Raw genomic sequence first — 134,542 nt, 5'->3', positions numbered from 1 at the left:
TGCTCAGGACGCAGAGGATGTCATTACGCATGCGCGGCCACCGCTAAAGGTAAATAGCGGTGGCCGGGAACCTAGGCAACGAGCAAGATACAAAGAGGGACCGACCGCAACTTCAATCAAGAATAGCAGGAAAACGACATCGCTGGACGACGGACAGGTAATTAGAAAAGTTCTTATTTTTACATGGGGGAGCTTTATAGCTACATTTATCAACTTGGGAATAACCCTTTAACTGAAGGAAATAAATGAAACCCTAATGGGGACACAGCGCACATCATTGCTTCTTTATAACAATGTTCAGCTACCTCCCTCGAACATCTTGGGGATGCTACAGACTCCAATTCACTAGTACCCGGGTCATTAGAAGGATCAATAGACCTCCATACCCCTGCTATGTTTAATGGGGTACTAGCTGGTGATGGTGGAACAGCCCTGCTATGAGCAGCAGCTGTGGGAGCAGAAGCAGAGTTCTGCAGGGATGAAATGAATGTGGACAGCTGCCCCAACAGGAATGTGAGATCCGCCTGTGGTAAACCACACTCACCATTCCTGGCGGGATGCTGCTCCACTGGGTCCTGTAGTCCTAAAGATGCCATAACCGGGGTCCGGAGACCAGCAACAGCTTTAAGCTGGCGATCTCTATGGGCCTGCCGAGGTTGCGCCTGCGTGGATCCTTGTAATCCACTGGAAGCAACAGGAATTAATCCAGGCTGTGACTCCTGTAGTAATCCAGAAGAAAATCTACTGGACGAAGCGTCAGTAGCCACTGGAACAGGGAGCCTCAGGTCTTCCGTCCATCCTCGTCTGCGCTGTCCTCTGATAGGAGAAGGGGAATACAGCCGACGTCGACGCCTGTTATGCAAGCTTGAGCGTCCCGCATCATCCGCCACTGCCGGAACTTCTTCCTCCACAGTTGCTGACCTCACCACTCCAGCTGCCGCCTCTGCGCTTGCTTCTTCGCCTCAGAATCCAGACTGTGGTATCGCATCAGTCCGGAGCTCCAGCAGACATGACTCCAACCAAGCCGACACCTCAGCAGATGTAGCCCGGGTCCTCCACCCTCGATCAGCGCCTCCATGATGTCTGTAAGTAAACGACTTGCTTCGCAATCCTCCTGGTCCGTCCCTCAGGGTCCAATCTTCAGTCAGGCAGTGAACATTTATTCCAGAAATATGTCAGAAAATCTGCCAAGACCACTGCATATTCCTGGTTTATATCTACCTAACTAGTCACCTGTCCACACTTCTTACACCAATCCCTGACTTTCCCTAAGGCCCTAAACTGCCCTCACTGTCACATAGGCCACAGCTGTGGCCCAATGGCAGACATCACCGGACAGAATTCCCATTCTGCCCTGATACCGGTGGGAAAAATCTAAGCCAGGGATCTCTGTAATCCCATGTAGAACCCTCCTAATGGTCCGGGTTCTTTCAATATAATTTCTGAGATACAGCCAACACGCTCGTTCTATGGAGTGGGCTTTGCCTGTGAGCCCGCTCCATACTCCCCCCACCCGACCTCCATCGTATATATACAGCAGAGGTTGGGAAGGGGTTAAAAGGACCGCTCTAAACAGTTTGCAATTAAGGCCTTATTAACACGAGCGAGGTCCAATTTGCATCTGCAAAGAATAAACCATTTTTCATCCATATGAATATCTGTGTTGCGTCTGTGTGGGTTCCGTGTGTCATCCGTTTTTCTCCTCTGGTTTTCTCCTCTGCAAGCACTTCCTGGTATCACCAGGTGTCAGAACTAGTAACTGTTATGCCCCAACATTCCACTTGCTCTTTACGTCCAGAGGATTAGACCCCTCGGCAGTCCTCAAGTAAGCTAGTTTCTGTCTCTTAGACGGGCTTTGGGCACAGTCACTTCCAGCCTTAGCATCTTACTTCTCCTCTTTTCTATAATGGCGCCGCACCAGCTGTCAACTGTCCCTACCCTCCAGGGGCGTAGCTAAAGGCTCATGGGCCCTGGTGCAAGAATTCAGCTTGGGCCCCCTATCCCTCCCCAACACCACCAGACCCCTGAGCATACCTATGCCCAGCCATCATGCACAGCAGCCCCCATGGATGCTCCCACAGTATAATGCTCCTCATAGCTGCCTCCACAGTATAATGCCCCCACACAGTATAATGCCCCCATAGCTGCCCACACACAATATAATGCTCCCATAGCTGCCCACACAGTATAATGCGCCCATAGCTGCCTCCACACAGTATAATGCCCCCACACAGTATAATGCCCCCATGCCCCCATAGTTGCCTCCACACAGTATAATGCCCCCATACAGTATAATGCTCCCCAATTGCTGCCCTCATACAGTATAAAGCCCCACATAGCTTCCCCATACAATATAATACCCCCCATAGCTGCCCCATACAGTAAAATTCCCCCATAGCTGCCCCCACATAGTATAATTCCCCCATACAGTATAATGCCCCCACATAGCTGCCCCACACAGTATAATGCTCCCCATATCAGCCCCCACGGTATAATGCCTCCATATCAGCTACCCATACAGTATAATGCCCATCATATCAGCTCCCCATACAGTATAATTCCCCCATATCAGCTCCCAATACAGTATAATGCCCCCCATATCTGCCCACATACAGTATAATGCCCCCATATCAGCCCCCATACAGTATAATGCCCCATATCAGCCCCCATACAGTATAATGCATCCCCATATCAGCCCCCCATACAGTATAATGCCCCCATATCAGCCCCCAATACAGTATAATGCCCCCATATCAGCCGCCCACAGTATAATCCCTTCCTTTCAGACCCCCATACAGTATAATGCCCCCCATATCAGCCCTCCATACAGTATAATGCCGCCACCGCCATATCAGCCCCCTATACAGTATAATGCCCCCCATATCAGTCCCCCATACAGTATAATGCCCCCCATATCAGCCCCCCCATACAGTATAATGCCCCCCATATCAGCCCCCAATACAGTATAATATGGCCCCCGCCATATCAGCCTCCCTTACAGTATAATGCAGCCATATGTGCATAATAGAAAATTAATAAAATTACATACCTATCGCAGTTCCCACGCCGGGTGGAGGATCCTTCTCCTCCTTTGGTCTGTGCTATGGGTGACACGGCACAGACCGGCGAGATGACGTCACTACATTGCGCCTGTCTGCGTCGAGCCGCTCACGGCACAGTGAATGCTGGAGCAAGGAGCCATCAGCTCCTTGCCCCAGCATTGAATGGAACCGGGATCTCGGTGAGTGACTCGCGACCGCCCGGAGGTCTTCACACGACCCCCCCAGGAGGTCGTGACCCACAGTTTGTAGTGTTTTGTATTGTGCAGTTTGCGGTGGAGGGAGGGGGGCTGTAATTTAACGGCCTCCTCTCCACCGCACACAAAGACAGCACAATACAATATATTACGGGCCCCCTCTGCAGCTCACCTGCAGGATCTTCCGCACCGGCTCTTCCACGCTGGCTGGAACGCCCCTCACGTGACATCACGATCACATTGTAAACTCAGTGTAAGGAGTCTAAGGAGACCGGCCCGTAACCAGGAAGCGCCAGAGAATTTATTTAATTATTGGCGTGCTGTGACGCAGTGGGGGCCCTGTGGGCCCCCCCAGGCTTAGGGGTCCGGTCGCAAATGCGACCGATGCGACCCCTATAGCTACGCCACTGCTACCCTCCCTATCAGCTCCAGCTTCCTACTCTCCTCCCCCTAGCTGCCAGTACGGTCAGGACGTGGTGGCAGTGGTTCCAGCAATAATAACAAGGAGCACGAACATAAGAGGAAGGAGAGGGCAGCCTGGAACCCCCAAAAAAAAGCTAACAAAAAATGCCTGGACCAAACAAACATGGGGGAACAAATAGATGCAAACAGACCGCACCAGGACAAAGGGGAATTGGGGACCACAGAAGACGCTCACTCTCACAACACACAAGGTGAAACATAACAAGGCATGTTTGTAAAAATGTAAAGGGACCATACCACCTCCTTACACATTTGATAGACATAAGTCTTCTTTCAGCAATACTAAGTAACGATATAACTATGGTTGTTCTTCAATCTCTACCCAGATTTCTCATACTCAAATAGGAAGCGTTTTTAACCCCTTCCCGACATTTGACGTATCCATACGCTAAAGTTGGGTAGGGGAAGTATGGAACAGGCTCACGGAGTGAACTTGCTCCATACTATGCGGGTGTTGGCTGTATGTTACAGCCGACAATTCAGAGTAACGAAGTTAAACGCGATCCCGCTCGGTTAACTCATTAAATGCAACGGTCAATAGCGACCGCGGAATTTAAATCATTTGAAAGAGGGGGCGACCCCCTCTAACAGGTCATCGCGCCCCCCACAATGCAATCGCGAGGTGGCGATGGTTGCTATAGCTGCCTGGGGGGCTAATGAAGGCCCACAGGTCCGCCATCTTTGTGCTCCTATTAAGCGCTGCCTCCGGCAGGGCTTAATAGAAGCCTGTCAGAATCACGATATACTGCAATACATTAGTATTGCAGTATATAGTGCAAGCGATCTAAGCATCGCATGTACCCCAAAATGGTATCATTAAAAACTACAGCTCCTCAAGCAAAAAATAAGCCCTCATACCACTTAATCGACCAAAAAATAAAAAAGTTATGGCTCTCAGAATTTGGCGACACAAAATAAATTTTAGTTTTTTACTTGTAAAAGTAGTAAAATATAGAAAAAAATAGATATATTTTGTATGGCCGTAATCGTATTCACCCACAGAATAAAGACAACATGTTGTTTTAATTGCACAGTGAATTCCGTAAAAATGAAGCGCAAAAAAACAATGGAGGAATCACTGTTTTTTTCATTTTCTACCCCACAAATTATTTTTTTTCCTGTTTCCTAGTACATTATATGGCAGAAAAAATGGTGCTATAAAAAACTACAACTCGTCCCGCAAAAATCAAGCCCTCATAGGACTATGTCGACGGAAAAATAAAAAAGTTATGGCTTTTGGAGGGGGGGGGGGAAACTAAAATGAAAATCTGAAAAATGGCTGCGGCGGGAAGGGGTCAATACTAAATATATATTGGGCACTTGTTGATGCAACTCACTAATAAATGCTTTAACCCCTTCCCTCTTTAGCCACTTTTGACCTTCCTGACCGAGCCTCATTTTTCAAATCTGACATGTTTCACTTTATGTGGTAATAACTCCGGAATGCTTTCACCTATCCAAGCGATTCTGAGATTGTTTTCTCGTTACACATTGGACTTTAAGTTACTGGCAAAATTTGCTCGATATGTTCAGTATTTAATTGTGAAAAACAACAAAATTTAGCGAAAAATTGCAAAAATTAGCATTTTTCTCTATTTAAATGTATCTGCTTGTAAGACAGGCAGTTATACCACACAAAATTGTTGCTAATTAACATCACCCATATGTCTACTTTAGATTGGCATCGTTTTTTGAACATCCTTTTATTTTTCTATGACATCACAAGGCTTAGAACTTTAGCAGCAATTTCTCACATTTTCAAGAAAATTTCAAAAGGCCATTTTTACAGGGACAGGTTCAGTTGTGAAGTGGCTTTGAGGGCCTTATATATTAGAAACCCCCAAAAAGTCACCCCATTTTAAAAACTTCACCCCTCAAAGTATTCAAAACAGCATTTAGAAAATGTCTTAACCCTATAGACTTTTCACAGGAATTAAAGCAAAGTAGAGGGGAAATTTACAAATTTCATATTTTTTTGCAGAAATACATTTTTAATACAATTTTTTTTATAACACAGAAGGTTTTACCAGAGAAATGCAACTCAATACTTGTTGCCCAGTTTCTGCAGTTTTAGGAAATATCCCACATGTGGCCCTAGTGAGCTACCGGACTGAAGCACCAGCCTCAGAAGCAAAGGAACACCTAGTGGATTTTGGGGCCTTATTTTTGTTAGAATAAATTTTAGGCATCATGTCAGGTTTGAAGGGCTCTTGCGGTGCCAAAACAGTCAAAATCCCCCAAAAGTGACCCCATCTGGGAAACTACACACCTCAAGGAAATTATCTAGGGGTACAGTGAGCATTTTGACCGCACAGGTTTTTTACAGAAACTAACGGAAGTAGGCCGTGAAAATTAAAATCGACATTTTTTCAAAGAAAATGTACGTTTAGCGATTTTTTTTCTCATTTCCACAAGGACTAAAGGAGAAAAAGCACCGTAAAATTTGTAAAGCAATTTCTCCCGAGTAAAACAATACCCCACATGTGGTAATAAACGGTTGTTTGGAGACACGGCAGGGCTTAGAAGGGAAAGAGCGCTATTTGGCTTTTGGAGATCACATTTAGCAGGAATGGTTTGCGGAGGCCATGTCACATTTACAAAGCCCCTGAGGGGACAAAACAGTGGAAACCCCCCACAAGTGACCCCATTTCGGAAACTACACCCATTGAGGAAATTATCTAGGGGTATAGTGAGTGTTTTGACCCCACAGGTTTTTTGCATAAATTATTGAAAGTAGGCCCTGAAAATGACAATCTAAATTTTTTCAAAGAAAATGTAGGTTTAGCTAATTTTTTCTCATTTCCACAAAGACTGAAGGAGAAAAAGCACCGTAAAATTTGTAAAGCAATTTCTCCCGAGTAACACAATACCCCACATGTGGTAATAAATGGCTGTTTGGACACACGGCAGGGCTTCGAAGGGATGGAGTGCCATTTGGCTTTTGGAGATCACATTTAGCAGGAATGGTTTGCGGAGGCCATGTCACATTTACAAAGCCCCTGAGGGGACAAAACAGTGGAAACCCCCCACAAGTGACCCCATTTTGGAAACTACACCCATTGAGGAAATTATCTAGGGGTATAGTGAGCGTTTTGACCCAACAGGTTTTTTGCAGAAATTATTGGAAGTAGGCCCTGAAAATAAAAATCTACATTTTTTCAAAGAAAATGTAGGTTTAGCTTATTTTTTCTCATTTCCACAAGGACTGAAGGAGAAAAAGCACCACAAAATTTGTAAAGCAATTTCTCCCGAGTAAAACAGTATCCCACATGTGGTAATAACCGGCTGTTTGGACCCACGGCAGGGCTTAGAAGGGAAGGAGCACCATTTGGCTTTTGGAGATCACATTGAGCAGGAATGATTTGCGGAGGCCATGTCACATTTGCAAAGCCCCTGAGGGGAAAAAACAATGAAAACGCCCAAAAAGTGACACCATTTAGGAAACTACACCTCTTGAGGAATTCATCTAGGGATGTAGTGAGCATTTTGACCCCACAGATGTTTCATAGAATTTATTAGAATTGGGCAGTGAAAATAAAAACAATCCTTTTTCTTCAATAAGACGTAGCTTTAGCTCAAATGTTTTCATTTTCGCAATAAATAAAGGAAAAAAAAGAACCCAACATTTGTAAAGCAATTTCTCCCGAGTACGGCAATACCCCATATGTGGTCATAAACTGCTGTTTGGGCACACGGCAGGGCTCAGAAGGGAAGGACCGCCATTTGGAATGCAGATGTTGCTGGATTGGTTTCTGGGCGCCTGTGGGCCCAAAACAGTGGAAACCCCCCAGAAGTGACCCAATTTTGGAAACTACACCCCTCCATGCATTTACCTAGGGGTGTAGTAAGCATTTTAACCCTGCAGGTGATTGGCAGAAATTGGTGTGAACTCAATGTTGCAGAGTGAAAATGGGATTTTTTTCCGTAGATATGCCAATATGTGGTGCCCAGCTTGTGCCACCATAACAAGACAGCTCTCTAATTATTATGCTGTGTTTCCTGGTTTTAGAAACACCCTACATGTGGCCCTAATCTCTTGCCTGGACAGTCGACCAGGCTCAGGAGTGAAAGCGTACCTTGTAAAATTGAGGCCTAATTTGGCGATTTACAAAGTATTGGTTCACAATGGCAGAGGCTCAGATGTGAAATAATAAAAAGAAACCCCTGAGAAGTGACCCCATTTGGAAACTGCACCCCTCAAGGCATTTATTAAGGGGTGTAGTGAGCATTTTCACCCCACAGGTCTTTTCCATAAATGAATGCGCTGTGGATGGTGCAAATACAAAATTTATATTTTTCCCTAGATATGCCATTCAGTGGCAAATATGTCATGCCCAGCTTATGCCACTGGAGACACACACCCCAAAAATTGCTAAAAGGGTTCTCCCGGGTATGACGGTGCCATATATGTGGAAGGAAACTGCTGTTTGGGCACGCTGTAGGGTTCAGATGGGAGGAAATGCCATTTGGCTTTTGGAGCGTGGATTTTGCTAGGTAGTAGTTTTGTTTGGAGTCTTACTGGTGTTTCCGTTTATAATGTAGGGCATATGTAAGCCGGGCGGAGTATATAAGAGGCATAGTCAGGTGGTATAATAATGGGGTAAAAAAAAACAATAAAATAATCCATAGATGTGTGTTACGCTGTGACACAATCCTTTCTGCACAGGCCGGTGTCGCACTGATATATGGCGTCCTTTATTATCCCCCTTTTGGTCCACACTCTGCACCTTTGCAGTTTGGGGAATTTTGCTGGGAAGTGTTGTCCTGGTATAATACGGGCACCGGCGCTTCCAGCGGATATGTTTGGGCCCTCCCTTTCCTGGTTCCCTAATTTTAGGTCCTTGATAAATCGCCTCTTCAAACTGAAGAAATGTTCCCCTCGGGCACAACTGCATATTTTTTTATTTCCTGACTTATTGGAGCCATAACTAATTTTATTTTTCATAGACGTAGCGGTATGAGGGCTGGTTTGTTGCGGGACGAGCTGTAGTTATTATTGGTACCATTTTGGGGTACATGCAACTTTTTGATCACCTTTTATCCTATTTTTTGGGAGGCCAGGTAAACAAAAAAACGCAATTCTGGCACAGCTTTTTTCGTTTTTTTTTATACAGCGTTCACCATGCGTTATAAATTACATGTTAACTTTATTCTGCAGGTCAGTCCGATTCCGGCGATACCAAATTTATAGAACTTTTTCATGTTTTACAACTTTTTGCACAATAAAATTACTTTTGTAAAAAGAATGTATTTTTTCTGTCGCCAAGTTGTGAGAACCATAACGTTTTAATTTTTTTGTCGACGGAGGTGTATGAGGGCTTGTTTTTTGCGGGATGAGCTATAGTTTTTATAGGTACCATTTTTGGATACGTGCGACGTTTTGATCACTTTTTATTCTAATATTTGTAGGGCAAAGTGACCAAAAAACAGAAACTCTGGTAACGTTTTTTACGTTTCTTTTTTACGCTGTTCACCGCGTGCAATAAATAATATAATATTTTGATACCTCCGGTCGTTACGGTCGTGGCGATACCAAATACATATGGTTTATTATTATTTTTCAATAATAAAGGACTTGATAAGAGTAAAAGGGGGATTGTGTTTTATTTGATTACTTGAAACTTTTATTGTTTTCAAACTTTTATTTTTTGCACTTTTTTTTACACTTTTTTACACTTTTTTTTACACTTTTTCTCAAGTCCCACTAGGGGACTTGAAGGTCCAACGGTCAGATTTTTTTTTTCTAATACATTGCACTACCTATGTAGTGCAATGTATTAGATCTGTCAGTCATTCACTGACAGCAAGCCGATTAGGCTTCGCCTCCCGGCGGGGCCTAAATCGGCTTCCGTAATGGCAGAGCAGGAGACCATTGTGTCTCCTGTTGCCATAACAGCAGTCGCCAGTCCTGATTGCCTGTCAGGGCTGGCGATCTGCTAGTAACCGCTACGATGCAGCAATCGCTTTCGATTGCTGCATCGAACGGGTTAATGGCAGGGATCGGAGCTAGCTCCAGTTCCTGCCGTTACAGGTGGATGTCAGCTGTACAGTACAGCTGACTTCCACCGCTGATGACGCCGGATCAGCTCCTGACCCGGCTCCATCTTGCCGGCAGCTACGGAAGCCGATCAGGCTCCGCCGCCGGGCGGATCTTGACCGGCTTCGGTGCTAGGCAGACCGGGAGGCCAGTATTAGGCCTCCGGTTGCCATTGCAGCCACCGGAACCCCGGCAATTTCATTGCTGGGGTTCCGATGAGCTGCAAACACCTTAAGTGCAGCGATCGCGTTTGAGCGCTGCACTTAAGGGGTTAATGGCGGGGATCGAAGCTAATTTCGGTCCCCGCCGTTACAGCCGGATGTCAGCTGTAAGATACAGCTGAGATCCGGTGATGATGGCACCGGCTCAGCTTCTGAGCCGGTCCCAAACATTCGGCGTATAGGTACGTCAAGATGCGGGAAGTCAATGCTTTCCATGACGTACCTATACGGCAAATGTCGGGAAGGGGTTAAAGGGCTTGTCCACTTTTTATTTTTTTTCTATTAATTTATTCATAGAATAGGAAATCATACAGATTTCTAATATAAATGTATTTATAATTCTGCTCACATACCTTTCTTATATCAGTGAAGTTTTCTATGTTTAAAAATAAAAAAAATGGTACAGCCCACAGATTTGTCCATGAAAAAGCATCCATAGGATAACAGAATGGACAGTCATGTGACCACTGGCATTCAGGTGACACTGTCCAGGTATCTAACAGGTAACTAGTAGATTATTGAGGAGCAGAAGTTATAAAGTATTTCTACCTACACCAACATCTCACCATCATGTCTGTCAGTGCCTGTGAGGAGCAGCTCTTACATTCTTCTCCCGGTCTCCTGTATGTGAGCAGAATTTCTAATACATGTATATTAGAAAACTGTATGATTTCCTATTCTACAAATAGGTAAAAAACATAAATAAAAACTGGACAACCCCTTTAACCCCTTAACGACATCCGACATACTATTACATTGCTGTCGCTATGGACTTAGAGACCACATTATAAGTGCCCTATCTCCTACATAATGAGACTGGCGCTTTTTATTTAGAAAAACAATCTATTTTTACCATGTTATTAGCGATTTTAGCTTTATGCTAATTACTTTCTTAGTGCTCAACTGGGCGTGTTTTTACTTTGGTTAGCATCATACACTCCTCTGTACAACGCCCACTTGGTCTAATCAGTGACCAATCAGCGTCATACACTTCTCTCCATTCATTAAGTCAGCGCATAGGGATCCTGCTAGATCCTTATGTGCTGTCTTATACTAACACATTAACGTTACTGAAGTGTTTAGACAGTGAATAGACATTCCTTCCAGCCAGGACGGGATGTCTATTCACAATCCCGACACTTCGGTAACGTTTCTGTGGTGCTAACAGCAGAGCAAGCGTAATCTCGTGAGATCACGCTGTAAATGACAGGTTACAGCGAGATTACGCTTTGCTCTGCTGTAAGTCCCACAGAAACGTTAACAAAGTGTTGGGATTGTGAATAGACATCACGTCCTGGCTGGACGTGATGTCTATTTACTGTCTAAACACTTCAGTAACGTTAATGTGTCAGTATAAGACAGCACATAGTGAACAACGCAGCGTCACTATGCGCGGAGTAAATGAATGGAGAGAAGTGTATTACGGTGATTGGTCACTGATTGGTCAGCGTCATACACTCCTCTGTACAACTCCCACTTGGTCTAAAGTAAAAACACGCTGTAAAGGATCTGCCAGACACAGCTTCTGTGTCAACGCCCGTGGGTAGTCAGTCTGCACCTGCTCCTAAGTCTGATAGAGTGACTCCTTCTTCTACCAATCAGGCTGGGAGGCTGAGAAGTGGGAGAGCCTATCACAGCCTGGCCAGACGGAGCTAGCTCCCGCCCTCTGTCTATTTATACCTTCATTTCCTGCTCCTCCTTTGCCTGTGATTCTGTCTGTTTCCTGGCTCTGCTGCTGCTTGTACTATTTGTCCTCTGCTTCATATTGACCCTGGCTTTACTGACTACTCTCCTGCTCTGCGTTTGGTACCTCGTACACTCCAGGTTTGACTCGGCTCGTTCACTACTCTTGTTGATGACAGGGTTGCCGTGGGCAACTGCCCCATTTCCCTTAGCTTCTGTGTACCCTTGTCTGTTTGTCTGTTGTGCACATAGTGAGCGTAGGGACCGTCGCCCAGTTGTACGCCGTCGCCTAGGACAGGCCGTTGCAAGTAGGCAGGGACTGAGTGGCGGGTAGATTAGGGCTCACCTGTCTGTCTCCCTACCCCGTCATTACACACGCCCAGCTGGGAATTAAGAAACTCATTAGCACAAAGCTAAAATAGCTAATAACGTGGTAAAAATAGATTGTTTTTCGAAATAAAAAGCACTGCTTTCCCCACAGGAGCAGTGTGAGGACTTATTTGTTGTATCTGCAGTTTTTATTGGTTACATTTTTGGATACATGTGAGTGAGTGAGTGAGTGAGTGAGTGAGTGAGTGAGTGAGTGACAGCACATCATGAGCTCGCAAGATCAATATGTGCTGAGTACATGAATGGAGAGACGTGTATGACGCTGATTGGTCAGCGTCATACACTTCTCTTTACAGCGCCCACTTGGTCAAAAGCTAAAAAACACCCAGTTGGGCATTAAGAAGGTCATTAGCATAAATCTAAAATAGGTCATAACTTGGTCAAAATTTAACGTTTTTCTAAATAAAAACCACTGATGTTATCTACATTACAGCGCCGATCACATTATGTAGGAGATAGGGCACTTATAATGTGGTAACAGAGCCTCTTTAAAGGGACTCTGTCACCACATTATAAGTGCCCTGTCTCCTACATAAGGAGATGGGCGCTGTAATGTAGGTGACAGTAATGCTTTTTATTTAAAAAAACGATCTTTTTTCACAACGTTAGCAGCGATTTAAGTTTATGCTAATGAGCTTTCTTAATGCCCAAGTGGGCGTACTTTTACTTTCGACCAAGTGGGCGTTGTACAGAGGAGTGCATGACGCTAACCAATCGGCATCATGCACTCCTCTCCATTCATTTACACTGCACTAGCGATATAGATATATCGCTATGTGCAGCCTCATACACAAACCCTAACATTACTACAGTGTCCTGATAATGAATACACATGAAATCCAGCCTGGACGTCATGTGTACTCAGAATCCTGACACTTCTGAATCTTTTTTGTGAGATTCCAGCAAAGGATACGAAATCTCGCGAGATCTCGGAACTAAACGAGATATGGTTTCACTTGCTGGAATCTCACCAAAAAAGAGTCAGAAGTGTCAGGATTCTGAGTACACATGACGTCCAGGCTGGATTTCATGTGTATTCATTATCAGGACACTGTAGTAATGTTAGGGCTTGTGTATGAGGCTGCACATAGCGATATATCTATATCGCTAGTGCAGTGTAAATGAATGGAGAGGAGTGCATGATGCCGATTGGTTAGCGTCATGCACTCCTCTGTACAACGCCCTCTTGGTGGAAAGTAAAAGTACGCCCACTTGGGCATTAAGAAAGCTCATTAGCATAAACTTAAATCGCTGCTAACTTTGTGAAAAAAGATAGTTTTTTTAAAATAAAAAGCATTACTGTCACCTACATTACAGCGCCGATCTCCTTATGTAGGAGACAGGGCACTTATAATGTGGTGACAGAGTCTCTTTAACCCCTTAAAGAGGCTCTGTCACCAGATTTTGCAACCCCTATCTGCTATTGCAGCAGATAGGCGCTGCAATGTAGATTACAGTAACGTTTTTATTTTTAAAAAACGAGCATTTTTGGCCAAGTTATGACCATTTTTGTAGTTATGCAAATGAGGCTTGCAAAAGTCCAAGTGGGTGTGTTTAAAAGTAAAAGTCCAAGTGGGCGTGTATTATGTGCGTACATCGGGGCGTTTTTAATACTTTTACTAGCTGGGCGCTCTGAAGAGAAGTATCATCCACTTCTCTTCAGAACGCCCAGCTTCTGACAGTGCAGATCTGTGACGTCACTCACAGGTCCTGCATCGTGTCGGCCACATCGGCACCAGAGGCTACAGTTGATTCTGCAGCAGCATCAGCGTTTGCAGGTAAGTCGATCTTACCTGCAAACGCTGATGCTGCTGCAGAATCAACTGTAGTCTCTGGTGCCGATGTGGCCGACACGATGCAGGACCTGTGAGTGACGTCACAGATCTGCACTGTCAGAAGCTGGGCGTTCTGAAGAGAAGTGGATGATACTTCTCTTCAGAGCGCCCAGCTAGTAAAAGTATTAAAAACGCCCCGATGTACGCACACAATACACGCCCACTTGGACTTTTACTTTTAAACACACCCACTTGGACTTTTGCAAGCCTCATTTGCATAACTACAAAAATGGTCATAACTTGGCCAAAAATGCTCGTTTTTTAAAAATAAAAACGTTACTGTAATCTACATTGCAGCGCCTATCTGCTGCAATAGCAGATAGGGGTTGCAAAATCTGGTGACAGAGCCTCTTTAAGGACGCAGCCTAGTTTTGGCCTTAAGGCTCAGAGCCCATTTTTCAAATCTGACATATTTCACTTTATGTGGTAATAACGTCGGAATGCTTAAACCTACCCAAGCGATTCTGAGATTGTTTTCTCGTGACACATTGGGCTTCATGTTCGTGGTAAAATTTGGTCGATATATTCAGTGTTTATTGGTGAAAAATTGCAAAATGTAGAGAAAATTTTGAAAAAATTGCATTTTTCAGAATTTAAATGCATCTGCTTGTAAAACAGACGGTTATACCACCCAAAATAGTTACTAGTTCACATTTCCCATATGTCTACTTTAGATTGGCATCGTTTTTTGAACATTCTTTTATTTTTCTTGGACGTTACAAGGCTTAGAACATAAACAGCAATTTCTCATATTTTTAAGAAAATTTCAAAAGCCTTTTTTTTAAGGTACCTCTTGAGTTCTGAAGTGGCTTTGTGGGGCCTATGTATTAGAAACCCTGATAAAACACCCCATTTTAAAAACTAGACCCCTCAAAGTATTCAAAACAGCAGTTAGAAAGTTTTTTAACCCTTCAGCCATTTCACAGGAATTAAAGCAAAGTGGAGGTGAAATTTGCAAATTTCATTTTTCTTGCTGAATTTCAATATTATTCATTTTTTTTTCTGTAACAAAGAAGGTTTTACCAGAGAAACACTACTAAATATGTATTGTCCAGATTCTGCAGTTTTTAGAAATGTCCCACATGTGGCCCTACTGCGCTCGTGGACTAAAACACAAGCCCTAGAAGCAAAGAAGCACCTAGTGCATTTTGAGTCCTCTTTTTTTATTAGAATATATTTTAGGCAGCATGCCAGGTTTGAAGAGGTGTTGAGGTGTCAAAACAGTAGGAATCCCCCAATAGTGACCCCATTTTGGAAACTACACCCCTCAAGGAATTCATTTAGGGTTGTTGTTACCATTTTGACCGCACAGTTTTTTCACAGCACGCATTTGAATTGGGCTCTGAAATGAAAAAAATGTCATTTTTTCCAATAAGATGTAATTTTTTACCAAAATTTCTTATTTTCACAGGGAACAAAATACTCAATTTTGTTGCCCAATTTCTCCTGAGTGCATCAATACCCCATTTGTGGCAATAAACTGCCGTTTGGGCCCATGGGAGGCCTCAGAAGGGAAGGAGCGCTGTGTGTTCTTTGGAGTACAGATTTTGCTGGTTTGGTTTTCGGGTGCCATGTCGCATTTGCAGAGCCCCAGAGGTATCAAAGCAATGGAAACCCACCAGAAGTGACCCCATTTTGGAAACTAAACCCCTCAAGGAATTCATTTATGGGTAATGTGACCATTTAGACTCCATAGTTTCTTCACAGAACTTATTTGAATTGGGCTGGGAATTAAAAAAAAATATATTTTTTCCAATAATATGTCATTTTAGCTCAAAAATTCTTATTTTCACAAGAAATAAAATACTCAATTTTGTTGCCCAATTTGTCCTGAGTGCGGCAATACCCCATTTGTGGTGATAAACTGCCGTTTGGGCCCATGGGAGGGCTCAGAAGGAAAGGAGCACTGTGTGTTCTTTGGAGTACAGATTTTGCTGGATTGGTTTTCGGGTGCCATGTTGCATTTGCAGAGCCCCAGAGGTATCAAAGCAATAGAAACCCACCACAAATGACCCCATTTTGGAAACTACACCCCTCAAGGAATTCATTTATGGGTGTTGTGACCATTTTGACACCATAGTTTTTTCACAGAACTTATTTGAATTGGGCTGGGAATGAAAACAAAATTATTTTTTTCAAATAATATGTAGTTTTGGCTGAAAATTTCTTATTTTCACAAGAAACAAAATACCCCATTCTGTTGCGCAATTTGTTCTGAGTGCCGCAATACCCCATTTGTGGTGATAAACTGCTGTTTGGGCCCATGGGGAGACGCAAAAGGAAAGGACCACCATTTTGCCTACTGGGGATTTTCTAGTGCAAAGTCATGTATGCAGAAGCCCCTGAGGTACCAGTACAGTTGAAACCCGCAAGAAGTGACCCCGTTTTAAAAACTACACCCTTAAGGCATTCATCTAGAGGTGTAGTGAGCATTTTGACCGGAGACCTACACCCCATAAACTGTAATGTGGGTTCTCCCGGGTATGGCAATACCCTACATGTGGCTGTTATCAGCTGCCTGGGCACACAGCAAGGCTCAGAGGGGAAAGACGAGGGGGGATAAGCTGTGCGGAGTGCATCAGGGTAAGTAAAATTGGGGTAAATTATAAACCAAGGGATGTATGATAAATTTTAAAACACTTTCATACAGAGCTCTGGTTATTTGGGACACGTGTCACATTGATATATTGTGTCATCCATTATCGCCCTCTTATAGCAGACTTTGCACCTCTTTTGACTTTTTCCCTTCTTGCCAGTTTGGGGAACTTCTCCTGGAAAGTGTTGCCCTGGTACGATGCGTGTGGGCTCGCTTCCAGAAGTACTGGGTGCCCCCCCTTCTTGGTCCCTAAAGATTAGGTTCTTGATAATCACCTCTTGAAATTCCAGGAAAGCTCCCGTCTGGCCTGCACATCGACGTAGCATGTACGCATTGTACAATGCCATCTGTATGATGTGCCCGGCCAGCTTCTTATACCACACCGCATGGCGCTGTAGGGCTTCAGGGCTTGATCTTACAAGTCCACACCTCCCATGTACCTATTGTAGTCCAGGATGCAGTCTGGTTTGGGGGTGGCCTTTCCTTCATATATCCTAAACCTGTAGGTATACCCTGATGCACTCTCACACAGCTTATACATCTTCACGCCATACCTTGCCCTCTTACCCGGCAGGTACTCGCGGAATTGAACCCTCCCTTTAAAATGTACCAGGGACTCATCAATAGAAATACACTTCTCTGGGGTGTATGCTTGGGAAAACCGGGCACTGGAACGGTCTAATAGGGGTCTCCGTTTATACAAACGGTCAAAACTGGGGTCATCTCGGGGTGGGCACGGCTCATTATCAGTATAATGTAAGAAGCGAAGTATTGCCTCATTTATTTATTTTTTTAGGTTCCAGTTCAGTTCTGAAGTTGCTTTGAGGGGCCCATATATTAGAAACCCCTATCAAATACCCCATTTTAGAAACTAAACCCCTCAAAGTATTCACAACAGCATTTAGAAAGTTTATGAACCCTTTAGGTGTTTCACAAAAATTTAGAGCAAAGTAGAGGTGAAATTTACATTATTTTTTTTGTCAGAAAATCCTATTTATACCATTTTTTTTATAACACAAAAGGATTTATCAGTGAAACGCAACTCAATACTTATTGCCCAGATTCTGCAGTTTTGAGAAATATCCCACATGTGGCCCTAGTACGGTAATGGACTGAAGCCCCGGCCTCCGAAGCAAAGGAGCACCTAGTGGATTTTGAGCCATCCTTTTTATTAGGCACCATGTCCGGTTTGAAGAGGTCTTGTGGTGCCAAAACATTGGGAACCCCCCAAAAGTGACCCCAATTTGGAAACTAGACCCCTTGAGGAATCCATTGTAGTTTTCTTGGGGTGCATGCGGCTTTTTGATCAGTTTTTATTCTATTTTTAGGTGGCGTGGTGACTAAAAAACAGCAATTGTACGATTGTTTTTTTTTTCAGCGTTCACCGTGCGCTATAAATGACATATTCACTTTATTCTGCGGGGCGATATGATTACGGCGATACCAGATGTTTATAGTTTTTTTTTATGTCTTATGGCGTTTGCACAATAAAATACGTTTTGTAAACAATCATTCACTTTTTGTGTTACCTTATTCTAAGCGCCAGAACTTTTTCATTTTTCAATCAATAAAGCCTTTCGAGGACTTATTTTTTGCGTAACGAACTGTAGTTTCGATCAGTACCATTTTTCGGTACATGCGACTTTTTGATCTCTTTTTATTCCATTTTTTGGGAGGTGAAGTGACCAAAGAATTGTGATTGTGGTACGGTTTATTATTATTTTAGTTTACGGCGTTCATCGTGCGGGATAAATAATGAAATAATTTTGTAGTTCAGGCCATTACGGACGCGGCGATACCAATTATGTATAGTTTATTTGTTTGTTTATATATTTTTATTAATAATAAAGGACTGATAAGGGAAAAAGGGGGATTTTTACTTTTATTACTTTTAAATCTTTTATTTTCTTATTTTTACACATCTTTTTTTAACTTTTTTTTAACTTTATTACTTTGTCCCACTAGGGGACATGAGGGCAGGAGGCCCTGATCGCTATTCTAATACACTGCACTACATGCGTAGTGCAGTGTATTAGAACTGTCAGCTACTCACTGACAGCAAGCATAGTGGGTCCTGACGTTGTCAGGACCCACTAGGCTTCCGTCTATGGCATAGCCGGACGCCATTGTTTGGTGTCCGGTTGCCATAGTCACCATCGCCGGCCGCTATCGCGTAGCAGGCCGGCGATGGCAGCTTAACCCCTAAAAAGCCGCGATCTCTATAGAACGCGGCTTTTAAGGGGTTAATCAGCGGGGACACAGCAATCGGTCCCCGCTGTAGGAGCTGTGACAGCTGCTGAACAAGACAGCAGCGTCACAGCTCCTGTATGTGTCGGGAGGACGGCCGAAACGGCCGTTACTCCCGAGACGTACTATTACGGCATGGAGCGCGAACGATACAGCTGCCATGACGTAATAGTACGTCAAGGAGCGGGAAGGGGTTAAGAAACTTTCTAAATGCTGTTTTGAATACTTTGAGGGGTGCAGTTTTTAAAATGGGGTGATTTATAGGGGGTTTCTAATATATAGGCCCCTCAAAGCCACTTCATAACTGAACTGGTCTCTAAAAAAATAGGATTTTGACATTTTCTTGAAAATGTGCGAAATTGCTGCTAAAGTTCTAAGCCTTGTAACGTCCTGTAAAAATAAAAAAATGTTAAAAAAACTATGCAAACATAAAGTAGACATATGGGATATGTGAAGTAGTAACTTTTGTGATGTATTACTATCTGTCTTACAAGCAAATACATTTAAATGTATAAAAATGCTAATTTTTGCAAATTTTCTGTACATTTTTGTGTTTTTCACAAATAAACACTGAATGCATCGACCAAATGTTACCACTAACTTAAAGAGGCTCTGTCACCAGATTTTGCAACCCCTATCTGCTATTGCAGCAGATCGGCGCTGCAATGTAGATTACAGTAACGTTTTTAGTTTTTAAAAACGAGCATTTTTGGCCAAGTTATGACCATTTTCGTATTTATGCAAATGAGGCTTGCAAAAGTACAACTGGGTGTGTTGAAAAGTAAAAGTACAACTGGGCGTGTATTATGTGCGTACATCGGGGCGTGTTTACTACTTTTACTAGCTGGGCTTTCTGATGAGAAGTATCATCCACTTCTCTTCACAACGCCCAGCTTCTGGCAGTGCAGATCTGTGACGTCACTCACAGGTCCTGCATCGTGTCGGCACCAGAGGCTACAGTTGATTCTGCAGCAGCATCAGCATTTGCAGGTAAGTAGCTACATCGACTTACCTGCAAACGCCGATGCTGCTGCAGAATCATCTGTAGCCTCTGGTGCCGACACGATGCAGGACCTGTGAGTGACGTCACAGATCTGCACTGCCAGAAGCTGGGCGTTGTGAAGAGAAGTGGATGACACTTCTATACACAACGCCCAGCTAGTAAAAGTAGTAAACACGCCCCGATGTACGCACATAATACACGCCCAGTTGTACTTTTACTTTTCAACACGCCCAGTTGTACTTTTGCAAGCCTCATTTGCATAAATACGAAAATGGTCATAACTTGGCCAAAAATGCTCGTTTTTTAAAAATAAAAACGTTACTGTAATCTACATTGCAGCGCCGATCTGCTGCAATAGCAGATAGGGGCTGCAAAATCTGGTGACAGAGCCTCTTTAAAGTACAATGTGTCACAAGAAAACAATCTCAGAATCCCTTGAAAAAATAAAAGCATTCCAAAGTTATTACCACATAAATTGACACGTTAGATTTGGCTTGGTCAAAAATGGCCTGATCCATTAGCCGAAAACAGGCTGTGTCCTTAAGGGGTTAATTTGACTCCAAGGCGCATCTTGAGTTTTTGTCCCCCTACTGGGACAACTGACCCCTAAAATATATAATCAAATAAGTCATATTAATACTCAAGTGTTAAAGTAAATAGTGGTTGAGTGTATTAGAAACATAGAGCCACATTTATACATCAATGACAGCGTTAGGCTATGTTCACACGGGGTCTTTTGCCGAGTTTATTGACGCGGAAACCGCGTCGCAAAACTCGGCAGAAACGGCCCGAGAACGCCTCCCATTGATTTCAATGGGAGGCGTCGGCGTCTTTTTCCCGCGAGCAGTAAAACTGCCTCGCGGGAAAAAGAAGCGACATGCCCTATCTTCGGGCGCTTCCGCCTCCGACCTCCCATTGACTTCAATGGGAGGCAGGAGAAAGCGTGTTTTCTGCCCGCGGCGCTCAATGGCCGCGGGCGAAAAACGGCGCGATCATTGCTATTCACACGGAGTATTTTGGGGGAGGAATATCTGCCTCAAAATTCCGTTTGGAGCTTTGAGGCAGATATTCCTCCCCCAAAATACTCCGTGTGAACATAGCCTTAGTCTCCATCTGTATGTTTCTGTTTTAAATATTTATGAGAAGTCTATTGCTTAACCTCACATACGCCTGTTTATATTCTATTAGTACGTGTGTAAAATGACAAAATCCAGAATGAACATTTCGATAATGAGTGGATTTTAAATTCTAAAATAATAAACAAGTTCCTTATTGATTTAATGGTAACATATTTAGTACTAGGAGAAGTCTTGAATTTTAGGATATCGCCAAACACTTGAACCTGGACAGAATGCAATAATATGAGGTAAATTCACCTAGCAATTTCTTGAACTAAGGAATTGGATCTCCTCTTCCTGTAACAGCATGTCTTAGATATTTTCTTTTCAGATTACACTTTCATCTCCTCTCTGAGAAAAATGTGAAATATTCCAAATTGTTGATGGTCTTAGCAAAAAAAAAAAAGAGAGGTACAGTGTGATCATGTGGAACAATTGGCTCAGTGTTACATGCAATAGAATTAGTTTGATTAAATATACAAGCATGCACAAAAAATATACAAGTTCAAGATGTAAGCTATTTATTTGCACAAAGACAGGACAGCCGAGAGACGAGTTGGGATCATTTGGACATAGTTGTGAAAATACTGAAATAGCAAAAAGTTTGAAGATTAATTATGTGATTCAGGAATTCAGCACTGGTGACAGGGAGGTCTTGTTTAGAAATTCCAGATGCAAGGACTGAGTGAAAGCAAAATATATAGCGTGACTATACATAAGAGACGGAAGTCCTAAATCTAGATAAAGGGTATGTGCACCTTTGTCACAGAAAAAAAAAGTCTAAGGGTATGTGCACACGACCTATTTTCAGACGTAATTCAGGCGTTTTATGCCTCGAATTACGCCTGAAAAGACGGCTCCATTACGTCTGCAAACATCTGCCCATTGCCTGCAATGGGTTTTACAATGTTCTGTTCAGACAAGGTGTAATTTTACGCGTCACTGTCAAAAGATGGAGCGAAAAAATACGCCCGCGTCAAAGATGTGCAGGGCACTCCTTGGGACTTTTTTGGAGCCGTTTTTTCATTGACTCCAATGAAAAACAGCTCCAATTACGTCCGTAAAAGACGTCGCGAAAAACGCAAGTACTTGCAAAAATGTCTGAAATTCAGGAGCTGTTTTCGCCTGAAAACAGCTCCGTAATTTCAGACGTATTTTGCGTTTGCGTGTGCACATACCCTAACATTTCTGTGTCTGTATACCCAGAGAGGTTTAAATTGTCCTATGTTGTTGGCTGATTTCTGAGATTCTTCTTTTATTTTCAAGATTTGCTTTCTTAGACATGCCTGTGACATGTATGAAACTGCAAGCTCTGAGCTCCGCGTGTAATCTTACCCTCCCTTCCCTCAATGCTCTAGGTTGCCCCTAGGTTGGCAACCTGTAGGTTAAGATCTATTGGTAGATATTAACAGCTCCTGAGTAGATCACTGGTGCCTTATTGGAACATTTATGTTTGTGAAAAATCGAAATCATCATGTGAAAATAGCACCTTGTAAAAATACAGTGTATGGCCTAAACACAGGTCGCTTTTTTTTCTGTGTGAAAAAAATACATTTATATCACAGGAGATCTTAAGAACCTTCTGTATTATTATGTAGACTACAGGAGTTACACTACTTAAAGCGAGTCTGTCAGCAGAATGTCTGTGTTAAACTAATAACGGAATTGTAGAGGAGACTAACCTGTTTCTAGCGTTTATTTTCATTTTCTGCTTACTGCCTCCTTTGTAGAGAAATTCGTTACATTAGGTTTATGCTAATGAGCATTTAGGTGAAACAAGGGCGTTACCATTGCACCTAAATGCTCTTACTTCGCTCCCCAGTTCAACCCCCCCTCCCTTACTTGTTACATTGATTGACAGGGGCCAGGCAGCGTAATAGGCGCATTCATGCCTGGCCCCGTACTGTCTGTAACGCGCGTGCGTCCCTGCTCTTCACTCGGCGCATCTTTCTGCTTGACGTTCTAATCGGCAGTACTGCGAGTGAAGAGCAGGGATGCGCGCGCGCGTTACAGATAGCATGGGGCCAGACACGAACGCCCCAATTACGCTGCCTGACCAGAGAAGAACATATAAAAGCTAGTGACCTGCACTGTTTTATACCAAATTTTCTTTGTCACAACTGTATTTTACATCAACTGTATTAAGTAGTGTCCCACAAGATACTAATTGGGAGATAATGTGTTTTGAACATGTTTTATGGCATTTTGCACTCTGAGGTACTGTCACTTTAAATAAGAAATGTAATTTTGCAATGCACTGTTTTGAAGCCTATGCAGGAGTGGTTGTCCTAGAAGCTTCCAGAAGGTGGGAGGAGTTTAGCTGATATATAGTGGGCCCTGACCCAGACAGACAGTTATTGTAGTTAGTTGCACTAGTCATTGCCATACCTCCCAACTTTTGAATTCGGAAAAGAGGGACATTATAAGCCACGCCCCTAACCACGCCCAATATCCCGCATAAACACATGAAATCACGGCCAGATCCTTCTGCAAATAACGCGTGCACATTCTCACTGCGGATCTCTAGACTGTCTGGATATCACAGATATTATGGATCCGGTTATGTCGTCTTTATGTTACTTTTCCTAACTTGGGTATAACATTTGCTCATCACGGCAGCTGCTGCAGGACAAACCAAAAGGCTGAGAACAATGAAAGTCAAGAGGTAGACCCTGTGGTGGATGACTTTTCAATTGACAGGTAGCAGAGTTACTTGATGGGGATTTTTTTTTCCAGTTGTGTAATTCTGCTACCGGTCAATGGAAAAATCATCCACCATAGCCCCCCTGTAGATAGCTCCAGATACAGCCCCCTGTACATAGCGCCAGACACAGCCCCCCTGTAGATAGCGCCAGACACAGCCCCCCTGTAGATAGCGCCAGACACAGCCCCCTGTAGATAGCTCCAGACACAGCCCCCCTGTACATAGCACCAGACACAGCCCCCCTGTAGATAGCTCCAGACACAGCCCCCTGTAGATAGCTCCAGACACAACCCCCCTGTAGATCGCTCTACACACAGCCCCCCTGTACATAGCACCAGACACAGCCCCCCTGTACATAGCTCCTGATACAGCCCCCCTGTAGATAGCTCCAGACACAGCCCCCCTGTACATAGCGCCAGATACAGCCGCCCCAGGTAGATAGCTCCACACACAGCTTCCCTGTAGATAGCGCCACACACAGCCCCCCTGTAGATTGCTCCACACACAGCCCCCCAGTAGATAGCTCCACACACAGCACCCCTGTAGATAGCTCCACACACAGCTCCCTGTAGATAGCTCCACACACAGCCCCCTGTAGATAGCTCCACACACAGTCCCCCTGTAGATAGCTCCACACACAGTCCCCCTGTAGGTGCCACATTGCTGCCAGAGCGGAGAGCGGTAGAGGTAGCCGGCCCTACTGCTGTCACTCTCCGCTCTGCTTTGACGTCACTCACCGTCAGAAGAAGGCAGGAGTCTTGCAGCGGCGTTCTCACTAGTGTCGCTGCCGGCCCGGAAGTGAACCAGTCTAGTCTCCTGACCGGTGAGGTCAGGTGACATGTCAGGTGACTGGACTGGTCCACTCACGGGCCGGCATCGTTCCCAGTGAGGACACCGCCGCAAGACTCCTGCCTTCTGATCGCTGCTGCAGTCAGCAGCGATCAGCTGTTTTGATGCAGCGCCCAGCGGGATATTTTGCAGTCCGACCGGGAATGCGGGACAGCGGTGAGAAACCGGGACTGTCCCGCCGGATCCGGGATGGTTGGGAGGTCTGGTCATTGCACTAGTCATTCAGACTAGTCAGTCAGTTATCAGTTCAGTGGAGTTGCTCCTGGGTCCAGTCATCATAGGATCTAGAGACAGGCTGCCTATAACAGGCTGTATAGAAGCTTGCATTGTATGTATATATATATATATATATATACATATATATATATATATATATATATATATATATATATATATATATATATATATATATAAAACAATTGGTTGCAAAGGTGGACCTAGCCTTTATATAATGTCCACAGAATGATAATATTACTACTAATAACCTTCATTTATATAGTATTTTATAAATCATTCACCATTCTGGTCCACTGTGCTTTAGTTTCATACACTTTCTTGAAGAAGGTGCAAGTGTGAAGTAAAATATTACATCTGTGATTCAAAATCTAGCATTTGATGGATAAATAAAGTACCACTTGCTGCATTTAATCCTGAGTGTTGCCTCCTGTTTGAGTTTGGATACCATAGGGTAATTTGCTAAGCATCCCATATATATATCACCTCAGGCAATGTACAAAAGAGTAAGTGTCCCTATTATCCTGCCTCATATGACAATGGTATACCGCACTCTCTTAGCAGAGTAGCAAGACATAAACAGAGTCGTCTATACGTTTTCTCATATAGTAAAGATTACAATACATATAGTTGAAATAATAAAGCTGGAAACGATTGGACTAGAGCTAAAGGTTAGCCAAACACATTCAACCAGAAATTCTGAATTGCACAAGAAACAATTACATTCAATAGCAGGTAACACGAAAATATATATTTTTAAAAGAAAAAAAAGCCTCTCCTAGTTATAATAGTCTGTGATAGCCCTAGTAGTTAAGCTTCTTTGAATTCAAGGCATTACACTTACTATTAAGCCTTTGTTAAAGAACCTGTGAGCACGTTTATGCTGCCTAACCGCAGGCAGCATGATTTAATGACAGGAGCCCTGATTCCATTAAACTATGTTTTACTCTAAAGCACTCCAGCTTTTAAGGACTATTATGTTTTTAATAATTGCCAAATTCGGGGAGAAGTGTCCGCTGGGTGGCTCCCCTCTGGCTTCTCCCTGCCAAGCTCAGCTTGATTGACAGGCCTCTCTCTATACACAAATAGGGGTATACCTATCAATCAGCGTAAAGAAGCCGGAGGGGAGCCGCCTAGTGGACACTTCTCCCCAAGCCCGGTACTAAACAATAAACGCTAGCCACTGATGAAACTATGAATTCTCTAAAACTCCACAGCGTTTCATAGTAAAACACTGATGGAATCAAGGCACTTGTCACTATATCATGCTGCTTGTGGCAGGTTGTGGTCAGTGTCCTAGACCAGTGATAAGCTTTCTATTAATCAAAGTAAATACTATATTCATCTTTCTTGAATGCTCAAGTCCAGTTTTACTTATGGTAAGAATTAATTATTTGATCTCTTACAGGTTAGGTGTGAACAATTTGAAGATGACTGAGCGATTTGATTGTCAATACTGCAAGGAATCTCTTTTTGGAAAAAAGTACCTTCTGCGGGAAGAGAACCCATATTGTGTGAAATGTTATGAGAATCTGTACTCCAACAGCTGTGAAGAATGCAAGAAGCCCATTGGCTGTGATGGCAAGGTAGGCTGAAATTCCTGCTTAATGGACTGACTGGTGGAATTTATTTTTATAGTTGCATATAAGCTAAAAAAAATCTACAAATAGAAGTGCATTGTATTATGACCAATTCAGAAATAACCTTATTTCCTAGACCATAAATAAGCTACGTTTTTAAATGTTTTTAAAGCTGATTATGGACAGATGTCCTACTAACCATCACTGCCGATGAAACATCTGTCTGCCCTTGCGCCTAGTACGCCGATGTTTTTTTCCCCTGTACTGTCGTCGAATGGTGGGTCATTCTGATTAAAAGCAAAGCCAACAAACCCATACAGAAACTCTGTAAAGATTAGGAATCATTAAGTATCATTCATGAATATATGCCAGATTTATTCCTGCGTAAGATATTTGTGGCAAAACTGGACCAGCACTTTAATATGTCAAGATTGTCGTGCCCATTCCCAATTTGTTCATAGAGGAAAAAGGGACCCATAGTAGAAAATCAAAAGAGGAACCTCCCAATTGTGTTTTTCCACTGCCCCCTTCATCTTGGTATTTGAGAGCCCAGTGCTTACTTGCCGTCCCTTCCCATCTCTAGTTGTGGAGTAGTACTTTGCAACTCTCTGGCTTGTATCTTAATGGTGCGGTTATAGCATGAGCAGTCTTGTGAACCCCTCTCTATGGGACATATAGCACAAGCAATTGTCGAATATTATATAAAAAGTATAAGTACTTTTGGTTCCAGGAAGTAAGGCTAGGCCGAAAATAAAATTGTTGTTAAATGTGATTGTACCTGCCTCACATAACATGAAGAATTATTGGGAAACATACTCTTCTGCACAATATATTGAATTCTTCATGTGGTAATGTATCGGCCTTCGGTGTAAAATCAGTACTTTTCCGTCCTGCTTTGGATATTCACACGATAACTGTGCTCCTATCTTCCAGGCTTGTTTGTTTAAAATGCATGGAAAGAAAGAACATTGTGCTCTCTTTTTATTGACATGACCCAGTCAATGCAGCGTCAGGCAGCCAGAAGAAATCCACAAAATTATATCTTTTTTTTTACTGCAAAATCACAGTAAAATCAAGTTAAATCTTAGCGTTCTAATCTTATTTTCTATACCTTTTTTCATTAAAGACCTACTTTAGGAAAAATTTTTATTTTGTATAATTCTATTGTTTATGAAATCATGAAAAGAGTGAACATCTCTCATTTCTCCCTTTCCCACTAAAAGCAAGCAATAAATTATTCTCTGGAGCTGTGTCCCATTTTCATCTGCAGGGGACATCAGGAATTTCAAAACTTGGAAGGAAATCAGAACATCAGTCAGAAAAATATTTAGGAATTAATCAGCCTGAACTTTTAAACTCATATTTATGGATTTGTTATTTAAAACAATTAAATATCCTTTCCAAAAACTGTTTAAGGGGAAAAAACATTCCTTGTTGGCAGACAAAACTTCTAATAAGGCTATAAAGTGAAAATGTAGAGCATTTGTATATAACAAAAAACAAACAAATCCTATGGTCTGTGAATCCCTTATTCATCGATCTGTTATTCGTTCGAAGAGGGATTATGTGCATTAAAGTCTATTTACATTGATTTGTTGACAGATGTACGGATGTGCTTTAGGGTCCACCTAGTAGTAACATGCTATATTCATGTATTTTTAAATTTCATCTAGCCATATTTTTATAGTTTCTTTCTCCGTCAGCTGCCTCCATTAAAGGGAAAAATCTGAAGCGGATGGATTTACGTTACTAGCATCCTAGTAATACCTGTGGGCAGACATGTGGATTTTCCTACCTTAATATGAGTTCCTTTTGTACCAATACACATAGGCACAGATGGCACAGGAACGTGGCAGAGTACAGCTTTGTCAGTTGCATTATGTATGGAGATATTGCCATTTCAAGGCTACGAATTTGTACAGTAGAGAACTCATGTAGGTCTATGGAACCCCTATTGCTGCTCGTTACAAAACTGCACACGCCCGTATTACGGTTTAGTTTTGTAAGGAGCCGCAATAGGGGTTCCATAGACATACATGAGGTCTCTACTGTACGAATTTGTATCCTTGAAATTGCAATATCTCCATATATAATGCAACTGATGAAGCTGTACACTGCCATGTTCCATGTGTATTAGTACAAAAGGGAAGGAACTCTTATATTAAGGTAGAAAACGGTAGGCAAAAGAGAGGGAGAAACAGGCAGGGAACAGTCTGTGAATACTTGTCTAGAGATGGGTGACTGAATGATTAAATCAGCTCCATAACTTAAAACGCAAACTGTGAAATATTGCACAGAATAAGCATAATATTCATGACCATGTGTAAGAGTAATTATTTGGGTAGAGATGCAATTTAACCCCTTCCCCCTGCTTTCAATCTGGGCCCTAATGACCAAGCCATTTTTTACGTTTTTCCATCGTCACATTCGAAGAGCTATAACTTTTTTATTTTTGTGTCGACATAGCTGTATAAGGTCTTGTTTTTTGCGGGACAAGTTGTACTTTTTAATAGCACCATTTTGGGGTACATATAATTTATTCATTATCTTTTATTAACTTTTTTGGGGGGGATAGAAGAAAACCTGAAATTTCACCACTCTTTTTTTGCGCCCTAAATCTACGTCGTTTACCGTGTGGTATAAATAACATAATAACTTTATTCAATGGGTTGTTATGATTGCAAAGATACCAAATTTGTATAGCTTTTGTATGTTTTACTACTTACACAGTAAAAACACTTTTTTTTCAAAATTATTTGTCCTTGTGTCTCCATATTGGAAGAGCCATAACTATTTTATTGTTCCGCCGATGCAGTTGTATGAGGGCTTTTTATTTGCGGGACGACTTGTAGTTTTTATTGATACCATTTGAGAGTAGATGCAACTTTTTGATCACTTTTTATAAAAAATTTTTTAAAGTCAGGATTTACAGAAAACAGGAATTTTTCCATTCTTTTTTTACGGCGTTTACCGTGCGGGTTAAATTATGCAACAGCTTTATAATCGGGGTCATTCCGAAAGTGGCGATACCAAATATGTCTAACTTTTTTGCTTTATTGTGTTTTTTTTAATAGTAAAGCATTTTGTAAGGGGAAAAAGTGGGTTTTTCATTTGGGGTTTTTTTCCCATTTTTTTTATTAACTTTACTTTTACTTTTGTATTGCAGTGTATTACCACCTGTCCATTTAAAACGGACAGGCATCTGCTAGGACATACCTCTAGCATAGCCTAGCAGGCATTCACTACAGGCAGACCTGGGGGCCTTTATTAGGCCCCCGGCTACCATAGAAGACACAGACACTCGGCGATCTTATTGCCGGGTGTCGGTGGGGGAGAGAGGGGGCTCCCTCCCTCTCTCCAAAACCACTCAGATGCGATGCACGCTATTGAGCACCGCATCTGAAGGGTTAAACGGGTGAGATCGATACTAATATCGATCTCACCAGGTCGAGCAGGGATGCCCCCAGCCCTCAGATACATCTGGCAGCTGAGAGCAGGGAGATTTGACAGCTCCCTGCTTTGTTTACTTTATTCTGATGCAGCGCCGTAGAAAGGCTATTGCATCAGAATAAAGCCCACTAATGACCGCCGTGAAAAGGCTTATAGGCGGTCATTAAGGGGTTAAAATTTGCATTAGTCTATTATTATTGTGTCTGCTGCTGCTGCTGCTGCTACTTTTATTATTATTATTATTATTACTACTTCCATTTTCCTGCATCTACGCTCGACATAAAATAGTATGTCAGATATGCCCAGAGTGTTTCTTTAAACTGGTCTATAATGTATCAATGTTACACGCTCCATAATCTTTATTTCACCCGCTGCTTATCTCTTCTAGCTTTCCTCTCTTCATCATCATCCATCAGACATCTACTATGAAATCACAGGGTTTTTTTTAATAGTCAATATAAGTTCAAATACGAAATTCCTATTAAATAGATGTACTAGTCCATACAAGTATTTGATCGTAGAAATTGATAATGTTCTAAACAATGGCATAAGCTCCTGAGCCCCAATTCAAAAGCTGTTACAGGGTCCCCTACCTACCATCTGCAATTTATAACTGTACTGTGTTTTTATGTGGCAGAGGGGCCTTTGCACCCCCTCAGTCACCAGGGGCCACGTGCTATTGCACCACCGCTATGGCTATGCCCCTGGTTCCAAACCATGCATGATTTATGGTATATCACAATAACGTTACCTTTTTATTAGTATTTAGTCTAGCTTATTTCCATTACCTTGCTGTCTACTGACTAGCAACTACATGTGGTACTAATAACATAGTTGGAATAAAGCCATTACATTACATGTAATCATTTAGAGTTATTGTTTGTAAAACCAGTGAGTAGATTACAAACGCTTGCATATTTTGTGGTAAAACGATCTGGCAAAAATTAGTGAAAAATGTTGTTAGTCTTGGAATGTGTATACGATGCACGATTTTAAGATTTATACAATAAGCAGCAGATTCCAAAGGTAAATAGATAAAAAGGGTTGCTATCTGTGAAGGAATCTCTGCCTTTTAAATGCTATGCCCTATAACCTACCCCAGCGGAGTTGTGTCCTGTATACACAATAGTCTTTCCTGGGGATTCTCAGAAAGACAAATCATCATAACCAGAATGTCTCTTGTTAAAAATGTGAAAAACATAACTATTGTCATGGAATTTTCCTTACTGACAACAGCAAAGTAATTAAATAAAATGTTTAACTGATGTCTTTTGTGTATATAGATAGGAATAAAGGGCCACTAAACACAAAAACTAACATTTGTACACTACCGTTCAAAAGTTTAGGGTCACTTAGAAATTTCCTTATTTTTGCAAGAAAAGCACAGTTTTTTTCAATGAAGATAACATTAAATTAATCAGAAATACACTCTATACATTGTTAATGTGGTAAATGACTATTCTAGCTGCAAACGTCTGGTTTTTAATGCAATACCTACATAGGTGTATAGAGGTGTATAGAGGCCCATTTCCAGCAACCATCACTCCAGTGTTCTAATGATACATTGTGTTTTCTAACTGTGTTAGAAGGCTAATGGATGATTAGAAAACACTTGAAAACCCTTGTGCAATTATGTTAGTACAGCTGTAAACCGTTTTGCTGTTTAGAGGAGCTATAAAACTGACCTTTCTTTGAGCTAGTTGAGAATCTGGAGCATTACATTTGTGCGTTCGATTAAACTCTCAAAATGGCTAGAAAAAGAGAGCTTTCATGTGAAACTCGATAGTCTATTCTTGTTCTTAGAAATGAAGGCTATTCCGTGCGAGAAATTGCCAAGAAACTGAAGATTTCCTACAACGGTGTGTACTACTCCCTTCAGAGGACAGCACACACAGGCTCTAACCAGAGTAGAAAGAGAAGTGGGAGGCCCCGCTGCACAACTGAGCAACAAGACAAGTACATTAGAGTCTCTAGTTTGAGAAATAGACGCCTCAGAGGTCCTCAACTGGCAGCTTCATTAAATAGTACCCGCAAAACGCCAGTGTCAACGTCTACAGTGAAGAGGCAACTCCGGGATGCTGGCCTTCAGGGCAGAGTGGCAAAGAAAAAGCCATATCTGAGACTGGCTAATAAAAGGAAAAGATTAATATGGGCAAAAGCACACAGACATTGGACAGAGGAAGATTGGAAAAAAGTGTTATGGGCAGACGAATTGAAGTTTGAGGTGTTTGGATCACACAGAAGAACATTTGTGAGACGCAGAACAACTGAAAAGATGCTGGAAGAGTGCCTGACGCCATCTGTCAAGCATGGTGGAGGTAATGTGATGGTCTGGGGTTGCTTTGGTGCTGGTAAAGTGGGAGATTTGTACAAGGTAAAAGGGATGTGGAATAAGGAAGGCTATCACTCCATTTTGCAACGCCATGCCATACCCTGTGGACAGCGCTTGATTGGAGCCAATTTCATCCTACAACAGGACAATGACCCAAAGCACACCTCCATATTATGCAAGAACTTTTTAGGGAAGAAGCAGGCAGCTGGTATTCTATCTGTAATGGAGTGGGCAGCGCAGTCACCAGATCTCAACCCCATAGAGCTGTTGTGGGAGCAGCTTGACCGTATGGTACGCAAGAAGTGTCCATCAAGCCAATCCAACTTGTGGGAGGGGCTTCTGGAAGCATGGGGTGAAATTTCTCCCGATTACCTCAGCAAATTAACAGCTAGAATGCCAAAGGTCTGCAATGCTGTAATTGCTGCAAATGGAGCATTCTTTGACAAAAGCAAAGTTTGAAGGAGAAAATTATTATTTGAAATAAAAATAATTATTTCTAACCTTGTCAATGTCTTGACTATATTTTCTAGTCATTTTGCAACTCATTTGATAAATATAAGTTTGAGTTTTCATGGAAAACACAAAATTGTCTGGGTGACCCCAAACTTTTGAACGGTAGTGTAGTTATGAGTCATGGAATGATTCAGTCCAAATATATAACATTTTATACATATTTTCTCTATTCTGTGACATGATATAAAAAAGTAAATAAAAATCAATTTTCAATTCTGAGTTAGTCCATTTAAGGCTATGTTCACACGGAGTATTTTGGGGGAGGAATATCTGCCTCAAAATTCCGTTTGGAACTTTGAGGCAGATTTCCTCTCCCTGCACGCCGTTTTTCGCGCCGTTTTTCGCCCGCGGCCATTGAGCGAAATACGCCTTCTCGGCCTCCCATTGAAGTCAATGGGAGGTCAGAGGCGGAAGCGCCCGAAGATAGGGCATGTCGCTTCTTTTTCCCGTGAGGCAGTTTTACTGCTCGCGGGAAAAAGACGCCGACGCCTCCCATTGAAATCAATGGGAGGCGTTCTCGGGCCGTTTTTGCCGAGTTTTGCGACGCGGCTTCCGCATCAAAAAACTCTGCAAAATACCCCGTGTGAACATAGCCTAAAGCTCCCATATATGTTAGTCCATTTGTAAAAAAAATAAAAAAATAAATGGGGACTGGCAGTCGACAGTGGAATGGTTTATGCTGACAACTCTGCTCCTTAGGCCTTATTCAAATGAACATTGCATACGTCCGTGTGCTGTCCGTTACAAAAACGGACAGCACACGGACCTATGCAATTCAATGGAGCTATTCAGACGTCCGTTATTTTCCATGCAGCGTGTTTACGTTGCGTGAAACTCACTGCATGTCATGTTCTGGTCCATCTTTGTGGACCACGTCGCCCATTGAAGTCTATGGGTGGGTGAAAATCACGGACAGCACACGGATGTCATCTATGTGCTGTCCGTGTTTCACGCAACGGTTGCTAAAGAAATGCTGAGAGAAAAAATAAAAAGAATGTGCACCAACACTGATATTAAAAACTGATGCCTCACAGAATAAACACTGATGGAACACGGAACTGAAATGCATTAAATACGGTCAGTTTTTTGCGGGAGCGAAACTAACACGCTTGTCTGAATCAGGCCTTACAGTAATTATCAGCTTTGTACATCCGTTTTTGTTAAAAGAGTCCACAGACAATAAGTTTTTCACAGGGCTCGGAGCCCAGCAATCAGCTCTGTAGGGCAACCTAGCCGCAGGTTTTTAACCCCCTTGCAGCACCGCAGTCGTGCAGTGAGGAGGAAGTGGGGCTTGAGATCCCTGTTATATTAATCAGAGGGGTCCCAGCGGTGTGGCACCCAGCGATCAAACATTTATTACCTATTCTGTGAATAGGTGATAAATGCACTTTTTGGGACAAACCCCTTTAAGTCAGAATTCACTAATAGGGTGATTGAAAATGCTTATTTGGAACCAGACAACTCTTTTAACACTGCTCCACTGAAAATGAAGTTGGCAATAGTGAGGCAATACATGGAGGTATTCTCCCAGAAATAAGTATTGGCTGGGTTCAACTCAGCCCAAAACTGGATTGTCGGATTTAGTTGGAGGGTCTCTTTCACCACATTTCATGTTGAGCCGTTTCAGCTGAAAACCTACAATGAAGTGTTTCGCCGGAGTGGTTATTATGGAATTTGCTGTGTGAGGTCCATAGTACAATTTACAGCTGTATACATACAAAAAGGGGATCATCACTCCATAAAAATAACTTTTTTTTTACAGCTTTGACATTTTTGGCAGCAGAATACTTACGTCTAATCCCATTAGTTGTTGATAGTTTATATGGCTACCATCTGCAAATAAGAAGAGGCCGTACTGAAAGAAGAAAAAAGGAATAAGGGAAGGCCTCCATGACTAAAATAGATGGGAGGGACACAGAGTTGGCTGGCCTATGAGAGGAAAGGGGGGGGGGACAGCAGGAGGGCTTGAGTGAGAAGGGGTGGGGATTGAAGGGGATGTACCTGTTTCCTGTTTGTGCTCTCCCTCTCTTCGCCAGGACACAGAAGCAGGAACATGTTTGTTACCCCTGCTGCGTCTGATGAGGAGGCTATGGAGCTGTTGCGGGCCGCGGCAGCCTCTCAGGGTCCTGGATGGCTCGGAGCACGAGTAGCGACGCTGCTGCAGGGACAATCGGGCGCTCCGGTCCAGGAGCGAGCAGAGTCGGCTGGAGCAAGCGGGGAGCGCTCTGTCATGCCGGTGGTCGCGGGGCTGCTGGAGCAGGCCGAGGTACAGGACCGGCGTACCAGGGGGTCGGGCAGGAGAAGAGGAGAGCCCGTTTCCCCCATGACTCAGGCCAGGGCTGGCACTCCCGGCGTGACGCGCAGCACGAGGCGCTCGCGCCCGCCCGCAAGGCTGAGTCCTGAAGACATCCCGCGGGCGCGGCGGCGCAAGAGGAGCCCATCAGTGGACCCTGCAGGCCAGACCCCAGGGCGGCCTGCCGCTGCTCTTTCGTCTGGTCCTGGGAGGAATCCCAAAACGCGGCAGCGCCCGGCGGCAGCGGCGAGGAGGACGCGGCCTTCACTTCCGGTCACATCCTCTCCTTCTTCAGCACGTGGCGGAAGGGCAACGGCGACCCTGCATGGTGAGGTGCCAGCCAGAGGGTCGGCTCATGGTGTCGTCGAGGTGGAAACGACCAGAGGTCGCAGGATGAGGTCGGTGGTTGGAGTGCCAGGGACGGAACAGCTTGGAGCTGGTTCAGCGGGACGGATGAGGCATGAACTGGACCTCGGCCAATTGGATGATGCGATGTCACCCCCCCTTTACTCAGACGAAAATCGGAATTCCCCGTGCACACATTGCCAATGCGGACAGCGCCAGAGGGAGTCCGGAGCATTGGAGGACGGTGAGCGGCGGGCCTCTCCACGTGGACATGGGGGTCCGGCTGACGGGTTCACAGCCCCTGGGCAGCCTGGTGAGTTGACACCTACGTTACCATTTCCAGCTTTATTGATGTCGGGTATCGGTGTAGAGGGTGTCGCGGCGGTGGGCGTCGCGGCGGAGTCGGGGGTCTCGTCGCTACAGGCGGGTGCGGGGGATAGTTTGGCGGAGTTAGTGGGTTGTTTAAAAGTGTTAGTGGGGCGGCTAGGTGGTTCCCCTTCCCAAGAATCGTCAGGTGTGGCGCCGGCCGCGGTGTGGGGGGGCAGTGTTGGAAGCGCTCCGGTTCGTCAAAACGGTGGGGGGTTGAATGCCGGGGCAGCGGTGGCAGTGGCGGCGGCGGTTCAAACAGACTCGCCAAAGGAGGTTGATAGGGTGCGTCTTGATGATCGTGCGCGCGGGGAGGTTTATGTTTGTTATGAGGGCCCGTTAGGGGCGCATTTAAAGCAGGAGGTAAAGGAAAGGATTTGGAAAGACGAGTATGTGGAGATTTTTTCCTTGCTTCCGCTGGAGAAGTTTAATTTAGATAAGGTGAAGCGGGATGAAACAAAAAAGGATGAGGAAGAAAAGAGACGGTACAGGTTGATTCCAAAAACGTTCGTCAATTGGATGCAGGCTTTTGCAATTTTGGCGAGCGTTATTGGGGAAAAGGCGCCAGATAATTGTTCCGGCTTGTTTTGTTATTTGGATGCGGTGGGGGAGGCGCATCGGGTTTATGGGGGCCAGGCCTGGCTTCGTTACGATGAGCAGTTTCGGCAGAGGAAAGCGGTGCGGCCGAATATACGGTGGGACCATAAGGACATAGCCTTATGGTTGAAAGTGACGGCACTTTATAAGCAGGGGCAGTCCTTTCCCGGGAGCGGGAATGCAGCAGGAACTTCCGGCGGGGGTAGTCAGGCCTCAGGTTCAAAATTTGGGACGTGTTGGCAGTTCAATGAGGGGCAGTGCAAATTTGGAGCGACGTGTAAATTCAAGCATGCGTGTTCACATTGCAGCGGGCAGTCACATGGAGCGTCTAAATGTTTTAAGAAGGGTAAACGACAAGGGGGAGCCAGCGGTGCGTCTGGTTATGGGGGAGACTCCGGTGAAACTCATAAAGATGGCCCCCTTTCTAAGTAGGTACCCCAATAAGGAGGGGGCGCGGTTGATTAGTTTAGGTTTTGGTTACGGTTTCGTTATTCCGCCCCCTTTGCATGAGGTCCCTTTCACGCAGCGCAACCTTAAGTCGGCATATCAGCATGCGGGGGTAGTCTCGGAAAAAATCCGGAAGGAGATTGATCTGGGCAGAATGGCGGGCCCCTTTAGCACGATCCCAGTTCCAGGTTTGGTGGTGTCACCGTTAGGGGTGGTTCCAAAACGAGAAGGTAACAAATTCCGGCTTATTCAGCATTTGTCCTTCCCGAAGGGGGCGTCGGTTAACGATGGCATTGACCAGGATCTCTGTTCTGTGGTCTACACGTCGTTTGATGCGGCGGTAGCGTTGGTACGTGGTTACGGAAGAGGGGCTCTGATGGCAAAAACTGATATTCAAGCGGCGTTTCGTTTGTTGCCGGTTCATCCGGACAGCCAGAGGTTGTTGGGATGTTATTGGGAAGGGGATTATTACATTGATCTATGCCTTCCCATGGGTTGTTCGTTGTCGTGCGCGTACTTTGAGGTGTTTAGTTCTTTTTTGGAATGGGTAGTCAGGGAGGTCGCGGGGGTGGAATCAGTTATTCACTATCTCGACGATTTCTTGTGCGTTGGCCCGTCGTGTTCGGGGGTTTGCGCAAATTTGTTGGAGACGGTCAATTGGGTGTCAAGGGAGTTCGGTGTACCCTTGGCTGTGGAAAAAACTGAGGGTCCGGTGACGACCATTTGTTTTTTGGGAATTACTATCGACTCCGTAGCAATGGAGTGCAGATTGCCGGAGGATAAGTTGGGGGATTTGCGGTTGGTAGTGGAGCGAGCGTGTCGGATTAGGAAAATTACGCTACGTGAATTGCAGTCCTTATTGGGGAAGTTGAATTTTGCTTGCCGCATCATGCCGATGGGCAGGGTTTTTTGTCGGCGGTTGGCAGCGGCGACGGCGGGGGTTCGGGAACCCCATCATTTCATTCGTCTGGCTGCAGAGCACAGGGAAGATTTACAGGTCTGGCTCCATTTTCTGGCACAGTATAATGGGCGCTCTCTTTGGATGTCCCGGGCGTTAGATAGCTTCGATTTGGAATTGTTCACTGACGCGTCTGGGGCGGTGGGGTTCGGGGCGTTCTTTAAAGGTCAATGGTGCGCGGGAAAATGGCCGGTTGCATGGGTGGAGGCGGGACTGACGCGTAACTTGGCCCTACTCGAACTGTTTCCCATCGTGGTGGCAGTCACCATTTGGGGAGACAGGTTCCGGGACAAAAAAGTGCGTTTTCATTGCGACAATTTGGGGGTGGTGATGGCTATAAATAATACTTCGGCGTCGTCCCCTCCAGTGGTTCGCTTGTTGCGTCAGTTGGTGCTTTCCTGTTTGAGTTTAAATGCATGGGTGGTGGCGGTGCATGTTCCCGGGGTAGAGAATTGTATTGCTGACGCGCTTTCTCGCTCGCAGTGGGATCGTTTCCGGCAGCTGGTCCCGGACGCGGAGTTAACAGGGGTGGACTGTCCCAGTCATCTGTGGGAGCTGGTATCCAGGCGGCAGGTGCATTGATTAAACGTTCACTGGCCAGTGCGACGTGGTCGTCGTATGCGGCTGGATGGAGGCAATGGGAGGAGTGGGTGAGATCTTTGGGGGATGTGTGCTCGGATGATGATAGGATGGTGGCCTTGCTGTTTTGGTTGGGGGATGCGTTCGCCCGGGGTTGCACGGTCGCTAAGGTTAATCGCTTCGTGGCGGCCATTGCTTTCGGTTGTAAGTTACGGGGGTTGGCAGATATCACGAAGCGGTTCTTGGTGGGCCAGGCATTGAAGGGGCTGAGACGGGGTGTAGTGGTGAGGGATAAGAGGCGTCCCGTGTCATTTCAATTGTTGTGTTCCCTGGAGGTGGTGGTGCGGCAGGTGTGTCGTTCAGAGTATGAGAGCAAGCTTTTCCGGTTGGCTTTTGCGTTAGCCTTTTTTGGAGCTTTTCGGGTAGGGGAATTGGTTTCCCCCAGTTCGGTGAGAGCGGGGGGCTTGTTGCAGGATAATGTCGATTTGTATGAAGACAGGGTGGAGATAGTGTTGCGAAGGTCCAAAACGGACCAAGGAGGGGCAGGACGTCGAGTGGTTTTGCTGGCGGTCCCAAAGAATCCGGTTTGTCCAGTGTTGTGTGTCAAGGAGTACTTGGCGGGTTTAGATCTCTCAGACGGGCCGTTGCTGCGGCACGAGGATGGCTCGTTTCTGTCGCGGTATCAGTTTATTTCGGTTTTCAGAAAGTGTCTGGTGGCTAGCGGGGTGCAGGCAGAGCAATACTCGTCTCATTCTTTCCGTATAGGGGCAGCGACGGAGGCGGTGACATGGGGTTTAGATGATGCAGGCGTGCAGCGGATAGGGCGTTGGGAGTCGGCGCGTTTCCGTTCTTATGTGCGCTTGAACATGTTGTGATATATTGATGTATAGCATGTTCCGGGTGCGTGCGTTTCCGCCTGAGTATTAATGGTACGCGGCAGCAAGAGGTGGTGCGTGTATGTTCTTCATTTGTTTTGCAGGCCGTGACTCATGCATGGTGTGGATTATGGGACATTCTTTTGTGTACTGGGGTGCCCTTCGCGCGGATGTACGGCCGGACGGTCGACAGCTCAGGATTCCGCGGGACGCGGCGGTTGTGAGGTGGATGGGTATACGGGGAATGACATGGAACAGGGTATTGCCCGAGTTTCACAATTTTGTACTGCTTGACAGGGCGCCGGAGGTACTGGTGTTGCATGTGGGAGGCAACGATTTGGGTATACGCCCTTTCCGGGAGTTGGTACGGGACGTCAAGCATGATTTGCTCTGCTTATGGGCAACTTATCCTAAATTGGTGACGGTGTGGTCTGAGATGGTCCCTAGGAAGAACTGGCGGATGGCCCGTTCTGTGGGAAAAATTAACAAGGCTCGCATTAAGGCTAATAGGGCCATATCGAGCTTCGTGACGCGTAATGGTGGGGTTGCGGTGCGCCACTGGGATCTGGAGGCTGGGACAGGCAGCTACTGGAGAGAGGACGGTGTGCACCTCAATGAGGTGGGGATGGATATGTGGAGTCTGGCTTTGACCGATGGAATTGAGCGAGCGGTGGGAGTGTGGAGGAGCTCGCAGGCGTGAGGTGGTCAAGGCCTGTTTCGCTTTGGCGGGGGGGAGTCCTTGAAGTAGGTCGTAAAAAGTGGTGGGGGGGAATGCATCACGGGATGCACCCCCAATTTGTCGGCTTCTTAGGGTGTTACCCCTTTTGAAAGCTGGGTTATATATATTTATATATATATGGTGGTCATCTGCAAAAAGGTAATTTGGTGCTCCTGGGCCGGGTTACGGCTGGGGGTAAGGTATTTGTGGGCAGATGGCCAAAATTAAGTATCGGTGGCTTCAAGGACTTGCCCCTGTCATTCTGGTTGGTTTATAATGTTATGACCCTGATAGGGTCGCAGTGGGTTATTTGTTGTTATGATGTATCCCCTTTTTTGGGGATTCAAAAATTATGGTATTTAAAGTTATTGTTATTTAAATAATAAACGGCTGCTGTGGCCATTAAAATCCAACTCTGTTTCAGTGTCTGCTTTGGGAGGGTAGATTTACATAAGGGGAGAAGCGGCTCGACTTATTTGAGTCAAGAAGAGGCCGTACTGAAAGAAGAAAAAAGGAATAAGGGAAGGCCTCCATGACTAAAATAGATGGGAGGGACACAGAGTTGGCTGGCCTATGAGAGGAAAGGGGGGGGGGGACAGCAGGAGGGCTTGAGTGAGAAGGGGTGGGGATTGAAGGGGATGTACCTGTTTCCTGTTTGTGCTCTCCCTCTCTTCGCCAGGACACAGAAGCAGGAACATGTTCCCGCCCGCCCGCCCTGATGTGGATCGGTTGACCGCGGCAAAAGGTTGCTGCGGATGGTGGTTCTTCTCGTCAAAGTTTATTTCCTTATTGACATTTGTCTTTGGGGGAGGTTAAATTTTGTCATTGCAGCTGCGGGGGGGAGTCCTTGAAGTAGGTCGTAAAAAGTGGTGGGGGGGAATGCATCACGGGATGCACCCCCAATTTGTCGGCTTCTTAGGGTGTTACCCCTTTTGAAAGCTGGGTTATATATATTTATATATATATGGTGGTCATCTGCAAAAAGGTAATTTGGTGCTCCTGGGCCGGGTTACGGCTGGGGGTAAGGTATTTGTGGGCAGATGGCCAAAATTAAGTATCGGTGGCTTCAAGGACTTGCCCCTGTCATTCTGGTTGGTTTATAATGTTATGACCCTGATAGGGTCGCAGTGGGTTATTTGTTGTTATGATGTATCCCCTTTTTTGGGGATTCAAAAATTATGGTATTTAAAGTTATTGTTATTTAAATAATAAACGGCTGCTGTGGCCATTAAAATCCAACTCTGTTTCAGTGTCTGCTTTGGGAGGGTAGATTTACATAAGGGGAGAAGCGACTCGACTTATTTGAGTCATGAACAATGACTTGGATTAGATTATGAGTGGTAAAAATGGATGTAAAAAGTTCAGGACAAAACAACTTTCAGAAGGAGTAGTTTTAATTTCCTCTTTATTTGTTTGAGTTGGAGGATAAATATTATTCTGGACAGTGGTTTCAATAAAAACTGTAGCTGTATGATGTGTGTATGAACATATTCTTCTTGAAATGTTCTTGGCTAGGCATATTTATTCTCAAAATTTAATGGATTAGGCAGGGCAATATTTCTTCAGCTTAAATAAATGAATCTGTTCGGTGAGACTTTGAAACTGATCATCGTCCTGTCCTGAGCCAGTTTGTTTCCAACACTTGTGAATACATACACGTCTTTTAAAAGGAAGATAGACGTATTATTTGACATTAACTCGGAACAATCATTCACGTAAATAAAGCAAAAGTAGCTACCTTTGTTATCCATTTCATATTTGACACTGTCAACATGTACAAACTACACACTTACTGATGTCCTTGTGCACCGTATGGCTTACATTCAGATAAATATGTCATGGTCTGTTAGATAAAAAATAAAAAAAAGGCAATAAAGTATGTTTTGAAAGTTTAGGAACCTCACTGGCAAGAACATACAAACGCCATGCTGATGTTAGCCCTGCTTACATCCCAATCCATGACTCCAGACAAAGAAATACAGAAAAAAATGGCGCACCCTAGTGTGGTATTGTCATGTGGAATTGCATGATGGACAGATGTTGATGTGCACTAACCTGATAGAGTTGTGTTATAAATAGGCACAACTCTACTGTAGACTTTGGATAATGCAAATGCGATAGAAAGTTTCTCCCATTCCTCTCTCGGAGTTGGGGGATCAGAAATCATAGACACGCATAGTTTCAAGTAAAGCTTTGACTTCCAAAACTAGGCGCTGATGGCTCCATACGAGGTTAATATCTATTAAATTAATTGTCAAGACAATCGTGTAATGTCATAAAAGCAGAAGATTTATTATAAAAAACAATGTTTCGATCTTGGGCTGAGTTCTCTGTCAGGCATGTCTGATGTGATCATAAATTTCACTTATATACACACTAAAGGGTGGGAATTCTTGAAAACACAATGAAAGGTAAAAGGGTCAATGTTCATAAATATTATTTGCAGTCCAAAATAATCATATCACAAAAAACTATTAAACAAATTGAATAAATAAATGCATTCCCAATATCTTTAGAACCTCGCAATGTAAAATTATATAGTATTTGTTATTTGAAAGTAGTGGCATTTCTACGATGTGCGGGGTGGATCAAAATAGCTGTACATATTGTGTTGTAATATCCGTCCTCTGTGTTTTACAATGGTTCTTTGTATTTTGCTTTTATGGATACCTGTCGGGAGTTTCTAGTTTTGTTGCATTGTTTCCATGGTGACTCGCCCGTGTCTCACTACAGGGGCCGATAAGGCAAAAATAAGGGGAGATATTAAACTATGTGGGGGGAACATATGCAGTATTACTGAATCCTATGTGATAAAAGATGGTGAGAAATGGAGCGCTTATCTATTTAGGTGGTTTATTGATAGGGATATGTTTTGGTGTCTGTCAACTTCACGCTGGTGCCAATATGATAATAAGAAACCAAGCTTTTTGTAGATAGATAGCATGTCAAACAGAGCGCCATCTGCACACGGCTTCTTAGACAATAGAAGAAAAGAACAAAACACCACAGTCCCGGACTATTGAACTGTATTATCAAGGTAATTTATGGAAAATTCATAAAGAATGGTTTAAAACCAAAAGTCTAAAAAATGTTTTAGTATAATGTTGCTATGACCGGCAATTTGGTTTTCATGTTATGCTTTCGTTGGTCTATTCAGATTTTTATGGGTATTTCTTATAGTGGTGTGATTTTGATGTTCTCAAATCTTCTATTATGTTTTTCAACAAGGTGTCTAGATAAACTGTAAACAGACTTTTTTTGTTTTTAGATGATACTTTTCATGGTCCCTGCTCTTCTGAATATTATGGTTGTTGTTTTGGATATAATGTTTTTTAACAGGGGATCCAATAAAAGCATATCACAGTGTTTTTCTAAGGTTTTTCTCACAAAGCCATTTCCTGCATTAAATCTTGTGATGAAATAACTAGTGAACTTTTTGAGACCTTTGAAAAATAACCTGGCCAAAACGAAGGAAAAATGCCTACAAGAAAAACGAAAGGAAACATTGATTGCGAAGAATAAAAAGTTTAGAGGTGATTTCACCACAAGATACGATGCAGGAAATGTCTTTGTGAGAAAAACCTTTGTGGGATAAGCTTTTATTGGATCTCTGTTAAAAATATTGTATCAAAAAGGTAAAAAAAATGAGGAGACCAAAAAAAAAATCTGTTCTTCCCCGAGATGAAAGGTTCATATACGTATGGCAGTATATACAAGGAGAGGGGGATAGCTGTGTGGCAGTATATACAAGGGGAGGGGGATTTCTGTGTGGCAGTATATACAAGGGGAAGGGGGGTTGTGTAGCAGTATATACAAGGGGAGAGGGGGGCTGGGTACCACCATATACAAGGGGAGGGGGATTACTGTGTGGCAGTATATACAAGGGGACGGGGGCTGTGTGGCAGTTTATATAAGGGGAGGGGGAATGCTGTGTGGCAGTATATACAAGGGGAGGGGGATTGCTGTGTGGCAGTATATACAAGGGGGAGGGGGCTGTGTGGCAGTATACACAAGGGGAGGGGGGATTGCTGTGTGACAGTATGTACAAGGGGAGGGGGATTGCTGTGTGGCAGTATGTACAGGGGGAGAGGGGATTGCGGTGTGGCAGTATATACAAGGGGAAGGGGGATTGCTATGTGGCAGTATATACAAGGGGAGGGGGGATTGCTGTGTGACAGTATATACAAGGGGAGGGTGATTGCTGTGTGGCAGTATATACAAGGGGAGGGTGATTGCTGTTTAGCAGTATATACAAGGGGAGGGGGAATTGCTGTGTGGCAGTGTATACAAGGGGAGGGGGGATTGCTGTGCAGCAGTATATACAAGGGGATGGGGGATTGCTGTGCGCAAGTATATACAAGAGGAGGGGGGATTGCTTTGTGGCAGTATATACAATTGGGAGGGGGGATTGCTGTGTGGCAGTATATACAAGGGGAGGGGGGATTGCTGTGCAGCAGTATATACAAGGGGATGGGGGATTGTTGTGCGCAAGTATATACAAGAGGAGGGGGGATTGCTTTGTGGCAGTATATACAATTGGGAGGGGGGATTGCTGTGTGGCAGTATATACAAGGGGGCTGTGTGGCAGTATATACAAGGGGGCTGTGTGGCAGTATATACAAGGGGGCTGTGTGGCAGTATATACAAGGGGGCTGTGTGGCGCTATCTATAGGGGCAGTAGTGTAATGAGGGATTCTTTCATTGATGCCTATAATTGGTGTTTATAACGGTCTATTTTACTGGTGGACTTGTAATATTATAGTATTTAAAAAGTAATTAAAACTAATTTAAAATAAGTTTTCTTATTCTCTTATTTATTGCGCTATATTAGCGTTAACTGGGGGTATTACTTTTGGTCATCAGATCGCCCACCATTGATGGAGACTTGCCCTTCTCCCTAACTGCCCCGCTCAGGAGCTGACAAGGCTTAAAGGGAACATTGGGCCCCACCCAGCCGTTTAGATACAATTTCGAATGATGAACCTGGAGGAAAAAGTGGCAAGGGGGTTCATAAATATTGAGTTTGGCTTGAATGACATATTTTCTACCGCGTTGTGTAAATGACAAACGTTAAAAATATACAGTGCTCTTCTATATGTGCACAACATGCTCAAAGTACAGAAATATATTCTAGCTAAAAGCAACAGTCAACCAAATAATTCAGTACACTTTTATGAAGGTGAATAGAATCAAATCCCTTCTACCCTCAGTAGCTAATCCAGTTTTTATCATAGTTGGTCAGCATATAGTCAAAATTTGGAAATATTTTGGCAATTGCACTGGTGCAAACTCCCCCCTCCATGTAAAAATACCCCACACTTCACCTCAGGACTTTGGATGCACAAGTTAATAAGGTTTTAGGGTTCTCTATGATGCTTGACTCCATTGCAGTTGCCTGACGGCTATCAGCTCGGTCTGTACTCTTCCTTAAATATTATATAATGCAATTTGTTGGGCTTCTGGTCATTTGAGTACAATTATCCTTTGAGATATTGCACTGGTAATGCAACCTTCTTAGGCAATTATGTATTTTACATATCACATATTATTTATACCTAATATAAACTAGAATTAAGAATATTTTTTACTGTGCTGTTAAAGAGATTACTCTAAATTGAGAAATATCCTTTGTAAAGTCACTGTATTATTTATGAAGAGGATTATTGCTCATGCTAGCCTTGCCAAGTGTTCTGCAGAATCTGCACAATGTAATTTGACAGATTTATTTTTGTCATGTAATCTGGCAATCCTTGGTAAAATCTAAAAAATATAGATTTGGGAACTTGATAATTTATTTTATGATGAGATAAATAAATACTAAAATTATTTTAAAGTAGTTTTGTCAACTTTTTAAAGTACATAAAGGATATAATGTAGTAACTGAGCGCAGGTGAAAATGTCTGTAATTCTAGGGGAAAACTCCAGCAGGGAGACAGAAATTTCCCTTCGGGGCCTCTCCTGTCCCTTCAAAACTACAATGTTAAAATAAGAAGTGAACACCCTAGAAATCCATACTCCAGCACTGGGGAGTCAGGACTAATGGGCATATTTTATTCACATCTTTGTGGTCCCGAAGTGCCGGAAGCTGGAAATGCTTTATATCAGTATTATGCAAAACACTGCTCTGTGTAGTAGTATGGAGATCTAGCATGACACCAAGGTCTCTGTGCTTTAGGGGTTACAGAGAATCTGTTATTGAGTCAGGCCTCTATATAATAGGGCAGTTTTGCTAATATTATATTTGTTCTACAGTTGTTTTGCTTTAGAGGGGCTGCCGCTAGTAAGAAGAATTCATTATATAAGCCTTATCATACATTGTATCATGAACTATAAGCAAGGGACCTTGAGGTTATTTTTTTTGCACTTTAAAAGTTACGTTGAACGTTACAAGATAAGTGGTCGCAACAGATTTTTGGATAACTATCGACTTAGGTTAATAAACGTCTAAAGCTGAATTATACCCATACTAGATCCAGACTTGTTTCCATTGTAATCATATCATAATTATGTTTTTCAATTTTGATTATCTTCTGCTTTTAATTGTAAAGCTGTATAATAATTATACTTAAAGGGGTTTTCCACTCTGGGCATTCCCTTTTTGTCAGAACGGTCCCATAAAAATAAGCTGATCACCAGGTGTCCTGTTGCTTTGACTCCCATCAATCAGCTTTAATCATTGAGGAAACCTTCAAGCAAGTATTAAATTCTCCTGCGGTGCCACTACAGGGGAAATAAAGCATTACACAGTGTCTATCAAATTAATGTAATACGCGGATGTGCGCATGTGATAGACACTCTTTGTAACTGCTTTCCACTACGGCTAATGGATGAAAGTCCTACACTTGGGACTCCCCTCTATTATTTAAAAATTACCTTATAGGTTATCAGAAAAGGTCTTTTGTAAAGTCGACAACCAGTTTAATTACAAAACTATATTGTTAAAGTATGACCTGCTAATGGTCTCAATTGCTCTTTCAGGATCTTTCGTACAAGGATCGCCACTGGCATGAAGCCTGCTTTCACTGTTTCCAGTGCCAGCGGTCATTGGTGGACAAACCATTTGCTGCAAAGGATGAACATCTCATCTGTACTGAATGTTACTCTAATGAATATTCTTCCAAGTGCAACGAATGCAAGAAAACAATCATGCCAGGTTAGTGTATGTTGGGGATTATTACATGTAATGGAAAGAGTGTAACTTCTTAAATTTAAATCATGTGAGCTATTGTAGACATAAGGGAAAACATCATTAAAAAAAATAACATATTATTTAAATCAGGTTTTTGTTCTGAACATTTTCTTTCACATTTTTGGCAAGTGTTTTTTTTTTTTACTATCCACATGAAAAAAATCTTTCAACATTCCAGTTTTCACATAGGCCACTAGAGCAGACACAATAGGACAGGACACTTCCTATTTTCTGTCATTTACTTCTCAGCTTTGCTGTATATTTTAGGATAGAATGAGCAGAGTAATCTCATTATAATTATAGGGTAGATGAGTTAATGACAGCTCTATTGTACTGCTGGAGGCCTAGATAAGGCAGGATAGCAGAACTATACAGAGATATGGCTCTCTAGTCCTTAGAGGATAGTGCTGTACTCCATCCCTCCTTGGTTAATGTAATAATCTATGTGTCAAAGTCCGTAGCATATTCAGGGTCCAGTGGCTGAAAAATAAAAATAAAGAATAAACACCTTGGGGCAGATTTACCAATGCTGTCTAAGATTTAAACAGTAAACTTAGACCAAGCAGTCATAAAATGTGCCAAAGTTACCACAGTCGTGCATGCTGTATGATAAATTTGGCACATCTTGCTCGACATGTTAGACAGTTTACGTTATACCGCTTCATGGTTGGCTTAGTTGACGCCAGTTTTTTGTACCCAAATTTTATCGTACATCAGCAAATTTAAGCCACACCCCACCCATCTAGACCACATGCCCTTTCCATCTAAGAAACGCTTCCTTTTCGGGAAAAGATGAAAAAGTGTCAAAAACACTTAATAAATATAGAGCATGACATGTGCACCAGAATTTTGTCTAAATTTGAGCCAAAATTCTGGCGCATTTTGAATAGTAAATCTGCCCCTTCATTTTTCTTCAACAGACTTTCATCTAATTACTGAAACTGAAATCAAATAGATGACACATTCCCTTTAACCACCTAGTATATTCTCAACTACACCTCAGTTTAGACTACATGGCTTATTCACTAAAAGGGTATGTTCATCTTTGAACACCATTATTGGAGATTTATTTTCATCTGTCAAGTATGCTTGGTAAAGGATAGCCATAAATATTAGAATTAGTTGTGTCCTTTAAACTTTTATATTTTGCACATTTTGTGTGCTTGGTGGGTAGTGATGAGAGAATCTAATCTCCCCAAAGTTTTGGATTTTAGCGAATACAAAACTTTTGGTATTAATCCCGCATGAATTGCTCAAAATGGTGACTGCCATTTTACAGATCAGAAGAAGACAAGAAGACAGAGAAGAATAATCACATGACCTTATACAGTGGCTCAGCAGGCTTCCCCATAATGATATGCAGGCAGCTCTCCCTCTAGCACAGCCAATCATGAGGGGTATAGGTGTGAATAACTGGTGACATTAATATGACTCATAGCCACTATAAATAGCCCAGCCAGGAAATGCTGCTGCTTTGTGGGGAGAGAGAGAGAGGAGAGAGAGGACAGAGAGTGAGAGATAGAGATAGTAAAAAACAGACTACATATAGATACTGGATTAGTGTCGGTGAATGCATTTCATAGTGAGGAGAAGAGAATAGATAGTTAGATTTAAAATAATTTGATAGAGAGATTTTAGAGAAAGATAGGAGTCAGTCAGTGTCCGTGTGTTAGTTAGTCAGGCAGCCATTGCTGTGAGTGAGTGCTGCTGCAGCTGTACGATTCTTGCATTAATTTGTGAATAACCAATCTTCATCACATTATTCACAAATTTTCTTCAATAATATTATTACTGGCGCTAATAGCGTGATGCTGCCTCCTGAAACAGACGTCACGGACATGACGACACTTAGTTTTGCATATATCTCATAGTGTCCCCAAAAATTGTCGTATTGTTCTGCGTCAAGCATTTATACAGCCTCATTACACCTTAGTCTGTGTAAGTTTAAAAAGCATAAAAAAATCTGACAGTGCAGTGTATTTTTTATAAAGGCTGTTTTTTTTTACCATCGGATACCATCCGTTCACCCGCAGTTGAGTTACTTTCGATTCGCAAAACTTTTATTTGGATAGATATTGACGACCGGTTCAATAGAATCGGACTCGGGACGAATTTCAGCTGATTGGCTTATTTCAGATTTTAGCTCTTATTTTTCAGAGGCCCTTTTGAAAATGAAATAATAATCTGATTAGTTGCTATCGGCAACGTCTCCACCCCTGTGGTCACAGGCAAAATAAACTATTTATATTGTTTTTAAGGGCTAATATAATAGAATTATATTTTTGGCTCTGAGAGTCTAATGTATGTGCACACGCAAACTCAAAAACGTCTGAAAATACGGAGCTGTTTTCAAGGGAAAACAGCTCCTGATTTTCAGACGTTTTTTAAGCCACTTGCGTTTATCGCTGCGTTTTTTACGGCCGTTTTTGGAGCTGTTTTTCCATAGTCAATGAAAAATGGCTCCAAAAACGGCTCAAAAAGTGACATGCACTTCTTTTTCACGGGCGTCTTTTTACGCACCATTTTTTTTAAAATGAGGCGTAAAAAACTGCTCCGTTTTTTCAGGCGTTTTTCGAGGCGTAAACGCCCCGAAATACAACTGAAAACACTACGTGTACACATACCCATACTGTTCTAAACTCTTTTTGTTGCCATACAGGAACACGCAAGATGGAATATAAGGGAAGCAGCTGGCATGAGACTTGCTTTATCTGTTCCCGATGCCAGCAGCCAATTGGAACAAAGAGCTTCATCCCCAAAGAGAACCAAAACTTTTGTGTGCCATGTTATGAAAAGCAATTTGCAATGCACTGCATCCAGTGTAAAAAAGTAGGTGATCAATAATGCAACAGCAAGTTGTGGGCAACATTAAATATATTATACAAATTATTTTACTGATCTTCTTATCAGCTTTACAAACAAATGACATACATATCTATATTAACTATTATGATAATAGTTTTATGCAAATTATATTTCATCTTATTATTCTTAACCACTTCAGTACCAGTCCCTTAAAGAGAACCTGTCTGCGACTTTATGCTGTCTGTGAAGAAATAGGACATGTCCTATTTTTTTGCACTACACACATCCCTCCATATACTCTAGTCTATGGGGGACTTGAAAAACGGCAGTTTTTCACGTCCGAGGTTTGCTACGTTCATGTGAATCTAGTCTTAGTCTATGTTTACACATCACGGATTCAGCTGTGGCAAATAAAGCATGACATTTTTGAAAAAATTAACAGCATAAATTCGTGGCTTTTTTTAGAATGGATTATTGGCAATAATGAAGATGTATGGTATAAAATACCCCATTAACATGCATTGCCGATGGAATATGAGCACATTCTATCAGGATTTAGGCACAAAATCCGGGCCTAAATCCTGAACGTGTGAACATGGCCTTAGTTTTAAAATTTAGAGCTGATCTGGATCTAATATAATAGGCCAAGTATTTAGTGTTCTGGAAGGCAAAAATTGTAAAATAAAAACCACTATTTAACAGCTTGCTTTCCTTGCCAATGTCTGCAGTTGCAAGCTCTGCAGTGCCATTTAAAGAGGACCTGTCACCTCTCCTGTCATCTCTGTTTTAGTAAATACTCAAATTTCCAATAATATAATGATATTGGTGCATCTCTTCTTAGAACTCTTCGTTGTACCGTTCCTTTGTTATCCCTCCTAGAAATGTATAAGTAAATTGAAAAATGGGCGTTACCATTTTGGGTTGATACTCCACAAAAGGTGCTCACAATCTCAGACTGTAGGTGGACGTCCCTTTGACATACATAAGGAACATTATCACCCAGTTGTTAAATTATTCATTCAATTCTAGGAGGAATAACATAGAAACGACACATCACAGAGTTCTAAGAAAACATGCTCCATAATTATTATTGTATGGGGAATACAAGTATTTACTAAAATAGACAGGAGAGGAGAGCTGAGAGGTCCTTTTTAAAGACAGCATCATAGACCAACCCAATAAAGATGTTCTATAATATGTAATATAAAAAAGATTTCCCTTGCATGTAAGGACTCCAGTAAGTCCTCTATCAAATTGATGCAATTATATCAGGTTATCAGTGTCTGGGAATGGTCGATGGGGGTTTTGTAATGCTTGCTGTTAAGATTGTCATCCAGGTTTCCCGAATTCCTGAATAGCAAAGCAGGGGATAGATCACTGCAGAACTAGGAATTTGCTATCCAGGAAAATAATGCCAGCTTTAAAAAAAAACAACCAAAAAAAAACCCCATATATGACTAAGTAATGGGTGAACAGAATGTTTAACAACTTTGTAGAAGAGGACAACTCAAGTTCTTATATTTAGAGGAGGTCATATATTTAATAGATGTTAAACCCTAGCTATGATCTGATGTCAACACTGTATTCTGTCTCCAGGCCATCACTACAGGTGGTGTCACCTATCGGGATCATCCCTGGCATAAGGAGTGCTTTATTTGTACTGGCTGCAAGAAACCATTGTCTGGGCAAAGATTTACTTCCCGGGATGAGTTTGCCTATTGCCTGAACTGCTTCTGCAACTTGTATGCCAAGAAATGTGCTGGATGCACCAGTCCTATAAGCGGTACATATATATGATTTTTGTATTTTTTGCTTTATTTTTCCTTATTAAGTATAGCAGATCTGCTGTAACAATTACATTGACATGAATAAAATGTAGGCAATTTATTACATTCAAGAACATAAAGCTTTAAATCACAGTATTAACCAAGGGGAACTCATAAATGCAATGGGCAAAAGTAGAATATTAAGAGAATTTTGCCACTTAAAGACTTTGATGGCTTATCAGTATCACTTATTCATATCAATGAACTAACTAGTCAGGTGTTGGACAACCATATATCAAGCTAGTTCTTCGCTTAAAGGGGTTGTTTTAGGGCACAATATGGTTATTTTTTATCATTGTTTTGTTGTATAATGTGCATATATTTTTTTATCTGGATTTTGTGATTGGTAGCTGGGACTGCACCAACCAACAGAATAAGAGGATTTTTAATCCTGCTCAGCCATTCATAGCCACCTCTTCAATGAAAATGAGGACTTTAGGTCCCCCCACATCATTTACAATATTTGGTAAAATTACCTACGTATTCTCCAATCTTAAGTTAGGGTCACTCACTGGCACCCCATTTGGATAAGACTGCACAAAGCCTGCCTTGTATAACGGAAGAGCATAGTGGTTAGCTGGAGCATACTGCATTACTGCTACTCTATAGAAGAATTCTAGCACTGAACAGTTAATGTCTGGCGGTACTAGAGGCCTCCTGTGCTCCTACAGCTGTCCTAAACATGTGGTTTCAAAAGAAACATGTCTATGATCATTTTCTTTAAAACCTTTTCCCCACACTATTGCAGCAAACTATATGATGTGATTGTTGTACAGTTAAGAGTTGCCACTCAAGGGGTTGCCTACATTGAAAAATTCCTTTTTGTTTGAAGGATTTCTGACAATAAGCTGATCAGTGGGTGTCTTTGCGCTTAGACCCTAGCGATCAGCTGCAGTCTGTAGGGGAACCCAGCAGCAAGTATTCAATTCATCTGTAGCACCACCACAGGTAAAATGTAAAAATGACACTGTTCTCATTAAATTCATTGGGTCGTTGGTGTAATGCATGAATGTGTCGGGTCCTCCAGAGCAAGAGATACTCTTTGTAGGCCCTGAGTATGTTAAGTAATGTTAGAAATATGTTTTCAATTTGTGATTTCTTTTATTCTCCAGGGCTTGGAGGAACAAAATACATATCTTTTGAGGAACGTCAATGGCACAGTGATTGTTTTAATTGTAAGAAGTGTGCAATTTCCTTGGTGGGTCGTGGCTTTCTTACAGAAAGAGATGACATCCTGTGTCCTGAATGTGGAAAGGATATATAAAGGAAATGTGGAAAAGATAGACAAAAAGCATAAAACTAAGAAAACAACAATATATCATGTATGAGTCAACAAATATGTGCTGTTCTCTAATAATCAAATTTAGGCATTTTTGTCCTTGATATCTCTGAGAAGATTGTATTTGATAGGTGATCGTAATTACAAATGTTAGAGCTTCATATAACTTTATAAATAGATTTTTTTTGTGTCATTTTATAAGATTTTTTAATACAGTATGTACAAATGGTACATCGCTATTTCTTTAAAATCACCCACATACTTTATCATACACTTTTTCTTTCATTCATTGCAAAGTTTAGTTGGAATGGAGCAATGTGTAAATGGAAATATCCAATTATATCTTTTGAAACAAGCAACACATAAGGAACTTGATTTTCTCATGTTAATACTCTAGCAGTCACAATTGGTCTGTCATTGTACCATGACAAAAAAAAACAAAAAACCTGCCACCGGAATGTTGCTGTCTATTTAAACAGACATAAATGTGTTATTAAAGTGTATATATATATATATATATATATATATATATATATATATATATATATATATATAATTCTGCTGGGGGATATTTTTCCAAAAAGAGTCTCTGAATCTCCCGATGTAAAACCTGACCGACCCCAATATAAGACAATGGGGTCCATCAGGAATCGTTGGGATCCATTTGAAAATGGATCCGCCATTGCTGTCATGGTTTTATTATGAACAGGAGCCATAATGCATAATGCTAATGTAAACAGAGGCTTACACAACAGCTCTAGATTGCTTTTAGTATACTTAGTAAAGCACATAAATGTAATCCTACTCTTTGGCGTTTTCTTTTAGAATTGAAATACATAAATTTCTCTGCTGATCAGCTACCTGAGCATCTCTTTGTGAGTAGCTCTCCGCTGTAGCTCACAGAGGGTGGTAACAAACCGAGAACCCCCTCTATGATGTCCATATGCCCTGAAAGGGCATACAACCTTTTTTACACTATTTCTCCACTCACTGAAGGTTACCTTTAAAGAGGCTCTGTCACCACATTATAAGTGCCCTGTCTCCTACATAAGGAGATCGGCGCTGTAATGTAGGTGACAGTAATGCTTTTTATTTAAAAAAACGATCTATTTTCACAACGTTAGGAGAGATTTTAGTTTATGCTAATGAGCTTTCTTAATGCCCAAGTGGGTGTATTTTTACTTTCGACCAAGTGGGCGTTGTACAGAGGAGTGCATGACGCTGACCAATCGGCATCATGCACTCCTCTCCATTCATTTACACTGCACTAGTGATATAGATATATCACTATGTGCAGCTACATACACAAGCCCTAACATTACTACAGTGTCCTGATAATGAATACACATGACCATCCAGCCTGGACGTCATGTGTACTCAGAATCCTGACACTTCTGACTCTTTTTTTGTGAGATTCCGGCAAGTGAAACCAAATCTCGCGAGATTACGGAGCTAAACGAGATTTGGTTTCACTTGCCGGAATCTCACAGAAAAGATTTAGAAGTGTCAGGATTCTGAGTACACATGACGTCCAGGCTGGATGGTCATGTGTATTCATTATCAGGACACTGTAGTAATGTTAGGGCTTGTGTATGTAGCTGCACATAGTGACATAACTATATCGCTAGTGCAGTGTAAATGAATGGAGAGGAGTGCATGATGCCGATTGGTCAGCGTCATGCACTCCTTTGTACAACACCCACTTGGTCGAAAGTAAAAGTACGCCCACTTGGGCATTAAGAAACTCATTAGCATAAACCAAAATCGCTCCTAACGTTGTGAAAATAGATCGTTTTTTTTAATAAAAAGCATTACTGTCACCTACATTATAGCACCGATCTCCTTATGTAGGAGATAGGGCACTTATAATGTGGTGACAGAGCCTCTTTAAATAGGACCTTCCCCTATGCCCTTCTAAGGCAAGTAGATGGTTAGCACTGAAAAATATTCTGAGATTATATTCTTGTTTACTATGGTCAGTGATTTAGCTTCAAGAACCTGGGCCCTGGTGCAACAACCGTTGACCTGTGATTCCCCCCTCCTTCTATATATTCAGTGCTGTCAAGTAGTAGAGACACTATATAAACTGTAAATATGAAATAAAGCTGTTATATGAAATAAAGCTATTATGGGATAGCTCAGATTAGCATGTAGACATCCTCACTAGTTATGACATAGCCTTCACCCCTATCACACACAGATTGTAAGTATTATCTACATGTTGCATAAGCTTTGTACTCTCTGTATACACAGTTACAATATGGTAAGCAGGTATAGCAACTAGTGGCTGTTATCTCGATGACTCCTAATATCCCACAAAAGCAAATTGAGTATTGGGGGTTTTACACATGACGATTAGGGTATGTTCACACGGCCTATTTACGGATGTAAATCGGGCGTTTTTGCCCCGAATTACGCCCGAAAATAGCGCCTCAATAGCGCTGACAAACATCTGCCCATTGAAAGCAATGGGCAGACGTTTGTCTGTTCACACGAGGCGTATATTTACGCGCCGCTGTCAAATGACGGCGCGTAAATAGACGCCCGCGTCAAAGAAGTGACCTGTCACTTCTTTGGCCGTAATTGGAGCCGTTATTCATTGACTCCAATGAATAGCAGCGCTAATTACGGCCGTAATGGACGCGGCGTTCAAGCGCCTGCACATGCCGGTACGGCTGAAATTACGGGGATATTTTCAGGCTGAAACATCCCCGTAATTTCAGCCGTTACGGACGCCCTCGTGTGAACATACCCTTATCGGGCAGACGAGTGTTAATATAACGCTCGTTGCCGATAATTGCCCTCTGTAAAAAGGGCAGCGAACAGCAGATGATCAAGCAAACGCTCGATCATCTGCTGGTCGTATCGTTTTAAAAAAGTAAAAGATTATCGTTGTCGGCAGCACATCTCCATGTGTAAACAGGGAGACGCGCTACCGACATGAGAATAGCAATTGGAGTAACGACCGCTCGTCCTCATCCATAGCTCTGTGTGACAGGAGCAAGCGAGCGCCGATCGAGTGTCGGCCGGTGTATAAAGGCCTTCATTGTCATAAGCGTAACAATAGCAGGGCAGTTGGGTTATGGTCCTTGCGCTATATTTAATTCCCATCACACATTTCGTTTTTTTTCCAATGTGTTTTTTTAGCAGTTTTAGAGCATGCTGTTTATATCATAGCAAGTTCTAGGTATGCCATTTTTCCCCATTGAAGTCCATGAAAATCCCAAATAAAAGGTTACATGTAAAGCCTGTCTATGTAGGTTTTGTATGTAGGTACTGTACAAAAGGTTTCGGACATAAAGGGTATGTCCACACGGGATGGAATTTCTGCAAATTTTCAGTTGCGGAAAATCCGCAAAGTAAGAAAAGCCGCAATACAAATCCGCATTAAATTGTGCTGTAAATTTGCTACAGAATTCACTGCAAAATTTCCGCTGTGGATTTTCCTGAAGATTTTAATAAAATAGGCACCTGTGGAAGTTAAACGGATTTGCTGGGGTTCAGCAGCGAAACTGCCGTAAAATCCAAACAAATCATTGCATTGCAATGTGGATTTTAAGGTCCCCATGCAAGTCTATCGAAAAAATTAGCAGCAACTCTGCGGCGACTACACACCATAAATTGACATGCTGCGAATTAAAATTCTGCACCACAGGTTAACTTGTGATCATATTCTGAGCAGATTTTTTTCCACAGCACATTGATGAGATTTGTTCAAAAACCGCCTGAAAAACGCGCAGCTTATACGGACATACCCAAAAAGTCCTGGGAACATTTCCCATATGCATCACTATTGACCCTGCTGCCTATTAGGGCAGATGGACAACATAGGGGGAAATCTCCTAAATGGGCAACCCCCACCAGAGCATAAAGCTCTAGACGGCTCAGCGCAATCATATATTACATGCTCGAATATTGATTTGAAGGATTGCTGTTTAAGGCTAGGGCTACACAGGACTTTGGCCACGACATAGGTTGCGTGGCCAAAGATTACTGTGTTGCCCTTCCTGTATTGCAGGTAATAAAAGTCAATGTAATCGCTTTGTGACCCGAAAGTTGTCGCGACCGCGAAACCATAGTAGCAAGACGTACAGCGGGTTTGGATTTCCTGCAATTGCAGTCACAGCTGCGGCATCTTGCCAGTTGCAATGCAACAACATTGACTTCCATTACCTGCGATGCAGGCAGAACAACGCAGCGATCTTTGGCCACACGACCTGTGTCGTGGCCAAAGTCGAAGTGTAGACCTTGCCTTATACCTTTGCCGCTGCAGTAGAAATATGTGATCAGAGCTGAACGTCAGGCGTTTTAAGTTGCCAGACCAATGGCAATTACCTTATCACCAGCAAGTCTTTATTTAGGGAAGGGGTTATCCCATCTGGATATTGGTGTATAAGAACACCCTTTGGATACATAAAAAAATGTAAGGGAGTATTCTTGAAGGGGTTGTCCAGAGTGCTGCTTCCCCTTCATTCCTGACACTAATCACACTGTGAATCACCGACACACTTTTAGCAGCGGTTCACCGTAAGACAGCCTTCTCCCATTGAAGTGAGTAAGAGAAGGCTGTAATGCTGCGATCCGCTATTACAAGTGTGTTGGCGATTCACAGTACGAGCAGATAAGGAATGAAGGGGAAGGAGCACTCGTACCAGCGCTGCAGCCCCTTCAAAAAGCTGATCGGCGGGGGTCCCGGGAGTCGGACCATGACTGATCAGACATTAATGGGCTAACCGGAGGATAGGTCATACATTTTTACGGACGGGACAACCACTTTGAGAATTATGTAATGTTAACGTTCAACACAAGGGAATTTTTAGAAACCAGAAAAATTACTTTTTTTTATCTAGTGAAATAAAGCTATATATTATAATAGGTGCAGAAAAAGAGTTATAATAGGTGCAGAATTATAGGCATATAATTTTAAATAGAAGTTATTAGAATTATAGAACAGTGCTGCATTTAACAATAAAGATGTTTTGTTGCATGTTTCAATAGAGGCGTGAATTGCAACAATGGAAAAAAAACAGACACATTGTCAGTATTATATCTGTTAATATCAAATTGCACTACATTATATTTCTGTAAAAAATTAAAAATACTATAAAGAAAAATGTTGTATGTTTAATTTTAGCTTTTTACGCTGAAGTTGGAAATGTGCCACTTAGGTCCCTTAGACATCACGTATATGCCAATGTATACCTCCGACGTGAAGCTGTAACATATCCAACTGTATAGGCAACAGATAAGTAACAGATACGTCAGATTTAACAGATTAACAGATATAAGTAACAGATACTTCAGCAGCTTACCAAGGTCCAAAATTCTTAGACAGAGCATCGGAAGTCCTCGGCCGTGGGAATCCTCTTGAGGTAACTGTCCATATATGGACAGTTACCTCCGGAGCTCCCCCATGGTTGGAGTCCCCACGCACTTGCCTCCTTCGCCGTCCTCATCCATACTGCCCACACTTTGGCCTCCCCACACCAGAGGGAGTCAGGTGATTCCCAATCTTGAATTCCCTTTTCTGTGGTCTTTGTAACCCGCCACCCGACCATCCCGGCTGCTTTTTATCGCCCCTGGGGTAGCCCTAATGACGTAACTGTCCATATACAGTATTGTCAGTCTTATTACCAGAAACAGAATGGATCTAGTCCTGGTCACAGGGTATCAGGGACATGAAAAAGAAATACAAGCCTTTAGAAAAACGCTGCAAGCATAAAATACACAGCATTAGGCCTAGTGCAGGGACTGAGGGGGTGCGACATGACACAAGGATCTATGAAACACCAAATACAGAATCCCTATGTCATACAATGCCCTGAGACCCCCTACTAGGTATTGTATAGTGTATCAGAGTTTTGCCATCCATCATTTGTGTCAAAAGAAGGAGCTGCCTTCCAGATCCATAACAGATCAGCAGTTGTCTTAAAGCAGCATCCACTAAAACCGCTGCAGAAAAAAATGCAATTACCACACACCACAATAAAATATACAATAGGACAGCAAAATACAGAGTAAACCTGGCCTAAGGGTGCTATACAGCACTGCAGCCTGTCCTGAAACAGAAAAGAAATCCCGGAAAGCATAGAAGTAATAGGAGCAGCACTTTGTTCTAAACACACAAGATGGTCAACTTAAGTCCGACAAATTAGGTTAACCTATTACCATTCAGTGTCCCATAAATCCAAAATAGACGTCGATATACCATCCATCATGTTTCATTGGGCAAAACACATACAGCAACATTTTGACTCGTAATGGAGCCATTCCCAAATAAAAAAATATGAATTTACTCAGGGGCACATATTCCGCATGCACGTTTGAACGACGCTGCCAAGTGTATGAGTAGACGTGTGCAACTATTTGCCTATACAGTTGCAGATGTCTGCCATTTTCTACCAATATAATAAATGTTTGTTTTTTGTTTTTTTTTGCTGGATCCTCCCTTTATTGAAAATGTGCAGCTGAATGCTTTTCTTTACAGTTCACAAAAAAAATTATACCTACGTATACCAGCCAAACGTATGGCAAAAGAAAACTCTGGAACTGGTCCTTGCGTGTGTGATAGGGAAATCAGACTGTGAGCCCCACTTGGGACAGGCACTGACATGAGTGACTACAATCTGTGTACAGGGCTGTGGATTATGATGGTGTTATATAAGCATTGGTAAATTAAAATACAATATGTTTTGATTGAGAAAAATTAATACAAATTTGTAATTTTACACACGGTTTAGACACTAAAATAGATAAATCACCGGGTCCGGATGGTATACACTCACGGAGATCTGTGGAATTTAATTACAGATAAACCCTTATTTCTAATATTTAAGGATTCTATCATGACAGGGTCTGTTCCACAGGACTGGCGCATAGCAAATGTGGTGCCACTATTCAAAAAGGGGTCAAAAAGTGAGCCCGAAAACTATAGGCCCGTAAGTTTAACCTCCATTGTTGGAAAAATATTTGAAGGCTTTCTCAGAGATGCTATCCTGGAATATCTCAATGAAAATAAGGGTACAGTATAACCCAGTATCAGCATGGGTTTATGAGGGATCGGTCCGGTCAAATTAATCTGATCAGTTTCTACGAGGAGGTAAGTTCTAGACTGGACCAGGGTAAGGCTGTGGATGTGATGTATCTAGACTTTTCAAAGGTGTTTAATACTGTGCCGCATAAAAGGTCGGCATATAAAATGAGAACGCTGGGACTGGGGGAAAATATGTGTAATAAGAGTTAGAAAACTGGCTCAGTGATAATAAACACAGGATGGTTATTAATGGTATGTTCCCAGAGTGGGTCACACTTACCAGTGAGGTATCAGTGATCAGTATTTGATCCTCTCTTTTTAATAATTGTATTTATTATTTTTTCATGAATGACCATGTAGAGGGCTTATAGAGTAGAACTTAAAAATCTGTAGATAATACTAAGCTCTGTATATCATCACAGAGGATAATTTAATATTACAGAGGGATTTGGGGAAGCTGAAAAACAAATGGCAACTAAAGTTTAATTTGGATAAATGTAAGGTAATGCACTTGGACCAAGAAAACAAAATCTACAATTATGCAATAATTGGTAAAACACTGGGTAAAACTGCCACTGAAAACGATTTGGGGATATTGGTGGACAGTAAATTACATTTTAGCAAACAGTGCCAGGCAGCTGCTACCAAGGCAAATAAAATCATGGGATGCATCAAAAGAGGTATAGATGCTTATGACAAATCACTAGTCAGACTACACATGGAATATTGTGTACTATTTTGGGCACCTGTGTATGAGAAGGACAAAGATTAAATAGAGCAGGTGCCAAGGGGGGTGTACAAGGTAATTAAGGGAATGGGCGGATTGCAGTAATAAGAAAGGTTATCAAACTTGGGGTTATTCAGTTTAGCAAAAGACGGCTTATGAGTGACATAATTATAAAGTAGAAACATAGAATTGGACAGTACAGAGATCTTTCTAATGATCTTTTTACACCTAGGCCTGTAACAAGGACAAGGGGGCATCCTCTACGTCTAGAGGAAAGAAGATTTCACCACCATCACAGATGAGGATCCTTTAGGGCATGGCCAGACATGGCGTGTTTCTGCCGACACTGTGCGCATCAATGCCGCACATAATCTGCGTTGCAGTTTCTGTTGCGGCTTTGCCTAAAGTGTGCAGGAAATTGATGCGGATTAGCCGTTGCGTATTCAGGTGAAGAGTACTTCCCTTCTCTCTATCAGTGCAGGATAGAGAGAAGGGACAGCCCTTTCCCTAGTAAAAGTAAAATAAATTCATACTTACCCGGCCGTTGTCTTGGTGACGCGTCCCTCTTTCGACATCCAGCCCGACCTCCCTGGATGATGCGGCAGTCCATGTGACCGCTGCAGCCGTCACTTGGACTGAAACGTCATCCCGGGAGGCCGGACTGGAGGAAGAAGCAGGGAGTTCTCGGTAAGTATGAACTTCTATTTTTTTTACACGTTGATCTATATTGTGATCGGAAGTCACTGTCCAGGGTGCTGAAACAGTTACTGCCGATCGTTTAACTCTTTCAGCACCCTGGACAGTGACTATCTCCTGACGTCGCCTAGCAATGCTCCCATAATTACGGGTGCACACACGTAGTCACCCATAATTACGGGAGCCCCATAGACTTCTATGGGCCTGCCTGTGTCGTAAGTATGGCCCGTGATTATGGGCGTTTTTACGTTCGTGTGCATGGGGCCTCAATCTGGCTATAGACCTAGAAATACATAGGTCCAGCCAGAATTAAGTAATATCCTGTTCGAAAAAACCAATCCGCAACGCAACACACATAGCATCTGCGGATTTCATTGCAGAATTTTGAATCTCCATTGAAGTCAATGGAGAAATTCCGCAATGAGTCCGCAACAGCCAGCGTACGCTGCGGACACCAAATTCCGCACCGCAGCCTATGGTCCGCAGTGGAGTTTTCTGCCACGTCAGCACGAACCTAACTGAAAAGGTGTGGAAACTAATGGAGAATATGTCCGCTGCAGATTACCGCAGCGGACTGTCCGCAGCGAAATTTCAGAGCAATTCCGCCACGTCTGGCCATGCCCTTACTGTGATAGCGGTGAGACTATGGAACTCCCTGCCACAGGATGTTGTGATGGTTGATTCAAGAATGGCCTTGATGCCTTCCTTGAAAATATAATATCGCAAGTGATGCGTACTAGATTCTGGAGATGGGACGTTGTTCCAGGAATTTATTCTGAGTCGGGGAGGAATTTTTCCCCTAATGAGCTAAGTAGCATTCGTCTCAGGTTTTTGCCTTCCTCTAGTTTAGAGATGAGCGAACTGATTCGGCACAAATCAAAATCTGTCCCAATTTCCCAAAAGTTCCTGATCCATGGAAATTCTAAACTTTTGGTCATGACGTAGAAATTCCATGTGACCGCTGTAGCCTGTGATTGACTGCAGTGGTCACATCAGACAGCTACGTCATGAAGTAGTTTTGTCCCATGTGACCGCCGTAGCCTGTGATTGGCTGCAGCTATCACATGGTACTGCTCCGTCATCTCACCTGCCAGCAGGGACGTGTCGCTATGGTATATCAGTGGAGGTGGTCTTTGTGGAATTGCAAGTGCCCTATTGCCTTGTTTGACAGGGCTATCGTGGAACTTGTGATTCGAGGCAAATTTTTTCGGACCAAAACTAAATTTCGAGGCTAAATCGAGAGAATTGTCCCTGAATTGAATTTCAGGAAGTTCGTTCATCACTATTCTGGATCAACACGGTAAGATTATAGGTTGGAATTGATAGAACGGTGTATTTTTTTTGAACCTTTTTGTAACTATGAAATAAAACCATTTATTTAAAGAACTGTTATTAATCTATAAAATCTTAGACACAACTACTATAGATGTCACATGAATTTTTTTTTTTCAAACTGCTCCCTCTGGTGGAATTATTGAGGAAGTGTACGGGAAGCACTAAAGCGGACTAAAGACTAGTATCCCTTACAACCTGAAATCCTGCTATTATTATTAAAGGGGTTTTCCCATGAGAGATATTGATGACATATCCACAGGATACGTCATAAATGTTCAGATAGATGCGGGTCCCACCTCTGGGACCCACACCTATCTCCAGCTGAATGAGGTGAATTCCGACCATGAAAAAGGTTATGTGGTCGCGAGTTACCAAAACAGCGTAGCTCGCTGAGCTACACGGTTTCCATAAGTCCCAAAGAACTGACTGGTAGTTCTGGAAACAGTGTAGCTCGCGTGCTGCGCTGCTTCCGTAACTGCCATTCACTACTTTGGGAGTTACGGAAACAGTGTAGCTCAACGAGCTACGCGGTTTTCGTAACTCACGACCATAAAACCAGTAAGTGGCCGGGAGTTAGTGGGAACAGACAAAGCTAGAACGGGGTTTAGGGTGCCCCGTTCTAGAGATAGGTGCGGGTCCCAGAGGTGGGACCCGCATCTGTCTGACATTTATGACATATCCTGTGGATATGTCATAAATAAATCTCATGGGAAAACCCCTTTAAGCATACCAGAATGTTATTTTAAACAGATTCAAATGAATTGAAAGCATTATCCACATTCCAACGATTGTCAAAATTATCTGAAATAACATGGATAAAACACGGCCCAAATAGACGGCATCCAGGACACGTCCTTAAACGTGCTTTTATTAACCAATTTGAAATGCACGAAACATCGGGAGCTTAAAGGAGTATTCAAGCCATTAACATTTACCACCTTTCCACATTATACGTGATAAATGTTAGATAAGTAGGGGTCTGAGCCCTGGGACGCCCACCAATCACTAATACTAGGGTACCAAGCTTAGAATATTGGGTTTATATAGCTTTATTAAAGGCGTTGTCCAGTTTGGTGGCTGTTTTTTACATTGATGACCTATCCTGTGAATAGGTCATCAGTATATGATCGGTGGCGGTCCGACAATCGGACCCCACACTGATCAGCTGTTGCGGCTGCCGGAAGCTATGCAGGGGTCGGTGCCGGAAGCATAAGATTCCATCCACTGTATAGCGGATGTGCTGCAGCTCTGCTCATATTCAAGTGAATAGGGGCAGAGCTGCAGTACGGCCTCTATACAGTGGTCGGAGCCTACTGATTCCAGCACCGACCCCTGAACAGTTTCCGGCGCAGCTGATCGGTGTGGGTTCCAGTGTCTGACCCCCACCGATCATATACTGATGACCTATCCCTGTGGATAGGTCATCCGTATTAAAAATCGGGCCCTTAACCTGGACAACCCCTTTAATACAGTCTTAAGGTATGTTCAGACGCTAAACAAAAAATGGCTATAAAATAAGGGGCTGTTTTCAGGGCAAAACAGCCACTGATTTTCAGCCGTTTAAGCTTTATTCGTTTTTTGTGGACGTTTTTGGAGCGGTTTTTCTATTGACCCAATGAAAAACCGCTCCAAAAACGACTCAAGAAGTGACATGAACTACTTTTTACGAGGCGTTTTTTTACGCGCCGTTTTTTCAAACGGCCGCGTAAAAAAACGCCCTGTCGAAACGAGATGCAGTTTTTTCCATTGAAATCAATGGGCAGCTGTTTGGAGGCGTTCAGCTTCCGTATTTTCAGCCGTTTTTCGGGGCATTTACGGCCCGAAAAACAGCTGAAAACAAGCCTTGTGAACATATACTTACATTTAGACAGCTTAAAACGAGACTAGATGTAGCAAATTTATCACAATGGCTCAAACTGGAGGATACATTTTGCTAATTTTAGACACATTTGTCCAACTTTATGCCACCTCTTTGTCACTTAGGCTGGGTTCACATCTGCGGTCTTTTGTTCAGTTATAGGAATAGAACAAAAAAAAAAAATAATCAGATCCGTTGCATGAAAGACACAAACAGCACCCGACGGAACCTATTGACTTTAACAGGGGTTCAGTCGGGTTTCCGTTAGGCTGTCCGTTGCTTTACTGGGAAAAAAATATTCTTCTGCTATTTTCGACCAGATCTGCGACAGAGTCTCCTAACGGAGCCTCCAACGCAGATGTGAGTTGTTTTTGTGGAAACTATTCGCACCAAGGTGGTGCATGGTAAGCCACGCGCTTTCCATTAGACCACATCCTTTTCCATCTAAGCCACACCCCTTGTTGAGGGAGACACAAAAAGTGTCTAAAACATGTAACAAACGTGGTGCACATCACGTGCGCCAGAATTCTGGTTTAATTTGAATAGTAAATCTGCAGATCTAGATATCAGTAAGATTTTTACGAACACCATCTTTATGTTAGTTTAGAAAAGCATTAAAAAAGAGCTTTTATATTTTGTACCAGTTTTCCAACTGGTTTTAAAAATTATGAAAAAAGGAAAAAGGAAAGAAAGGGCTTCCCGTGGAAGCTGCACTGAATTCATTTGCTCTTTACGAAGCATATAAATCCCTCCGTGTAGTCAGAATCCAGAAAAGTGTCCTCATAGAAGCATAGCAAGAAATACAAATGTCACTGCAATTCACACATTTTAATATTATAAAAATAATACAGTCATGTCTATTAAGATTTCTAAGAAAACCACTACTATCACGTGTAGGACAGTGTTAACCTTCAGCACAATCAGTCCTCAGCAATAAATTAGTAACTGAATGTATGAAGAAGATGTGATCTATGTGAAGGTGAAGACTTCTGTTCTGGCAGAAATGTCTAAGGTGAGAAACACTGAGCGGATTCATGCACCAATAACACGTCCTCCACTGGTACAAAAGCGTTGGCAATGTCTGTACATCTTTGCGCGTAAATTCCAATGTCAATCATTATCGTGTGATATCCAACAGTCAGAGAGCCTTGAAACTCAAGGAGACTCCTTATGTAAACTCATGGCCACGTAACATGCAGGATCTTCTTCTTTGCTTCTGTAGGCCTCATATCATTCTAGAAGAGAGCAAGTAAAATTCTTAGTGTGCGTAACATACAAATTTGTAGCTTACGCCATCATGAAGGGGCACTGCGGTAATGACCGACTAATGATTCTAGCATGTCCTATATAGGATTCACATTCTTCATCATGACACAATTTTTATGTTACAAATATAATTGTTAAAACGTACCTAACTTTTCAGGTGACTTTCCAGAATAAGCTGTCATATGTGTATACATGAGGAATAACACTATTTCTGGTTATTATATGACATGTATATAGCATTTTCCCCTCTGCAGGCTCTCACTAATTCTAAGTTGTCTCTGAGCTAGTGGGCGGAGCCTAACAGCTGTCATGTCTTCTATACACTGCACACATAGAGGTGGAAAATACTGCTCTTCTATGTCTATCTCTTACATATATAGAAGCAGCAGAGAGGAGATTATATATGAGTACTGAGTAGTGTAGCTGAGAATCCAGCACTGGTGTGACATGGAAATCTTATCAGAAATCTGCAGAACGTCTGCCTGTGTCTTTCTCACTCTGCTTTTTCACCCCCCACCATTGACTCGTATAGGCAGCATGTCTATTTCTCTCTCTGCTTCCCCCTTTTGTATTCTTCTATGCGCAGCGTGTCTGTCTCTTTCTCTCTCTGCACTCTCCTCCTGCCCCTCCCCTCTCCATACACTTGTATTTGCAGGCAGTGAAGACACATCGCCACCTTCTGCAGTCCGTCTGTAACTAGGGACTGATTCTTCTTGACAACAGGGGGTGGACAGCAGATTACAGAAAGGGAGACTACCTGGGGTAACTTTACACAGAATTTGCAGGGATAAAACAACTTAATTTTTACAGTAAGGCTTTATTCACACGAGCTCACACGGGCGGGTTTCAGAACAATTAAGTTCTATGGGTCTAAACACCCAGCCGTTTTTTTAACGGCCCATGAATACTGGGCAAAGTTCCCAGTTAGTAAACAACGGACTGGTTGCAGTTATTCCTTCCAGTTAGGATTATATTATAAAAGGTACAGAAGGAGCAAATATAAAACATAGCTTTTATTAAGCTGTTAAAACATGGAACATCACATGTTTACTTGTAAAGACATATACTGACATACATAACATATGTGTCAATTAGGTATAGGGTATTGGTTTCTTGGTTTAGATTTTTGTTCAGAGTATAGTCAGTCTTATACGAGGATTGTATATTGCATCCTTCCCCTCCATATGCGTAGTCTGTTCCACGTTTTAACAGCTTAATAAAAGCTACGTTTTATATTTACTCCTTCTGTACCTTTATAATATAACCCATGAATACTGGCTGTCAAAAAATAGAACATGCTCTATTTTCAGCCGTTTTCAAGCCAACGGATACATTTTTAACAGCCGTTTTTCAGAAATCAAACCTTGTGACGGCCGGGAAAAACTGATCCTGGCCCGTACAAAAGAGACTCCTCAGGCACAGTGCTACTTCAAGGGCTTTCAACTATGGAGTCCCTGGCCAGAGAATAGCAAGTGCTCTGGCCGGGTAGTCCTTTCTTGGGAAAGCCCTTGACCTCACTGTCCATATATGGACAGCGATGTTAGGGACTTTGTACTGCGAGAATCCCCGGCCAGAGCATCGGCACCGCTCTGGCTGGGAAATCTGCTCCTAAAGGAGCCCCTGACATCACTGTCCATATATGGACAGTGATGTTAGGGGCTTTAAGATGCCGGAATCCCCGGAAAGAGTGTCGGCAACGCTCTGGCTGTGCATCCAGCTACTGGAGGCGCTCCTGACGTCACTGTCCATATATGGATAATACCTTCAAATATGTATCACACTAAAGCCAGATACTAGTATTTGTAGTTATATTTACTGATCTATATAATGTATATGGCAGCCAGATATGCTACATACCGTCACTTCCGCGTCCTCCTTTGGAACAGCCCTTTTTATTTTGACAACACTACCACTGACTGGTGACTGTGCTTTTACTTTCATTGTTGGTCCTGTAGTCGAATGTTCATGGTTTCCAGTAGGGACCTCGGGTTCTTTTGTGGTAGTTGAGCTATTCTGGTGGAACACCGGACTGATAGGAATTGTTTCTGATCTTACTGATGTGATGCTTTGCTCTGTGCATGACTGATGAAGCCGCTGAGCTGCATCTCCATTTTCTGTCTTTTTCACTTTTATGCTTGTGCTGGTGGAGGACCCATCAAATACTATGAGAGGGCGTTTTCTGATATTTTCAGCGCTGTAAAAGACATACTATATAAACCAAAGGATAAACCATAAGAAGTACACACAAAGAAGAATGAATAAAAGAGTAATCCTAGGCCTACGGGAACAACACTGCTGCATATGTATAGACAGGTCACGTAGACTGCTTCGGGTTGTCCCACCTGCAATATGCTGTTCAAAGTGGCATTGCATTTTCAACAAACAATGATGCCATTGCTGCTTTACTTAGCACCCAGTACAGGGGTTGTGTCAGGACAGATATTGATGGCATATCACTAGGATATGCCAACAATGTCCAATCATTAGGAATCCAACCGCTGTGATCCTTGCAAGAGTGGCAGATGTGCTAGAAGAGTGCTATGCAACTTTGTCTACAGTCCGCTCCACTTGGTCCGCCAATTATAGTCAACGGTCGACCATGCAATCTTTAAAAAAAAAAAAAAAAAGCCAGGGGGAGCAAACAAGAGACAAATTCTCACATTTATTAATCAGCTTACCCCAGTTTTTGGCATAAACTGTGTCTTAAAAGGGGTCCCAAAATCGTGGTACACTCCATATTTGAACAAAGATTTGCAACTTTTCTTAACATTTAAACCGTGTAAAGAAAAGTGGTTGTGATTTTCAGGGAGTGGGCATGCTCCTACAGTTTTAGACAGATTTATTAAGAAAGCCAGAAAATAGTACAAGGTTTGGCACAAATTGGCACTTGCTCCCAGCTGACGTAGATTTCATTTTCTGACATTTAAATAGTCCACAATTTGCCAAATTGATTAAGAAATGTGCACATTTTCATACATTTGGCTCAAATTACTCCAACTATCTTTTTTCTGAGAGTGATGATTCAAACGGCAGTCTTAGTAAATGTGTGCCAAAGTGCCACGGCATCACAACAACTTTATACAGCGATCGGCAGGAATCACGGCAGTCAGATGCCCCCTGATCAAACATTGAGGGCATATCAAAGCGAAGCTTTCAGGGACAATATTAGTATTTAGATGCCGTATGTTCAAGGATACGCGATGTTCCATGGATGTTCTGTAAGTAAACAAAGAGAGAAGTGCCTATAGCTGTAGTCCCCGGGATGCGTGTTCAGAGACCGATCTAATACTTCGCTCTCTTCAATAACCTATTTAAGAATTCTTAAAGATCCCCATTAATACACTAACCGTGAAAATAAAAAAAAGAGGAGTTGCCAATGGCAACCAATATAATTTGAGCAGTTATTTTACAATACAGGCGCTGCTTGGCCCTCACAACCCCGCTATTTTCTGCACATGAGCCACTTTGTGTGTATGCAATTCGGTATCACAGATAATAAACCCAACACTATTTTTGAGGGAGTTAATGATGATTAAATAGTGGTGAATTTTTTAAGATATGTGTTTTGTAAAACCCCAAAAAAAAATCTGTATTTTGCAACATACTGAAATAGTTGCCTAAAACAACAATCAAAATTATTGGAAAAATAAAAGCAATATTCTGATTGACGGGTAACGGCACCGTTTTCCTTTACACTAGTTTCTACACCCCGACAGTGCTTAGAGTATCAGGGATCTTACCTCTTCTTGTGTGGTTCCGCAAGTTTCTTTACTCCCCTCTTACCTTCCATCAGTTTACCCCATCGGCTCTTGGGTAATTGCCTTTGGGGAAGGGGCATAGCATGCTGGACGAAAATCTCTGTTAACTTCTCTTTATCGTTTATAGCATCTTTAACTGCAATATTTTTCTGAAACAAAAATATAGTATATATGCCAAACCGATATTGGTAAATGCCAACAAAAATATGCTGAATTACATTACATTAAAGCTGCCCCTTTGCTTACCATTAGTTATATAGTATCTTTGTAATATATCTGCATAAAATGTTTCATATTTTTACTCCTATAGAGAATAAATGTACTATTACTGCCTGGAAAAAAACAGGAAGGTACAGTTGATGGACGTTATTCTTATTATGCGCTTTTATTTGGGGTTACTTTGATCGCATAGTGACATTAAGGTGTTAATTACATTTTTTAGACATCTGTGGCAGCAGCTTATTTGCATGTTGATGGTTAACAGACAAATACAGAAAGCACAGAGTCAAAATGAACTGAAAAAAGTAAAAAAAAAAAAAAGGAATAAACATCTGTTATTAAAATGTTAGATTAGAATATAATCAAAAAGTGGAGTTCACTTTCAAATAGCAGGTTAGGACTAATTCACATGTGTGCTCGGTATTTTCATTGCTCTGCTCCGTCATAGGACCAGAGCATCGGAAATACCGGAAGCTCTGGATCTGTTACATGACGGACACCATGGAGCCCATTAACCTAAATGGATTCCGTCAGGTGTCCGCCATTTTACTGGACAAAATAGCACAGCACGGGCAACTTTGACCGAATCTGTGACGGAGCTCCCAACGCAGATGTGAACATAGCCTTACTGGACTGACTATTGTTTCCCTTTTTAAACACATCCATAGGTTTTTAATGGGGTTTTCCTCATTGTTAAACGTGTTCATTTTTTCAACAGGAAAGGCAAATTGGTAGGGTCTTATTTTCTGTGCTGTTGAATAACTGGATCCTAACATGTCTGTTTTAATAAATAATTTTATTTCCCATGAAATTACAATTCTGGAGCATCTTTTCTTAGTTTTCTACATTGTGCAGTTCCTCTGTTATTCCTCAAAGAAATGTATATATAAATTGACACCTGGGTGTTACCAGTTGGGGGTGTGTCAGTTTACAGTCTGACTGTCCAATCAGTGCTGACAACGTGTGACTGTGTAGGGACACACCCCTTTGATAAGGGGAATGGTGACACCCAGTTGTCAATTGATTCATACATTTCTTGCAGGAATAACAGAGGAACGGCACAACTAAGAGAAGATGCACCAGAATTGTTATTTCCTGGGTCAGGAGAGGTGACATGTCATGGCTTACTGTACATCATATACAACCCCACTAGTTGTAAAGGTTCCCCATACATTAGGGCAGAGCACAGAATGGTTGTATCCTGCACAGTATCCTAGCTTGCCTCTGTACAATGACAGGCCCAGAGTACATACAACACAATATCGCTCTCACCTGCCTTAGTGACAGCAGCAGGAAATCCCTGGAGAGCAGCTCCGGGTGCAAGAAATAATCGTACTCCTGCCCCACTGCACCTGATTTACCACCAACAACAGCCATCATTAAAATTACCCACAGAACCTTGCGGTCCACCGGAAATGACATCAAGGGGGTCGCCGTACGCTGTGCCTTTCCGTAGTTAGGTGATACGGGTGTACTATGTAAACCAGAAGAGCTCCATGTCCTATGTGCACTGCTGCAAGCCATAGAAAGGGGCTGCATGCATGATAATATACCCTTATAGATGCCTCTAATACGAAATATACCGTTATTAGGTTAGATATAAACCATTGCCCACACTAAAGATGGGCACAGCAGCGCTTCATAGCTTACCACGTGGGTGCTTCCAATGGCTGGGTAGAAGGTCACATGTCACTGAAGTCACGCCCTTTATGTAACACGTGACAGTGACAGAGAGGAGGCCCGGGGCAGCCACAGCACAACCAGGTAGTAACCCCCCGTACATCCCGTCTCAGCAGCTCCCTGTGTACCCCGATATACGTGTGATCCTGTGCCTCATGTCCGTAGTCATTCTGTATATGAGCCACCTCCGCTTTATAGATGTCTTCGTAACAAGAGCCTTTCCTTGTACACACAGATCTGGGTTCTGTACACTCCAATGGAAAATGGCAAATAGAAAATCTAACTCACTATACATACAGACCTATATATAGAAGTGTATGACGTATTAGTATAGGCAACATGTACGTCATTGTATCTTCTAGGCTGGTCATTGTAGGAGCACCCAATAAACCTGCTCCTGATGTTCGTGGTGCATTGCTGGGATGGAGAATATTTGTATAACTAGTTTTTAGGCTTCTATGGAAAGATCGCTATATTCCTTAAAATCACCTGTTTGGTCTCTGATGGTTCTCATCTGTCAGTGGGTGACAACTATATGGCTGCTGTATGCATTGCAGTAAACACTTCTCTTCTCAGGAGTCTAGGAAAGCTGGGTAGCGGTAATAATGGTTGTATTAGATGTCACCCAGTGGCTACATTTAATTTCTAATAGTGTAATGGGTTTGGATTCTATTCCATGGCCCCGGTGCTGCGTTACTCGCCATTGAGATACTATGCCTGGCACAAGGGAAATGTTATACATTGATAAAGCTGGCCTCAATGTGGACGGCTTCCTTTTACATTCTAGTTAAAATGCTGTATTTGCTGTTTTTTCTGTGTCTGCTCAAGTGGCAAATCTGTAGATTAAGGATATAAGTTAAAGGGTTACTCTGGAATTTCTCAATTGAAATGTGTGTGTCCCCCTCCTTCCCTGAAGATATCTCCGGGATTGCGGTTGTATGGACTGTATGTGCTGTGTATACATGCGCGTTGTACATTGTCATCTATAGACGTATGTGCTGAGTATACATGCGCGTTGTACATTGACATCTATAGAGGTATGTGCTGTGTATACATGCGCGTTGTACATTGACATCTATAGACGTATGTGCTGTGTATACATGTGCGTTGTACATTGACATCTATAGACGTATGTGCTGTGTATACATGCGCGTTGTACATTGACATCTATAGATGTATGTGCTGTGTATACATGTGCGTTGTACATTGACATCTATAGAGGTATGGTGTGTATACATGCGCGTTGTACATTGACATCTATAGAGGTATGTGCTGTGTATACATGCGCGTTGTACATTGACATCTATAGAGGTATGTGCTGTGTATACATGCGCGTTGTACATTGACATCTATAGACGTATGTTCTGTGTATACATGCGCGTTGTACATTGACATCTATAGAGGTATGTGCTGTGTATACATGCGCGTTGTACATTGACATCTATAGACGTATGTTCTGTGTATACATGTGCGTTGTACATTGACCTCTATAGAGGTATGTGCTGTGTATACATGCGCGTTGTACATTGACATCTATAGACGTATGTGCTGAGTATACATGCGCGTTGTACATTGACATCTATAGACGTATGTGCTGTGTATACATGTGCGTTGTACATTGACATCTATAGAGGTATGTGCTGTGTATACATGCGCGTTGTACATTGACATCTATAGATGTATGTGCTGTGTATACATGTGCGTTGTACATTGACATCTATAGAGGTATGTGCTGTGTATACATGCGCGTTGTACATTGACATTTATAGACGTATGTTCTGTGTATACATGCGCGTTGTACATTGACATCTATAGAGGTATGTGCTGTGTATACATGCGCGTTGTACATTGACATCTATAGACGTATGTGCTGTGTATACATGTGCGTTGTACATTGACCTCTATAGAGGTATGTGCTGTGTATACATGCGCGTTGTACATTGACATCTATAGACGTATGTGCTGAGTATACATGCGCGTTGTACATTGACATCTATAGACGTATGTGCTGTGTATACATGTGCGTTGTACATTGACATCTATAGACGTATGTGCTGTGTATACATGCGCGTTGTACATTGACATCTATAGATGTATGTGCTGTGTATACATGTGCGTTGTACATTGACATCTATAGAGGTATGTGGTGTGTATACATGCGCGTTGTACATTGACATCTATAGAGGTATGTGCTGTGTATACATGCGCTTTGTACATTGACATCTATAGAGGTATGTGCTGTGTATACATGCGCGTTGTACATTGACATCTATAGACGTATGTTCTGTGTATACATGCGCGTTGTACATTGACATCTATAGAGGTATGTGCTGTGTATACATGCGCGTTGTACATTGACATCTATAGACGTATGTGCTGTGTATACATGTGCGTTGTACATTGACCTCTATAGAGGTATGTGCTGTGTATACATGTGCGTTGTACATTGACATCTATAGACGTATGTGCTGTGTATACATGCGCGTTGTACATTGACATCTATAGATGTATGTGCTGTGTATACATGTGCGTTGTACATTGACATCTATAGAGGTATGGTGTGTATACATGCGCGTTGTACATTGACATCTATAGAGGTATGTGCTGTGTATACATGCGCGTTGTACATTGACATCTATAGAGGTATGTGCTGTGTATACATGCGCGTTGTACATTGACATCTATAGACGTATGTTCTGTGTATACATGCGCGTTGTACATTGACATCTATAGAGGTATGTGCTGTGTATACATGCGCGTTGTACATTGACATCTATAGACGTATGTGCTGTGTATACATGTGCGTTGTACATTGACCTCTATAGAGGTATGTGCTGTGTATACATGCGCGTTGTACATTGACATCTATAGACGTATGTGCTGAGTATACATGCGCGTTGTACATTGACATCTATAGACGTATGTGCTGTGTATACATGCGCGTTGTACATTGACATCTATAGACGTATGTGCTGTGTATACATTGACATCTATAGACGTATGTGCTGTGTATACATGTGCGTTGTACATTGACATCTATAGACGTATGTGCTGTGTATACATGCGCGTTGTACATTGACATCTATAGATGTATGTGCTGTGTATACATGTGCGTTGTACATTGACATCTATAGAGGTATGTGGTGTGTATACATGCGCGTTGTACATTGACATCTATAGAGGTATGTGCTGTGTATACATGCGCTTTGTACATTGACATCTATAGAGGTATGTGCTGTGTATACATGCGCGTTGTACATTGACATCTATAGACGTATGTTCTGTGTATACATGCGCGTTGTACATTGACATCTATAGACGTATGTTCTGTGTATACATGCGCGTTGTACATTGACATCTATAGAGGTATGTGCTGTGTATACATGCGCGTTGTACATTGACATCTATAGACGTATGTGCTGTGTATACATGTGCGTTGTACATTGACCTCTATAGAGGTATGTGCTGTGTATACATGTGCGTTGTACATTGACATCTATAGAGGTATGTTCTGTGTATACATGCGCGTTGTACATTGACATAAATAGAGGTATGTGCTGTGTATACATGCGCGTTGTACATTGACATCTATAGACGTATGTGCTGTGTATACATTGACATCTATAGAGGTATGTGCTGTGTATACATGCGCGTTGTACATTGACGTCTATAGAGGTATGTGCTGTGTATACATGCGCGTTGTACATTGACATCTATAGACGTATGTGCTGTGTATACATGCGCGTTGTACATTGACATCTATAGAGGTATGTGCTGTGTATACATGCGCGTTGTACATTGACATCTATAGATGTATGTGCTGTGTATACATGTGCGTTGTACATTGACATCTATAGAGGTATGTGGTGTGTATACATGCGCGTTGTACATTGACATCTATAGAGGTATGTGCTGTGTATACATGCGCGTTGTACATTGACATCTATAGAGGTATGTGCTGTGTATACATGCGCGTTGTACATTGACATCTATAGACGTATGTTCTGTGTATACATGCGCGTTGTACATTGACATCTATAGAGGTATGTGCTGTGTATACATGCGCGTTGTACATTGACATCTATAGACGTATGTGCTGTGTATACATGTGCGTTGTACATTGACCTCTATAGAGGTATGTGCTGTGTATACATGTGCGTTGTACATTGACATCTATAGAGGTATGTTCTGTGTATACATGCGCGTTGTACATTGACATAAATAGAGGTATGTGCTGTGTATACATGCGCGTTGTACATTGACATCTATAGACGTATGTGCTGTGTATACATTGACATCTATAGAGGTATGTGCTGTGTATACATGCGCGTTGTACATTGACGTCTATAGAGGTATGTGCTGTGTATACATGCGTGTTGTACATTGACATCTATAGACGTATGTGCTGTGTATACATTGACATCTATAGACGTATGTGCTGTGTATACATTGACATCTATAGAGGTATGTGCTGTGTATACATGTGCGTTGTACATTGACATCTATAGAGGTATGTGCTGTGTATACATGCGCGTTGTACATTGACGTCTATAGAGGTATGTGCTGTGTATACATGCGCGTTGTACATTGACATCTATAGACGTATGTGCTGTGTATACATTGACATCTATAGACGTATGTGCTGTGTATACATGCGCGTTGTACATTGACATCTATAGAGGTATGTGCTGTGTATACATGCGCGTTGTACATTGACATCTATAGACGTATGTGCTGTGTATACATGTGCGTTGTACATTGACATCTATAGACGTATGTGCTGTGTATACATGCGCGTTGTACATTGACATCTATAGACGTATGTGCTGTGTATACATTGACATCTATAGACGTATGTGCTGAGTATACATGCGCGTTGTACATTGACATCTATAGAGGTATGTGCTGTGTATACATGCGCGTTGTACATTGACATCTATAGACGTATGTGCTGTGTATACATGTGCGTTGTACATTGACATCTATAGACGTATGTGCTGTGTATACATGCGCGGTGTACATTGACATCTATAGAGGTATGTGCTGTGTATACATGCGCGTTGTACATTGACATCTATAGAGGTATGTGCTGTGTATACATCTATAGACGTATGTGCTGTGTATACATGCGCGTTGTACATTGACATCTATAGACGTATGTTCTGTGTATACATGCGCGTTGTACATTGACATCTATAGACGTATGTGCTGTGTATACATCTATAGACGTATGTTCTGTGTATACATGCACGTTGTACATTGACATCTATAGAGGTATGTGCTGTGTATACATGCGCGTTGTACATTGACATCTATAGAGGTATGTGCTGTGTATACATGTGCGTTGTACATTGACATCTGTAGAGGTATGTGCTGTGTATACATGCGCGTTGTACATTGACATCTATAGAGGTATGTGCTGTGTATACATGCGCGTTGTACATTGACATCTATAGACGTATGTGCTGTGTATACATGCGCGTTGTACATTGACATCTATAGAGGTATGTGCTGTGTATACATGCGCGTTGTACATTGACATCTATAGAGGTATGTGCTGTGTATACATGCGCGTTGTACATTGACATCTATAGAGGTATGTGCTGTGTATACATGCGCGTTGTACATTGACATCTATAGAGGTATGTGCTGTGTATACATCTATAGACGTATGTGCTGTGTATACATGCACGTTGTACATTGACATCTATAGACGTATGTTCTGTGTATACATGCGCGTTGTACATTGACATCTATAGAGGTATGTGCTGTGTATACATGTGCGTTGTACATTGACATCTGTAGAGGTATGTGCTGTGTATACATGCGCGTTGTACATTGACATCTATAGAGGTATGTGCTGTGTATACATGCGCGTTGTACATTGACATCTATAGACGTATGTGCTGTGTATACATGCGCGTTGTACATTCACATCTATAGAGGGATGTGCTGTGTATACATGTGCGTTGTACATTGACATCTATAGAGGTATGTGCTGTGTATACATGCGCGTTGTACATTGACATCTATAGAGGTATGTGCTGTGTATACATGCGCGTTGTACATTGACATCTATAGACGTATGTTCTGTGTATACATGCGCGTTGTACATTGACATCTATAGACGTATGTGCTGTGTATACATGCGCGTTGTACATTGACATCTATAGAGGTATGTGCTGTGTATACATGCGCGTTGTACATTGACATCTATAGAGGTATGTGCTGTGTATACATGCGCGTTGTACATTGACATCTATAGAGGTATGTGCTGTGTATACATCTATAGACGTATGTGCTGTGTATACATGCACGTTGTACATTGACATCTATAGAGGTATGTGCTGTGTATACATGCGCGTTGTACATTGACATCTATAGAGGTATGTGCTGTGTATACATGCGCGTTCTACATTGACATCTATAGACGTATGTGTTGTGTATACATGCGCATTGTACATTGACATCTATAGAGGTATGTGCTGTGTATACATGTGCGTTGTACATTGACATCTATAGAGGTATGTGCTGTGTATACATGCGCGTTGTACATTGACATCTATAGAAGTATGTGCTGTGTATACATGCGCGTTGTACATTGACATCTATAGAGGTATGTGCTGTGTATACATGCGCGTTGTACATTGACATCTATAGAGGTATGTGCTGTGTATACATGCGCGTTGTACATTGACATCTATAGACGTATGTGCTGTGTATACATGCGCGTTGTACTTTGACATCTATAGACGTATGTGTTGTGTATACATGTGGTTGTACATTGACATCTATAGACGTATGTGCTGTGTATACATGTGCGTTGTACATTGACATCTATATAGGTATGTGCTGTGTATACATGTGCGTTGTACATTGACATCTATAGACGTATGTGCTGTGTATACATGCGCGTTGTACATTGACATCTATAGAGGTATGTGCTGTGTATACATGCACGTTGTACATTGACATCTATAGAGGTATGTGCTGTGTATACATGCGCGTTGTACATTGACATCTATAGACGTATGTTCTGTGTATACTTGCGCGTTGTACATTGACATCTATAGAGGTATGTGCTGTGTATACATCTATAGACGTATGTGCTGTGTATACATGCACGTTGTACATTGACATCTATAGAGGTATGTGCTGTGTATACATGCGCGTTGTACATTGACATCTATAGAGGTATGTGCTGTGTATACATGTGTGTTGTACATTGACATCTATAGAGGTATGTGCTGTGTATACATGCGCGTTGTACATTGACATCTATAGACGTATGTGCTGTGTATACATGTGCGTTGTACATTGACATCTATAGAGGTATGTGCTGTGTATACATGCGCGTTGTACATTGACATCTATAGAGGTATGTGCTGTGTATACATGCGCGTTGTACATTGACATCTATAGAGGTATGTGCTGTGTATACATGCGCGTTGTACATTGACATCTATAGACGTATGTTCTGTGTATACATGCGCGTTGTACATTGACATCTATAGAGGTATGTGCTGTGTATACATGCGCGTTGTACATTGACATCTATAGAGGTATGTGCTGTGTATACATGCGCGTTGTACATTGACATCTATAGACGTATGTTCTGTGTATACATGCGCGTTGTACATTGACATCTATAGACGTATGTGCTGTGTATACATGCGCGTTGTACATTGACATCTATAGAGGTATGTGCTGTGTATACATCTATAGACGTATGTGCTGTGTATACATGCACGTTGTACATTGACATCTATAGAGGTATGTGCTGTGTATACATGCGCGTTGTACATTGACATCTATAGACGTATGTGTTGTGTATACATGCGCATTGTACATTGACATCTATAGAGGTATGTGCTGTGTATACATGTTCGTTGTACATTGACATCTATAGAGGTATGTGCTGTGTATACATGCGCGTTGTACATTGACATCTATAGAAGTATGTGCTGTGTATACATGCGCGTTGTACATTGACATCTATAGAGGTATGTGCTGTGTATACATGCGCGTTGTACATTGACATCTATAGAGGTATGTGCTGTGTATACATGCGCGTTGTACATTGACATCTATAGACGTATGTGCTGTGTATACATGTGGTTGTACATTGACATCTATAGACGTATGTGCTGTGTATACATGTGCGTTGTACATTGACATCTATAGAGGTATGTGCTGTGTATACATGCGCGTTGTACATTGACATCTATATAGGTATGTGCTGTGTATACATGTGCGTTGTACATTGACATCTTTAGACGTATGTGCTGTGTATACATGCGCGTTGTACATTGACATCTATAGAGGTATGTGCTGTGTATACATGTGCGTTGTACATTGACATCTATAGAGGTATGTGCTGTGTATACATGTGTGTTGTACATTGACATCTATAGAGGTATGTGCTGTGTATACATGTGCGTTGTACATTAACATCTATAGAGGTATGTGCTGTGTATACATGTGCGTTGTACATTGACATCTATAGACGTATGTGCTGTGTATACACGTGCGTTGTACATTGACATCTATATAGGTATGTGCTGTGTATACATGCACGTTGTACATTGATATCTATAGTGGTATGTGCTATGTATACATGTGCGTTGTACATTGACATCTATAGAGGTATGTGCTGTGTATACATGCGCGTTGTACATTGATATCTATAGTGGTATGTGCTATGTATACATGTGCGTTGTACATTGACATCTATAGAGGTATGTGCTGTGTATACATGCGCGTTGTACATTGACATCTATAGACGTATGTGCTGTGTATACATGCGCGTTGTACATTGACATCTATAGAGGTATGTGCTGTGTATACATGCGCGTTGTACATTGACATCTATAGACGTGGAAACGCACAGCCGCAGTGCCTGAGGGGGATCGAATTATTATCAGAGGTCTCTGCTGAGATCTGCTGACTCAAGTGTTCTCCCATTCGTGTTACTGTGAGGGTCGCTGTGCGTACTGCCGAGGCCTGCTCTTTGCGTTCTTTATTGTACAGTTACTTTATGGGTTTCTCTGTATATAGTTGTATTGATTGTACACATCTTATGGTCATTCTGCCTGTAATAAATGCTGCGTCTACTATATTACATCTACACGTGAGGGGACAGCCGCTGTCCATATTAGGACATAGACTGGGTTCACATGGGGCGCTTTTGACACGTTTTTAGCATGTTTTTTTTGTTTGTTTTGGTAGATAAACTCCAATGTCTCTCATCAACCGGAACAAAAAAGTGCATTCTAAAAAAAAAAAAATGCACAGTGTCGATTTATGTGGCGGAATCACTGCTTTTATGTTGTGGGTTTTCCCTATTGAATTCAATGGGGAGGTAAAAGAAATCAAAACTCAGAAAATAAAAAATCTCATACTTACCCAGAACTCTCTGCTCCTGCGTCCATCTCGGCCTCCAAGGATGACGTTTCATTCTATGTGACTGCTGCAGCCAATCACAGGCTGTAGCGGTCACATAGGATGAAACGTCATCCCAGGAGGGCGGGCTGCAAGACATCAGAGGGCCGGGATAAGTATGAAGGTTTTTTTGCATTCCGCAGCAGAAATTCTGCCCGGAAAACTGCACCACCATGTGGTGTGGTTTTTCGAACAAAATGTGCTGCAGGTTCTAGGTCAGATACGCTGAGTAGTTTTACGCAGTGTATCCGACCTGTGTGAACCCGGCCTAACAGTTCATTTTGTGCTACATAAATGCATGCACACACATGCTCTCTCACGCTACATATTTGCACACTTACTGCATACATTCATATATGCACACTTACTATGTACACACTTGAACACATACACTACACATAGGCACACTCCTTTCCGAAAGGTATGCCCAGACGTACCAGCACATACACAGTCTCACTACCACATACACTCACCACATACAGTCAAACAATGACACGTATTCTCATTTACTACACACACACATGTTCACTATATACTCACCTGGATAAACACACATTCACTACCTACAAACCCACACGAACACTCGTTTCTTAGATTCACACACATTACATACAGTCAAATATCATACCTATTTACACACTGTACATTTACATTATTTTGCACACATATGTGACTGACCCGCAGACATATAATGAGCCCTTACCTCTTTCCTAATGGGGAAGAGAGCATCGGAGGAAGTGAGATGGAGGTCTCTTTTTCTTACTTTTTTGGGCAGCCACCACTGAGGAGTGTTTTTTTTTTTTTTCAAATCCAGCGGCATCATGAAGCGCACAGCCGCCTCCTCCCTTTGTACTAATCAATTATTTATGAATGTGAGGTGACGGTCGGCACCCGAGTGTAAGTATAGGCAGCGGGGGTGCAGTAATACTGACTGTTCCTATATGTACACAGTATACAGAGCGCAGAGAAGCTGGAACCAATGGGCGGTACTATTATATTTCACACAGCGCCGCTCATTAGCTGTGATGTATAAGGCTGAATTCACATTACATTGAAAAAAATGGCCATTAAAAACTGATCAACTGTCAGTTTTTCATGGCCGTTTTGCATCAGTGTGTTTCCAAATTGTCTTCCTTTTTCAGTCCGTCCGTCTGTTTTTAATGGCTGTTTGGCATCCGTTTTTCATGGCTGTTAAAGAAAAAAAAAAAGATGGATTTCGTTTGTCAGGTTTTTTTCGTCCCAACCCCCTGAAAACACCACAGTGACCATGTAGTGCCATAGTGCCCACATAATGCCTGTGCCCACATAGTACCACAGTGCCCACTGTAGATGGTGCCACAGTGCCCACTCTAGATAGTACCAGTGCCCACTCTAGATAGTGCCATAGTTTCCATATATAAAGTGCCCACATAGTGCCACAGTGCCCACATATAAACTGACATAGTACCCACAAAGTGCCAGAGCCCACATAGTGCCAAAGTGCCCATGTAGATAGCACCTCCCTGTAGGAATGAAATCCCTCTGGCTGGGGATTCCGCTCATAGATGCAGCACATGGCGTCTTTGTCCATATTTGGGTGGGGGTGCTATCTACATGGGAGGGGGGGGGGGTCAGAGGGAAGCCCTGACGCTACTGTCCAAATATGGACAGTGACGTCAAGGGCTTTCCCAGGACAGGAGTCCCCGGCCAGAGATCTTGCGTTTCTCTTGCCGGGGACACCATAGTTGAAAACCCTGACTTCACTGTTCATACATGGACAGTGCTGTCAAGGGCTTCCCCGGGCTCAGCGCTCAGAGTAGTGCTGTGTGCAGAGGAGTCCTCGGCCAGGATAAATTTCTTTACCGGCTGTTACAAGGGTTGATTCCTGAAAGACGGCCAGTAAAAACTGATCTATTGACTACTACGGGAGCCGTCTGGCCGTGAAAACGAACAAAAATAGGACATGTCCTATTTTTTGATGGCTGGTATTCGCGGTCCGTTAAAAAAACGGCCGTGTGAATACACCCATAGAACTTCATTGTTGTGAAAACGGCCGTGTGTCACTGTTGTGTGAATGTAGCCTTAGCCTGGATTCACACGAGCATGTTATGTCCGTAATGGACGGAACGTATTTCAGCCGCAAGTCCCGGACCGAACACAGTGCAGGGAGCCGGGCTCCTAGCATCATAGTTATGTACGACTCTAGGAGTCCCTGCCTCTCCGTGGAACTACTGCCCGTACTGAAAACATGATTACAGTACGGGACAGTTGTTCGGCAGCGAGGCAGGGACTCCTAGCGTCGTACATAACTATGATGCTAGGAGCCCGGCTCCCTGCAGTGTGTTTGGTCCGGGATTTGCGGCCGAAATACGTTCCGTCCATTACGGACGTAACATGCTCGTTTGAATCCAGCCTTACCCTTGGGCACCGATAGTCACCTTTGTAAGTAAAGGTCCCCTTACATGTCCCGGCAATCTCAGATCAACGAGACAACTCATTGATCGACGCTCGTTTGCTCCTTTCACAAGGAGCTATTATCAGCAATGTATGAGGACGAGCGCTCGTTACTCTGATCACTCGTCCCCATACATTTATATCATGTCGCCAGTGCGTTTCCCGGTTTACGCAGGGAGATGTGCTGCTGACAAGGACAATATTTGTAAACAATACAATCAGCCAATGAACGAGCGTTTGCCCTGGGCAATTATCGGGAACGAATGTTTTCTGAACGCTCGTTTGCCCGATAATTGGCCATTGTAAAAGGGCCCTAAGTAATTGGCGGCGGTGGCAGAGGAGAAAACTGCCATTGGGGGGCTTAATTAGATTTTACAATTTTAAAAAATCTAAATTGTTGCGATTACGGTAATCAATTAATCTGAGTAATTGCCTAGACCTAATCCTCTTGTATTGAAATAAACATGCATCCTTGATGGGACATGCATTTTTTATGGTGGAGTTGGGAGGAATAGCTTTCGACGGCTATCTATAAGGTATGGCAAGCTTAAAGGGGTTGTCTTAAAACAACCCCTGTCCATATTCCCTATTAGGACTTCTAGAAAGAGGTCCCTCGAAGAACCCCCCTCTATAAGCCACAATGGAGAGCCTTCCTTGTATTACATCGATGGCCATTCATCTGAATGCCCCTTTATTACACTACGCCCGCCGTTGCTTCCCGCGGTGAAATGAGTGGTTTGCTGTGGGTGCTGAACCTGGGGGTTGGCTCTGATAACTTCAGACAAAGGACCTGTTCATACAGAGTTTTTTTGCCACAGAAACCATGGCAAAAACAGCAGCAAAAAACGTCTGAAATTGATTTCAATAGGAGGTGGAGGTGTTTTTGTCCCGCGAGCGGAAAAAAACGCTCGCGGTGAAAAGAAGTGACATTCCCTATCTTGAGGCATTTTCTGCCTCAAATACCCCATTGAAATCAATGGTAGACGGAAAAAAAGGCAGCGAACAATCGCAGGGATTTTTGACATTTTTTTTTACGCGTTTTATGGCAAAAACCGCTCGCGTTTTTTTCCTTTACCTGTTGAAGAAAGAGGTAAAAGAACGCGGCAACATCCACGACAAAAACTTAGCAAAAACCGCCTGTGGTGCAAAACCGGAGCTGATTTTTACAGGAAGAATTTTCTACCTGCAAAAAAACTCAGTGTGAACACGGCCAAGACTGTTTTCCAGAAAGCGGCTCCAGACTATGTAGAGGTCACATTGCATTTTGCTGATTTGCAGGGCAAAGGTGCGGGATTTCAATTCCCGGCAGACCTTCGAGGTTATTATGTTTTTAGTTTCTATATAAAATAATTTTACCAATGGTGAACCGACATTTATGTTTTTGGCTTTTGTCCCAAATTGTTAAATATCTAATGCTGGAATGATGCTGACTTCAGTGTTAGAAGAATGCTAAACAGGAAGACGAAAGATTCTCCTCCCTGTGCGGTGACAGTTTGTTTCAATTAGTTTGAGTAGTGATAAGTTTCTGAAACTGTTGCAGAAAGTATTGTGCTTTTAGTATCTTATTTATGGCCTGTTCACATTAGCGTTCGGCTTCGTTCACATTTGCGTTGGGGTCCCGTTCTGCCTTTCCTTCGGAGGTTTCCGTCAGAACGGGACCCTGAACAGACACAGATGTGAACAGACACTTCCGTTCATGGGTTCCGCTAGACCTTTCCGTCGGAGGAACCCATGAACGGAAAGGCAAACGGAAACCATAGCTTCCATTTGCATTACCATTGATTGTAATGGTAATGCTTCCAATGCAAATGGTTTACGTTTTTATCTCTGTTCCGTAAGGTTTCCCTTTTAACACATGTTTTTTTTGAAGAGGCAAATAAAACCTATTAGGCTATGTTCACACAGGGCGCTACACACAGGATATCCACCCTGGACACCACAAAGAATTGTGGCCGAAAAACCGCACCAAGTTTTCGGCCGGAATGTCCACTGTGGAAAAGTGCACATCTGCTATTTGTTGTGCTTGAGCATTTTACATCCCCTTTTTACTTCAATGGGGAAAACCCACAACAAAAAAGCAGCAATTACACGAGAACAATTGACATGCTGCGGATGAAAAAATTGCACCGCACGTTAATTTATGAGCGTTTTTCCGCTCATCATTTATGCAGCGTGTGGATGAGATTTGTTCAAATCTCATTCACTCTGCTGCTCCTGTATCAGGCTGCGGTTTTCTGCAACGAAATCCGTTGCGGAAAATACGCCGTATTTACGCTACGTGTGAACTTACCCTTAGTGTCTATGGGGAAAAAACACCACTAAGGCCTCATTTACGGGCCCATAGACTTCTATTGGCGACGGGTACCTTCCCGTTTGCTTATGAGAAGATGCCCGTGCCGTTGAAAAATATAGAACATGTCCTATTTTTTCATTTTACGGGCCGTGCTACTATACTTTATAATGGGAGCACGGCCCATAAAAACGGCCGGCTGCCCGTGGCCGGCCGTGCCCGTAATTACGGGTCGTAATTACGGTCACGGTCGTGTGCATGATGCCAGAATGCTGGAAAAAAGGCAAAACCAGACTTGCTGCAATTTTGTAAGAACGCCACCGACCCGAATAAATGTGACAAAAGAAAAAAGACAGCACCTAATAAAATGCGATGTTTGCCGTGCATTTTATATTCCCCGATTGAAATCCATCTGACACCCAGCCGCAGTGTTTTTAGCCAGAAAAAAGGCTTGGAAAAAAACCAAAACAGTTTTTCCTAAAATCACTGCGTGTGAAGCCGCCCTTAAAGGGATAGCTGTCGGACATGCCATAAATGTTTGATAATGAACAATACGCACCAATCCCTAAAATTAAGGGGCTGCAGTGCTCCATCCACCGGGCCAAGCTCTGCTTTACTTGGGAGACACATCGTTGACCAGTGACTGATAAAGCATTCAAGCGGTATTCCAACCATAGACATAAATGGTCGGAATACCCCCTTAATGATTCACAAACCTATGAGTGTAAAGTTTCTAACAGCTTGTCCCCTGGGAAATGTGCCTGTCCATACTGGATAACACTGGTAAAATTGAATCCTAGTTGGACATTTTCCTAGGTTTTCTGTTTCTTCTCATGCGAGGACACTGCACTGCCCCATCCTGAAGGATCTGATATCATCGAAAATCGATTGTGTACATTTATATATTTCAAGGAAATTGAGTTTACATACAATTTACTTTTACCCATGCATTTGTCAGTGTGATAAGTAGCTGTTATAAAAGGCACTATTTTAAGGTTTATTACTAGTTCTAAAGGTGTTAAAATTATACTAGTCCTTCTCAATGAATTAGAATATCATCAAAAAGTTAATTTATTTCAGTAATTCAATTCAAAAAGTGAAACTCCTATATTATATAGATTCATTACACTGAGTGATCTATTTCCAGCATTTTTAACCCCTTCCCGCTTTGGCTGCTTTTGACCTTCCTTGACAGAGCCTCATTTTTCAAATCTGACATGTTTCACTTTATGTGGTAATAATTCGGAATGCTTTTACCTATCCAAGTGAGTCTGAGATTGTCTTCTCGTGACACATTGGACTTTATGTTACTGGCAAAATTTGCTCAGTACATTTAGTATTTAAGTATGAAAAACACCAAAATTTTGTGAAAAATTGCAAAAATTAGCATTTTTCTAAATTTAAATGTATCTGCTTGTATGATAGGCAGTTGTACCACACAAAATTGTTGCTAATTAACATCCCCCACATGTCTACTTTAGATTGGCATCGTTTTTTGAACATCCTTTTATTTTTCTAGGATGTTACAAGGCTTAGAACTTAAAGAGGCTCTGTCACAAGATTATCAAATCCCTATCTCCTATTGCATGTGATCGGCGCTGCAATGTAGATAACAGTAAAGTTGTTTTTTTTTTTTTTTTTAAACTATCATTTTTGGCTAAGTTATGAGCAATTTTATATTTATGCAAATGAGCCTTTCTAATGGACAACTGGGCGTGTTTTCTCTTATTTCCAACTGGGCGTGTTTTGTGTTTGTAACAACTGGGCGTGTTTACTTCTTTCACTGCACAATCACACTGTGCTGTGGATCGTGCTGGGCTGGAACAATGAGAAGTGTATGAAGCTGATTAGTCACTGATTGGTCAGCCTCATACACTCCTCTGTACAACACCCAGTTGGTAAAAAGTAAAAACACGCCCAGTTGTCCATTGAGAAACTCATTAGCATAAATCTAAACTAGCTCATAACTTGCTCAAACATGATCGTTTTTCAAAATAAAAACCACTGCTGTTATCTACATTACAGCGCCAATCAGATTATGTAGGAGATAGAGCACTTATAATCTGTGAACAGAGCCTCTTTAAAGAGGCTCTGTCACCGGATTTTGCAACCCCTATCTGCTATTGCAGCAGATAGGCGCTGCAATGTAAATTACAGTAACGTTTTTATTTTTAAAAAACGAGCATTTTTGGCCAAGTTATGACCATTTTTGTAGTTATGCAAATGAGGCTTGCAAAAGTCCAAGTGGGTGTGTTTAAAAGTCCAAGTGGGCGTGTATTCTGTGCGTACATCGGGGCGTTTTTAATACTTTTACTAGCTGGGCGCTCTGATGAGAAGTATCATCCACTTCTCTTCAGAACGCCCAGCTTCTGGCAGATCACGCTGTGACGTCACTCACAGGTCCTGCATCGTGTCAGACGAGCGAGGACACATCGGCACCAGAGGCTACAGTTGATTCTGCAGCAGCATCAGCGTTTGCAGGTAAGTAGCTACATCGACTTACCTGCTAACGCCGATGCTGCTGCAGAATCAACTGAAGCCTCTGGTGCCGATGTGTCCGACACGATGCAGGACCTGTGAGTGACGTCACAGCGTGATCTCTCGAGAACACGGCTGTGTCTGCACTGCCAGAAGCTGGGCGTTCTGAAGAGAAGTGGATGATACTTCTATACACAACGCCCAGCTAGTAAAAGTATTAAAAACGCCCCGATGTACGCACATAATACACGCCCACTTGGACTTTTACTTTTAAACACACCCACTTGGACTTTTGCAAGCCTCATTTGCATAACTACAAAAATGGTCATAACTTGGCCAAAAATGCTCGTTTTTTAAAAATAAAAACGTTACTGTAATCTACATTGCAGCGCCTATCTGCTGCAATAGCAGATGGGGGTTGCAAAATCTGGTGACAGAGCCTCTTTAAGCAGCAATTTCTCACATTTTCAAGACAATTTCAAAAGGCTATTTTTTCAGGGACCACATCCATTGTGAAGTGGCTTTTAGGGCCTTATATATTAGAAACCCCCAATAAGTCACCCCATTTTAAAAACTTCACCCCTCAAAGTATTCAAAACAGCATTTAGAACGTTCTTAACCCTTTAGAAGTTTCACAGAAATTAAAGCAAAGCAAAGTAAAGGTGACATTTACAAATGTAATTTTTTTTTATTTTTTTTGGCAGAAATTCATTTTTAATCCATTTTTTTTTTGTAACACAAAGTTTCACCAAAGAAATGCAACTAAATATTTATTGCCCAGGTTCTGCAGTTTTAGGAAATATCTCACATTTGGCCCTAGTGTAATGTACTGAAGCACAGGCCTCAGAAGCAATGGAGCACCTAAAGGATTTTGGGCCTCCTTTTTATTAGAACATATTTTAGGCACCATGCCAGGTTTGAAGGGCTCTTGCGGGGTCAAAACAGTGTAAATCCCACTGGGACCCCATTTTGGGAAACTACACCCCTCAAGGAAATTATTTAGGGGTATAGTGAGCATTTTGATCTCACAGGTTAATTGCAAAAATAATTGGAAGTAGGCCGTGAAAATGAAAATCTACATTCTTTCAAAGAAAATTTAGGTTTAGCTAATTTTTTCTCATTTCCACAAGCACTAAAGGAGAAAAAGCACTGCAACATTTATAAAGCAATTTCTCCAGAGTAAAACAATACCCCACATGTGTAAATTGCTGTTTGGACACACGGCTGGGCTTAGAAGGAAAAGAGCGCCATTTGGCTTTTGGAGCTCAAATTTAGCAGGAATGGTTTGCGGAGGCCATGTCACATTTGCAAAGCCCATGAGAAGACAAAACAGTGTAAACGCCCAAAAAGTGACTCCATTTAGGAAACTACACCCCTTGAGGAATTCATCTAGGGATGTAGTGGGCATTTTGATCCCACAGGTGTTTCATAGAATTTATTAGAATTGGGCAGTGAAAATAAAAACAATCCTTTTTCTTCAATAAGACGTAGCTTTAGCTCAAAATTTTTCATTTTCTCAACAAGTAAAGGAAAAAAAGAACCCCAACATTTGTAAAGCAATTTCTCCCGAGTACAGCAATACCCCATATGTGGTCATAAACTGCTGTTTGGGCACACGGCAGGGCTCAGAAGGGAAGGAGCGCCATTTGGCTTTTGGAGTGAAGATTTTGCTGGATTGGTTTCTGGGCGCTATGTCGCATTTGCAAAGCCCGTGTGAGACAAAAACAGTGGAAACACCCCCCAGAAGTGACCCCATTTTGGAGACTACACTCCTCAAGGTATTCACCTAGTGGTGTAGTGAGCATGTTAACCCCGTAGGTGTTTTGCAGAAATTTATGTGTACTCGATATTGCAGAGTGAAAATGGGATTTTTTTTCCACAGATCTGCCAATATGTGGTGCCCATCATGTGCCACCATAACAAGACAGCTCTCTAATTATTATCCTGTGTTTCCCGGCTTTAGAATCACCCTACATGTGGCCCTAATCTTTTGCTTGGACATTCGACCAGGCTCAGGAGTGAAAGAGTACCATGTAAAATTGAGGCCTTATTTGGCGATTTACAAAGTATTGGTTCACAATTGCAGGGCTCTGATGTGAAATAATAAAAGACACCCCTGAGAAGTGACCCCATTTTGGAAACTACACCCCTCAAGGCATTTATTAAGGGGTGTAGTGAGTATTTTCACCCCACAGGTCTTTTCCATAAATGATTGCGCTGCAGATAGTGCAAAGAAAAAATAAAAAAATTTCCCCCCAGATATGCCATTTCAGTGGCAAATATGTCGTGTCCAGCTTGTGCCACTGGAGACACACACCCCAAAGATAATTAAAAGGGTTTTCCCGGCTATGGCGATGCCATATATGTGTAAGTAAACTGCTGTCTGGGCACGCTGTAGGGCTCAGAGGGGAGGGAGCACCATTTGGCTTTTGAAGCATACATTTTCTGGAGTTTTACTTGTCTTTCAGTTTATAATGTGGGGGCACATGTAAGCTGTGCAGAGTACATCAGGGGCATAGTCAGGTGGTATAATAATGGGGTAAACAATAAAATAATCTATAGATGTGTGTTACGCTGTGAAGCAATCCTTTCTGCACAGGCCAGTGTTGCACTGGTGGGGTATGTTTCACACGGGCTATTTTCAGCCGTTTTTTTGGCCTGTAAACATCCCGAAAAACGGCTTAAGAAACGGAAGCAGAATGCCTACAAACATCTGCCCATTGATTTCAATGGGAAATACGGCGTTCCGTTCCGACGGGGCATGTTTTTACACCTCATTTTCAAAAAACGGCGCATAAAAAAACGCCCTGTATAAAGAAGTGCATGTCACTTCTTGGGCCGATTTTTGGAGCCATTTTTCATTGACTCTATAGAAAAATAGCTCAAAAAACGGCTGAAAATCAGGAGCTGTTTTCCCTTGAAAACAGCTCCGAATTTTCAGACGTTTTTTGTTAAGCGTGTGAATATACCCATAAATGGTGTCCTTTCTTATCTGTATTTTGGCACACACTCGGCACCTGTGCAGTTTGGGGAATTTTGTTGGGAAAGTGTTGTCCTGGTATAATACGGGCACCCTCTCTTCCAGCAGATATGTTTGGGCCCTCCCCTTTCTGGTTCCCTAAATTTAGGGCCTCGATAAATCGCCTCTTGAAACAGAAGAAATGTTCCACTCAGACTTGCACAACCGCATATTTTTATTTCCAGACTTATTGGAACCTTAACTTATTTTATTTTTTCACAGACGTAGTGGTTTGAGGTCTGTTTTTTTGCGGGACGGGCTGTAGTTCTTATTAGTATCATTTTGGGTTACATGCAACTTTTTGATCACTTTTTAACCTATTTTTTGGGAGGCAAGGTGACCATAAAACAGCAATTCTTGCATCGTTTTTTTTATATAGCGTTCACCATGCGTTATAAATTACATGTTAACTTTATTCTGAGGGTCAGTACGATTCCGGCGATACCTAATTTATATCACTTTTTTATGTTTTACAACTTTTTGCACAATAAAATTTACTTTTGTAAAAATATTAAATTTTTTCTGTCGCCATGTTGTGTGAACCATAACTTTTACATTTTTTCGTCGGCGGAGCTGTATGAGGGCTTGTTTTTTGCGAGACGAGCTATAGTTTTTATAGGTACCATTTTTGGTTACATGCGACTTTTTGATCACTTTTTATGTCAATTTTTGTAGGGCAAAGTAACCAAAAACAGAAATTCTGGCGTTATTTTTTTACGTTTTTTTTTTTTTTTTTACGCCATTCCCCGCGTGGAATAAATAACATAATATTTTTATAGTTTAGACGGTTACGGTCGCGGCGATACCAAATATGTATGGTTTATTTGCTGGTTTTTTTCAATAATAAAGAACTTGATTAGGGAAAAAGGGCGATTGTGTTTTTTATTTTATTACTTGAAACTTTTATTATATTTTTTTACACTTTTTTTTTAGTCCAACTAGGGGACTTGATGGTCCAACTGTCAGATATTTTTTTTTATAATACATTGCACTACCTATATAGTGCAATGCATTAGATCTGTCAGTCATTCACAGACAGCTAGCAGATTAAGCATCGCCTCCGTGCGGGGCCTAATCGGCTTCCGTAATGGCAGAGTAGGAGGCCAATGTTAGGTCTCATGTTGCCATAACAGCAGTCGGCAGACCTGCGATTGCAGGGCAGAGCTGCCAATCTCCTGACAACCACAAAGATGCAGCGATCGCTTTTGATTGCTGCATCTAAGGGGTTTATGGCAGGGATCGGAGCTAGTTCCGGTTCCTGCTGTTACAGGTGATGGTCATCTGTAACATAGAGCTGACATCCACCGCTGATGATGCCGACTCACCTCCTGAGCCGGTGCCATCTTGCCGACGGCTACGGATGCCTTTTAGGCCCCGCCTCTGGGAGGAGGCTGGAAGTTTTCAGTACTAGGCAGACCAGGAGGCCACAATTAGGCTTTTGGTTGCCATTGCAGCCACCGACACCCCGGCAATTTCAATGCTGGGGTGCCCGATGAGCTGCAAAAACCTTAAATGCAGCGATCGCTTTTGACTGTTGTATATAAGGGGTTAATGGTGGGGATTGAGGCTAACTTCAGTCCCCGCTATTACAGCAGGGTGTCAGCTGTAAGATACAGCTGACATCCGGGGATGATGGCACCGACTCAGCTCCTGAGCCGGTGCCGTTCATTTGTTATAAGTATATGACATTTTGCAGGGAAGCACTGGCTTTCTATGACGTATACTTATGACAAATGTCGGGAAAGGGTTAATGTTGAAGATTATGGCTAACCCTTAATGATAAACCAAACATGTAGTCTCTCAGAAAATTAGAATATTGGGTAAAAGTTGAAGATTGTAGTCTCATGGTGTCACTCTTATCAGCTATTAAACACAAAACACCTGCAAAGGTTTCCCAAGCCTTTAAATGGTCCGACGGTCTGGTTCAGTAGGCTACACAATCATGGGGAAGACTGCTGACTTGACAGTTGTCCAGAAGACAGTCATTGACACTCTCCACAAGGAGGGTAAGCCACAAAAGGACATTTCTAAAGAACCTGGCTGTCCACAGAGTGCTGTATCCAAGCAAATTAATGGAAGGTTGAGAGGAAGGAAAAAGTGTGGTAGAAAAAGGTGCACAAGCAACAGGGATAACCGCAGGCTTGAAAGGATTGTAAAGAAAAGACTATTCAAGAATCTGGGGGAGATTCACAAGGAGTGGACTGCGGCTGGAGTTAGAGTAAGAGCCACCACACACAGAAATATCCAGGACATGGACTACAACTGTGGCATTCCTTGTGTCAAGCCTCTCATGACCCAGAGACAACGTCCGAAGCGTCTTCCCTGGGCTAAGAAGAAAAGGGTCTGGTCTGTTTCTCAGTGGTCCAAAGTCCTGTTTTCAGATGAAAGTAAATTTTGCAGAGTCTGGAGGAAGAGTGGAGAGACATCAATCTAAGTTGCTTGTGGTCCAGTGTGAAGTTTCCACAGTCAGTGATGGTTTGGGGAGCCATGTCATCTGCTTTTGTTGGTCCACTTTGTTATATCAAGTCCAGAGTCAACGCAGCCGTCTACCGGGAAATTTTAGAGCACTTCATGCTTCTCTCTGCTGACAAGCTTTAGGGAGATGCAGATTTCATTTTCCAGCAGGACTTGGCGCCTGCCCACGCTGCCAAAAGTACCAATACCTGGTTTAAGAACCACAGTATCACTGTGCTTGATTGGCCAGCAAACTCGCCTGACCTAAACCCCATAGAGAATCTATGGGGTATTGTCAAGAGGAAGATGAGACACCAGACCCAACAATGCAGACGAGCTGAAGGCCGTTATCAAAGCAACCTGGGCTTCCATAACACCTCAGCAATGCCACAGGCTGATCGCCTCCATGCCGCATTGATGCAGTAATCCATGCAGAAGGAGCCCCGACCAAGTATTGAGGGCATATACTGTACATACTTTTCAGTAGGCCAACATTTCGGTATTAAAAATAATTTTTGAAATTGGGCTTATATAATATTCTAATTTTCTCAGAGACTAAATTTTGGGTTTCCATTAACTGTTAGCGATAATCATAAACATTAAAAGAAAGAATTGCTGGAAATAGATCACTCTGTGTGTAATGAATCTATATAATATGAGTTTCACTTTTTGAATTGAATTACTGAAATAAATAAACTTTTTTATGATATTCTAATTCATTGAGAAATACCTGTAATATGTTGGGGGATTTTAAATGTTAAATGTGACATAATGAGAAGTTATGTTGTAATCGTGTTGAAATGTTTCTGTTTGCAAAAAGTTTGTTCATTGTTTCTAACTTTAACTTTCCAGGACGCCCTGGGGCTCCCTCTCTATTTTGCCATGAGTGTTCAGGCGTTTAGACTGGTGTGCGCTTCAGAGAAGGAACATCTTCCGCCCGGGATACAGATTGAATGCTTGGAGTGCTGTGGGCATGACCTGTACATTGGCACTAATGACAGCTGCATTCACCATCTCCTGTTAGTAGAAGAAAACAATACTGAAGTGACTGGCCTACCCTTGGTTCAGCCATCTGATCACCCTAACACTAGCTTTACAACGACCCGACAACGGCAAAGACAGTTGGGTTTAAAGAAGCCAATATGTGAATTGAGAGCTGCCTCGGCCCTGGGGCGATTACTAGTGCTGTGTGATAATACTATTACCTTGCTGTGCAGTGACTCTCTTGAGCCAGTTTCAGGAACCAAAATTCGGAGTGTGCTCAGTTTCACCCTCAATGAGAATCCGTTAAGTGGGGATCCCTTCAGTGTGGAGGTTTGTGTGATCTCTTCCAAGAGGCGCACTGTACAGATCTTCAGTGTGAGTCAAGAGCGGGTACAGCTAGTACGGGAGGTCACCACACCAGAACAACCATGTGCGCTAGCAGCCGATGGACATTTCCTGTGCCTGGCACTCAGCAGCCGCTATGTTACCCTGAACTATAATACCGGACATTGCCAGGATCTTTTCCCCTATCCTAGTGAGCAGAAGAGGCCGATCATAAAGAGGATCAGCAGACAGGAGTTTCTTCTGGGGGGACCTGGAGGTTTAGGTAATGAACAAAATCTTTTCTTTTTCACATTCTGAACCACCATTTTTATCTTGTATGATGCAGAGATCCCCAATTTATATTTAGGCTTACATTTATAATACTTGTACATTGGGTGATACTGGACCTTCTCTACTTTCCAGGTAAGAGTCTTATGTTTCCTTGGATTTCTGCATTTACAGTTTCTAGAATGCTTAATGCAGAAATGCGTTTTCTTTAGATTTATGTTGGACCATCGCATTTTTCTGCTTGGTCAAAATAATAACAGTATGTTTTGGTGTTTAATATATTGCACTACCTCATATAATGTAATAATATACAATTTTTAATAAGGCAATCTTACCTGTAAATCCGTGGTTAAAATAACATTCTTCAATGGCTTCATACATTCAATGTTTTTCTATTGTTTACCTTTTTCCCATATGAAAAGCTATTTGTGCATTCAACATAACGTCTCATTGGTTTCTCTGTGATGTGTCTTGTATCCTCTTCCCTCCTTTACTGTAGGGTGATAATACCCAACCTAATACCAAGAGGGACCCCTCAAATTCTCTATCCTAGGGAGCCCATTATTCCCACAACTATCTCAAAGCCCTTTAGTATGTGGGGGCAAGCAAGGCATTCTTGTGCTATGTTTTAGCTGAAAATGTAACTAAACTTCTAAAAAAAACATTTGACACGTCAAAAGTTTTGATCGGTGGGAACCCGAGCACTGAGACCCCCTCCGATCACTGTGCCGCTTAGTTTCTGATCGGCCTACCTCGTAGCGGTGTCCGGGCTCAATAGAAAGTCTGTGAGTTCGTACACCGCTCGCTCGGCTTTTCGAGAAAAGCCGATCTGACACGAAGTGGCACAGCGTTCACCTGAGCACTTCTGCCTCTTTAGCAATCGGTGGGGGTCTCAGTGTTCGGACCCCCACTGATCAAAACTTATGACATAATATGACGAGTCAAAAGTTTTTAAAAAGTTTAGTTACACTTTAAATTTGTTTATGGCTTTTCCCCCTTAAATTCTGTCTCTCTTTGAGCAGGTTGAGGTCTGCTTTCTGCGCCTAAGGCCTAATTTTCATGAGTGTTGTGCACCTCGGACGTGAAAAACAACAGTTTTTCACGGCCGAGGTGCTTCCGTGCTCAGCGCTGCAGGGCGCGATGTCTTGCATCCCCCATAGATGAGTCTATGGAGGGATGGGTGATGCGTGACAAGATAGGACATGTCCTATTTTCCCACGGACCCTTCACATGGTCCGTTGAAACAACGGCTGTGTGAACGGCCACATTCAATTACATAGGTCCGTGGGACGGCCGCTGTTTCAACGGCCGTCCCACAGACGTTTAACATGCTTGTGTGAATTAGGCCTAAGGGTAACTACACACGTGATAGATTTATTGCAGAAAATCAGTTCCATTCTTCTATATGGGGTTATTTTGGTTGTGAGTAAATGGATTTCTGCAAGTTCCATTCAGATGAATGGGACAGTCACAGAAATATCTGCATCAAATTTGCCGTGTGTGTATATAACCTAAGTAATGTGTAATCTTACTGTGAATGAACATTTTCTTGCCGCTTATCTGGCAGAAGCTGCTGATTACAGGGGGAACCTGGCAGCGACACCCACCTTCAATTGGCACACCGCTGGGGAAACTTTTAGGGTATGTTCAGAGTTTTTTGCAGGCAGAAAATTCTTCCTGGAAAAATCCGGTCCGTTTTTTTTTTAAGTGGTTTTGCACCACACGCTTTTTTTGACGCGTTTTTTGCTCGTTTTTTTTTTTTAAGGCGTTGTTTTTACCTATTTCTTCAACAGAAAAATGGAATAACCGCGAGCATTTTTGGAAAAAAACGCAGAAAGAAACGCGTTTATTTCCTTCTCCCATTGGTTTCAATGGGGTTTTTGCGGTGGAAAACGCCTCAAGATAGGCCATGTCTCCTTTTTCTCACGAGCGTTTTTTTTGTTGCTCGTGGGAAAATAACGCCTCCACCTCCCTTTTTTAAATCAATAGGCGGCAATTTCGGCCTTTTTTTGGCGCAGTTTCCGCCATTCCGGAGGACGAAACAAACTAGTGCTATGCCACCTTCATTCTAAGTATTGAGTGGTCCAGGCAGTCACGTTTTCATCGATCAGTAAGTGATGACATTTCCTAGCACTACTCCATCACTTCCTTTAGTGGGAAAACCCCTTTAATGAATTCTTCCTAGTTAATTCATGGGGGGAGTGCCACTAGCGCCTCTCTGCCCTCCTCACAATCATTGACAGGCTCCTGTGTATGCAGATACGCAGCAGCCCATCAATGATTGCTGAGAGAAGCGGAGCGGCTGCTACTCTCACGAATATGCCCCCTGTATTCTTTGATCGCTTCTATTAGCGAAAAGGCACAATATTTTTTTGTGCCATTTTGGCTTCTAGAAGAGAAGACCTGTCCTCATACTATGCTGCCCTTACATCCAGTTTAGCTTGTACATCTGGTTGATCTAGCTATGTAATGGAGAGAAATATAGTTTTTGATTTGGGTAAAACTGCATCAAATATATTGTTTTTTTTTATTTTAGGCCCCCTTCACATCACATTTTCGATGTATACCTCCGACGGAAGTCTGCAATGTATTCCACTGTATAGGAATACACTGGGATACGTTGGCTGAACCCCTCCAGGCAAAGCGCTACCTGAAGCGCTGTGCCCGGGGAAGCTTCCAATGTCACTGCCCGTATTTGGACAGTGATGTCAAGTGCTTTACATTGTAAGGGTATGTTCACACGGCCTATTTACGGACGTAAATCGGGCGTTTTTGCCCCGAATTACGCCCGAAAATAGCGCCTCAATAGCGCTGACAAACATCTGCCCATTGAAAGCAATGGGCAGACGTTTGTCTGTTCACACGAGGCGTATATTTACGCGCCGCTGTCAAATGACGGCGCGTAAATAGCCGCCCGCGTCAAAGAAGTGACCTGTCACTTCTTTGGCCGTAATTGGAGCCGTTATTCATTGACTCCAATGAATAGCAGCGCCAATTACGGCCGTAATGGACGCGGCGTTCAAGCGCCTGCACATGCCGGTACGGCTGAAATTACGGGGATGTTTTCAGGCTGAAACATCCCCGTAATTTCAGCCGTAACGGACGCCCTCGTGTGAACATACCCTTAGAGGCCGCGACTAAAGTTTTGGAAGCGAACTGGCTGGTGTCTCCGGCATTGTAAAACTCTTGACATCACTGTCCATATATGGAGAGTGACATCAGGGACTTCTGCAGGGCTGGAGTCCCCGGCCAGATCACTTCAGGAAGTGCTGTGGCCAGGGATTCCGGCCCTAGGAAAGCACATGACCTCACCGTCCATATATGTATTTTCCGCCAGGGACAAAGTCCACAGGTAGAGTGCTTCTGATGCTCTGCCTGGGGACTCCGGCATTGGGAAGCTCCTGACATTAGTGGACAGTGATGTCGGGACTTCCTGATGTATATGTTTAATGTATACCTGTGACGAATGCCATACAGTGGCAACCGTCACCCATAGGCTCCCATGTTAAAAAAACAAAACAAAACATTTTTCGCAGAATCTCTCAGGATGGAATAGTGTAGCCTACTATGGACACATATAGTGTGTACGCTGGGAGCTTTCCTGACGCACGTGATAAATGCAGGGCACAAACGTAATTTGGAGGGGGCCTTACTTATTGGCAACAAAATATATAGTTTGTGTGTAAATGATAAGGTACACCCAAATTTCATTGAAAGAACAAATACATTTTCTTTCAGACTATTTTGTGTGTGTGTGTATATTGTAAACAGGAGTTTTGCTGTGACAACCATGGGAAGGGCCCTGTCGTGACTACTGGGAAAGAGGGAGGGGCCCTTCTGTTAATAGGAGTAAGGGGCCACTGCTGTGACTGCTGATTGGGAGAGGGGGTGTCACCTATGTGACTTTTGTTTAGAGGAAACTCTGCTCTTACTACTAATGGGGGAGGGATGAAAGCTCAAGTGACAGGTGGTTCACGCATCCTGACAGCAGTGTGAACATGGCCGTACGGTATCGTGATGGCCGACTCCGAGCCCTAGGTAAGATTTTCCAGGAGGGTGGGGATGTCAAATGTAACTGTCAAATAGTGAATTGGTCACAGACATGACTCATTTTAACTTTGTCACCTATTGAATCTTGGACTTTGTAAGTGAAACTGAAACATAGTTGGATAAAATGAGTGGCTTATGCATTAAAACTGTTTTGTTTGAAGTTGAAACTTGAACTATGACAAATAGAAAATGTGTGTGTGTAAAAAAATATATGTATAAATTCCTTTAATCCAGCATCCGATAATCCAGAAAGTTTGAGTAGACTATTGGGCAGCGAAAAGCAAAGAAGAGATTCCTAAACGCATTTCAGAAATAGTCATAGTAGCAGATTTTGTGTTTAATATTTTATTTAGTTCCTAAATATTCCCTACCCTTTCAAAATAATTTTTTTTTAAAGGCTTTATTTTTGGTTTATCAATAATATACAGAGGAATAAAGTAAGAACATGAACATATAGTCCAGTATGAGATTGCGTACCATCGTCACCCGTCAACCGTACCAAAGATAATTACCATATTAGACAGCAGGTACTCCAGAACAATCAGTACGCGGTAGACTGGATATTACAATTAGGCCCTTGTTCACATGGCAACATTTTTGAAGTGGGTTCCGCCGCAAAATTCTCCCTACCTTTCATTTCAATGGGAGTCGGACGCTTAGCTTATTTTTTTTCCCGCTAGCTGATTTTTATCAGCTAGCGGAAAAAAGTAGCGTCCTCCTTATCTCCCATTGAAGTCAATGGGAGAATGAATCTTCATGCTGATGGCAGGAATAATTGTGCGGCGGATTTTGGAGTGGGGCCCACCGCGCAAAATCTGCCGTATGAACTGACCCTTAAACAGTACAAGATACATCAACAAGCATATATTAACCAGATTCATCCTCTCCCCCTCCCCTTGAGCGTCTGTATAAGGACCTTGCACATCACATATAGGAGATCCACTCTCTCGTATGTGGTGTTAGATTAAAAAGAGGATATTGGCACAAGGTAGGAATAAATATTCCCTAGTATTTCCTCAATTAATATTTCCCCTCCCCATTGCTCCGTGATCTGATCCTCTTCTGATCTAACACGACATACATGATGTGAAATAGGTTTTACTTTTACGTTCTTTGTTATATAGCCCCCCCGCAGTTTTGACAATTATGTTGCAGCCGTTTTGTGTTTGTTGACACACGATACGTTTTGTTGCTGCTTTTTTTAGGTATGTTTGCCACCGTAGCTGGAATCTCTCAGCGTGCACCGGTTCATTGGTCGGAGAATGTTATTGGCGCAGCAGTGTCTTTTCCCTATGTATTGGCTTTGGATGAAGACTTTGTCACTGTGCATAGTATGCTGGATCAGCAGCAGAAGCAGAGCCTGCCGTTCAAGGAAGGGATCATTCTGCAGGATTTTGAAGGTAACTCTCATAAATGGATGTTTAAGATGACAATATTTAAGTGTATTACAGTATCTATGATCACGAAAATAAAAAGTCCCATGCCGGATTAATAAGAATTTACTTAGCAGATACAAGGGAGACCTTTGCGGCTTCATGGGGACCCCTGAAGATCATGGTGATATCCACAACTATGTATACATACATAATTGTACAACGGTTCAGATTATCCGATAATCTGGTACCCAGTTTTGTACTTCATGCCAACAATTCCTATTCTGCTTGTTTAATATTGTCACAGAGATATTACATAGATCCAAATCACCATTTACCTTAATTCATAAACAGTGTTTCCACTTTTAAATGTAGACATTGTTGTGGATGGTGATTTGGATCCACATATTACCCCTGTGACTAGCAGAACACAGAACAGGAAGTGTTGTCATGAGTACAGGAGCTGCAGGCACTACTAGTGATGGGTATGGTGCTCTGCCTTTTAGTACAGTATGGGTTTGTATTTGGCACATAGAATTGTCCCGTGCTTTAGCGGGACCCCCAGCTGTGATGACTAGAGTGTAGATGATCGTTTGGCGTTTCCTTTGTACAATTGATATTTTATTTCCTTTACAGACACAGGAAGATTCTTCCCTTATCATGTTACAGGTTTACTCTGTCAGTAATATGTGTTCTTGCTTCCTTCCTCTTGTGTAACAGACCAGAATTTGGCTGTTCTGGAGAATAGCAACTATAGTACATTCTAGTACAATTCCAATAAGCCAGATAGATACCAGAATGGTTTGTTGATATGTTCAATCGAAAATGTTAAATATTCAATATAACTACAAATTTAAAAAAATATATCCTGAGCCCTAAGAATAGTAGGGTCGATTTTTCAGTGTATTTATGGTAATTCTACATTGACTTATAGGACAGCCTATTTATGAAGACCCCGCACCACTTTATTCAACATGTACAACTGTGTCGGAGAAGTAGTGTCATGCATTAGAGTTGCACCGAGCGCGTCTCATTTATCAACAATCTCCAACCATGTCGAATTCATCTACGGGGCTAAGTCTTATAGAATAGGGCACACGGGCGAGATACTGGCGCACTGCTTGCTCGATGTGCTATTATTAACAAATCTCCACCAGCGTGCTTTCAAATTCCCTCTTTCTATCTCTCCCACTCCTTCCCTCCCTCTCGTTCTTTATTTTGAGGCCTTTCCGCCAGGTCCTGTATTATAGAGAATATTCCTCTTTTGCTTGCTATGGTGTTCATTGAAATGCTATAGGGGATGCAGCGCTACGTCCCATTTATATTCCGGATTGGTGGGGATCCCAGAGGTCGGACACCCACCAATCAGAAGGTGATGACGTATCCTAGCACTATGCTATCGCTTTGTGATATAGGAAAACCACTTTAAGGCTTTGTTTACACAAGATGGATTTGCTGCGGATTTTCTGCATGGATTCCATACTCAAAAGCCACAGCAAAATCTAGTGCAATGCAAGTGAATGGGATTTGCATAACCGCAGTCACACATTGCAGAACAATCCACAGATTTTAGGATTTGCTGTGGAATTTTAAATCTATTCTGCTTAAGAAAGTTAGTGGATTTCCCCCTTGCCATTATAGAAGGTTAAATACGTTTGTCAAAAAAGACAAAGGGTAAAATCCGTGGTCAAATCTGCATCAGAATCCGTATCGCAATCCATGAGTATCGTGCTGGTTTTGTTGCCGAATTACTTCAGATTTTTCTGCAGCAAATACGATTTGTGTGAACATAGCCTAGAAGGTTTTTTTTATCTGCTCGTTCATATCAGTTTTATACATATTTGTATCAGTTTTATACATATTTGTATCAGTTTTATACATATTTGTATCAGTTTTATACATATTTGTATCAGTTTTATACATATTTGTTCTTGCAAAGCTTCTAATGTCAGATTTTAAGTTTTTTTTTTTTTTTTTAGTTAGCCCTGGAAATATTGGTATTCTGTCATAGCTTTGTTACAAACATGTAAAGATATTTCGGATAAGTTTACTTCTCATTTCTAATTTATTAAAACGTTCATTATTGAGCATTTCTTCACTAATAAAAACCACTTAAAATGCAATATTTTAGTTTTTGACTAATTATAAAAAAATTTATTTTACAGGGAGGGTAATAGTAGCAACCAGTAATGGGGTGTATGTTTTAATCCCCTTGCCTTTGGAAAAGCAAATTCAGGACCTTTTATCAAATCAGAGAGTAGAAGAAGCTCTTGTGCTTGCCAAGGGTGCACGGCATAATATTCCAAAGGAGAAATTTCAGGTATGCAAAATTTTGTTGAAATGGTGTTATTCTAAAAAAGAAATCACTGATAACCATATTCTTTAGTCGGAACTAAGAGTACTGCACACTAGTATGGCATTCCAGCCTAAATTTTACATGTGGTTTAACCATGCTTGTAAAATAGGTACCACTTGTGGGTGTACCACATTAACTGTTTCACTGCCGGGACAACCCACACTACTGACGAAACACAAATAAATGGATTATAAAATAAACAAATCACATTAGATCCCCATACTCCTATATTTTCTGAAAGTAGACACCTGGCACGTTGTTTAAATGCCACCCAGCACTTTACAATCATGGGCCCATTCATGCAAGCGTAACTTTGTGTAAAAAAAAAAAAACAATGCTTGAAAAATCATGTTTAAAGACGCTCTGTCACCAGATTTTGCAACCCCTATCTGCTATTGCAGCAGATCGGCGCTGCAATGTAGATTACAGTAACGTTTTTATTTTTAAAAAACGAGCATTTTTGGCCAAGTTATGACCATTTTTGTATTTATGCAAATGAGGCTTGCAAAAGTCCAAGTGGGCGTGTTTAAAAGTAAAAGTCCAAGTGGGCGTGTATTATGTGCATACATCGGGGCGTTTTTACTACTTTTACTAGCTGGGCGTTCTGACGAGAAGTATCATCCACTTCTCTTCAGAACGCCCAGCTTCTGGCAGATCACGCTGTGACGTCACTTCCCCAGGTCCTGCATCGTGTCAGAGCGAGGACACATCGGCACCAGAGGCTACAGTTGATTCTGCAGCAGCATCGGCGTTTGCAGGTAAGTCGATGTAGCTACTTACCTGCAAACGCTGATGCTGCTGCAGAATCAACTGTAGCCTCTGGTGCCGATGTGTCCTCGCTCGTCTGACACGATGCAGGACCTGGGGAAGTGACGTCACAGCGTGATCTGCCAGAAGCTGGGCGTTCTGAAGAGAAGTGGATGATACTTCTCGTCAGAACGCCCAGCTAGTAAAAGTAGTAAAAACGCCCCGATGTACGCACATAATACACGCCCCCTTGGACTTTTACTTTTAAACACGCCCACTTGGACTTTTGCAAGCCTCATTTGCATAAATACAAAAATGGTCATAACTTGGCCAAAAATGCTCGTTTTTTAAAAATAAAAACGTTACTGTAATCTACATTGCAGCGCCGATCTGCTGCAATAGCAGATAGGGGTTGCAAAATCTGGTGACAGAGCCTCTTTAAGGCTAAAAGTCTGACCGAAGGTGCACAACACCTACTGAAAGTAAAAGTTCAAGATGTGCAAAGTTCATGCATGTTGCTTATGCCTATGTCTACCTGGATATATCTTCACATTATTACCAGAACTGAAGAGACCAAATATCTCTGCGATTCAGATGCCAGTAAACATCTGATTCATGGAGTCGATAAATGTCCTAACTAGGCTCAGGGGATGATCAGATGTGTAACTGCTCATCTTCTCACTCCCTTAGTAGAAAAAAGACACCCCCCCCCCTAAGTGTGACAGTCAGAGAACATACATTCTCTCATAGATAACATGAAGAAAAGCTTCTATATCACCCCCTTGGCTGTACAGAGGAGACATGACTGCAACTAGGCAGTAAAACTAAGTTTTTTTTCACTGGATGGCACGAGATTGTATTGAATTGGAATCATGACAAATTGTATAACTCAACGCAATTCAAGGATGGTGTCACGGACACTGGGTTTGTGGACCCACTAGGCCGCTCCGCCGTAGCGGGGAGGCAGCTGACCAGGTCACAGTCTATGCGAAAGTAAAATGGCAGACCGTAATGCTTGGGTACCTGAAATAGTCGTGGCTGTGGCTTCAGCACGGATGGAGGCAGGTGCGGCAAGTGGCGCCAGACGTGGCGGGCAGTATCCTATGAGCGGTAGACACTTGACGTGGCAGAAGACACTTGACGTGGCAGAAGACACTTGACGTGGCAGAAGACACTTGGCGTGGCAGAAGACACTTGGCGTGGCAGAAGACACTTGGCGTGGCAGAAGACACTTGGCGTGGCAGATGGCACTTGGCGTGGCAGAAGACACTTGATGTGGCAGAAGGCACTTGACGTGGCAGAAGGCACTTGACGTGGCAGAAGGCACTTGAACACGGGTAGGCACAGGAACAATACGGAATACAGGAACGGTAACGGCACGGGTAACAGCTGGAACGGGAGACACTAAGGGACCATTTGCGAGACAGACTGGGAAAGACTAACAACGCTCAGGCAAGGATTAGAAGGCCAGGGGCCTTCTTATAGACCAGGAAATCGTGGCCGTTGAAGATGATGATTTCCTAATTGCGCGCGCTGGCCCTTTAAGGCCGAGCGCGTGCGCGCGCACCCTACGGGACCCAGCCGGACGGAGCGGAAGTGAGCACTGGCATCTCCTAGGAGGGAGACTGAGGCCAGCGCTCACAGATCCATGGCCGCGGGCGTCGGGAGGTGAGTAAACCCGACGGCCCGCGGCCATGGGCGCTACAGTATACCCCCTCTTCTTGGGGCCAGAGTGAGAGGAACTTTTTAATAAGAGTAGGGGCGCTGAGGTTCTCTTCTGGCTCCCAGGACCTCTCCTCAGGACCAAACCCTCTCCAGTCCACCAAATAGAAAGTCCTTCCTCCTACCCTCTTGCGGTCCAGGATCTCCTTTACTTCGAATACATCAGAAGGGCCGCTGGGAGCAACTGTGGAACTAGAGGTCTTGCTGTAGCGGTTCAGGACCACTGGTTTCAGGAGGGACACATGGAAGGAGTTAGGGATTCTGAGGGTAGGAGGCAGCCGCAGCTTATAGGAAACAGGGTTAATTTGTTGCAGGATCTCGAAAGGACCAAGGAACCTGGGAGCAAACTTGTATGAAGGCACCCTCAAGCGAATGTTCCGAGAGGACAGCCAGACTTTAGTCTCAGGAAGATACTGAGGCGGCTCTCTTCTCTTGGTATCTGCCTTACGCTTCATGCGAAATAGAGGACCGGGTCTGTTGCCAGATTTGCAGGAAGTCCCCATATGCAGTCAGCAGTAGGTACCTGAGATGAAGTCGACACTGGAAGAGGAACTCTGGGATGTTGACTGTACACGATGTGAAACGGAGTGGAGGTGGTGGACTCACTCGTGTGGTTATTATATGAAAACTCGGCCCATGGAAGAAGCTGTTCCCAGTTATCGTGCTGTGAAGAGATGAAGTGGCAGAGATAATTTTCCATGATCTGGTTGATCCTCTCAACTTGCCCATTGGACTGGGGGTGATAGGCAGAGGAAAAGTCCAAACTCACATCCAGGAGTTTACAGAGGGCTCTCCAGAACTTGGAGGGAAACTGAACCCCCCGATCGGACACAATGTGAAGAGGCAAGCCATGCAAGCGGAAGATGTGCTGAATGAAGAAACTTGCCAGTCGAGGAGCAGAGGGTAGGCGGGATAAAATGTGCCATCTTGGAGAACTGGTCCACCACCACCCAGATGGTGTTGCATCCTGCTGAGAGAGGAAGGTCCGTGACGAAGTCCATAGTGATGTGCTGCCAGGGGGCACTGGGTACAGGCAGAGGTTGAAGCAGGCCGGCAGGCTTGCTGTGAGTCACTTTGTTAGAGGCACACACCGTGCAAGCAGAGACAAAGTCCAGAACATCCTTAGGTAGCGTGGGCCACCAGAAGTGACGAGCGATCAGGTCTTGGGTTTTACGAACACCGGCGTACCCAGCTAGTTTAGAACTGTGTCCCCAGCGGAGAATTCTTCTCCCGTCTGCCAACCGAACAAAATTTCTCCCCGGAGGGATATTTCTAAGCTGCAGAGGATTGGCGGTGACAACGCAGGATGGGTCTATGCTCGTCTGAAGGGACTCCACCGTGTCTTCCGTTTCAAATGATCTGGACAGGGCATCGGCCCTCACGTTCTTGTCAGCGGGACGATAGTGGAGCAGAAATTAGAAACGGGTGAAGAACAGTGACCACCTGGCTTGACGAGGATTCAGTCTTTGAGCGGACTGAAGGTAAGTGAGATTCTTGTGGTCGGTGAAGATCAGGATGGGGTGAGCAGCGCCCTCCAGAAGATGTCTCCACTCCTCCAGAGCCAATTTGATAGCCAGTAGCTCCCGATCTCCAATGGAATAATTGCGCTCAGCAGAGGAAAACAGTCTTGAGTAGTAGCCACATACTACTGCCTTTCCTTTGGAGCTCCTCTGGAACAGAAGTGCGCCTGCACCAACAGAGGAAGCGTCCACATCCAGTGAGAACTGCTGAGATACGTCAGGGTGATGGAGGATCGAAGCTGAAGTGAAGGCTTTCTTGAGGCTAATGAATGCGGACTCTGCCTCTGGAGTCCATACCTTGGCGTTCACACCCTTCTTGGTAAGGGTAGAGATGGGGGCCGTCAGAGAAGAGAAGTTTGGAATAAACTGGCGGTAGAAATTGGCGAAACCCAGGAACCGCTGTATGGCCCTTAGGCCTTGAGGACGTGGCCATTCCAGGACAGACTTTAACTTCTCAGGGTCCATCTTAAGGCCTTGATCCGAGATGACATAGCCCAGGAAGGGCAAAGACCTCTTTTCAAAGGTGCATTTCTCTAACTTGGCATACAAGCGATTCTCTCTTAGTCGCAGAAGAACTTGACGAACATGCCTCCGATGGGTCATCAGATCTGGGGAGAAAATTAGAATATCATCGAGATAAACTACAACACACGTATAGAGGAGATCTCGGAAGATGTCATTAACGAACTCCTGAAATTCTGCGGGAGCGTTACACAGTCCGAAGGGCATCACTAGGTATTCGTAGTGCCCATCGCGGGTGTTAAATGCCATCTTCCATTCGTCACCCCGGCGAATCCGGATTAGATTATAGGCCCCCCGCAGATGTAGCTTGGAAAACATATTGGCTCCTCGTATGCGATCAAACGGCTCGGAAATGAGTGGCAACGGGTATTTGTTCTTGACCGTGATCTGATTGAGACCACGGTAGTCAATGCAGAGTCGGAGAGATCCATCTCTCTTTTTAACGAAGAAGAATCCTGCCCCGGCCGGGGAGGAAGATTTTCGAATAAAACCCCTCTCCAAGTTCTCCTTGATATAGGCTGACATCGATAAAGTCTCTGGCAAGGAGAGAGGATATACTCGTCCACGGGGAAGAGAAGCATTGGGAACCAGTTCAATGGGACAGTCATATTTCCGATGTGGAGGCAACGTCTCAGCCTCTCGTTTGCAGAAGACATCCGCAAAACTGGGATACTGAGAAGGTAGATTGGAGAGTGACTGAGGCAGAGGGGGCACAACAGGACGGACTTGTGACAGGCAATGGCTATGGCATCTGGAGCCTCATTGAAGAACCTCTCCAGAACTCCAGTCGAGTGTCGGGGCGTGTAGACGGAGCCATGGCAGACCCAGCAGGATAGGATTGATAGCCTTGGGTAGTACCAGGAAGGAGATCTGTTCTGAGTGAAGAGCTCCGACCCGTAATGTCAACGGCTCAGTGATGAGCATGATTGGATCAGGCAACGGTAGACCATTCACAGAGGCAACTGCCAGGGGTCTCTCCAGACGGACTGTGGGTAGTTGAAACCGATCCACTAGATCTTGGTGGATAAAATTAGCAGCCGCTCCAGAGTCAAGATAGGCGGAGGAAGGATGTGATGCCTGTCCGGTGACGAAGGCCACAGGTATCGATAATTTGGAAGAGGTTTTAACGTTTGGAGACGTTCCACCTAGAGTTGCCTCTCCAACCAACCCTAGGTACGGGAGTTTCCCGGTTTCTGTGGGCATTGGCGCACAAAATTACCCTTGAGGCCGCAATACATACAAAGTCCAGTGGAGCGTCTGCGCTGCTTCTCCTGTTCAGATAACCGGACTCTGTCTACCTGCATGGGTTCCTCAGGTAGCGCACTAGGAGTGGGCAATAGTGGTCTCTGGGCAGAGGGTGCTGGTCTGTGGGCCCGGCTCTCCTAACGAACCTCTTGAGAGCGCTCCCGGATTCTCATATCAACCCGGGTGGCTAACAGGATGAGGGCATCCAAGGTAGAAGGAAGGTTGCGGGCTGCCAGTTCGTCCTTGATGTGAGAGGACAGTCCCTGCCAGAAGGTCACCACCAGTGCCTCATTGTTCCATGCCAGTTCAGCTGCTAGGGTACGGAAGGAGATCGCATACTCCCCTACTGTGGAGCCTTCTTGCTTGAGGGTCAGCAGAGTGGCTGCGGCAGAGGATGTTCGACCCGGCTCCTCGAACACGGCACGAAAGGACTGCAGGAACAAGGCTAGGTCCGAGGATACAGGTCCTTGTTGCTCCAAGATTGGGTTCGCCCATGCGAGGGCCTTGCCAGCGAGGAGGGAGATAATGAACGCTACTTTGGCCTCCTCGGAGGGGAAGAGATGAGACCGTAGCCTAAAATGCACCGTGCATTGATTGAGAAATCCTCTGCGTGCTCTGGGGTCACCGTCGTAGCGAGGAGGAAGAGGCAGAGGAACTGAGGATCCGGAACAAACAGGGGGAGCAACAGGCAGTGGCACGGCAACAGCTTCAGGAGGAAGAACCGGGGGTGGAACCGCGAGTAGATACAGGCGGACCAGAATAGAATTGACCGCCTCAAGGAGTTGATCCTGACGTGTGCGTAGGTCATGCATCTCTGTCTGAATCTTCTGTACTGGGGTCTTGGGCTGGCCAGCGGGTTCCATGGCCTGAGCGTACTGTCACGGACACTGGGTTTGTGGACCCACTAGACCGCTCCGCCGTAGCGGGGAGGCAGCTGACCAGGTCACAGTCTATGCGAAAGTAAAATGGCAGACAGTATTGCTTGGGTACCTGAAATAGTCCGGGCGGTGGCTGTGGCTTCAGCACGGATGGAGGCAGGTGCGGCAAGTGGCGCCAGACGTGGCGGGCAGTATCCGATGAGCGGTAGACACTTGACGTGGCAGATGGCACTTGACGTGGCAGAAGACACTTGAACACGGGTAGGCACAGGAACAATACGGAATACAGGAACGGTAACAGGGCACGGGTAACAGCTGGAACGGGAGACACTAAGGGACCATTTGCGAGACAGACTGGGAAAGACTAACAACGCTCAGGCAAGGATTAGAAGGCCAGGGGCCTTCTTATAGACCAGGAAATCGTGGCAGTTGATGATGATGATTTCCTAAATTGCGCGCGCTGGCCCTTTAAGGCCAGGCGCGAGCGTGCGCGCGCACCTTACGGGACCCAGCCGGACGGAGCGGAAGTGAGCGCTGGCGTCTCCTAGGAGGGAGACGGAGGCCAGCGCTCACAGATCCATGGGCGTCGGGAGGTGAGTAAACCCGACGGCCCGCGGCCATGGACGCTACAGATGGACACATCTGTACAATAAGCACTAGACTTCCTACCTTGATTTAAATAAATATATATATATATATATATATATATATATATATATATACACGCACACACACACACTACCGTTCAAAAGTTTAGGGTCACTTAGAAATTTCCTTATTTTTGCAAGAAAAGCACAGTTTTTTTCAATGAAGATAACATTAAATTAATCAGAAATACACTCTATACATTGTTAATGTGCTAAATGACTATTCTAGGTGCAAATGTCTGGTTTTTAATGCAATATCTACATAGGTGTATAGAGGCCCATTTCTAGCAACCATCACTCCAGTGTTCTAATGGTACATTGTGTTCTCTAACTGTGTTAGAAGGCTAATGGATGATTAGAAAACACTTGAAAACCCTTGTGCAATTATGTTAGCACCACTGTAAACCGTTTTGCTGTTTAGAGGAGCTATAAAACTGACCTTCCTTTGAGCTAGTTGAGAATCTGGAGCATTACATTTGTGGGTTCGATTAAGCTCTCAAAATGGCTAGAAAAAGTGAGCTTTCATGTGAAACTCGACAGTCTATTCATGTTCTTAGAAATGAAGGCTATTCCATGCGAGAAATTGCCAAGAAACTGAAGATTTCCTACAACGGTGTGTACTACTCCCTTCAGAGGACAGCACAAACAGGCTCTAACCAGAGTAGAAAGAGAAGTGGGAGGCCCCGCTGCACAACTGCGCAGCAAGACAAGTACATTAGAGTCTCTAGTTTGAGAAATAGACGCCTCACAGGTCCTCAACTGGCAGCTTCATTAAATAGTACCCGCAAATCGCCAGTGTCAACGTCTACAGTGAAGAGGCGACTCCGGGATGCTGGCCTTCAGGGCAGAGTGGCAAAGAAAAAGCCATATCTGAGACTGGCTAATAAAAGGAAAAGATTAATATGGGCAAAAGCACACAGACATTGGACAGAGGAAAATTGGAAAAAAGTGTTATGCACAGACAAATTGAAGTTTGAGGTGTTTGGATCACACAGAAGAACATTTGTGAGACGCAGAACAACTGAAAAGATGCTGCAAGAGTTCCTGACGCCATCTGTCAAGCATGGTGGAGGTAATGTGATGGTCTGGGGTTGCTTTGGTGCTGGTAAAGTGGGAGATTTGTACAAGGTAAAAGGGATTTTGAATAAGGAAGGCTATCACTCCATTTTGCAACGCCATGCCATACCCTGTGGACAGCGCTTGATTGGAGCCAATTAAATCCTACAACAGGACCATGACCCAAAGTATACCTCCAAATGATGCAAGAACTATTTAGGGAAGAAGCAGGCAGCTGGTATTATATCTGTAATGGAGTGGCCAGCGCAGTCACCAGATCTCAACCCCATAGAGCCGTTGTGGGAGCATCTTGACCGTATGGTACGCAAGAAGTGCCCATCAAGCCAATCCAACTTGTGGGAGGGGTTTCTGGAAGCATGGGGTGAAATTTCTCCCGATTACCTCAGCAAATTAACAGCTAGAATGCCAAAGGTCTGCAATGCTGTAATTGCTGCAAATGGAGCATTCTTTGACGAAAGCAAAGTTTGAAGGACAAAATTATTATTTCAAATAAAAATCATTATTTCTAACCTTGTCAATGTCTTGACTATATTTTCTAGTCATTTTGCAACTCATTTGATAAATATAAGTGTGAGTTTTCATGGAAAACACAAAATTGTCTGGGAGACCCCAAACTTTTGAACGGTAGTGTATATATAAAATTTATATACATATATATATATATATATATATATATATATATATATATATATATTAGACTTGCTCACGTCTTCTTCTAGACAGAATTTTTTTTTTAAATTTATAACTGGGTACAACTGCGAAGTTTCTCTGTAAGGCCTAATGCATGCGACCGTAGTGGTTTTACAGGCCGCAAAACCACAGGTCCGTTGCAGTCCATTTGTCTGAAAAGAAACATCTGATGTGCATCCGTGTATTCACAGATCCACAACTAAAAAAAATAGATTTCACCAGTTTGTTAAACTTCAAATCTGGACCATATAATGACTTGTCCTGAGTTTTTGCGGCCCAATTCACAGCCGCCACATGGACCCGTGAACATCACGGTCGTGTCCATTGTTCCATAGAAATGAATGGGTCCGTGTGCTATCTGCAAAATTGCGGATAGCACACGGACAAAAAAACTATGGTCGTGTGCATGAGACCTAATGTATTTTTGACTGTCCAATTGCTTTTTTTCACTACATCGCATCTTAAGGTAGCATGAAGCGCTTTAGAGTCCACTTGATGTGGCTTTCTGCTTTAACCAATAGAAGGGGCGCCAATCAGGAAAACCATCATCAGTTTAACTTGCCAAACTAAGAAAAAACTTAAAACAGTTAGAGGTAAAGATTCCATAACCTATTTTAAAACCTCTAACTAAATATAGTAAAATACATTATAACCTAATGACTGTTTCTGTACAATGCAACAAGCATACAACCTACAAAAAAAATCGAAGCTTAATATCCCTTAAAAACTTAAATTTTTTTCACTATGACACATATCGATACATAATAACAAATTGAATCACCCAGTACAATATAAAAGTGGACATAGAGCCTCATCAATAGATATTAAAATGTAACAGAAAACTACAATGTATAACATGAGGAGGCTTGGCGAAACGCGCATTGGGGCGCTAGAACACTGCATCGTATAACTGACTATTCTGGGTGAGTTCGTTTTCCTGTACTTATTCGCTGTCATGGCTTTGGCTCTTCCTTTTGCCTATTTATACCATTTAGGGACTGCTTAATAAGTCATGTAGCATAGGTTGTTACACATTTCCTCGTAACTTGGTTTCATGTTGTTCATTGGCGTTACTTGTCCCTCAACTAGGGACCCAGCTATGGTATGTCATATTTAGTACCTACTGATGCAGCTGTGTTCATTTTTATACTGTGCTGGGTGATTGAAAATAGTATGATGTTTTTGAGCTCAAACTATTTCTTTTAGGTTGTGTATATATAATGAGAGCGGTCTCGGTGAAATGTATTTTGATTTATATTGGTCTTATTGGTTTATATCAATGCAACATCATGTCTGATATTGTAGCCTAGACCAAGGGAAAAACCAAGGTTTCTTGAGTCCTTGGAAATTAAAAACCCCATTTTTTTAAAAATTTTTTTTTAACCCCAGGCAGCACTTCATAACAACATTTGTGAGTTGTTCACATGACCTTTGTTGAAAGTGTTGTATTTTTGTCTGTAAGTGTTCAGAAATATTTAGGATTAAGGTAGCAAAGTTGGTCTCCGATCACATCCCATCAAAGTCCTCTTTAATTTTTACATCAATTTGTGATTAGTAATTTTTATTTATTTTTGCCATTTGCACGCATCTCTGTTATAAAGTTCCCATATAGCTACATATTGTATTATTACAAAAGTGTGTGTTGGGCTCTTTACACTGCCGTCAGATGCTCCGTCAGAGTTGATGGGAGAAACTACGGACACCACGGTAGAATCCGACAGCACCCTGTTATTTATTGAGCCTTGGTTTACAAGAAATGTCCAATGTTATTAGATTAGTTAACAGGGTTTGTTTTTCCACAGGTTATGTATAGAAGAATCCTGCAACAGGCTGGATTTATACAGTTTGCTCAGCTTCAGTTTTTAGAAGCAAAAGAATTATTCAGGTAAAAAAAAATAAAAAAAAAATGGTCTGAATGTTATTTCTATATCAGAGATAATTGTTATCACGTCAAATTAGTATGTCTGTATAGACAAATTTCTGCTGTCAAAAACTATAAATAAAAATGAAAGGCATAGTTCATTCACAATTTTGTTCTGATAAGTCAAAGATACATTTGAGAAAATCACATTGGTGACGTGTGTCGGTGATATAAGCTGCATAACCGAGAAATCAATGTTTTAATGCCCACGAACGCAAGGCTGTCCTCCCTGAACGCTGCCAAACCCTACCCTCTGCTCTGAATACAATGAAGAACAACAAAAAGTGGAGAAGGTGCTCAAATCAAATGAAAGGAGATAGTATGAGAAGTGAGAATAGAAAGAAGTCACTCTGTATGAGGGGGGAGATTTTAAGGATACACTCACTCCCTCGGTCCAGAATGGCCTGTAGTAATATCTGAAATTTCAATAAAGGGGACTGTGACTTCCTTGGATCTTGTTTAATCCGATTTTAATGTACCGTATATTGCCTAAACATGTTTCAGGGGAAACAAAGATCTCAATCGCCTTTATCAGGAGCACATATTACAACAATACTCAAACACTTTATATTATTATGGTGTAATGCTGCCAAACGAAAGGTGGCACAGTTGAATCAGAAGTGGAACTCCACCGTCCGATGTGTTCCCAACTGGAACGCAATCGCAAGCAAGGAGGAACACCGCTAGATGTTTAGTCAGGGTAAATCACAAAAATGTAAGTATCGATTTGACCTACATCTCCATTTTCTCATTGTGGCTCCAACGGGATAACTGTGTGTTATCAACCAGTGCCACACCTGGATGGGTTTCCTTCCAAGTTATATGTTAGAACTTAAGCTAACCAGAAACTCATAATTATAAAGAAACCTACTATGATATTTCTTTGGCTCCGTGATAAAGATCTTGTTTTCTTTGATATCTCTGCTATGAGTGAAAGCTCTAGTCTAGAGTCTAATCAGAAGACCGCTAGAGCAGTTACTCAGAGGTAAGGGGCCAGTAGCGGTCAGTGAGGAGAGCCTGGAGCACTTCAACATCGAAATGTCGCCCCTTTGGCACTTGCAATCACAGTGTTGGGGGACAATAAAACTTGCATGACCAACTCCGCAGGCACGGTTACGCTACACGTCACATCTAAATGTCACCGGAAAATTTGCAGTCCAGATGCAATTTTATTTATTTTCTATGGGGGGAAAAAGTTGCAAAATGTTACCGTATTCGAAAGGTCATGCACAGCTTTTCCCCCATAGTGAATAATTGAAGTCACATTGTGATAATGTTTTTTGTGCAATTGTCACTGTAGCTTGAGGTTTAAAAACCAAAACCATACTCCCCTCCCTCCTCACTTTAAGCCTCTACCAACAAGCCACTGCTCACATGTCGCCTCCTCTGGCAGGATGATCTCTATCTGCAGAAATCGGTGACAGGAAAGTGTTTTTGTTCAGCAAATAATCAATGTATGACCACAATTGCCAAACAGAATCCTGTTTTTCCTGTCCCGAAGATCTCCGCTCTTTCTAGAGACTCCTGGATAATCTTAGAGGGTTTGCAAATACACTTAAAAGGGCTTTCAAGGCAGTAAAAATGTTATGCCCTAACCTCAGGATAGGCCATTAATAGCTGATGGGTCGGGATCCATGAAGTGAATGGGAGAAAAGGCTGCAATACCTGTGAATTGCCGCTAACTGCATGTCGAGGACTCACAGTGAGCAAGGAGAAATGAAGGGGAAGCAGCGATCGTATGAGCGCTGCACCCCTTTCAAAACATCTGATCGGCGGAGTCCCGGGAGTCGGACCCAGACCCATCGGCTATTGATGGCCTATTCTGAGGATAGGCCATCAATTGTTACTGGCTAGAAAACTCCCTTAAACCTCTTGGCACAGAGTTCTGAAAATTTGATAAAGCATTCCAAGCCCTCTTCCTCGGCCCTTTGGAAATTTTGTATTGTGTTTATATTTTTATTATATTTTTGTTTCTTATTTGTTTTTTATTGCAGAAGCAGTCACCTTGATATTCGGGAACTCATCTCCCTTTACCCCCTTCTCCTTCCGTCTTCCTCTGCATTTATTCGTACACACCCTCCGCTGCATGAATATGCCGATCTCAATCAGCTAACAAGAGGCGACCAGGAAAAAGTTGCAAAGTGCAAACGTTTTCTCATGTCCTATTTAAGTGAAATCCGCAGCACAGAAGTGGCAAATGGGTACCAGGAAGATGTAGATACTGCCTTGCTAAAACTTTATGCAGAAGCAGATCATGAGAGCCTTTTGGATCTGTTGGTCTCCGATAATTCTTGTGAAGTGGCAGACAGTGCATCCTGGTTGGAGAAGCACAAAAAGTAAGTGGTGTATATAGCCTTATAGCCTTTAGTGACTCTGCACAATCCGATTATTCTGTGCTTATGTTATCCAAATTTATGAGCACTAATAAAGTCTCTTCTAGCATTCCGTGTGAAACCATCAATTGGATGGATTTCGAGTTCAGAGTCTCTTTCATGCCACATTTATGGGTAGCTGACTGTTAGATTTGTAAAAAGATCAATAGAAAGGGAGCCTGGGTTTTTATGCCCTGTTACATGACACGAACAGTGCCTGGGTCCTTATCCTGGGTAGGTATCAGTGTGTCTTTGAAGGAAGACGTACTCCACTGATCAAAACTCTGATCATTTGAAATTAAAGAGTTTGGCTCCTTACCTTTACTATGTGCCTATAACTTGGCGTTGTTTTAGTTACTAATTAATCTTAAAGATGCGCTGCCCCACATTAAGACGTACAGTCTCCTCATACATGTGACGGCACAAAGACGTGTGCTCGTGAAATACACACGTGACTGATTTGTCCACTGTCCGGCTGTAATTCGATCTGTGCCGGTGCTGAACTATAGCCTTTGTTCAGTGCACATAGTTGTATGAAAAGGTGTACTTTATATGTAGAAAGTCCAGTTCAGTCATGTTTTTGAAGGGATTGATTGTACAAACGAATTGAGTGATTCCCAACCTTACTACCAACATGTACAATCTGGGGAACCCCTCTCCCATTTCTACCTGAAAGAACCTTGGTATAGGGGCATGTAAAGCATCCTATAATTCTAACCTAGCACTTGTCAGGCACTGGCTGCGATGTGTTGACTGCTTTGCCAAGTATCATTGAGCAGACTGCAACCAGTTTGCCATTCTTACTGTAAAAGTGGCAGAAAATGCTGCTGCGGTTGTCTAGGGACCCCTGACCTGGTTCCCAGGTTGTGAAACAGCGAACTTATGTGTATGGTTAGCTCTCGCACTTTAGTTATGTATCTGCTTCAGTCAACCCCTTCCCGCACCACAAAGTGAATGAACTAATTTTTCGCACCTTGACATACAGTTATAGAAACTGTGACCGTACAACTGGCACGCACTGCTGACGTCACAATCGCGACTTCAGCATCTAAGGAGTTTAACAGAGGAAGACGTTAATTTGTTTAATAAAATAATGTTTCGAATGCACTCCTGATAATTTTACTGACGCGTCCAACAAATTTGATGTTTCTTTTAGAAGATAAGCAAGTCATATTTAGCACCTGCATGACCAGGACATTTTTAGTCTTAAGGACCAAAAATAGTTTAGCACTTGCAAGCTGGTTTATTGACTTATACTGTACTCTGAAGACTCCATAGGGCTGGGTTAACCCGACCTGGTTACAGTGCTTTTCTGCACACCTAACTTTTTTTTTTTTGTCTACCCAAAACTCTGAAAATGGACATATATCCGAATTCAGAGCAGTAGTCAAAGTTTGGTAATGACGTGTGTGTTTAACCGTCTTTTTTCCGTTTTATCGCCATAGTCAATTTTGCAACAAGAACTGAAGTCATATTGGTTGCTACTTTTGTATTTAGTTTATCAGAAATTAATGATCACTATAAATTTGTCACAATGTTCTATCAATAACATAGTGACTGTTCTACCATAAAGGGCTAAGAAGCTAATTCAAAGGTGACAACCAATATCGCTGCACTTTCCGTTGTCACTTTTGCAATAATGGCTACCGCAATCTCTATTTTAATGAAAATTAACATACTGTAATTAAAGAAAAAAAACTTGGGCTGCTGCTCAGCAGGCATTGCTATTTTGTACGGCAAAATGACAGTAACTCGACGGAACCCATTGAAGTCAATGGGCTCTATTGGGCAGAATTGTTTTCCGTCAGCGACGGATCCAGCGCTTCCGTTTAATCTGTTCCTCTGATAGAACAGAATAACGGAAATCAGAGTGTAGATGTGAACAGATCATTACTTTGCTGCTAATACAACAGCATGAAGTAAGATAGCAGCAGAGGTCTCCCCTTCACAATGGGCTCTTAAAAAAAACAAAAAAAAAACGTTAACGTTAAATCTGCATCTAACAGAATGTCTTCATGTTTTTGTTTGCTTCAGATATTTTGCACTTGGTTTATTGTATCACTACAACAAGCAAGATTCTGCCGCTGTGCAGGTAATTGAATCGATGTACAAACTGCATTGTGAGATATTATATTTTGCATTAGAATAAACTACTCAAATGCTGAACGTTTGAACTGTGAAAAAAAAAAAAAGTTGAATATACGTTTTTAAAGTGTTGAACAGCATAGCAGACTATGCTATTCAGTACCGTAAAAAAGATCTCCAGACATAATTAAGAAAAATGTATACTGTACACTTTCCGAATATTGCCCCCATAGAAACTTAAAATACTAACCTCTTAAGGACCAGCGTATTTTGGACCTTAAGGACCGAGGTTTTTTTTTTTCCCATTTTTTTTATTCTATAATTCGAAGAGCCATAACTTTTTATTTTTTTATTTTTCTTTCAAAGTAGCTGTGTGAGGGCTTGTTTCAAGAAGGGACATGTTTGATTTTTTTCAATGGCACCATTTTGCTGTTCACCGTGCAGTAAAAATAACATGTCAAACATATTTAATGGGTTGGTACAATAAGGGTGATCCCAAATAAGTATAGGGTGCTTTTAGTACTTCTGCACAAAATTAATTTCTGTGTCCCCACATTCCGAGAGCCATAATTTTTTCATGGTTGTTTTTTATTGGTTACCGTTTTGGGGTACATATAATTTATTGTCTGATTTTTATACATTTTTTGCAGGATGAATGAAAAAAATAAAACCGCAAATCTTTGACCGCTATAGTTATGATTGCGGCAGTACCAAATATGTATAAAGTGAACTCTTTTTAAAAAAATAAATAGATTTTTATACTCGCTGTACAATTTATTACCTATTCTATTCATTGATGGACACCGCACTTTTGGTGTAGACCCTTGCCACTAGGAGGCTGACACAAGCTAGGAAGGAGTTCTAGCTCCGCCCAGGCAGTCCATACCCCTCCCACAGAAACTGTCTAAATCCGTTTGTAATAAAAAAAACAATAGGGGAAGACAAAAGAACATGTCCGTGGTCCTGGGGAAAAAACAGAACAACAGGACCAAGGCCTGGAAAAATATTTTAAAAAAAGTACGGGATCTGTGTACCCCAATGAATACAATGAAAAAACAAAAAAAAATTCTTGTTTATTTTAATTAGGGAACACAGCACCGTGGGACGTCCTAAAACAGTCCCAGAAGGTGGGAAGAAAGAAAAATTAGGACTCGGAAGAGGCCAAAGAAGGAATCTGGTAGAACTTTAAGGTGTACACCGAAACCCAGGTAGCAACCTTGCATACCTGACCAGCGGAAGGTTGATGCTTGACCACTCAGGAGGCACCAACAGCCCTTGTAGAATGGGTAGAATGACCAGAATGGGAGAAAACTTACTCTTGGGTCGATAGGTTACCGAGATCAAAGACAACTGTATCCAATAGGCAGTGGTGCTCTTGGATATCTCCAAGCCCCTGCGTGGCCCTTCAGGAACAACGAAAAAAGAATTGAAGCGCTGAAAACTACTCCGTCGCAGTCGAGTTAGACGTGGACTGCTCTCACCATGTAAAGGCAATGTAAAAACCTTTTTCCCTGGCTGAGAAGAGGAAGGGCAGAAAGAAGGGAGGACAATTTCTTCGATGACATGGAAGGCCGAACGACCACGGAGTGAGCAGGGCATTAAGCACAATGGCTCTCGGATCCCTTGCTCTGAGCCTTTTGGTTGGAGCCTTGTGTTTGAGACGTGACACAAACTGATCCACGTCTAGTGTGCTCTACTTCTCGGAAAGGTGATGGAAAACGTCTGGTGAGGCGACCACTCTCAATGGTCCAGTTTTTTCTGACTTAGGAAATTTGCAGCCCAGTTGTCCACTGTTGGTATGAGGACCGCAGACAACTCTGGTACATGACTCTGCACATAAAAGTATCCTGAGAGGACGCCCACAAACCTGATCAAATCCTGGTGACACCCTCAGACCATAGTAAAGCTGTCAGTTGGGATCCTGAGCTGGCAACCCTGGAGATGTGTTCAATGGGAAAGAGCCAGAAAGATTGCTCTCAGTTACAGAAGATTGATCTGTAGAGATGACTGCTCCGTCGACCAGGTGCCCTCGACTACATGGAGGCCGAAAGCTGCACCCGACCCAGACAGACTGGCGACCATTGAGATTACAAGCCACTAGAGGGGAAGAAAGGACTGTCCGAGCGTGATGGCCGGCGAGGTCTCCCACCACCAGGAGAATCAACTTGCCCAGAGAAGATGGGAACTTGTCCCATTGCGACAAGATTGCTCCCAGGAGCATATGTAACTGCTTCAAACCGTGCAGTAAACACCAATGTGACTGCTTCAAAAGTTGAGAGCATCCTGCCCAGCATTCAAATACAAAAGAGGGTGGAATAGGGTGTGTTCCTGTGAAGGAGGTCCACTACTGCCTGAAGGGTCTTGATCTTGTCCTCTGGGAGATCTTGTGTCGAAGTTCATTCCCAGAGATTTCATGCTTTGTAATGGGTAGGCATCGCAAATGTTGATGGACTGGAGGAACTGTCCTTGGTCCAACAATGGTACCACCGAACACGGGGATTCCATGTTAAACTTTTGTGCGCTAACGTAGCAGTACAGTATCTTCAGAACCAGGATTGGACAGAACTGTGAGAGATTCAAGTAGAACCCCATAAACCATTCCACTTGAGGAACTGAGACAATGACCTTTTGGAGGGATATAGATTGAACAGTCTGGGCAAAAGCACAAGTGCGATTCGGTTCATGAGGTGGAGTCCACAAAAGACCATTTCAGAGGGAAGGGTGGAGAACTCTATGTTGTAACTTGTCAACATAACTCCCTAACACAGGCGTCGTCCACATGAGCAAGCCATGTCTCCTGAAAGCTGTTGTCCCCCACTCGGGCAGCCAACATGAGTGGGAAGATACCTTCAGGCTGAAGATGTCTTGGTCGAGGAGGACTTCTGGGCCTTAGGACGTGGTTGTCAAGCAGGTTTGGGTTTGAAGGATAAGCTTCTGGGCTCGGTGGGGCGACTAGATCTCTTGTGTGGTCTCTGAAAAGAGAACGATCTCTGGAAGGAGGAATAGGAAAGCACTTAAACCTCTGAGAGCGTGGGGAAAACTACGGATGTCGGGGGCAGTTAGAACTAAGGTAGAAGAAAACTCTTACATCCAGGAGTTTCAGAAATTACCTCGTCCAGACAATTACCAGGAAGTCTGCCAACAACAAAAGGAGTACCTCATGGCAATCAGATTAGCCATTGCGTGGACTTTGAAGTGGGCCGACTCAAGGAAAGCCTAAAAAGGAATTTAGAAATGTGAATTACCTGAGAGTCGAGGTCAGCCATGTCCTGTTGCGACGCACCTTCCAAGATACCACGGTGCAGCGGTTTACATTAAACCGAGCAAGTCATTCTCACCCGGGCGGATGCGAAGGCTGAATGCAGGGCAGAACCTGTGGCCACAAATGCAAACTGTGAGTCTCTCAGATTCTTTATCCATATCAAAGAATATACTGAAGGAGAGTGACTGATCCTGGTTGGAAGCAGTTCTTCCATTGATGACTCTAACAGTGAACCCGTGAAGGGAGCCTGAAGAGGAGTGAGACTTGTCCCTGGTACTTCTGTGCCTTATATGTGACGCACCACGAGTGGCATCTCATGGAGAGGAAGGAGGAGCATTAAGTTTGGCTGCTATCTGGGAAAGCAAGGACTCCAAGTCGCAACCATGGTTTGGGAGGGTCTGAAAATGTCACCTAAGGACCTGACCCATCCAGGGGGTGCTACATACTGGAATAGGGGTCACATCCTGAATCAGACACTGTGTGCGGAATAAAAGGAAGACTGTTATAAACATTACAGGTACGGCATGTCCACCTGTTCTGCCTGATAGGGATTTCCCTACTCAAATAAAAGGCATGCTCCTAAGATATAGTTTTGGGGGGTGTTAGATATTCGGAACCCCCCCCCTCTCTCTCAAAGTCTTCGGGTGTTCGTAGGGTCACCTCTTCAGTAACCACGCATTGATAATAGGGTAACTCGCACGCTACCTGTGGAGAAATAAATAAAACTAAAATAAATAGCAGATCTGAAATCTTGTCTGCCTCCAATGGACATTAGGCTAAAACTGATTTAGCAAGTGTCTATGGGAGCTATATAGCCTGCATGGGCAGAGCCATAACTTCTTACTACCTAGTGTCCGCCTCCTGGTGGCAAAGGGCCTATATCCATGATGCTGCCCGTCCCCCGTCCCCCCAATTATATTAACCAGAAAAAAAAGAATATTTACTCCAACATATTTATGCAAAAAAATCTTCCTTTTTTTTTAAACTTTTTTTTAATTTTTATGTTAAGCTGCTTTTACATCTGCACCACGGCTCCGATCAGATGGAGCTTTCCGTCGGAAAAGGAGCCCTGACTGACAAACGGAAACCATTGAAACGGAGACAAACTTAAACCATTTGCATCGGATCCGTCACCATTGAAATCAACGGTAATGGAAACAGAAACCTATGGTTGTGTCAGTCAGGACTCCATTCCGACGGAAAGCTCAGATGGAACGTAGCTCTGACACAGATGTGAACACAGCCTTACTTAATTTAACTTTTCTTTTTGTCCCGCTAGAGCACTTGGTGCATCGATTTCTTGATCGCTTATATAATCCTTTGGAATGCTTTAGTATTTTAAATCATTATTGCCTGTAACTGTATTGCTGACAGGCAACCTAATGGGCCATGCCTAATAGGCAAACACCAATGGAAGACCTGGTGGCCTTTATTAGGCCCCCGACTGCCAGAGTAACCCATTGGCACCCTGTGATTGCATCGTGAGGTGCCGATAGACTGTCACAAGGAGCTCCCTTCCTCTGTCAAACACCTTAGATGCTGTGGTCACCATTGACCGCTGTATCTAACGAGTTAAACGGCCAGGATCAGAGGTTGTACGGATTCGTAATATGGCACCAGGACCTGCTATGGGCTTGTGCTGTAACTCTGGGTCTCTGCTCTATCGCATGCTATATTACAGAGTTGTTGTCCCCTAGAAGCATAATAATAATTTTTTATTTATATAGCGTCAACATATTCCACAGCACCTTACAGTTCAGGGGTACTGTATAGACAATATCAGACGTTATATATTGACAAAACGAATTTACAATTCAAACGAGGAGTGAGGACCCTGCTCACAAAAGCTTACAATCTATGATGAAATAAGGGAGACACAAAGTGTAAAAAATGCTTAAAGAGGCTCTGTCACCAGATTATAAGTGCCCTATCTCCTACATAATCTGATTGGCGCTGTAATGTAGATAACAACAGTGTTTTTTATTTTGAAAAACGATCATTTTTGAGCAAGTTAAGAAACTAATTAGCATAAATCTAAAATTGCTCATAAAGACCAACTGGGCGTGTTTTTACTTTTGACCAAGTGGGTGTTGTAAAGAAAAGTGTATGATGCAATCCACTTCATACACTTCTCATTGTTCCAGCCCAGCTTCTTTCACTGCACAATCACGCTGTGTATGACACTGATTGGTCACTGATTGGTCAGCGTCATACACTTCCCTATACAACACCCACTTGGTAAAAAGTAAAAACACACCCAGTTGGTCTTTAAGAAACTAATTAGCATAAATCTAAAATTGTTCATAACTTGCTAAAAAATGATCGTTTTTCAAAATAAAAACCACTGCTGTTATCTACATTATAGCGCCGATCAGACTATGTAGGAGATAGGGCATTTATAATCTGGTGACAGAGCCTCTTTAAAGAATGTAGATTACAGTAACGTACAGTACAGTAAGATCGACTTACCTGCAAACGCTGATGCTGCTGCAGAATCAACTGTAGCCTCTGGTGCCGATGTGGCCGACACGATGCAGGACCTGTGAGTGACGTCACAGATCTGCACTGTCAGAAGCTGGGCGTTCTGAAGAGAAGTGGATGATAGACTTCTCTTCAGAGCGCCCAGCTAGTAAAAGTATTAAAAACGCCCCGATGTAAGCACATAATACACGCCCACTTGGACTTTTACTTTTAAACACACCCACTTGGACTTTTGCAAGCCTCATTTGCATAACTACAAAAATGGTCATAACTTGGCCAAAAATGCTCGTTTTTTAAAAATAAAAACGTTACTGTAATCTACATTGCAGCGCCTATCTGCTGCAATAGCAGATAGGGGTTGCAAAATCTGGTGACAGAGCCTCTTTAAGTACAATGGTCCAGCCATCTTTTCTACATATGGGGTAGTACACATAAAGCTGCATGAGCCGGTCACCAGCCAGTGTCCGTGTATGACAGACATGAAGTGTATTAGGGTGCAAGGAGTGTGGGGGATACTGATGAATGAAGGGGCCTCATTACTAATGCAAAGGGGGGCCAGGGAAGTAAATTAGATTAGGGAATGTTATAGGCCTGGCTAAAAAGATGTGTTTTCAGGGCACGTCTAAAACTATGGAAGTTAGGAATTAATCTGATTGTCTGGGGTAGTGCATTCCAGAGGATGGGTGCAGCATGAGAAAAATCTTGGAGACAGGAGTGGGAGGTTCGGATTATGGTGGATGTTAATCTGAGGTCGTTGCCAGAACGTAAAGTGCGAGTAGGCTGGTAGACAGATATGAGGGAGGAGATGTAAGAAGGTGCAGCACTGTGGAGAGCTTTGTGGGTGAAAGTAATAAGTTTGAATTTAATTCTGAATGGTATGGGCAACCAGTGCAGTGACTGGCACAGATTAGAGGCGTTGATGTAGCGGTTGGTCATAACGATGAGCCTGGCTGCTGGATTAAGGATAGATTGGAGAGGGGAGAGTCTAGTGAGGGGAAGACCGACTACTAATGAGTTACAGTAGACAAGACGGGAGTGAATCAGAGCAACAATGAGAGTTTTGGCTGTTTCCACAGTAGGAAAAGGGGGGATTCTGGAGATGTTTTTAAGGTGAAAGTCACAGGAGCGTGAAAGTGATTGAGAAGCATTGACATGTACATGGATCCTTCAGTTCTGGCCTTTTCTATCTCAGCTGGATTGATTGCAGACATATTTATTTATACAGTAAAACAGAGTATCTTTATAAAAATAGAAATATATAGCTTTTCTAAGTATGTAAAGAATTGTACAGACCTCTTCAAGTTATGTTTCTGTAATTAGGTCCTCTACAAAAAAAATTGCTGTCTGCTTTGTATATACGTTTGACAGCTCTAATGCATATGAGTGGGATATTACGGTATCATATATATATATATATATATATATATATATGTGTGTACAGTAGTGTTTTACGATATACAGTGTACAATACATGCATGCAGTCTGTAGCCTCATTGGCTATTATCTGCTACCCCTCCATGACATAATTTTTTGCTTGATTTCTTGAGCAGAATATATAATACAAATAAGAGAAGTCAATGTTGGAGGGTGTGAGACCTGCATTTTGAAAGTTAAATAGTAATAAACTGCAACCAAAGTTGTTGACCATGTCAGATTTGCCTTGATCTTCATGTTACTGAAAACACTGTATTTACATAAGAGTTTTTTCATAAGAAATCTTTGATTACCCCTTATTACAGATTTGGGTAAGAATTGTGAATGGTGAGCTTGAAGACAACACTCGGCCAGACCTGTTTGAGTATATAGTGGACTTCCTGACTGTCTCCAAAGACCAGCAGCTGGTGTGGCAATATGCAGACTGGGTTTTGCAGAAAAGTGAGCAGGTTTGTGGTTCTTGGGTTAAGGCAGTAAGCTTTTTATTCATGTTCATAATTGCTAAAATAATACTATCCTTATGGTATAGATGTAATGGTTAGAGCATTATGGTTCCATATCTTTTTATTTAAAGGGTAACTAAACGTTCAAATGTCTGACGTGTCATAGTGACATGTCAGAAGTTTTGATTGGTGGGGGGTCCGAGCAAGGGAGACCCCCACTGATCGCTAAACCTAAGCGGCAGAAGCACTCATGTGAGTGTTGAGCTGCTTCGTTAGTGTTTGGATTTTTCCGGAAAGCCGGTGTAGCGGTATACAGGCACATATACATTCTATTGATTCTGTACGCCGCTACATTGATTTCTGGAAAAAGCTGAACTGAAAAAAAGCGGCTCGGTCCTCACACGAGCGCTTCTGCCACTTCGTTTCAGCGATTGGTGGGGGTCTCAGTGCTCGGACCGCACCAATCAAAACTTCTGACATGTCACTATAAGATGTCAAAAATGTGTTGAACGTTTAGTTACCCTGTAACTTTTTCTAAGATCTCGACAAAACACAGCAGTTTTGCCATGATTACAAAAATTACTGCAAAAAGTGTCAAAACCGTGAAAAAAGTCACATACCCCATAGTTGAGCACATGACTAAATGACAAAATATAAACTTTCACTGAAGTTGTGAAATGCAGGCACACCGTATTGAAAATCACGAGAGAAAACAAACACAAAATCCATTATAGTATAATAGTAACGTATCCTTTTCTTTCTTAGCTTCCTTTTGTGTCTGCACACAAAATGTACCACTTTTATTTACAAGAGTAATATAATCCAACAAGAATGTGTACATTTTGTTTCCCTCGGACTACCTTCATTTTTTTATTTATAGGAAGTGGGTAATTATATTTCAGTATGTTGCTGATCATTTTGTTTTGTTTTTTAGATTCCTGTGGGAGACATTATACATTATACTTTTCTTATTTCTTATGTGCAGTTTAATTTGTATTAACATCTTATGAAATCTTTCAGGTTGGGGTTCAGATTTTTACCAAACAGCCATTAGAAGAACAGTTGCAGAATGGTTTCTGTCCAGATAAGATTGTCAATCATCTCTGCAAGTACCGCAAGGCTTTACTTCTCTATCTGGAATATTTGGTCATGGAAAAGAACATTCAGGTAGTTACATAGTTTGTACGGTTGAAAAAAGACACATGTCCATCAAGTTCAACCAAGGGACGGGAAAAGGGAAGGAAATATTTCTACACATAGGAGCTAATACTTTTTTGTTCTAGGAAATGATCTAACCCTTTTTTAAAGCCATCTACTGTCCCTGCTGTGACCAGCTCCTGCGGTGACTATTCCATAGATTCACCGTTCTCACAGTAAAGAAGGCTTGTCGCCTCTGCAGGTTGAACCTTTTTTTCTCCAGACGGAGGGAGTGCCCCCTTGTTTTTTGAGGGGGTTTTACATGGAACAGGATTTCACCATATTTTTTGTATGTGCCATTCATATATTTATATAAAGTTAATCATGTCCCCCCTTAGTCGTCTTTTTTTCAAGGCTAAATAGGTTTAGTTCTTTTAATCTTTCCTCATAACTTAGATTCTCCATGCCCCTTATTAGCTTCGTTGCTCTTCTTTGTATTTTTTCCAACTCCAGGGCATCCTTTCTATGAACTGGAGCCCAGAACTGGACTGCATATTCTAGATGAGGCCTCACTAATGCTTTGTAAAGTGGCAATATTACATCCCTGTCCCGCGAGTCCATGCCTCTGTTAATACACGACAATATCTTGCTGGCCTTTGAAGCAGCTGATTGACATTGCATGCTGTTATTTAGTTTATGATTTACAAGTACACCCAGATCCTTCTCAACAAGTGAATCCGCCAGTGTAGCTCCCCCTAGGACATATGATGCATGCAGGTTGTTCGTATCCAGGTGCATAACTTTACATTTATCTACATTAAACTTAATTTGCCAAGTGGACGCCCAAACACTTAGTTTGTTTAAATCCGTTTGCAATTCACGAACATCTTCCATAGTCTGGACTATATTACATAGCTTGGTGTCATTTGCAAAAATAGAAATCGTGCTATTAATCCCATCCTCTATATCATTAATAAATAAGTTGAATAAGGTAGTGACCCTATGAAATACATGCAATCCCCGAGTTCACTTTATCTATGATCTCCGTATCCTTCTACTACCATTCCGAAATCTGTAGTACTATAAAGATTGCAGTCAATGTAACGTCATTATTAGGAATGATGCATTAAAGTTATTTTATTGTTAAAAAAGGTTAATGTATTATACATACATTCATTGTACAGATCCTTCAAAAGAGATCTAAAAATTATGGTAAAATAAAACCATTTTAAAACGAAATATGTATTTTCAATCAAAGTGTTCTTCTAATTTTAAGCGACTGTCCTTTCTCCTAACTGCACAGTCGTTATGCGACTCTGCCCTGTGGGGTATAATAACAGTAGCATAGTTTGTAATGCAGAAAAAAGACATGTCTATCCTTTTCAGCACGTTCTGCAATGTTGATCCAGAAGAAGGCAAAAGCCAATATTCCTCATCTTAAGTAAAATAATTCCTTCCAATTCCAAATGACAATTAGAATAAATCCCTGAATCAACCGCCCATCTACAGTAATCTAGCAAACATAATTTGCAATATTATTGCACATTCAAAAAAGGCATCCAGGTGCCTTTTGAACTCTTTCAGTAAATTCACCATTACCACTTCCTCTGGCAGCGAGTTCCATAGTCTCACTGCTCTTACAGTAAAGAATCCCATTCTATGTTTGTGGAGAAATCTTCTTTCCTCTAGACGTAGAGGATGTCCCCTTGTTATAGTCACAGTCCTGGGTATAAATAGATCATGAGTGAGATCTCTGTATCTACATTTTTATATATTTATACATAGTTATTTGGTCACACCTTAGTCATCTCTTTTCTAAACGAAATAACCCTAATTTTGATAATATTTCTGGGTACTGTAGTCCACCTATTCTATTTATTGCTTTAGTTGGCCGCGTTTGAACCGCTCAAGCTCTACTATGTCTTTCTTGTGCACTGATGCCCAAAACTGTACACAATATTCCATGTGCGGCCTGACTAATGATTTATAAAGTGGTAGAACTATGTTCTCGTCGTGTGCATCTGTGCCCCTTTTGATGCACCCCATGATCTCATTGGCCTTGGCAGCTGCTGCCTGACACTGGTTGCTACAGTTGAGTTTATTGTCAACTAAAATTTCTAAGTCCTTTACCATGTCCGTGTTACCCAGTGTTTTTTCATTTAGTTTGTAATGATGACACATATTTTCCCTTCCCAAATCCATAACCTTACATTAATCAGTGTTAAATCTCATTTGCCACTTCTCTGCCAGACACACCAACTTATCCAGATCCATTTGTAACAAAATATGGTACTCCTTTGTGGTAATTACATCTGTATCCTCTTCAAAAATTGATAATCCTTGATGGGTGCTAAGAATTAAAATAAAAATATGAACAGTCATCTCTCCTCCTTTCCTCCACGGCTCCTCTCCCAGCTTCATAATGGAGTGGGCGGGCAGACGCTTGTGAGTGATGTCACCAACTATGCCCGCCTACTACATTCACATAGACTGTGAAGACGTGAAAGAATTGTACAGCTATATCATACTGTTTCTTAGGGCTTATTTGTTTAATGACATAGTCGTTATGTTGCTGTTTCTGTGCACAGAAAGAAAAATACCACACGCACCTAGCTGTGTTGTATCTTGAAGAAATCTTGTGTCTGAAGTCGGTGGAGTCTTCAGATCAGACTGCGCTGGAGGATTTGCGTCAGAGGTTTCAGAATCTGTTACAACAGTCAGATCTGTATCGGGTTCTGCTACTTATCGGTGAGTATGTGTTTCTGTAGGACACATTGCACGGCATGTCAGAGTAGTAGGCAGTTTAAGAATGGTTATATCGTTTACTTCTGGAGACAAAAAAAAGTCTGCCCTTTTTACTTTCATAGACAAAATAATTCTGCCCTACCTGCCAGTGTGATTTCAAGGTGTGCTGTTCCAATGTTCCATCTTTTTAGTGCTTGTTAAATGCTATATGGTAGCAAGCTCCAATTCTTTAAGCGATTTTGTACATTTTTTAGATTACATTATGTTTTAATGTTATAATGATGTTTTCCAAGCAATTTGTGTAATTATTAAATGTAGTTCATAACGGAAATATAGTAACTACATTTCAAAGGGAAAATACGCGGCCAGAGTGGTCATCCTCTTGTGGAGACTATCCTAGTCATCCCTAGCACAATGTTGTACAGCATAGTTCTGGCTTGCCAGCTACATTTCTATAACCTTCTTTATTTTATAAGAGAAGATGGGCAAGTAGTTTTCTTAATAGGAAATATAGGTTTATGGCTGGTTTCACCTACCCATATTACAGACCTTAGGCTATGTTCACACGGAGTATTTTGGGGGAGGAATATCTGCCTCAAAATTCAGTTTGGAACTTTGAGGCAGATATTCCTCTCCCTGCGCGGCGATTATCGCGGTGTTTTTCGCCCGCGGCCATTGAGCGCCGCGGGCATAAAACAGCGAGAAATACGCTTTCTCCTGCCTCCCATTGAGTCCATGGGAGGTCAGAGGCGGAAGCGCCCGAAGATAGGGCATGTCGCTTCTTTTTCCCGCGAGGCAGTTTTACTGCTCGCGGGAAAAAGACGCCGACGCCTCCCATTGAAATCAATGGGAGGCGTTCTCGGGCCGTTTTTGCCGAGTTTTGCAACGCGGTTTCCCCGTCAAAAAAACTCGGCAAAATACCCCGTGTGAACATAGCCTGTGGATCTAGGATGCTGGTGGTTGCGGACGAGATGGGATTTGCAGACCGGAATACGCTAATGTAACAGCAGTCTAAAGTTGTGTTTCAGTACAGTACAACTCTCAATGAGGCATGTATATCACCCGGAAGTAAACCGTGAAGACAATTGCAGAATTTTTCATTATTCAATGAATAAACTTAAATTGGTTTTTCGGGTTGTAGAAATTTTTTACAAACCGCTGCAAATGTACTAAAATAAAAAAACAATCAGCACTTCTCTATTCTTTGCCCCGGCGAACAAGCGCGTATGCTGCGGAAGTTCTCCTGATGCTTGTTTGCATGCGGGCAGTATGTGACCACTTCAGAAGGCTTAGCGGTGACTTATCGTATTCCTGCCATCATGGCGCCAATCACTGAGCACTCATGGCAGGAATATAACACATGACCGCTGAGGCCTCTTGTTGGCTGCAGCAGTCAGATGCTGCCCGCATGTAAACAAACAGCGGTAGGACCACTATAACCTCAGCACTGGCTCACCAGGGGAAAGTACGGTGAGTACTAAATCTATTCTATCCTATACCCAGTGCTTATGGAGCTTTTATTTTCTATTCTGGGCACCCTGCTGTCCGATTGCTTGGGAGCTGGTTTATGCCCGCTCTATAAATATGCAAGGGTTTATATCTTAAGGACATGGACCACCCTCCATAAATTTACATTTCCATTAATTAAAGTTATGAAGTCATAAAATTACAGCTCTTAAGATGAGAGTCTGATATCACTCATATAAATACATATGTACCGTATGTGAATATTTCTGCTGAGAACTTGATATGTGATATAAAGTAGTGATTGTGGCCTGAAATATGTGGTAACCCGGAACACTATATAAGGTATAGTATAAGATAGTCCTAGCACAGGTTGCAATAATCATCCAAATATTTATTTTAAAAAATATTTAAACTTTGATTTAAAAAAAAAAAATAGCACCATAAAAAAATCACCACAAAGTCCATTAATCATGATTAAAAAAAATGCAATAAATTGTCAGTCAGTATTTTTATTCTTTTTGGAAGTTAAAGTGTACTTCCAGTTATAAACTTTTCCTAAACAATCATTTCATCTTGTCATTCTGAATAACTTTTTCAAAAACGTTCCCATAAATCTGCTGTTTCTTATCTGCTTGTTGTCCTCCTTCGTACAATGCAATCGGCAGAAAAAAAAGGATGAGGTATATAATTTTAACATGCCCAATCCTTTCTCCGAAAATAAGTAGCACCAGAGGTATATGGAAGTGGGTTATCTCGCTAGCCAAAGGCTATATAAAGTGTGTGGCCAACCTAGAGTTCTACATGTATGTATTCATTTGAATTTTTCTCTCTCACATTTCAGATAAAATCAAAGGCACAGATATGCACATGGAGCGGGCAATATTACATGGGAAACGGGAGGAACATGATCAGGCTTTAAATATCTTAGTTCATCACTTGAAGGACTTTGCTGCAGCTGAGAACTATTGTGTGTGGAACTCTCGGGGCAGGGATACCTCCTATCGTAAAAGGCTTTTCCAGCTACTTCTTTCGTCCTACCTCATGCCGTCCACGCCTGACAATTTACTGACTGTGGCTGCTGTAGACTTGTTGAATAACCACCCTACAGAGTTTGATGCTTCCAGTGTATTGAGGCTGTTACCAGAAAACTGGTCAGTGCAGCTTCTTTCCCCATTCCTGGCTGGGGCCATGAGGGAGCATGTTCATACATTAAGGATGTCTCAGGTGGCACTAGGACTAGCAAAGGCAGAGAATATAATTTACAAGAAAGAGAAGGTATGTCAAATCTTTTTGAATACTTATGTTTATATTCTAAATGCAATTTAGTCGCCTTTATTTAGAACTAATTATTCTCTTCAGATGTTTTATTCAATTTTGTGGACTAACACAATTTTACATTTTTTTAACTTTTTCCCAGTTTAATATGAGGGAGAAGCCAGTAATTCTTTCAGAGAAGAAATTCTGCCACGTGTGCCGGAAGCCATTCCAAGAAGCCGTATTTGTCAGAAACCCCAATGGGCATATTGTCCATACTCATTGTGCTGCAAGCCAGCGTGTTAACAGCATTGACAGCCACATGTCCAACCCTAGTAAACGAACATGAAAAAAAAAATGGTTAAGCTGGAAATGGTTGCTCTTATGTCTCATGATAAGATCTCCTTGGAGGAGAACTGGGAAACCCCCACGTGATGTAATGAAAACAGTTTATCAACGTTTGTGAAGGGAGAAGTCCGATCTGACTTTGGGTGCAACATTTGTAACGCAGTCCTTTCAACAATGATGAACTTCTTCAGAATCATTATCGCAACATTTATCAGATTAAGCTTTTTGAATTTTTAAAGGTATTTGCACTGAAGATATTTTGCATATGCTGTGATGGGGGTATATAAAATATTCAAGTACAACATTTATTCATGTTTGGAAAAAATGATCTGTGTAGGAATAAGCAACTATGGTGGAGGTGATTTATTGGCATAGTCCATTATGGTTGTTATTTTGTATTGTACCACTAAACTCCGACCAGATGAAACCATGATTGCTCCGAACGATCCACAGGAGGTGGTCAACTGTACCATGGATTCTTTTACGTTTCCTGCAGTAGAAGATACTTCTATCACATTCTTTTTCACTATATAACTGAAATGATGTCAAGGAAATAAAGACTATTTCAGTGTACTAAGACCACGTGATTTATAATTGATTGGATATGTCTTGCTTTTTACACTTTTGTTCATCGGTTCTCTTTTTTTATTTTTTTTTATTTTATTCTGCATATTCTCTAAAATTACAGTTCATCTGTTATGTAATATTAATACAGCATCTTTGATTATAACAAATTTGCAGATCATTAAAAAGCTGTAAAGCTGTTGGCACAGTGGGGAGATATGTATGCTTCTAGGGATATTTTTTTAACCAATATATGCATGTTGTAATGATAGCAACTTTTGACATCTTATGTTACTTCTGTTTCCCAAACATTTATAATGCCTCCCACTCCTCATTCAATTTTTGAGATTGCAGTTGATATACCTCTACACTTGTCTATGTCTGGTATGCCTTTAGAGGTCGATACTATATCTGTACCTTATGGATCAAATACTGAATAATTTTTGCCCTCACAATTTATTTTACTTTGAAATATTAGTTTTAAAAGGATTGCAGAAATGTAACATCAAATGTGTTCATGAACTATGCCATTCCCAAAGCGGGCATTTTATAATAAAAAATAATAAATTCTACTATCCATGTCTAACCGGTGCAATGACTGATAATCAAGGGTGGGATAAAGTGTCTCATCCACTCCTGTGTCTGTCAGATGTGGGTTTTTATTGCATTTTTAACATGCTTTTTTTTTTTCTGAACGCACTTTGAGAGGAATGGAAGTTTATCTCCAAAACAAAAAAAACATGCTAAAAACACAACAAAAATGCAGTGTGGGGTGCCTTATATGTAAACATTCCATCCATCCTTGTATCATTACCACCATACAGCAGACCCTCTAAGACTGGGTTCACACTGAGTTTTTGTTGTGTTTTTAGAATGCATTTTTTTGTTTTGGTTGATGAACTCCCATTGAGAGACATGAGTTTATTATCTACCTAAACAAAAAATACATGTTAAAAACGCAACAAAAACGCACAGTGTGAACCCAGCCCGAGTCCTGCTATTTTATTAATTTACCTTTTTTGTATAGTGCTGCACACAGATAATGATCACACACATCAATCCGTGTTACCTGTGAGGTTCACAGTCTAATTTTCCTATCGCATATACACAC

General features: G+C 42.5%; 3 protein-coding genes across 3 annotated transcripts in view; 2 read left to right on the top strand and 1 right to left on the bottom strand.

Moving 5' to 3' along the window:
- Window positions 1-53,267, top strand: part of FHL2 (four and a half LIM domains 2) — an 83,442-nt gene extending 30,175 nt beyond the window's left edge. The window contains exons 2-6 of the mRNA XM_075850349.1: window positions 26,065-26,242; window positions 46,688-46,862; window positions 49,558-49,727; window positions 51,300-51,486; window positions 52,642-53,267. Coding sequence (XP_075706464.1) covers window positions 26,065-26,242; window positions 46,688-46,862; window positions 49,558-49,727; window positions 51,300-51,486; window positions 52,642-52,793 — 862 coding nt within the window. The 3' untranslated portion in view covers window positions 52,794-53,267. The remainder of the gene's footprint in view (window positions 1-26,064; window positions 26,243-46,687; window positions 46,863-49,557; window positions 49,728-51,299; window positions 51,487-52,641) is intronic.
- A 12,003-nt stretch (window positions 53,268-65,270) lies between these two features.
- C2H2orf49 (chromosome 2 C2orf49 homolog) lies at window positions 65,271-71,145 on the bottom strand. The gene is made up of 4 exons (XM_075852709.1): window positions 70,973-71,145; window positions 69,464-69,630; window positions 67,581-67,917; window positions 65,271-65,692 (listed from the first exon to the last, which is right to left on the bottom strand). Exons 1-4 carry the CDS (start codon window positions 71,120-71,122, stop codon window positions 65,636-65,638), a joined length of 711 nt encoding a protein of 236 aa, XP_075708824.1. The 5' UTR covers window positions 71,123-71,145; the 3' UTR covers window positions 65,271-65,635.
- A 265-nt stretch (window positions 71,146-71,410) lies between these two features.
- Window positions 71,411-133,446, top strand: TGFBRAP1 (transforming growth factor beta receptor associated protein 1). Its single transcript, XM_075852708.1, has 12 exons — window positions 71,411-71,464; window positions 94,348-95,086; window positions 100,347-100,541; window positions 102,680-102,834; window positions 113,721-113,803; window positions 115,834-116,175; window positions 118,246-118,303; window positions 125,779-125,922; window positions 126,937-127,083; window positions 129,642-129,801; window positions 132,107-132,540; window positions 132,683-133,446. The coding sequence occupies exons 2-12, from the start codon at window positions 94,378-94,380 to the stop codon at window positions 132,866-132,868; spliced, it is 2,613 nt and encodes an 870-aa protein (XP_075708823.1). The 5' UTR covers window positions 71,411-71,464; window positions 94,348-94,377; the 3' UTR covers window positions 132,869-133,446.
- The last annotated feature ends 1,096 nt before the right edge of the window (window positions 133,447-134,542 follow it).

Source organism: Rhinoderma darwinii, chromosome 2, assembly GCF_050947455.1.
Source record: "Rhinoderma darwinii isolate aRhiDar2 chromosome 2, aRhiDar2.hap1, whole genome shotgun sequence".
NCBI classification, from domain to species: Eukaryota; Metazoa; Chordata; class Amphibia; order Anura; family Rhinodermatidae; genus Rhinoderma; species Rhinoderma darwinii.
The sequence above is the reverse complement of the archived record's forward strand: the minus strand, read 5'-3'. Positions and strand labels throughout refer to the sequence as shown.

Bases quoted from the DNA above. Each gene is read 5' to 3' on its own strand.
- C2H2orf49 (XM_075852709.1), bottom strand. From the start codon at position 71,122: ATGTCATTTCCGGTGGACCGCAAGGTTCTGTGGGTAATTTTAATGATG. The intron at 69,631-70,972 runs GTGAGAGCGATA...TTTTTGTTTCAG, and splicing joins TGCTGCTGTCACTAAGGCAG to AAAAATATTGCAGTTAAAGA. The intron at 65,693-67,580 runs GTATGTAGCATA...GCTCTCTTCTAG, and splicing joins AGGAGGACGCGGAAGTGACG to AATGATATGAGGCCTACAGA.
- TGFBRAP1 (XM_075852708.1), top strand. From the start codon at position 94,378: ATGAGTGTTCAGGCGTTTAGACTGGTGTGCGCTTCAGAGAAGGAACAT. The intron at 129,802-132,106 runs GTGAGTATGTGT...CTCACATTTCAG, and splicing joins TCGGGTTCTGCTACTTATCG to ATAAAATCAAAGGCACAGAT. The intron at 132,541-132,682 runs GTATGTCAAATC...ACTTTTTCCCAG, and splicing joins TAATTTACAAGAAAGAGAAG to TTTAATATGAGGGAGAAGCC.